General features: G+C 62.7%; 5 protein-coding genes across 10 annotated transcripts; 3 read left to right on the top strand and 2 right to left on the bottom strand.

The window, feature by feature from the left end:
* Positions 1-6,325: 6,325 nt before the first annotated feature.
* Positions 6,326-26,011, bottom strand: FZR1 (fizzy and cell division cycle 20 related 1). 3 transcript variants are annotated; one of them, XM_055127596.1, is made up of 14 exons: positions 25,880-26,011; positions 11,507-11,619; positions 10,857-10,982; positions 10,558-10,621; positions 10,351-10,478; positions 10,140-10,222; positions 9,759-9,942; positions 9,065-9,130; positions 8,614-8,716; positions 8,129-8,313; positions 7,797-8,030; positions 7,613-7,717; positions 7,053-7,145; positions 6,326-6,955 (listed from the first exon to the last, which is right to left on the bottom strand). In XM_055127596.1, exons 2-14 carry the CDS (start codon positions 11,573-11,575, stop codon positions 6,914-6,916), a joined length of 1,482 nt encoding a protein of 493 aa, XP_054983571.1. In that variant the 5' UTR covers positions 11,576-11,619; positions 25,880-26,011; the 3' UTR covers positions 6,326-6,913. The 3 variants fall into 3 exon arrangements, with proteins under 3 accessions (XP_054983571.1, XP_054983569.1, XP_054983570.1); XM_055127594.1 differs by lacking the exon at positions 25,880-26,011 and adding an exon at positions 15,453-15,636 and having other exon boundaries at positions 11,495-11,619; XM_055127595.1 differs by lacking the exon at positions 25,880-26,011 and adding an exon at positions 15,453-15,635.
* A 6-nt stretch (positions 26,012-26,017) lies between these two features.
* On the top strand, positions 26,018-31,722 carry DOHH (deoxyhypusine hydroxylase). Of its 2 annotated transcripts, none has more exons than XM_055127597.1 (5): positions 26,018-26,166; positions 28,851-29,157; positions 30,083-30,159; positions 30,546-30,786; positions 31,226-31,722. In XM_055127597.1, exons 2-5 carry the CDS (start codon positions 28,884-28,886, stop codon positions 31,567-31,569), a joined length of 936 nt encoding a protein of 311 aa, XP_054983572.1. In that variant the 5' UTR covers positions 26,018-26,166; positions 28,851-28,883; the 3' UTR covers positions 31,570-31,722. The 2 variants fall into 2 exon arrangements, with proteins under 2 accessions (XP_054983572.1, XP_054983573.1); XM_055127598.1 differs by having other exon boundaries at positions 26,104-26,220.
* Positions 31,723-34,067: 2,345 nt separating this feature from the next.
* Positions 34,068-35,343, top strand: SMIM44 (small integral membrane protein 44). Its single transcript, XM_055129198.1, has 2 exons — positions 34,068-34,331; positions 35,066-35,343. The coding sequence occupies exons 1-2, from the start codon at positions 34,130-34,132 to the stop codon at positions 35,275-35,277; spliced, it is 414 nt and encodes a 137-aa protein (XP_054985173.1). The 5' UTR covers positions 34,068-34,129; the 3' UTR covers positions 35,278-35,343.
* Positions 35,344-35,399: 56 nt separating this feature from the next.
* On the top strand, positions 35,400-39,359 carry SMIM24 (small integral membrane protein 24). Its single transcript, XM_055127842.1, has 4 exons — positions 35,400-36,431; positions 36,517-36,622; positions 37,232-37,309; positions 39,078-39,359. The coding sequence occupies exons 1-4, from the start codon at positions 36,365-36,367 to the stop codon at positions 39,187-39,189; spliced, it is 363 nt and encodes a 120-aa protein (XP_054983817.1). The 5' UTR covers positions 35,400-36,364; the 3' UTR covers positions 39,190-39,359.
* Positions 39,360-47,628: 8,269 nt separating this feature from the next.
* Positions 47,629-97,978, bottom strand: NFIC (nuclear factor I C). Of its 3 annotated transcripts, none has more exons than XM_055129635.1 (10): positions 97,836-97,978; positions 82,130-82,661; positions 59,622-59,693; positions 57,315-57,389; positions 56,908-57,031; positions 56,414-56,538; positions 52,378-52,503; positions 51,642-51,826; positions 50,336-50,418; positions 47,629-47,839 (listed from the first exon to the last, which is right to left on the bottom strand). In XM_055129635.1, exons 2-9 carry the CDS (start codon positions 82,545-82,547, stop codon positions 50,371-50,373), a joined length of 1,173 nt encoding a protein of 390 aa, XP_054985610.1. In that variant the 5' UTR covers positions 82,548-82,661; positions 97,836-97,978; the 3' UTR covers positions 47,629-47,839; positions 50,336-50,370. The 3 variants fall into 3 exon arrangements, with proteins under 3 accessions (XP_054985610.1, XP_054985609.1, XP_004614882.1); XM_055129634.1 differs by lacking the exon at positions 97,836-97,978 and adding an exon at positions 97,135-97,247; XM_004614825.2 differs by lacking the exon at positions 97,836-97,978 and adding an exon at positions 91,841-91,987.
* Positions 97,979-114,639: the final 16,661 nt, after the last annotated feature.

Here is a 114,639-nt window from a genome sequence, read left to right as displayed (position 1 = left end):
AGCAGAGCGGACAGGGCTCTTGCCTTGCATCCATAGGACCCGGGTATATTCTTAGGCTCTTCATACTGTTCTTCAGTCTTGTCCGTAGTGGTTACTGAGTGCAGAGCCAGGAGAAAGCCCTGAGCATGTCTGGGTGTGGCCACAACCATAAAAGAACAAGAAAGAAAAGTAAAACACAGAGTTTCAGTTCCTTGATGGCGAATTCCCTCACCCCGATGAGGGTGTCAGAACTGTATATTCTTCTATTCCCGCGTTCTTGTATCAGAGGATTGGGGTGCCCCCATAATATGGGGTGATGGGGTGTGGGTGCCCACAACAAGAAACGTTCAAAGGGCTCAATCACAGGCATCGCAAGGTGCGCTCAGAACTTTTCTTGTACAGAGTGAAGGGAACAAAAAAATGTAGAAAATAACCTTGCCTTGCTTGTTCCAGGCCTGGTTCAATCCTCTGCACCCCTTGAGTCCAGAGACAAAGCTGGGGCAACCAACTTGACCCCCCGAGGAGACTCAGCTATGTACCCCACAAAGCTCTGAAGGCTGGAATCGAACCCTGGTCACCCACGTGAACGACAAGCACCCACAGGCTCTCCTACTGCTGCACCTGTGGAAGCAGCTTGCTTGATCCTTAATGACCCCATACTTAACACTGAAGCAAACCCAAGGGCGGAAAATTCTTAGAGAAACGGGCCTGGGGAGGGACGGAGACGCCCACAGCGCCATCTCGTGGCGTTTCAGCGGAACTACCGCAGCCTGACTTTCCCCACGCTTAAGATTTCTAGCCCTTTTCTTTGCTTCAGTGTTAGGTATAGGGTCATTAAGGATCAAGCCTCATTGGCCTATGCAGCCGGAACAGAGCGGTTAGGGCTCTTGACTTGCATTCATAGGACCCGATTCCATTCATAGGCTCCCCATAGGGTGCCCCAGTCATGCCGGAATGATTCCTGAGTGCAGAGCCAGGAGTGTCCCCTGAGCATCTCTGGGTGTGGCCCCAACCATAAACACACAAACAACCAAGAAAATGAAAACAAAGCAGCTTGAGTTCCTTGATGACGAATTCTCTCACCCCAACTCGAGGGGTTCTAAGTTGTATCTTCTTCCATCCCCCACGTCTTTCTAGAAGACAGTTGTGGCACCGTCAGAATGTGGGGTGATGGGGTGTGGATTGCCCATAACAAGAAATATTTGTAAGTGGCTTTGGTCACAGAGATAACAGAGTGGCTTCAGAAACTTTCTTGCTCAGAACAAAAAGAAAAGGAAATGACCTTGCCTTGCTCGTTCCAGACCGGGATCAAACCCCTGCACCCCTCGTGGTCCAGAGAGAAAGTGCTGGAGCAACCCGCCCGAACCCCCCGAGGAGATTCAGCTATGTACCCCACAAAAATCTGAAGGCAGGAATCGAACCTTGGTCACTCGAGTGAATAACAAGCAACCGCACGACTCTCCTACTGCTGCACCTGTGGAAGCGGCTTGCTTGATCCTTAATGACCCCATACTTAACACTGAAGCAAGCACAAGGGTGGAAAATTCTTAGAGAAACGGACCTGGGGAGGGATGGAAACGCCCACAGCGCCATCTCGTGGCAATCTAGTTGAACTGCCGCGGCCCGACTTTTCCCACGCTTAAGATTTCCAGCCCTTTTCTTGGCTTCAATGTTAAGTATAGGGTCATTAAGGATCAAGCAAGCCGCTTGGGTCGCTGCAGCGGGAGCAGAGTGGTTAGAGCTCTTGGCTTGCAGTCACAGGACCCTGGTTCTTTGGCTTTCCATACAGTCCCACCATCATGCTGGAGTGATTCCTGAGTGCAGAGCCAGGAGAACCCCTGAGTGTTGCTGGGTTTGTGGCCCCCAAACCATGAACAAACCAAAGGAAACCAAAATAGCCTCAGTCCCTTATTGGAGGATTCCCTCACCCCAGCGTGGCGATTTCTGAGCTGTATCTTGCTGTATCCATGCTGCTCTACCTTGTAGAAGAGGTTCACCCTCTGAACGTGGGGTGATGGGGTGTGGGTTGCCCATTACAGGATATGTTTCTAAATGGATCATTCACAGACATAGCAAAGTGGCTTTAGAAGTTTTCTCATTCAGAGTGAAGAGAACAAAATATAAATGACTTTGCCTTGCTTGTTCCACGCCAGGTTCAATCCTCTGCACCCCTGAGGTCTAGAGACAAAGCTGGAGCAACCAACTCGACCCCCTGAGGAGATTCAGCTATGTACCCCACAAAGTTCTGAAGGAGGGAATTGAACCCTGGTCATTCGAGTGAATGACGAGCAACCGCAGGGCTCTCCTACCGCTGTGCCTGTGGAAGCGGCTTGCTTGATCCTTAATGACCCCATACTTAACACTGAAGCAAAGACAAGGGTGGAAAATTCTTAGAGAAACGGGCCTGGGGAGGGACGGAAACGCCCACAGCGCCATCTCGTGGCGATTAACGGAAACTTCCGCGGCTCGATTTTCCCACACTTAAGATTTCCAGCCCTTTTCTTTGCTTCAATGTTAGGTATAGGGTCATTAAGGATCAAGCAAGCCGATTGGATTGCTGCAGCGGGAGCAGAGTGGTTAGTGCTGCCTTGCAGTCACAGGACTCTGGTTCTTTTTTTGGCTCCCCATATAGTCCCACCATCATGCCGGAGTGATTCCTGAGTGCAGAGCCAAGAGAACCCTGAGCTTTGCTGGGTTTGTGGCCCCCAGACCACGAACAAACAAAAGGAAACCAAAACAGCCTCAGTACCATGATGGCAGATCCCTCACCCCAATTGGGGGATTCTGAGCTATATCTTTTTCTTTTTTTTTGCTTTTTGGGTCATACCCGGTGATGCACAGGGGTTACTCCTGGCTCTGCACTAAGGAATTACTCCTGGTGGTGCTCAGGGACCATATGGGATGCTGGGAATTGAACCCGGGTTGGCCGCGTGCAAGGCAAACGCCCTACCCGTTGTGCTATCGATCCAGCCTCCTGAGCTGTATCTTGTTGTATCCATGCCCACTCTTCATTGTAGAAAAGGGTTGGGGCACCCCCCGAACGTGGGGTGATGGCATGTGGGGTTGACTATAACAGGAAACCTCTCCAAAGGGCTGGGTCACAGACAGAGCAAAGTAGGGTCAGAATTTTCTTGCTCAGAGCGAAAAGAACAGCCACCGCCGCCACAAAAAGCCTTCTGTTCATGGCCGACTAGGTTCAATCCCAAGTACTCATAAGGGTGCCCAGCACCGCGCGGCCCACACCAAAGTGCCAAATAAAAAAACAAATCCTTGGCAGAGTGGTGGACTTAGAATTTCGGGAATGGAGATTTCCTGGACTTAGGGTCATTATTACTGTTTAAATCAAAATTCTTTTTTTTTGCTTTTTGGGTCACACCCGGTGATGCTCAGGGCTGATTCCTGGCTCTGCACTCAGGAATCACTCCTGGCGCTGCTCGGGGGACCATATGGGATGCTGGGAATCGAACCCGGGTCAGCCGCGCGTAAGGCAAACGCCCTCCCCGCTGTACTATCGCTCCAGCCCCTGAATCAAAATTCTTTTCCACCCACTCCTGATGTCTCTGATGCTAGGTACTTTCCCCCAACTTTTGGAGATGACGGAGTTAAGTCTGGCCTCTGCCACCCTCCTCCACAGAAAACAGAGGACTTGGGACTTCTCATGTGTATAGAAACCCCAAAACTCTCTCCGGAAGGAAGATGGTACCCTCAGCAATGCGGAGTGTGGGGTTGTGAGGATGATGGGGCTGGAGACCTGTAAGAATGGGCCGGTGTGGAGAGCTCGCACTGCGGGAAGGCACAACTGTCTTCTGTGCTCACCCCGGGTTTCATCTGAAGCACCATGTAATTCCCCTGAGATCCTGGAGAAACTGTTGCGGCCACCCACAGCCCACACCCCAGATAAAGAAGCCAGAGGCACTCGCTTGGCCAGTCAGCACAGTGGACTAAGGAGAGGGGCGAGGACGCGGCTCCACTGTGCAGAAATACTTTGTTTTCTTATGCAGAAATTCCGAGGGTCCTGGGAGTTATAGCGGGTTGTGGAGGGAGGTCAGGACCAGGAATGGACATTTCTTATAGAAACGTCCCTGGGAGGCGCGGAAACGCCCCACGGCGCCCTCTCGCGGTGCATGGGCGGAAGAGCCGTGGCCCGACTCCTGCCTAAAGATTTCCAGCCCTCGGGTTTGCTTCCATGGTAACCTGCGGGTCACTAGGAGCAAGCCGGCCGCCTCAGTCCGTGCAGGGCAGCCGAGCATCCAGGGCGCTTGCCTCGCGTGGGGCGACCCGGGTGTCGGGATTGAACCCAGCAGCGTGGCACGTGCTTTGCCCGCAGTAGAGTCTCTCCCTCTCAGCCCCCTTTCGCGAACGGTTCCTGTCCTGGGGGTCCCCACACCTTCGCGGTTTTCCGTGGAGGAAGGTGGTGGGAGCCAGACTCAGCTCGGCATCCCCCAGTTTGGCGTGAAGGAATCCTCCGTGAAAGGCTTTTGTTTGTGTTTCGGCAGCCACATCCGGCGATATACGGGTGTTACCCCTGTCCCTGCACTCAGGAATCACTACTTAACAGTGCCTGGGGGAACGTATGGGGTGCAGGGATAGAACCCGGATCGCCCCATACAAAGGAAGTGGCCTCCCCGCCCCCGCTCAGTTTTCGATCCATGGCCCTAGGCTGTGCGCTCGATCCTTAGTGTGACCCCACAATGAACACTGAAGCAAAGAAAATGACTGGAAATCTTAAGCCTGGGAAAGTCGGGCCGCGGCAGTTCTGCCAAAACGCCACAAGACGGCGCTGTGGGGAATTTCCGTTGCTCCCCAGGGGCATTTCTCTAGAAATTTCCTCCCTTGGTTTACTTCAATGTCAGGCATTGGGTCATTAAGGGTCAAGCACGCAGCTTCAGGCATGCAGTGGTAATGCACCTTGAGGGTGCATGCCTTTCACTTGAGAAACCTGGGTTCGATTCCCGCCTTCAGATCTTGTGGGGCACAGAGGATTGACCCTTACTGGAACGGGCAAGGTAACGTTCCTTTTTTTTTTTTTTGGTTTTTGGGTCACACCTGGCGATGCACAGGGGTTACTCCTGGGTCTTCACTCAGGAATTACTCCTGGCGGTGCTCAGGGGACCATATGGGATGCTGGGATTAGAACCCGGGTCGGCCACGTGCAAGGCAAACGCCCTAACCGCTGTGCTATCGCTCCAGCCCCGGTAACGTTCTTTTTTGTTGTTGTTCTCTTCGCTCTGAGCAAGAAAAGTTCTGAACCCCCTTTGAGATGTCTGTGACCGAGGCACTGAGAAATGTTTCCTGTTACGGGCAACCCACACCCCACCGCCCCACGTTCTGAGGGTGCCCAGGGGCACGAAGGGCCGGGCAGCCCCAGGCGCTGCATGTCTGCCTCTGGGTGCCCTGGGGGTGGGTGGCGCCAGGGCCCGGCCATCGTTGACAGTGACAAAGGCCCCCAGTGTCCTGAACCCAGGGCCTCCAGACCCCCGGGCTTCCCTGCAGTGAGGAATGGGGACACAGCCCAGATCCATCCAGTCCCCTGCAGCCAGAGAGAGTGCTCAGGACCCCGAGGGGCCCTCCCTGTGGGAACTAGCGCAGAGGAGACCCTCGGACAGGACGTGCCAGGTGCTCCCGACTCTGGTGCGCTGTCCGCTCTGCAGGAGCCGGCTCTTCTGAACACTCTCTCCTCGAGTCTTCAAAAGTTTCGCTCAGAAAAGCTATTTTGCTTCAGTACCAAGATGCAAAACAGCGGGGCCGGAGCCACAGGACAGCCGGGAGGGCGCGGGCCTTGCATGCTGCCCACCTGGGCTTGAGCTCTGGCATCCTGTAAGTTTCCCTGAGCATCGCCAGGATTCCTGAGTGCAGAGCTGGCAGCAAACCCTGAGAATTGTTGGGGGTGACCCCACAAGCCAAAGAAAAAAAAGGCCACACAGGAGAGTCAGGCTGGGACGAGCCTGGTGCGAGCACAGTGGAGAGACAGGCCAGGCAGGGCTGCGCAGGCGCTGGCGGCCTGGGGGTCCCCACAGACCCCACCCCCCGCAGGCCTGTCCTGCCCCAGGACCGTGCCAGCCTGGGCCTGGTCTGCGGCACCGGCACTCAGAGGAGAAGGCCGGGCCGGGCCCCCAACTCCCTTCCCGGGGCCCCCCCGGGGCTCCTGCAGCTTCACCCCGGCCCTTCATCAAACCCACCATGGCACGGGGCCCTCGGACACGCTCACTCGGGCCTAGGACCCCGGGGGGGGCACCCGGGAGGCCACTGGGCAGGGCCCCCCATACCCAGGCCCCCCCCCAACGGGGGGCCCTCTGCCCTCGCACGGAGCCCTGCTGCCGCTCCCGCCAAGGAGCAGACACAGGCGGACAGCTGTCCCGGGCTGGCCCCACGGCGGAGTTTAATGGCGAGACGCGAGGCGGCCGGCTCGGGGAGGGGGCGGGCAGGGGGCAGCCCCTCCCCCCGCGGGACCCCCACACAAGAGACTCAAACAAAGGACACGACGGCGGCGCCGAGGGCCACGGCCTGGGCACACTGGGCCCCTCGGGCCGCCGGGAGGACAGAGGACTCGGCTCACAGATACATATGTACACATGCACGCGCCCGGGGCCAGGGGCCGCGCCGCCGGCCACAGGGCGGAGGGTCGGGACCGGCTGCGGGGAGCCCAGGAGCACCGCGGGGGGCCCCCGCTCCCCTCCCCTTCAGGCTCCTGGGGGTCCCAGCGCGGGCGGCCGGGGGCTGGGCAGGCGGATCCATCCACGAGTCGGACTCAGCAGTTCCGGCTGACTCGGCCAGGTGGGCGCCCGGCCCTGCTGTCCCCGAGGCGTGCTGTCCGCTGGCTGGCTGGCAGGCTGGCAGCTCCGGGGGTCCGCCCAGCCCGCCCCAAGCAGCGGCCCAGAGGGTTGAGAATGAGACTTTAATGAGCATTGGGGCCCTGGGCCGGCGGGCGCCGCCTCTACCGGATGCGTGTGAAGAGGTTGAGGACGGACACGGACTCCTGCGGGACCGGGCGGGACAGGGCGGCACTGAGCAGGGGGCAGGCGGGGGGCGGCGGGCGGGGCGGGGTAGGGGGGGCTGATACCGACCCCCTTTACCTTTGTGGAGCGGGTTTTGCTGAAGACATTCCAGAACCTCAGCGTCTCGTCCCCAGCACCCGTGACGATGGCCTCTCCGTCGGGGGACATGGCCTGCGGGGCGGCAGGGGCACTGAGGAGGGGTCCCCGCGGGGGCCAGCCTGTCCCGAGCAACCACTGACAGGCAAACCCCGAGAGATGGCCTGGGGCCCAGACACGGATTATCTGTGCTGCTGCACACGTGTGCACATGCCTGCATGGGATACACACAATGTATGTGCCTACATGTGTGTGCATGAACATGTATGAACAGTGTGTCATGTGCAGACTTATGTAACGTGTGGGTGTGCAGACGTATGATGTGACATGGGTGGGCACACACGTGTGGGACGAGTCTGCTGTAACACACACACGTCTGTGACGTCTGGGTATGTGCACATGTGTGGTCGTGGAAATGTGTGACATATTGGGCGTGTGTACAGGTGTGACGTGGGCGTGTGCCTGCACAGGTGTGGTATCTGACGCAGGAGACCACCACCTACTCCAGGCCTGGCACGGGCGCCCCAGCCGGGCCCACTTACCAGGTAGAGGACGCGGTAGGAGTGGCCGGTGAGCTTGGCCACCTGCGTGAGCGAGGGGTACTTCCACACCAGGATCTGGTTCTGTGAGTAGCCATGCGTGCTCACCTGCAGGCACAGACATGGCAGCCTGGGCTCCCCCCGCAGCGCCGCCCGCGCCCGCGCACCCCCCGGCAGCGGCACTCACCAGCTCGTTGGCGTGCTTGGACCAGGCCAGGTTGCAGACCTGGGAGCCAGTGTCGATGCACTGCAGCGGCTGCCCCGTCAGGGTGTTCCAGAAGCGGATGCAGCGGTCCGCGGTGCCCCCGCCCGACGCCAGCAGCCCGTGCTGGTGCGGGGACCAGGCGATGGCCTTCACGGCCGCCAGGTGCTCTGTGTACTGCTGCACGGGGCTCAGGCTCGAGTGGTTCCAGACCAGCAGCTGGGGGTGGGGCGGCGGGCACGACTGTGAGCCCCCGCTTGGGGGCCACTGCGGCCCTCTAGTCCCTCAAGCCCCTACCCGCAGGGGCGCCCGCCTACCTTGTTGTCATTGCCCCCGGAGGCCAGGAGCTGGTGGTCCGTGGACCACTTGAGGCCGCACACCTCCTGCCGGTGGCCTTGCAGCCGCCGCTCGGCCTGCAGGGGCGGGGTGCGCACGTCCCGCTGCAGTATCAGGCGGTCCCGGCTCCCGGAGGACAGCTGCTCCGCGTTCCAGGCCAGCGCACCTGCCGCAGGGAAGGCCATGGCCTCGAGGCGGGGCAGGGGCGGGGCCTGGGCCAAGAGGGAGCCTGGGGTCGGGGCTATGAGTTTGGGGCGGGGCCTGGAGCATGAGGGAGCCTGGGGGCAGGGCCTAAAGCAGGAGGGAGGCTAGGGGCGGGGCTATGAGCCTGGGGCGGGGCCTAGAGCGTGAAAGAGGCTGGGGGCGGGGGTATAAGCCTGGCTGGGAGCAAGATGCGGGCCAAGGCACGAGTGAGGGTGGGCCAGGCGACAGCCGGGCTGGGGGCACCCCCTGGCGCCCAGCTCACCTACGCGCGCCGTGTGCCCTTCCAGCACCGACAGCTTCTTCCCTGCGGCTGCATCCCAGATCTGCACGAAGCCTTTGTGTGTGCCCACGGCCACCAGGTTTCCCTAAGGCCAAGCAAGGGGGTTCAGGGCACAGGAGGGGACCGGCCCAGCCTGCCCCACACTGCTCCCTGACTGGGACTGTCACACCACCTGCCCTGCACTGAAGGTGGTTTTGGGTTTGCTGCTGTTTGTTTCTGGGTGGGTTTCCGTGGCGACCGCAGCAGCTCCTGACTGCAGCCACAGGAGGTCGGAGGGCCAGGGCTGCCGCCTGGCTCTACATCCCTGGCGGGGCCCGGAGGAACTGAGGAGGTGCCAGGGAGCAAACCCAGTTGGCCATGCACAGGACAGCCACCTTCACCCCTGCACTATCGCTGCAGCCCCAGCCCTGCTCGTCTGTCCCCGAGTACTGACCCGCTCAGACCAGCCCACGGAAGTCACGGAGTCCCCTTCCACGGAGAGGTCACAGAGCCGTGTCACCTGGGGGAGGGAGCAGCCAGTGTGAACCAACCAGATCACATCAGTCACCTGCTCCCCCTTCCGGCATCCCCACCCGTCATCCACTCCCCTCCCCCCCATCTGCCTCGCCTTCTCTCTGCCGCCAGCACCTTCTCCCCTGGGCCTGGGCCATGGGGCAGGGGAGGGACAGGTCTGGGACACTCTGGGGGTCACGGGGACCACCTGGGAGGGAGGCTGAGGGGTCGTCCTTGGAGAGGCCCCCAGGGACCTGTCCAGCCCACAGTGCCCCCCTCTTCTGTGGGCCCCAGCAGCTCACTCCGGGACGCCCCCTCGCAGCTCAGGCCCCCCAGCCGGGCGCTGGCAGCCCCAGGAAAGTCACAGCACACGACTCCTCACACCCGCAGTGGGCACCTGCTCCACAGGCACCATGCCCATGGCACACGTGTCGCACACACAAATGGGCAGGCATGGGAACACAGATGAACACGGGTACACACAGGTACACACAGGCAGTCACGCGTACACGCGGACAGACACACATGCATACGGACAGTCGCACACATGCACCAAGAGTGTGCACACAGGGGTGACACACAGAGCACACATGATCATACACGGGTATACGCACGGGGACACACAGTACACACACCTGGCTGGTGCAGGCACTCCACAGGTACACGCAGGTGCCCAGCCCGACACTGAGCACGTTCAGGGAGGACCAGTCCACCAGGTTGAGGTAGAAATCGTCCTGCAGCTCGGGCGCGTCCAGCACCTTGAAGGGGATCTTAGAGATCTTCCGGGTGGGTTTCCGTGGCGACCGCAGCAGCTTCTGACTGCAGCGATGGAGGCCAGGGTCAGCCCTAACTTACCCGTCTGCTCCCCAAGCCTTCCAGGCCCTTCACCCTCAGGCACAGGCTGCTACTGGGCTCCAAACCCCACCTGGCACCTCCTCCAGGAAGCCCTCCTGGGTGCCCTCCCCAGGCTGACTCCCACATGCCAAGTAGGACAGCATGAGGACTCCGGGCCTCACCTTTTGTTGCTGACAGGGGACAAGGAGTAGGGAGACACATCATTGCCGTCATCGGGGGAGGAGCGCTTGGCGCTGAGAGAGTACTGTGGGGTGGGGGGACCAAGTCAGCAGGGGCCGAGGCTCCGCCTCCAGGACCCCGTCCCCATCCCCCAGGCAGGCTGCGGGGGGGGGGGGGGGGGGAGGGAGGGGACACGGCTGCGTCTCGGCTCACCGTGAACAGCCCCTTCTTCTCGGGCGTGGAGGGCTGCAGCCTGCGGTCCTCGGTCTGCGGGTCCTGCACCTTCTCGATGCCTGCGCCCAGAAGCTCGTTCTTCAGCAGCGCCGAGTAGGCCAGGCCGTCTGCGGGCACCGACACGCGGGTGAGGCCGGGCAGGCCTGCGGGGTGGGACTGGGACCCCGGGGTCACCCGGCTCCTGACCTTTGCCATTGTCAGATGTGGCGTCCTTGGCCTTGCGGTTCTGGCTCGGAGACTTCTCGTTCTCCTGTGGGGGGGAGGGTTGGAGCAGCCCGGCCCCCTGCGCCCCAACCCCCTGCACCCCGACCCCTGATTCCCTGTGCTGACCCCCGTGCCCCAGCTCCCTGCACCCCAACCCCCCTGCGTCTTGATTTCCTGCATCCCGAGCCCCCTGTGCCTGGACCCCCATGGATCGCGATCCCCTGCACCCTGACCCCCTGCGCCCCACCCCGCCGTGCACCCCCGGCCCCCAGGCTCCTCACATTGATCCTGTGGAAGTTCACACTCCAGTTGGCGCCAGCCCGGGAGGGGATGAAGCGGTCCCCGTGCTTGCTTGGGGAGGACACGGGCGAGTTGGCAGGGGTCAGGGTGCGCCTCATCTCCGCCACCTGCAGGTGGCAGCACAGGCTGGGCGGGGCGGGCACCAGGCAGCACCCGGTCTAGCCCCGCACTGCCACTCACGCCTGGGTCCCACATGGGCCTCGGGAGGACCCACACTCACTCATGGCACTCACACTCACAGTACTCACACTCACTCACGGGTACTCACACTCACAGGTACTCACACTCATGGTTTCTCACACTCACTCACTCATGGGTACTCACACTCACACGTACTCACTCACACTCACGGGTACTCACACTCATGGTTTCTCACACTCTCACTCACGGGTACTCACTCACATGGGCACCCACATGGGCACTGAGGCATTCACACTCACACACACTCATGGGCACTCACAATGACGGGTACGCGCATGGGCACTCACATGGGCACTCAAACTGATGGGCACATACACTCATGCCAGCATGCGCACCCACAGGCACGCACACGCACAGAGGCACTCACACCTGTGAGCAATCACACCGCGGGCACGCACACTCACGCGGGCACACTCACGCGGGCACTCACACCCGGCACGGTGTTCTCGTTCTGGATGACAATCTGCCGGAGCAGGCGCCGCTCGTAGTCCTGGTCCATGGCGTCGGGCAGGCCCGCCCGCCCCCTGGGCGCCCCAAGTCAGCCTGGGCGAGAGGAGAGATCCAGGTTGGCCCCCACAGCCCTTGGCTCCGGCCCCCCTGCTCAGGGGGCTCCTGAGACACCCGCCATGTGTCTCGCCCCAACATGTCCCCAGCGAGCCTGATGCCTGGCTCAGGACGCCACAACAGTGTGGGGGGCCCGAGGGGCGTCCTGCAGATGGGGAAGCAGGGGGGTCCAAGTCCCCCATTGGCGCCAAGGGCCCCCAGCGGGCCCTGGAGGGGAGTGCTTCCTGCTGCAGGGGCCTGGGTGCAGGAAGCCCACCTTCTCGGGGAGGCTGCCTCAGACCCGGGGCCTCACTGCAGATGGACATAGGCACCATGCTGGGAGGACCACGGGCGGGTCTTGGGGGCCACAGAAGGCTTCACTGCTGGGGAGAGGGTCAAGGAGTGCCACGTTAGGGCGCAGCCCAGGGAGGTGCCCATCAATGCCCTGATGACCCCACACCAGCCCAGGTGGGCCACGGTGGAGGGGCCCCTCACTGGTGTCCTCAGGGGCCTGTGCAGCTCCGAGAGCCCAGCTGCCCGGAAAGGGAGAGGGGACAGGCCCAGCTCATGGACAGGGACAGGGAGAGGGGACGGGCCCAGCTTCGGGACAGGGACAGCAGAGGGGATGGGCCCCAGCTCCCTGCGGGGTGCTCCCATTCTTTATGAAGTCTCGCTGATCTAGGGGTCCCGGGGGCCTACACCCAGCCATTCCCAGCCCACCCAGCTGGAGGTCAGCGCTATGCTGCCCCAGGGTGCTGGGGACCTCCAAGCCACACTGGTAGGGCCGGGGGACCCTCAAGGGCGACATGCAGCAGATGGGGAGCGCCGACAGGCCTGCACCCCAAGTTGTGTGGCCCCCCGGCTCCCGGAAGCACAGGGCCCTGAACTGCTGTAGCGGGCGGAGCAAGGGGGTCCCAGGAGCGGGGGATGCCCTGGACTCCAGCCCCCATCAGGTAGGGTGTGGCCCCGCCCTGGGCAGAAGCCCCCAGGGCGGCAGAAGCTGTGGATCGGCCCGTGGAACCCACCTGCTGCCCCCACCCGAATCGGCCCTGGTGAGTGCTGAGCGCACTGGGGAGGGGGCTTGGCGCCAGGAGCCTGGAGGGTGCCCCCGACCCCCGTCTGACCCTGCCCGGGTCCAAGCAGTGTGGGGAGAATGTGGGGTCCACCCTGGAGCCAGAGACTCCTCAGAAGTGGCCTGCCCAAGGGAGAACGTGCCCCCCACTGCCCTCCGGCCCCCAGCTCTGGACGCGGCAGGGGACGGCACAGCACTGCCTTGTCACGTCGGCACCAGGGCCTGGGGGTGGCCACAGGGGCAGGGAGAGGCAGGGGCACGTCCAGGGCCCCGAAGACTGGCCCAGTGCACAGTGGCGAGACCCCACAATGTCCCACTCCTGCCCCCACCCCAGTCCAGGGGTCACTGGGCAACGGCGGGACATGGGGCGGGGTCATCAGAGCAGGGGTCCTGGCACCGTCCCTCGAAGGAGGCCGCTGACACAGGCTGAGGTGGGGGTGGGGATTCCAGTGGGGCGGGGCAGAGGAGAGACGGGGATGGGGGGCAGCCTCTGCAGCCCCGGAGGCCACTCCAGGCCCCGGGACCCCAAGAGCGCCTCTCCTTGGAGCTGTGCTCATCAGCGTGGCTGAGGCCACATTCCTGGGTCAGGACGGCGCCGGTGAGGGGGGACCCCAGCCTAGAGGGGCGCGGGGGCCATGCGGGCTGGGGAAGCCCGGAGCCGGGGACCCAGCAGGGCCAGCAGGGGGCGCAGCCGGCAGGCAGAGGAGCCCCGTGGGCGCGGGAGGGGCTGCGGGAGGGCCCGCAGGGGCGCGGGGCTCTCTGCTCCTGGGAGGGGGCGTCAGAGACACGGCCGGCCGCAGCCCTCATTCGCTGGGGAGTCCACCCCCGCACCGCTTCTGGGCACTGGTCATTCTCGGGGCGCTGTGGATCTCCCCTCCCATGGGGACACGCGCCCCAGCTCCCAGGATGGTCCGAGTGGCTCAGACGACAGCCGGCCCCACCCACGTGGGACTCGCCAGAAGGGCAGGGGTGAGTGGTGAGGGAGGGCAGGGCCGGGGTGTGCAGGGCACATGCGGGGGTTCAGTCTGAGCAAATGATGCCGGGGGGACCAGAGCACAGGCCCACGAGCCCCTGGGCTCCAGCAGTGAGGGGCCCGGGGAACCCAGGGGGCGGAGCACTGGGAGGGGCGCTGTGCCGGGCAGCTCTGTCCAAACACTCACGATGGGGCCAGAGCGCCAGGATCTGCCTCACGCAGGCCGACGCAGGGGCCATCCCCGGCCCCCGAGGGTCCCCCGAGCCCACCGGGAGTGGCACCTGAGCATAGACCAGAGGAAGTCCTGGGCACCTGCAGGTGTGGCCCCCAACACAAGCACCCCCCCTTAGAAAATGGGGCCCGGGCCCCCACCTCACACGGACAGTCCTGGAACCCACCCGCCAAGGCCCCCAGGGTGGCGGCCAGGGATGGAAACATCCAGAAGGGGCACCTCCCTCTGCTGACCGGAAGTGGGAGTCTGGGGTCAGGGCTGGGGAGGAGACTGACCACCCAGGTGGACCAAGCTGCTCGGGGGGGTCCAAGGAAGGTTCTGGAACTACAGCAATACCAGCTGCATAACCCGGCGAATGGCGGGGCAAAGGAACAGGAAGATGGGGCCAGCGCCACACACGGCCTGGGGCGGGGTGGGGGTCCCCAAACCAGGTCAGCCTCAGGGAGCAGGAGCGCAGGGGGACGTGGGGGTGCTGACAGGACAGGGGGCCTGGGATGGCAGAGACTGGGGTAAGGGGGCTGGGGGTCGGGTCACGCCCATCCAGTGCTGGCTTTCTGTGACACGGAGGTGCATCCCCGCGCCCCCCTACCCCCCCCAAGTCTGGGCTGTGAGCAGGGAAGGGCCCACCTGGGACGCCCTCCATCCACTGGCCAAGACCCTTTCCGTGGGGCTCTGGGCACCCCCCAGGGCCCCAGGCCTGAGCATCCGTGCCCGCAGGGGGGTCGGCGACGCCCCCCCAGGAAACCCGCCCAGCGCAGAGTCAGGTCGGCTGGGGAACAATAACGAACTCCCGCCCCCCGACTCCCCCGCAGAGCCCCCAGCAAACAGACCCCTCCATCCTGGGGGGCCCAGCGGGCCGGGGCGGGGCCAGGCAGGTGCGTCCACTGAGCATGAGGTAATCACGGCGGCCTGGGGGCGGAGGGGGGGAGAGGACAAAACAGGCGGGTACGGGCTGGACACCAGCACGGGTGGGGGGGACGCGCCCCGACAATGCTGGACCAGTGAGGGGGGGTCACGGGTCTCGGTGCCCGCTGCTGGGGTGCGCGCTGGGGGCGGCGCTAGACCCGGGAGGTGGGGTGGGGACACACCGCTCCAGGGGCTTCGGGCTCCCCGGGTCCCAGGTGGGTCCCAGTCCCCGCCGCTCCCGGGGGGCCGGGCGCAGGCACGCCCGGAGTGACAGGCAGAGATTAGGGCGTGGGCCCGAGCTCCCTCCGGAGGGCGCTGACCCCCGTCTCCTGGGGGTCCCCGGCGCGGCGGGGAGGTCGCGGGGTGCAGGGAGCGCGGGTGGCGTCTGCTGAGGTCACCCTGGGCCCGGCTGGGCGCGGGGGGCGGGGGCCGCGTTCACGGGCCGGGGTGGGGTCCCAGGGGGGGATGCCGGGCTCGGCAGCGCACTGGCAGCCCCGGCCGCCAGCTCCGTTTCTCGGGTCGGGGGGGCGCCCCCTCTGGGGCCGGGGGTGTCGCCGCCGCGGCCAGGCCCCGCCCGGCTGGGGGGTCGCGACGCGGACGCAGGAGTGGGGGGGCGGGTCCGCGGGAGGCCGCGGCGGCCGCCGCCTCACCTGGCTCGCTCACGGCGTCCGCTGGCTGCGCCGGCCCGGCCGGTGTGGGCGCCGCCCCGCTGCCACCTCCGCCCGGACGCCCGCCCGACGCTCCGTCAGCTCGGGCCGCGGCCGCCGCTGGCGCTCCGGGGGCTCCGCGAACCGAAATATGGCGGCGCTCCTGCTCCGCCGTCGCCGGCCACGCCCCCCGCCGCCGGCCACGCCCCCCGCGCCGGCGCGTTGTGTGCGCGCCCCGCCCCACACACCTTCCGGGACACGCCCTCGCGCGCCGCTGCGCCTGCGCGCCGCGGGCATCTCGGGAGGGCCTGACGTCACCAGCGATTCGAAAGAATACAGGAAGCGCGGCCGCCGCGCGTTCCCCCAGGGCGACGGCGGCCGGGAGGGGACCTGCGAGCCTCCCGCCGCGTCGGCCGCCGCGGGTCAGGAGCCCGCTCCGGGAGGGCCATGGCCACCGAGGACGGGCGCGGTGAGGCCCCGCCGCAGGTGCACCTGCAGGCGTGCAAACCCCACTGACCTTCATGGGTACGCCTGTGCTCGCCCTCATTCGTTTTTTCTTGGTGGGGGGGCACATCTGGTGATGCTCAGGGGTCAGTGCAGAGCCAGGAGTAAGCCCTGAGCACCCCCGGGTGTGGCCCCCAGATAACAAAATATTATTTTAGATACTATGGTTTCACGGGCTGAGCAATAAATAGCACAGCGGGTAGGACGTTTGTCTTGCACGCGGCCGACCCGGGTTCGATTCCTCCATCCCTCTCAGAGAGCCCGGCAAGCTACCGAGAGTATCCCGCCCGCACGGCAGAGCCTGGCAAGCTCCCCGCGGCATCTTGGATATGCCAAAAACAGTAACAACAGGTCTCACAATGGAAACGTTATTGGTGCCCACTTGGGCAAATCAATGAACAATGGGAGGACAGTGCTACAGTGATCTATTATGGTCTCATGCGTACACCTTTGATCACCACACCCTCTACCAGTGTCCACTTCCCTCCACCCCAGGGTGTCCTCCCATCCCCACCGACCTCCCCACTCCGTCCTATTCCTCCTTCCCCGACCTGTGGTGATCTTTCTAATAAAGACGAGTTCTCTGGCCAGTTTCTGTTGCCTTTGGAGTGTTTGTTGTTGATGCTGTTTTGGCGATACTCAGGGGACGCTATGGGATGCGGGAGGCCAGTGTCAATCCCAGGTTAGCCGTGTGCAGGGCAAATGCCCTTCCCCGCTGTACTGTCTACCTGGCCCAACATTTTGATCCTTTTTATCCCGCTTATGAGAGCATTCTGTGTTTGCCCCTCTCCCTCTGACTAGTTTCGTTAGCACAGTTCTCTCCAGAAGGTGCACGGAGCCGCAAATTGCAGGGACTCATGAGTGGTGGGTTGACACCACTTGGAGCTGACACTTCTCTCTCCTTGAAAAGCGGGACTCATTGGGGAGGGCGTTTGCCTTGCACATGGCCGACCTGGGTTCGATTCTCAGCATCCCATAGGGTCCCCTGAGCACCCCCAGGAGTAATTCCTGAGTGCAGAGCCAGGAGTAACTCCTGTGCATCTCCAGGTATGACCCAAAAAGCAAAAAAAAGAAAAGAAAAGTGGGACCTTGGTCTCAGCCTGAGAACACAGCTCCCGAGATTTAGGGGTTAGGAAGCGGCCCCCCATTGCACTGATGAAAAGGACACCCAGTGTCGGCAGGGTCTGTGCTGTCTGATGGCCTCAGGAGTCTGTGAGGACACCCCGTTCTGGTCCTTGGCCCTCTGAGCTGCCAGGATCTGCAGCAGGAAGAAAAAAGCCCAACAGCCCCCTGGGGCTTTCTTCCTGGGTGACCAACATATTCTAAAAGTGACCAGAGTCAGGGGGTGGTACCACAACCCACCATTTATGAACAAAGGACAGGGGCTGAACCCATAGGACAGCGGGGATGGTTTTTGACCCCGATTCAATCCCCGGCACCCTGTAGGCTCCCCTTAGTTCTGCCAGGAGTGATCCCAGAGCACAGAGCCAGGAGTTAGCATTGAGCACTGCTGGGTGTGGGCCCCCAGACTAAAAAGAATACGAGGAAGCCAAAGGAGCCAGGTTTCAGAGTCACCTTCCACAGAGGGAGGTGCTTGACAGAGACTATTTCCAACACCCCAAACTTTTGGTTTTGATTTGGGGCCACACCCAGCCATGCTCAGGGCTGACTCACGGCTCTGCGCTCAGGAATCTCCTGGCGAGGCCCAGGGGACTCCTTGGGACGCCGGGGAGTGTACGCAGGCTGGCCATGTGCAAGACAGGAGGCCGCCCTGCTGCCCTATATCTCTGGTCCCCATCACTGAAAATCCTGAACAGGCTGAGGGGCATCCCAGAGGCAGGACACTGGTCCTGGCATGTATGAACCCCAGGGTAAAGATTCTGGGGGACAGCCCGGGGTTGCCCCAGCACAGGAGGAGACAAACATCCCTGAAGTGACAAACTCCTGCGGGCTTATCTGCCCCTGCAGCTGTGTGACTGATCTCCTCCGGTAGGTCTTGGCCCAGATTCAGTAAACACCAGTCTCCTGTTTACCTCGCCGGAGCTCTGAGGTGGCGCCAAGTAGAATGATTTGGTGTTTGTTTGGTTTTGGTTTCGGGGCCACACCTGCTGATGCTCAGGGGTTACTCCTGGCTGTGCACTCAGGAATCATTCCTGGCAGTGCTCCAGGGACCTCCTGGGATGCTGGGGATCGAACCTGGGTCAGCCATGTGCAAGGCACTCACTCTGACCCAAAAAAGAACCTTTTCTTTCTTTTTTTTTTCTGCTTGGCTTTTTGGGGCCACATCTGGCTGTGTCAGGGTTGACTCCTGCCTCTGCACTTGGGGGTCATTCCTGGAGGTGCTTGGAAGACCCTATGGGGTGTCAGGGATCGAACCCTGTTAGGTTGCATACAAGGCAAGCACCCTCCCCGCTGTGCTCTCACTTGGGCCCGAGGCCTGGCATTTTCCAGAGACAGCAGGGGCTCGCAGGGACTGTCACTTCATCTGGCCCCAGGGGGGCATCAGTCCCTGCAGCCTCCGGCCTCAGCCTGGCCAACCCTGGAACCACTGGGGACAGTAGAAGGCGAGAGTGCGGAGAGACAGGACAGTGGCTAGGGCGCACTTCCAGCCCTGTGCCCGGGCACCCTCAGCTGTGACACCGGAGAACCCCAGCATCCCTGGGGTGACTGGGCGCCCTCAGCGCACATAGCACCACGTCCTTGGGTCCTCATACTGACCACTGACTCTCCTGAGCACCATTTGGGAGCATCCCATCCTGGAGAGTGAGTGGCTTCCAGGGCTGACCCTTCTGGGTCCCCAAAACACCACAGTAAGTGACCCTGAGCACTGCTGGGGGTGGCATGAAATGAATGAAGCTGAGGTGTTTGGGGACCCTTTCCCCGTGCTGCACTGCATGACTGAAGGAGGTTGAGTGGAGACAGTTTTGGGTGTTTTTGTTTTTTGGGGGGGCCATACCCTGAGGTGCTTAGTGCTTAGGGTTGACACCTGGCTCTGGGCTTGGTGGGGCTTAGGGGACCCTATTTGGTGCCGGGGATTAAACCTGGGTGGGTGGACTGTGAGCAAGGCAAGAGCCATACCTGCTGTCCTACTGCTTCTGCCCCTTACGATCTTTGGGTTTTAAAAAAATTATTTATTTAATTTTGGTTTTGTTTTGAGGCCACGCCCAGCAGTGCTCAAGGTTACTCCTGGCTCTTTGCTCAGGGATCGTTCCTGGCAGTTCTTAGGGACCCTATGGGATGCTGGGGATCAAACCGGCCATACTATGGCTCCAGCCTGTAAGATTTTTTTTAAAACGTTGTAAAATCATTTGTTCCCGAGTCTTGGGGGATTAGGCCATGGATGTCCCTCACGATGGCATTATGTGGGTGCTGCAGTGCTCCCAACTATTCTGGTGTGAAGTCACCCAGAAACACACACACATACACGTGCATACATATATGCAAGCGTGCACATGCACAAATATACATGGGCACACATATACACATGCACAGTGCATACACAAACATATGCAAACACATGAACATGGGCACACATACACATGCACACATACACATGTGCACGCACAACCTCACACATGCACACATACACATGTACACACAAACAGGTGACCACACATCCCGTGTGTACACACACAAGCATACACGTGCACGCACACACACACACACACACACACACCTGCACGAAACACATATACACACGAGGGCACACACAAACCTGCACTGAGGGATCACTCCTCGCACTGCTCAGGGGGACCCTATGGGTTGCCTACGGTCCAACCTGGATCAGCCACATGCACGGCCAATGCTAACCCCTGCATTATCTCTCCAGCCCCCGGCCTTCGTAACAGCATGCAGATACATCTGGGGTTAAGCTCCCGCATGCAAAGCTGTGGAAACATCTCCGGGGCTCCTTAGTGCAGCTCCCACTCATGCAAAAGCCAAGAGGCACAGGTTATGGGCGTGGCTTTGCATGGGTGTGGCCTTGTGGTAGACTTTCCCAGACTGTGTCCTTGGCGGGCGTGGTTATCTGATGGGCGTGGCTTCGGGTGGGCGTGGCTTCTGGGCAGTACAGTGGGAGTACAGTGGGCACAGGGACCTGGCTCCGAGGGCTGGAGCGCACACTTTCTTGGCAGAAGCAGGGGATTTGATCCCCAGCACCATGTGGCCCCCTGCCAGGAGCCATCCCTCAACACTGCGCTGGGAAGTAGCCGCGGAGCAACAGCCGGCGCTGCCCCTACACCAAAGAAAACCCTCAGAATCATCTCAGGCCGGATATATATACAGTGGGCGGAGGGCTCTTGCCTCGCACAAGGCTGACCCAGGTTCGATCCCCCGCACCTCACAGGGCCCCTAAAGGATCCCCCGCACCGCCACCACCAAGTTCCGCCTGGTGATTCTTGAGTGCAGAGCCAGGAGTGAGCCCAGAAAATGGCTGAGTGGAAAACAAAAAAAGCGCCTCTCTGCATCTTTCCCAAGTCTCCAAGAACGGGTGGCCTCAGTGACTCGGTCCGTCCTGCCTTAGTCTCTCTGTGCAAGGAGGCTCACCCCTGGACAGTGCCCTCTGGTGCTGCAATGATGATAAAGAGCGGGCTGAGGGGCTGGGGCGACGGTACAGCGGAGAGGGCGTTTGCCTTGCATGCGGTACCTATAGGTGCCCCTCCCGGAGTGATTCCCAAGCGCAGAGCCAGAGGTAAGCCCTGGGCACTGCTGGGTGTGGCCCAGAAACAAGAAAACATGTCTCTGGTTCATTCCCGGGTTTGGGCACCAAAAAAAAGGGGGGGTGGAGCTCCAATGGTGTCTTGCGGCAGTGCAGCACGCCCCTTCGGACCCCGATCTACCCAGAAGGTCGAAGACTGGGTCTTTACTGCTGGAGCCCGTTTAGTGCAGGTTAGACTAGACTAGGTGGACCCCAAAACAAATGCTGCAGAGAGGGGAATCGGGCAGCAGAGGCGATTGGGAAGAGGCAGCAGCGGTGGGGAGGGGGCACACAGGCCTAAGGACATGGGAAAGACCCTGCCTTGATGCCATCAAGGTCTCCCCAACTTTGGACTTGCGCCCCCTCCCCGAGCAAGGGGGCATGTGGGAGTATGGGGGTGTGCATCTCCTCTGCTATCGGTGCCCCCAGGTCTGGGGTGGAGCCCGGGCCTCGGACACACGCACACTATCTGCTTCCTGCACCCCGAGACTATCTCATGGCCCACTGCTTGTGGGGGGCGGTCCCAGTTCTACAGTAAACAGTGCCTGGGCCGGGCTCCTGACAAACAAACACACGAACCTGGGTCTGGGGTCAGCCGCCGGGGCCAGAGCGAGAGCACAGCCTACCCGGCACCCCACAGGGTCCCCTGGGCGCGGCTAGTAGTCAGCCCTGAGCTCAGCTGGGTGTGGCCCCAGCCAAACCCAAAGGAGAGTCCCAGGCCGGGCAGGTAGCAAGGGCCTGGGGCTCCATGCCAGCCCCCAGGGTCCATCCCCCACAATCCAGGTACAGCCCCTCACAGACCGACAAGGTGCCAGGGAGCAGCAGGGGTAAGGGGTGTCTCGCGTACAGCCGGCTCTATTTTGGGACCCTGACTCCTGTGAGGGTCCCTAAGCACCACCAGTATGTGACCCTCCCAAAAGACACATTCATAGAAATCAAACAAGCCTCACAGAACCGACAACCTGCGGGTGGGGGTCTGGGGGCAGCGAACCCTGAGCACAGCTGGTCTGTGCAAAAATAAGCTGTGGGGGGTTGGGGGCTGGAGCGATAGCACAGCGGGGAGGGCGTTTGCCTTGCATGTGGCCGACTCGGGTTCGATTCCCAGCATCCCATAGGGTCTCCGAGCACTGCCAGGAGTAATTCCTGAGTGCAGAGCCAGGCCCCAGGCTTCCTTCCTTCCCTCCCTCTTTCTTTCTTTCTTTCTTTCTTTCTTTCTTTCTTTCTTTCTTTCTTTCTTTCTTTCTTTCTTTCTTTCTTTCTTTCTTTCTTTCTTTTTCTTCCTTCCTTCCTTCCTTCCTTCCTTCCTTCCTTCCTTCCTTCCTTCCTTCCTTCCTTCCTTCCTCCCTCCCTCCCTCTCTCCCTCTTTTCTCCGAGTATCTACCAGCCCTGACTAAATCTCAGCCCCGCACCCCGACTTGTAGCTCACAACACGCTCTTGGCCGAGCCTGCCCCGCAAAGCTGCCATCACAATGAGCCCTAAGAAAGCTCAGGGCAAAGAGTGCTGGAGCGACACCACAGCGAGTGGGGTACCTGCTCTGTATGTGGCCGGCCTGGGTTCGATCCCCAGCATCCCAGAGGACTCCCCGAGTGCCCCAGGAGCGATCCCTGAGCACAGACCTGGGAGTGATTCCTGCGCCTTGCTGCCTATGCTTCCCCCCAAAATCAGGAGTCAGCAGCAGCCCCACGGGGTCCCAAGCACCGAGCCAGCCTTGGCCAAGTAAGCACTGGCCGTAGCACCAATCAGAGGTCCTTCCCCTACAGTGTTTGGGGCCACACTCAACAATTCTTCTTTTTTTTTTTTCTTTTTGGGTCACACCCGGCGATGCACAGGGGTTACTCCTGGCTCTGCACTCAGTGCTCAGGGGACCATATGGGATGCTGGGAATCAAACCTGGGTCGCCCGTGTGTAAGGCAAACACCCTACCCGCTGTGCTATCGCTCCAGCCCCACGTTCAACAATTCTTGGCTGCCCAGCCTGTGGCTCACAGTGAGGGCTGGAGGATGCAGCACTGGGGACCCCTGAGGCCAGCCCTCTGGGGGTTGGCATCAGATGGGGGAACACTGCAGGCTTGAGCTCTCTCTCTGCACCATCATCTCTAGGTTCTTGGCAACTAACCGGCCCAGGATTCGGCAAGCAGCGGAAACCAGGGCGTGGAAGAGCATTTCCGGAGTGGGGTGCACCCGGGCATCCTCCGGCAGGGAAGAGAGCCGACTAACCTTCTGTTCTCGGTCCGGGTTCAGGGGGGGCTGCAGCAAGAACGGGAGTGGTCAGTCATGATCAAACTGGCATTGAAAATCGAAACTTTGGGGCTGGAGCGATAGCACAGCGGGGAGGGTGTTTGCCTTGCACGTGGCGGACCCGGGTTCGATTCCCAGCGTCCCACAGGGTCCCCTGAGCACTGCCAGGAGTTAATTCCTGGGTGCATGAGCCAGGAGTGACCCCCTGTGCATCGCCAGGTGTGACCCCACCCCGGAAAAAAAAATAGAAGCTCTGAGGCCGGAGCGATAGGCCAGCAGACAGGGGGTGCTTGTCCTGCACACACTGACCCGGCTCTGATCCCAGCACCTGTTGAGGTCCCTGAGCCCCGAGTGCAGAGCCAGGAGTCAGCCTCAAGCATCTCGGACTAGGGAACCCGCCGCCAACCCCCCCCCCCCCCCCGCCCACACACATGGTTTTTTCCCTTTTGCGTTTGGGGCCACGCCTAGCGATACTCAGGGCTGACTCCTGGCTCTGCATGCAGGGGTCACCTGAGGGAGGGCCAGGGGAGATCAATCCTGGGCAGCCACATGCAAGGCAAGCACTTTCCCTTCTGCACTTCACTTGATCCTGTTTTTTCAGGCTTTTTTTTTTTTCTTTTTGAGTCACACCCAGTGATGCTCGGGGGTTATTCCTGGCTCCGCACTCAGGAATTACTCCTGGCGGTGCCTAGGGGATCCTATGGGATGCCGGGGATTGAACTTGTATCAGCCGCTTGCCAGGCAAACGCCCTCCCTGCTGTACTATTGCTCTGGCCCCCTTTTTCAGGCTTTTTGCAAGCTGTGACAGGGGTCAGAGAGAAAGGTTGGCAGTGCCGGGCTCGGTGGGGTGCAGGGGTGGATCTGGGGCTTTCACAAGCACATTCCCCTCTCCTGACCTTTGAACTATCTCTCCAGCAACCACGCCCGCCCACCACCAATTTACTTTTCTTGTTATTTTTATTTGGTTTTTTAAATTTTTTCCTTTTTGGGTCACGCTGGCAATGCTCGGGGTTATTCCTGGTTCTGCACTCAGGAATTAGTGCTGGCGGTGCTCGGGGGACCATACTATCACTCCAGCCCATTTCTTGCTATTTTAGGCCACAGCAGCTGGTACTTGGGGTCACTGTCAGTGATGGGGGGGTGGGAGGACAGACATGCAGTGCTGGGAGGTTGGAAGCAGAGTGGCCATGTAGCATGAGCACCTGAACCCAATCCTGTCTCTCCTCTCCTCACCCCCACTTCTCTTTTTCTTTAAAAAATATTTTTTATTCATTTTTATTAGGGCTGGAGCGGCAGCCCAGCGGGTAAGGCGTTTTGTTTGGTTTTTTTTTTTTTTTTTTTTTTTTTTTTGGTTTTTGGGTCACACCTGGCGATGCACAGGGGTTACTCCTGGCTCTGCACTCAGGAATTACTCCTGGCGGTGCTCAGGGGACCATATGGGATGCTGGGATTTGAACCCGGGTCGGCCGCGTGCAAGGCAAACGCCCTACCCGCTATGCTATCACTCCAGCCCCCAAGGCGTTTTATTTGCCTTGCATGCAGCCAACCCGGGTTCGATTCTTCCGCCCCTCTAGGAGAGCCCGGCAAGCTACCGAGAGTTTCCCACCTGCATGCCAGAGCCTGGCAAGCTACCTGTAGCGTATTTGATATGCCAAAGACAGTAACAACAAATCTCACAATGGAGACATTACTGGTGCCCGCTCGAGCAAATCAATGAGCAACGGGATGACAGTGACAGTGACATTTTTATTAAAACTCAATGATTTACAAGTTGTTCATAATAGGGGCTGGAGCAATAGGACAGCAGGGAGGGTATTTGCCTTGCACACAGTGGGCCCGGGTTTGATCCCAGCACCCAGGAGTGATCCCTGAACACAGAACCAGGAGTCAGCCCTGATCACTGCCTGGTGTGCCATTAGAAACAAAATAAAACAGAAAACAAAACAGAAACACCAAAATCCAAAGCTGTTCGTTTCAGACTTGTTTCAGGCATACAGTGTTGCAACATCATCCCCACCACCAGGGCCCCTTCCCTCTACCAGCGTCCTGTCCCCAGTCCCTGCCTCCGCCAGCTGCGCCCTTGCCAGGAATACAACAAGCATAACTTCCTAGTAAATGGAATTAACCAGAAAATAAATCAATAAAAGTCAATTTGTAGTGAGTGATTGTAATGTGATCTTAAACTACGTAAAAAATTCAAATAGGGGCTGAAGCGATAGCACAGCGAGTAGGGCGTTCGCTTTTCATGCGGCCAACCTGTGTTCGATTATTCCGCCCCTCTCGGGGAGCCCAGCAAGCTACCGAGAGTATCTCGCCTGCACGGCAGAGCCTGGCAAGCTTCCCATGGCGTATTGGATATGCCAAAAACAGTAACAATAAATCTCTCAATGAGAGACGTTACTGGTGTCCGCTCAAACAAATAGATGAGCAACGGGATGACAGTGACAGTGACAGATATGTATACATATTACTCTATGATTTGTTGCCTACTTTCTGAACTCCAACAAATATGGTGTGGTAATTATGGAAAATGGGTAGGAAGTGTCATAATGTGTCACAGCTGCAGGTGGTCCAGAAAGCGGCCTGGAGCGTGGTGGCAGTTGGATAGTGGAAGTCGGCTTCGGTGGCTGGGTCCCTGAGGGTCGGGAGGGTTCTGACCGGCCCCCCTCTGGGGCGGCTGGAGTGAAAACAGCATGGCACAGCCTCCCCCAAAAAGCAAAGCAAACAAAAAAAAAAACTTAAAAGAATGGCCGATAGAATTACCAGAAAACAAATGAATAAGTGAATTTGTGATGATGGATCACTGTATTTTTAACCTTTTTTCTTTTTGGCTTTTTTTTGGGGGGGGGTCACACCCCGTGACCCCGCCCCTGCTATTAGCCCCGCCCAATCTGACCCGGCCCCATGACTGACCCCGCCCCAGACGTTGGCTCTGCGCACACCGCAATAGACCGCGCATGCGCCTATGTGATCGGCGCAAACCATTACTCACAGCGGGGGTGACAGGGCCGGAGCCAGTCTTTCCCGAGAAAAGTCCGGAAGCCTCCCTTGCTCTTTCTCTCTCTCTGTCCGCTGACGTCAACGGGACCCGTCGGCAGGAGCTATTTTAGAGTCGACTTGAGCGGCGGGGAAGCCCCCGCTGCCGCGGAAATCCCGCGAGACCCCTCCCGGGGAGCCGCTCCTTGGTATCGCCCAGCTAGTCACGTGGGCGGGAAGATGGCGGCCCCCAGGGGGCGCAGGCGGCATCGCGGCGGCTGATGCGGCGCCGCTTCTTGCCTGGTAGGTCTTGCGCGTCCGGGAGCTGGGCCCGGCCATCTGGCGGCGTGGAGCGCGGTGAGGATGCCTCCCCGGCCCTGGGGGGAGCGGGGAGTGCCGGAAGCCGACGAGCTCCTCCTTCTGCTTTCCAGGGAGGGAATCTTGTTTCTGGGGTGGCAGACCAGCGGGCAGGGCTAGGGTGCAATCCAGTTCTCGGGGACGGTGTAGACGGACGGGGTGGAGGCTTCTGGGTCTCCCCCGTGTTATTCAGGGGAGACCCCGTCCTGCGGGGGCCGTCCGGTCCGGGAGATACGTCTGGGGGCAGATGGGTAGGGTGGTCCCGAGATCCGGTCCCGCCCATCGGTATCTGGGAATTCCTCTTCCCCCGAAGCCCTCCTCGGCGGGTCTCTGGCGCCTCCCCGGGGCCGGGCCGGTGCTCAAGCTCCCCATCGCCGCCCCCTCTTCCCCACCCCGGAGCGAGGGGTGAGATGCCGGAGTGCAGAGCTGGGCGCTGGGGCCCCTGGTGGAGGTATTTGCCACCACCAGCTCTGCCCGGGACCAGGCTCTAGGGCCCGCCGCCGCCGCGCGGGTAACCCTGTGACTGTGTGAACTGCACCTTGCCCGGCGCCGGCCACGCTGGGGACAGACAGACAGCGGCTGGGCCCTCGCGACAGAGCGGGGGACACGAGCTCGCCTATCGCTCCGGCCCCTTATTTAGTATTTTTTATTAGTAAGGCAGCCGTTTTGTTGAGAGGGAATGAACCCATAGTACCGCAGGGAACAGGGCATTTGCCTTCCACGTGACCGGCCCAGTTCGATCCCCAGCACCCCAAGGGGTCTCCCGAGCACTGCCAGGAGAGACTCCCGGGGGGCAGAAAGCCAGGGGTCAGCTCTTGAGCAACAGACAGTGTGGCCCAAAATCAAAGACAAATCTCGAGGACAGAAAAAGAGATGTGTTTAAGAGAGACCACAAGCGTCTACAGAAACTCATCTTGTGGGCGTGTTTGGGGGAGGGAGGGGTTTGGGCCAGGCCTGGCGGTGCTCGGGACTGACTCCTGACTCTGTGCTCAGGGATCACTCCTGGTGGGGCTGGGGGGTGTGGTGGATCCTGTGCGGTGCCGGGGATGGAACCTGGGTTGGCCACATGCACGGCAAGCGCCTTGGTCCTGTGTGAGCCGTGGGGCCCTCCAGACCTCTCTGGTCTCAGATACCCCTCTCCACTCCCCCCCTTTGATGTCCCTGCCGCACACACAGCTGCGTCCGCGTCTGACGCCTGCAGCCGCCTGACCTGCACGTCCTGTTTCTCAGGCCTCTGCCAGGCCCCACCCGTGCTGTGTGGAGTGTCCACTCCAGCCCGGCCAGCAGCCCCCCCGCCGTCCAGGCACCTATCCTGGACTTGTCCTATACAGTCGTGGTTGTCAGCCTGTCGTGCAGGTGGTCCTGGGTACCTGCCTGCACAGGCCCCAGGGCAGGGGGCTGCCCGCTCCTTTATCCGGGGGTGTCAGAGGTCAGGTCTAGGGGGGCCCTTATGAGGTCTGGGATGGAGCCCGCGGCTCCCATCCCCTGGGCTTACTCTGCTGGCTGAAATCCTCAGAAGCACGGGGTGACCAAAACAGGTGACCCCCTATTTCAGGAACATTGTCGCCCCCTCCCCATTGTCAGGGTTAAGCAGACCACAGGCAGCCAGGCCAGGAGAATGAGCACTGCTTTGGAGAAGAACAGACCCGGACTAGGGGACGGGAGGGAGGAGCGAGGGCTGCAGCCAAGGGAGGCTTCCCAGAGGAGGTGCCATTTGAGACCTTTGCCATTTGGGAGAAGTGAGCAGGAGTCTCGGGAGAGAAGATGGAGCAGGGACAGGAGACACGTGGGAGGGTCGGCCAGGCGGGAGCGGGGAGGGGTGAGGGACCTTTGAGGATGTGGGGGGGTGAGTAAGTCGTGCTGAGGCCCCAGAGGGTGAGGTTGTGGGGAGTGACTAATCTGTGCCTTTACACAAGGTGGAGAGTCTCTGTCTCTGTCTATCTGTCTGTCTGTCTGTCTCTCTCTCTCTCTGTGTCTCTGTGTCTGTCTCTCTGTCTCTGTCTCTCTCTCTCTGTCTTGGGGCCACGCATGATAGTGCTGACTCTGCACTCAGGGGTCACTCCTGGCGGTGCTCGGGGGACCCTTTGGGGTGCTGGGGATCGAACCCGGGTCGGCCTCCTGCAGGGTCTCACCCTCCCCCCACCCCATCCCCCGTCCTCTGGCTCCCGCCCCCGCGCCCCCTTGCTAGTCCGCAGGAGCCTGCGTACACCCCGAAGGGGCACCCTGGAAGAGCACCCCCTGCTGGCTGCTGTGTGAGGCTGCAGCCCCCGCCCCCCACAACCCCCAGCCGCGGCGCCCCCTTAGAGCCCACCCTCCAGACCATCTCACTGCCACCCGCGGGCCCACACAGGACAGGGATTCCCGGCCAGTGGGGGTGGGGAGGCCGACCAGCCCGGATCGTTGCCAATGCGCGGGCCCAGAGAGGGACAGCACTTTACGGAAGGTCACTCCGCAGAGGGCCGGGCCAGCGTCGCCTCAGCCTTCCCCCCTACTTGCCCGGGCCAGTACCGGTACCGGGGCATCCGCCTGACCCTCCCACCCCCGCCCCGGGGCTCTTGAGAGCCGCGCCGGGAGGATGGACAGCCCGCAGCTGACTCTTACCGGGCCTCCGGGTTTCTGCCTCTTCTCAGGATGAGTGCGGGCCGGACCCCCGGCGGGGCACCATGGTGACGGAGCAGGAGGTGGACGCCATCGGGCAGACGCTGGTGGACCCCAAGCAGCCACTGCAGACCCGCTTCCGAGCGCTCTTCACGCTGCGTGGGCTCGGCGGCCCCGGTGCCATCTCCTGGATTAGCCGGGGCTTCGCCGATGACTCAGCGCTGCTCAAGCACGAGCTGGCCTACTGCCTGGGCCAGATGCAGGACGCGCGGGCCATCCCCACGCTGGTGGACGTGCTGCGTGACCCGCTCCAGGAGCCCATGGTGCGGCATGAGGCAGGTGAGCTGTCGGTGGGCGGGGCATCTTGGCTCCGCCCCCAGTGGGCGGGGCTCCGTCGGCAGGCCATGCGATTTGACCGTGAACTAGCGCCCACTAGCGCCGACCGACCAGCAGGGTAGTGGGGAGGACGGGAGGACGTTTACCTTGCACGTGACTGGCCAGGGTTCTATCCTCGGCATCTCCCTAGGCTCCCCCAAGGTACCGCCAGAGGTGGTCCCTGAGTTCACAGCCAGGGGTAAACCCTTAGCACCGCTGGGTGTCTCCAAAGAAAGAAACAAACCAAAAAAAGGAAAGTTAAGGGCCAATTAAGAGTAAAACGGTTAGTGAAGCTTGCCTTGTATGCAGCTGGTTCCGGGTCCATCCCGGCATCCCTTGTGGTCCCTGGAGCACTGCCAGGAGTCAGCCCTGAGCATTTCCGAGGGAGTGTGGCCCGAGAACAACCACAACAACCAAAAAACAATGAAGAAAGTTTAGAAGCAAAGGTCCTGGCTCAGGGAGAGGCTTCAGCCCCTTCAGAGTAAATTTTAAGATGCCAATGGTGCTGGGGCTGGAGTGATAGCAGAGCGGGGAGGGCGTTTGCGTTGCACGCGGCCGACCCAGGTTCGATTTTCAGCATCCCATATGGTCCCTTGAGCACCGCCAGGAGTAATTTCTGAGTGCAGAGTGAGGAGTAACCCCTGAGCATCACCGGGTGTGACCCAAAAAGCAAAAAAAAAAAAAAAAAAACAAAGATGCCAGTGGGCTCAAGTGCCCATCCCCTGTGGCGCAGATGCTGATTGGTCCAGCTTGGGGGCCGCCCCCACTCGTGTGCCAGTTCGCTCTGGTCAGGGGCCGGCAAGCACAGTCTCAGTCCTGCGGGGCTAGGGGTGGGAATCGGGCTCTGGTCCACGCCTCCAGCGCTGTGCTCCCGGCTTGGTACTTTCAGGGGAGGCCCTGGGGGCCATCGGGAACCCGGAAGTCCTGGACATCCTGAAGCAATACTCCACCGACCCAGTCATCGAGGTAAGGCCGGGCCACGACTGCGAGCCCCACTGGGCAAAACTCACCCGGTAACCCCCTCACCACGCCTCCCCCATTTCAGATTCCCTGCGGGGCTTTTGTCTGTTTTGTTTGGGGGGGCTGCATCTGGAGGTGCTCTGTGCTCAGGGATCATTCCTGGCGGTGCACCGATGCCCTGTGGGGACGTGCAAGGCAAGCGCCCTTCCTGCCCGGTCCCCCTCCCCTTTTGGAGTGTACCTACCATCCTCTCAGTGGCCCCACACCTACCCTCCGCTGCTTCCGCTCCACTCTGAAACGACGCCCCCGCCCCCCCTCCCCCCATCCTGTGGTAGCTGCACCCTCCCGACTAGCCCCGGTCCCAGCACTGCCGCGTCCCTCCCGGCCCGCAGGTGGCCGAGACGTGCCAGCTTGCCGTGCGGCGGCTGGAGTGGCTGCAGCAGCGCGGCGGGGACCCGGTGCCCGCGGGGCCCTACCGCTCCGTGGACCCTGCACCGCCCGCCGAGGAGCGGGACGTGGGGCGGCTGCGGGAGGCGCTGCTGGACGAGGCGCGGCCGCTGTTTGACCGCTACCGGGCCATGTTCGCCCTGCGTGACGCGGGCGGCGAGGAGGCGGCCCTGGCGCTGGCCGAAGGTGAGTGGGCAGTACCCGGGGATCTGCGAGGGAGGGGGTTCCCAGCAGTGGACTCAGATGGCACAGCCAGGGCCCTGCTCCCCAGCCTGCTTCAGGGAGGAGTTCACATGCCCAGTGCCCAAAGCGGGCCCCGAGGGGCTGGACTCTGCCCTGCAAGGCCAGGGCAGCTGCGTTCTGGGAGTGGGGGGCTTCCCATCTACCTGACAGGTGGTGGGAGGGCCAGGGAGCTTGCATAGACCCCACCCCCAGCTCCAGGCCTCCCCCTGCCCGAGTGCACCTGTGCGGACGTGGCACCCCAGTAGGCACCCCTGGCTAGGCCGGTGCCCCCAGTTGCCTGACGGCGGTACTACTTTTCCACCCCAGGGACGCGGGTGCCCGGTAAAGGGGTGCCCGGCCTCAGGGTCCTGGGTGACACGCCGCCCCCCTTCCTGCGTTGCAGGTCTGCGCTGCGGGAGCGCGCTCTTCCGCCACGAGATCGGCTACGTGCTGGGCCAGCTGCAGCACGAGGCAGCGGTGCCGCAGCTGACTGCGGCCCTGGCGCGCATGGCCGAGAGCCCCATGGTGCGGCACGAGTGCGCCGAGGCGCTGGGCGCCATCGCCCGGCCCGCCTGCCTGGCCGCCCTGCGCGCGCACGCCGCCGACCCCGAGCGCGTGGTGCGCGAGAGCTGCGTCGTGGCGCTGGACCTGTACGAGCACGAGACGGGCGCCGCCTTCCAGTACGCAGATGCCCTGCAGCGGCTGCGCCCCGCCGCCGCAGGGGACCCCCCAGGGCCCCGCGCCTGAGCCCGGGCCCCGCACGCTGCGTGCCCAGAGCTGCCCCGAGACTCCCGCCGGATTCTGGGCGGGTGGCAGGGGTGCCACCGCAGGTGCGGCAGACCCCCGGACACTGGGGCATGGGATTCGTTCTAACAATAAAGCTATTTTTTGGTCCAAAAACGGCCCTGTGGGGCTGGAGTGATAGCACAGCGGGTAGGGCGTTTGCCTTGCATCCGGCCGACCCGGGTTCGAATCCCAGCATCCCATATGGTCCCCTGAGCACCACCAGGGGTGGTTCCTGAGTGCATGAGCCAGGAATGACCCCTGTGCATTGCCTGGTGTGACCCAAAAAGCAAAAAAAAACAAAAAAAAAAACCAAAAAACGGCCCTGTGTGCTGGAGTGGGGGGATGGGGATGGGGTGCCGAGAGCTTAAGGATGTCAGTTCGAGAATGTTCTGGAAAAAAACAGGCTGGCTGGGGCTGGAGCGATAGCACAGTGGGGAGGGCTTTTGCCTTGCACGTGGCCGACCGGGGTTTGATTCCCAGCACCCCATATGGTCCCCTGAGCACTGCCAGGTGTAATTCCTGAGTGCATGAGCCAGGAGGAACTCCTGTGCATTGCGGGCTGTGACCCAAAAAAAGGGAAAAAATAACAGGCTGGTTAATTTCCCCCCCCCTCCTCCTGGGGGTTAAGTTTCCGGGCCTCCTGGGGCGCTGACCAGGATTTCTCTGGCAGCATCAGAGCTGCGCCCCCGTCCCCGAGACCTCATAGGGGTGCCGGGCCCCACCTTCTTCCCAGAGGATTCGTGGCGGGTCCTGGGAGGAAGCCCAGGAACCGGCACCCCTCCCGCCCACCCCCTCCCCTGCTTTCTTCCCACCGCCCCACGCATCTGGAAAACAGTTTTACCCACCGTTCCAGCATCCCCTATCGGTTTCCCCTTGCACCCCCCACCTCACCCCTAAATTCCTGCAGACTGTCCTGCAGGCAAGGCTTGGGACCGGTCCTGACGCTCCGTCCGTGCCCTGTTGGGATCGGGGGTCTCTGCGGATGATGGACGCGGAAACACGGCCCCGGACCCCGGGGAGCCCCAGAGCCCAGGGCAGGGGGCTCAGCTGCGCAGCCGAAGGCTCACGCAGAGGCATCTGGGCGGACAGCGCCCCCGTGTGGCGGCTACGGGCATTGGTTTCTTACCCCAACTGTCCTGCCTCCCCCAGGTATCACCTGCTTCTCCGCTGTTTCCCCCTTTTTTTTGGGGGGATGGGGGCTAACCACACAGGGCGGTACTCAGCGGAGCTCTAGGAACTGTCTAGGGTGCAGGAAATTGAACTCTGGTCAACCACAATCAAGGCAGGCACCTGCCCCTCTATTTTCCTTTACCCTTTGGCATAGTGACATCCTACGCATGACACCCCCTTTTGTTTTTGGTTTTGGGGTCACGCTCTGTGAACTTTTTCTCCATCTCCCCACACTCTGCCTAACCCATTTTATCCACCTCCATTTTGCTCTTAACCACAAAGCTCCCAACAGCGCGGTCCGAGACACCCCTACCCTCACCCCCACCCCGGACCCGGAACTGGGCCCGCCTTACTGCCACTCCCGTTCCCACAGCTGGCCTGGTTGGAGTGATGTCTCTGTGCCCACCTTCAAGTTATTCCTGAGTGCAGAACCAGGAGTTAACCCCTGTGCATCGCCGGGTGTGACCCAAAAAGAAAAAAAATCCCCCCCAAAACAGAACCCTGTCTTTGTGGAGGGGCTGGCGGTCTGGAGCTCTTTCTGTACCCTGTCCCCGCGCTCCATGGAACTATCTGTCCACCCTGCCACCTATCAGCATTCTGGTGCCAGAGGGCCCAAGCATCTCAAATAAGCATGTCTAGTAGGGCCACAAGCTCGTGTGAGACCTTTGCTTAGCGCCACATGGGAACATGTGTGTGACGCCTGTCATTGCAACATCAACGGGAGAGGAGAAGGGGATACTAAATCCATCCCGCGTATGCGCACCTGGACCCCTTCCCAAGCTATCTGCTGCCTCCTGGCTCATTCCCAGAGAAGCCACCAGATGGCGCCAGAGAACACCGAGTCAGTCCGCCCTACTTGGCCTGTTCTTCCCACTGTGGCCACCAGAGGGCGGCCGTGCACCCGCAGAGCAGCTCGACTGTCCTTCCTGCAAGTACCCACGAGAGGTCGCTCGTCCTCTCTGGCATTTCCCAGGCTCTCCGTCCCCCTGTCCTCAAATGCCCACCGTCCCGGGATATTTGGATCAGTCCTATTCAGAGCTCGTGTCCCTGCGCCTGAATAAGTATCTGGTGCAGTGACTGCTCCATCAACATTAGTGGATTGAGGCCCGGAGTGACTTGGCTGTGTGAAAATCTGGGTGCCTTACCATGCAGGGCATGGGTGCAGCATATACAAAGGCCCTGTGGCGAGGGGGATTGGGGTGGGGGAGGAACCCTGGGATCGGAGCAGAGGAGGCCATCCGCGGAAGCAATTTGCAACATAATCCATCTCAGCAGATGGGGAAGGCGCTGATCCGCTTACCCACGGTCCCTGGAGGAGCTGGCAGTAGCTGTCCAGCTCTCACTGGCACCCATGCCCGGGCGAGTCCATGGGGAGAGGCCGGAGGGCTGGAGCCCTGGCCCACCACCCTATGAGGAGTACCGCCCGCCGCCGCTGGACTCCATCCCCCTGCCCAGGGACGTGCCCTATCTGCTGCTGGCTGGAGTCCTGGTGCTGTTGGTGGCATATGCCATCGTGGGACACCTCATCAAGGACCTCGCCCATGACCTGGCTGGTGAGCACCCAGAAAGGGCTCCTGCGGGGGTGGGCGCGGGGGGCCTGGGGCTCTTCACTTATGCTGTCAGCCTGGCTTTTTTTGGGGGGGGGTCACACCTGGCGATGCACAGGGGTTACTCCTGGCTCTGCACTCAGAAATTAGTCCTGGCGGTTCTCAGGGGACCATATGGGATTTTGGGATTTGAACCCGGGTCGGCCGCGTGCAAGGCAAACGCCCTACCCGCTGTGCTATCGCTCAAGCCCCTGTCAGCCTGGCTTTTTTGTTTGTTTTCTTTTAGGGTCACACCCGGCGATGCTCAGGGGTTACTCCTGGCTCTGCACTCAGGAATTAGTCCTGGCGAAGCTCAGGGGACCCTATGGGATGCTGGGAATCGAACCCGGGTCAGCTGCATGCAAGGCAAACTCCCTCCCCGCTGTGCTAACACTCCAGCCCAGTCAGCATGGTTCTGTATGTCTTTGTTTGGGGCTGCAGTGAGATGACGTCCTGCCTGCAGCTGACTCGGGTTCAATCCCCAGCCCTCCCCCCACGAGTGATCCCTGAGCACAGAGCTGGGAGGAGGAAGCCCTGAGCATCGCCAGGTGTGGAGCCCCCCAAACTAAAAAATAGATTATTTGTGCGTTTGCTTTGCTTTGGGGCCACACGTGGCAGTGCTGGGATTCGAACCAGGGTCTCCACGTTCCGGCCACAAACAAAGAAGCACTTTAACCTTGGCCCCGTCTCTCTGGCCCCAGATTGGGCGTTTGGCCCCAAGCCGGACCAGGGGGACGCCCCCCGGGAGATGCGCCCGAGTGTGGACGGGGCGGATCTGGAAGAGCTGGACCTGGAGCTGGCCCTGGCGTGGCGTGGCGACGAGGACGTGGGCGGCAAAGCAGAGACCCCCCGTCGCCCCTCCGTCTCCTTCCAGGACCCGTCGGCCCGGGCTGCTTTCTGGAAGCTGGACTGAGAGTCCCCTGCCCCTCTCCAAGGGCCAGCTCAGACCTGGCGGAAAATCTTTCCTGTTAGAGTTGGTCTTTTCTTTATTTTTTAAAAATTTTTGTTTGCTTTTCTGGTCCTACCTGGCGATGCTCAGGGGTCACTCCTGGCTCTGCACTCAGGAATCACTCCTGGCGGTGCTCGGGGGACCCTATGGGAGGGATGCTGGGATTCGAACCCGGCCCGGCTGCGTGCAAGGCAAACACTCTCCCTGCTGCGGGTTTTGTGCGGGTTTGTTTACACACACACACACACACACACACACACACCTCACTGCAGGTAGGTGTGTTTGTGTGTGTGTACGTGTCTAACACCCCACTCAATGTGGACCTGTTGGTCCCGGGTGGCCTCGGCCTGGGCCACATGTCTGGGCACTGCCCTTGGCAGGGCCATCAGCTCGGGGGTGCGCCCCTGCCCCTGGGGGATTTTGACCTCCGAAGCAGCCCCGGGGCTCCCAATCCAGCCCAGGCCCCCAGGGCCGGACGCTCAGTGCCCACTTCACAGGCCCTGAGGCCCTGCCAAACCCACCCCCTGACCTTAAGTGTCCCCTGGGGCACCCCCCCACTGCCACGCGCCCCGGCCGTGGCTGCCCCGAGGCAGTGGGGCGAAGGTGGCCCCTTATCTGATGGCCCTGGGGACCAAGGTTGGTGCGGGGCTGAGTCACGCCTCTCGGGCCGTCTCCCCGCCCGCACCTGAGTCGCTGGTGGCCGGGTCCACCCCGGGGCCCCGCGCTTTGCGGGGTGCAGGGATGAGGAGGCTGCTGCGCCCCGGAGTCGGCCTGAAGGGCGCCAGCCCCGTTTCCGGCCGCGTCCCTGGCCCGCGCCCACCCGGCGGCCCTCGCGGGAGCAGGGTCCGGGGCCTTCCCAGCCGGGGCCCTGGGCCCGGTGGACCCTGCGGCGGGCGGGCCCGGGCGGGGCGCCTCAAGGTTCAGGTTAGTTAATTGTTACCCCGGGTCCAGAGTCTGCGGGTGCCAGCTGGGGGCCCCGCCCCGCGCCCCTTATCTGCCGCCCCCGCGCCTCCCTGCCCACTCGGCCGTCCTACCCCGCGGACTCGCGACCATGCAGGGCCTGAAGCCACTGCTCCTGCTCGTCGTCCTGCTCCTGACCCCTGCCGAGGCCTCTCAGGGTAGGCGCGAGGGGTCGGGGCGGGCGAGGGAGGTGCTGGGCCCCCCTTCCTGCCCGTGCTAACCCCGCCCCCCGCCTCTCCCCAGTCGTGCGGATGAAGCCGTGGCTGGTGGGCCTGACCGCCGTGGTGGGCTTCCTCTTCATCGTCTTCATCCTCATGCTCATCAACCGTCTGTGGTGCTCCAAAGAGAGGTGCGAGGGGCGGGAGCGATAGCACAGCGGGGAGGGCGTTGGCCTTGCGTGCGGCCTACCCGGGTTCGATTCCCAGCCTCCCATAGCGTCCCCTGAGCACCGCCCAGGAGTAATTCCTGAGTGCAGAGCCAGGAGTAACCCCTGAGCATCGCTGGGTGTGACCCAAAAAGCAAAAACAAAGAGAGGTGTGGACCGTGGGCCCCGGGAACCCCCTCTCGGACCCTCCTGGGTCCCGGGAACCCCCTCTCAGATCCCCCCTGGGCCCCTGGAACCCTGTCTCGGACCCCCATGGGTCCTGGGAACCCCCTCTCAGACCCCTGCTTGGCCCCGGGGAACCCCCCACTTCAGACCCTCCAGCTGGACCCTTGGACAGGCCCCCCTGAGACCCCTCTGCTGGGCCCTGGGCACTCCCATCTCAGACCCCCAGGTGGCCCTGATCTCAGACCCCTGCAGCCAGCCCCTCCCCTCAGATCCCACACCTGCCCCCCAGGCCCCCTGGCCTCTCCCTGCTGGACGCAGGGCAGCAGCCACTGGATCCTTCTCGCCCTGATGCTGGGAGCTCCCCCTAGGCCCGCCCCCGCCCCCCGCCTCACCCCTGCCCCATCGCAGGCCCGAGGCCGAGGAGGAGTCCATGTTTGAGGAGTCCGTGATGGGGATGCGGAGCGTGGCGCAGGAGCAGAGATCCAGGTACCGGCCTGAGCGTGAGCGCGGGGTCCTGGGTGGGTGAGGCTGCGAGTGCCCGAGGGACACCCTCCCTTCCCCTCCCTCCTCCTCTGGTTTTCATGAGTGACAGCGGGATGTGTCTGAGTGTGTGGGGGTTGCGGGGGAGCTGGAGGGCTCTGGGGCGGGCCGGGGGTCTTTCCCTGACCTGCAGCCCCTTCCGTGTGTGCTCCCTGCTGGGCTCCTCCGGCCCCGCGACCCTCCAGAGGACGTGGAAGCCCCAGACTCTGCCTGGCCCGCGCGGCTGAGGGGGCAGGAGTGGGACCAGCCCCCTGCTCCCCCCGCTTTGTCTCAGACCAAGTGCTCCTGTAGGAAGTGCCCAGGGCCTAGGGCTCCCCCGGCGCATTGTCCTCTCTGTGCTTTGGGGGCGCACCTGGCCCTGCTCAGTGCTCGGGAACGAGACGGGGCCGGGGCCAAACCCAGGACTCCGCCCGCTGTGCTCAGCCAGGCCCTGCTGTTCCGCCCCTGCCCGCCCACACGCCCGCTGACCCTTCCAAGATGCTCATCCAACTGTCCACCTGTCCGTCTGTCCATCTGTGTGTCTGTCTACCCATGCATTCATCCATCCATCCATCCATCCATCTGTCCACCACTTATCCGTCCTTCCATCCATCCATCTGTCCATCCATCCGTTCATCCACCAGTCTCTCCATCCATTTGCCCATCTGTCCATCCATCCACCCACCCATTTGTCCACCATCCATTCATCTCTTCATCCATCCATCTGTCCATCTGTCTGTCTATTTGTCCACCATCTGTCCATCCGTCTCTCCATCTATCTGTCCATCCATCCATCTATCCGTCTCTCTATCCGTCTGTCCATCTGTCCATCCATCCATCTGTCCGTCCATCTGTCCATGTGCCCCCCCTTCTCTGCTCCCTGCACTTCCTGTCCATGTCTGCCGGTGCCTCCGCGAAGCCTTCCATTTTCACCTGTCCCTGCCCCCAGCCCCGGAACCTGGCTGCAATGTCGGAGCAGGAGGTGAGGTTGACGAGACTCCACTCTGTCGAAGACTCACACACATGTGCACACACATGCATGTGCACACGCACACAAACATGCATGCACACACATGCAACCCACTCCACACCGTGCACACACACACTTGCACTCACAGTTACACAAACGCACACCCCCCCACACATGTACACACCACGCGCATGTACACACACAGGTGCACACATACACAGGTGCATGCACGCACACATACCAGGTACTCACACATATGCACACACATGTGCACACACCTGGTACCCACACACTTGCACACATATGCACACATGCGTATCCACACACACACATGCAGGCACGCACACACATACACGTCAGTGGCTGTTGAATGAGTGCGAGCACTTCTTGCTTCTCACACCGGCCGTGCTCAGGGCTTACTCCAGCCGGGCCCTGCACTCAGGCATCATTCCTGGCGGTGCTCGGGGGGGACCATGGGGGGTCCTGGAGATCGAACCCAGGTCGGCCACATGCAAAGCAGGCGCCCTCCCCCTGGGCCGTCGCTCTGACCCCTCAGCTCTTTCATTATTTGTTTGGCTTCGGTTTGGGGTCACACCCAACTGTGCTCAGGGGTCATTCCTGGCTGGGCTCAAGGGCCCCCGAGCGGGGCTGGCAGTCGAGCCCAGATGAGCCATGGGCCAAGCAAGCACCTTCCTGGCAGTACTGTCTGCCTGCGGGTGGGGGAAACGGGTTCTGACTGTGACCCAGGCCTCTGTGTCCCTACAGGGAAGAGACAGAACAGAAGGAGGAGGAAGAGAAGAAAGAGAAGGCAAAGAAGGAAGGATACACCAACCAGGCGATGGAGGAGATCGAGGAGTCCAAAACAGCAGAGTTCTGAGCTTAGCCTGACACCATCTCCAGGGAGCCCTCCCAGACTACTCTTCCTCTTCGGAGCAAGTTCCTGCCTCTACCGCCATGTCAACGGTTCCGCAGGGGTTGCAGAGTTGAGCGAGCCCCAAAGGAGAGGCTTGGGGACTGCCCTGTCTGTGTCCCTGAAGACAGGGAGGACTCACCCCCACCCTCCACCCACCCCCAGCCTCCTCCTGGCTCCTCTGCTTCTTTCTCTGAGCCGCCTCTCTGCCACGAAACCTCTGGAAGAGTCGGGATGTGCATTAAAAAAAAATAATAATAACCCACACGCACTCTGCGCAGTCTCCCCGCCGGGGGTCCCAGCCTGGGGGGGTCTGGGCGTGGGGAACCAGGGCAGCAGAGAGTGGGGGGGGGGAGGACCCACACTCAGAGGTGCTCTCGATCACGCCCGTGGCTCTGAGCGCGCCCTGCAGTGCCTCCTGGACGCCCCGCCAGCTCCCGGCCGGCCCTCCCCTGGCACCCCGCTCTTTGACCCCCACCCGGTGCCGCCCTGCAGGGCAGCCTTGCCAGCCCACCCGGAGCCCTGCCTCGGGCACGGACGGACAGACTGACCGACCGACCGTTCTCCTCTCGCCCTCTGCTGGCGCTGAACCTTGCCCTCTCCGTGAGGACCGTGATAAAGGCCGGCGCTGGGAGCTTCCCTGCCCCATCTCCCCCACGCCCTCGCCCTCGGGGTCCGAGGAGGGGGTGCTGGAGCCTGGGAGCTCGGACACTTCCACGGCCGCCCAGCAGGGGGCGCAGGGACATACATCAACACTGGCGGCGTCTGGGCCCTTGCCCCTCTCTCTTCCAGCTGCTCGTGGACCGTGGGGGCAGGAGGGCTGAGGTCCAGGGCCCTGGGAGGAGGGTGGGGTGGGGGGGTCATGTCCTGGTAAGTGGGAAGAACTTTCTTCCTGGCGTGGATTCGTTTGTGCTGTGCTGGGTGGCCCTGGGAAAGCGGCTGGACCTCTCTGTGCGGGCAAAAAGATCAGGACCCAAGGATGGGGGCCCGGGTTGCATAAGTCCCCCTCGGGGCCACGAGCGGCGTGCCTGCTCCTTTGGGACACACCGGGGAGGACAAAGTATCGCCCCCAACCGTCCCCGCGCCCCCGCCCAGTGGGAAAAGCACCGGGAGGTGTCAGAGGTTCTGGGAGCAGGGGACACACAGGGACAGGTCAAGGGTGTTGATTCCCCCCGAGGGTTGTCTGGGTCCCTTTCTCACGTTGGAGAGCAAGAGGAGAAGTGAAAGTATGTGGGGCGCGAAGCTCGAGGCAGAAGTGGGACATTTCTCCAAATATAAAAATGTCCTGCCGCCTCCTGCAGGCAGCCCTCCAGGGATCCCTCCAGACCCCAATATAAACAAAGCTTGGAGGTCTGGACAAAGAGCTCTCAAGTCTCTGACCACCCCCCTACACACACACACACACACACACACACACACACACACACACACACACACACACAACCTCCCCTGTCCTGCTTCCAGCTGATTTTCAGGCACTGCATTTTGTTTTTTGTTTTCCTGACTCACCGCCTTATTTGTTTGGGCACAGCTGGTTCCTACCACCCTTTTGGTTTCCCCAGTGGGCCCAGAGATTCCTGGTGCCTTCGGGATCTTTCCAGGCCCTGACTCAGTGGTGCTCCTGGGAGCACCGACTCCCACCTCTCTCCTTGGGCTTCCATGAAAGGGGGTCCCCATGAGTTGTCCAGGGCCCTTAGGTATATTTTAAAAAGTCCATTAAAAAATACTTTTGGGGGGCTGGAGAGATAGCACAGCGGGTAGGGCGTTTGCCTTGCACGCAGCCGACCCGGGTTCAAATCCCAGCATCCCATATGGTCCCCTGAGCACCGCCAGGGGTAATTCCTGAGTGCAGAGACAGGAGTAACCCCTGTGCCTCGCCAGGTGTGACCCAAAAAGCAAAAAAAAAAAAAAAACTTTTGGGCCACATCCGGCGGTGCTCAGGGCTGACTCCTGGCTCTGTGCTCAGTAATTACACCTGGGGAGGCCCGGGGGGACACTAAGGGATGCCCGAGAATGAACCCGGGTTGGTCACATGCCAGGCGAGCACCCTCACTGCGTCCCATGGCTCAGGCTCCTCGACTGGGGTGTTTTGGCTGGTGGCTCCAAGCTTGTCAGTTTCCTGCCCTCAGCCTCTGGGTGGGGTTCCCAGACGGGTGCGAGGTGGTGAAGGGCAGTGAAGGGCGCTTGCCACTAGGGGGCGCCTGGAGAGTTTGGCGGACGTCAGTAGCCGGTCACAAAACCTGCCTCCTCCGAGGGACGGAGCCTGGGACTCATGAGCTCTGCGCTCGAAGCACCTTCTGAACCCAGCCTGCCCCCCAAGGAGCCACACGCGGTGGTGCTCAGGGCTGGCTCCTGGCTCTGTGCTCAGGGCTGGCTCTGGGCTCAGGGTGGTTCCTGGCTCTGTGTTCAGGCTGACTCCTGGCTCTGTGCCCAGGGCTGGCTCCTGGCTCTGTGCTCAGGGCTGACTCCTGGCTCTGTGCTCCTGGCTGGCTTTTGGCTCTGTGTTCAGGGTTGGTTCCTGGCTCTGTGCTCCTGGCTCTGTGCCCAGGGCTGACTCCTGGCTCTGTGCTCCTGGCTGGCTCTTGGCTTTGTGCTCAGGGTTGGTTCCTGGCTCTGTGCTCCTGGCTCTGTGCCCAGGGCTGACTCCTGGCTCTGTGCTCCTGGATGGCTCCTGGCTCTGTGCTCAGGGCTAACTCCTGGCTCTGTGCTCAGCGCTGGCTTCGGGGCTCGAGCCTTGCGCGGGAGACCCGTGCCAGGCCAGCGCCCTCCCCCATCTGTTCCGTCACTATGCCTGTCCCTCAGTTGTCACAGATTTCCTGCCTCTGCAACAGTTAAGCTCCACGAAGTTGCCTCACTTGGGGCCTCTTGTCTCCGGGGGACCCGGAACTCGGCTCCCAGCAGCCTTTTCCTTCCGGAGTACAAACACCCGAGATCTCTGCCCAGGTGGGGGGCGCGTGCTCTGTGCTGGGGCTGGTAGACTCTGTGCACGGCCCGCCGGGGTGAGCTGGGGGGGTGGCTGAGCTGCTGGCAGACGCGGGGCGCTCGCGGGGGGGGCTGCAGTGAATGGGGTGCAGCCCCCAGACTCCCCTGGAAAGCGGGGCGCTACCCTCCCGGGCCCCTCCCCCACTGGCGTTTGGGACTGGCTTATCCCCTGGGACGGAGCTCGTGCCGGGTACCAAGAGGCGCGAGTCAGGAGCCCCCCGTCACCCAGAGACAAGGGGGTGGGGGCAGAGGAGCGACAGGTCTTGGCACACAAGTGCAGGCCCTGGGGTTGAGGGGCTCATTTCCGCGGCCCGGCAGCTTCTTTGTGGAAAGTGAAGCCGTGGGGACCCCCATTCACACACACACACACACACACACACAGGGTACAGAAAGGAAGGGACACCAGGACAAGCGGGGCTGAAGCAGAGCTTGTTTAATTTTTATACAGTTTTTCTTTTTTTTTTCCTTTTATTGACTCTTTTATGGAACCCCCCCTTTTTTCCTTTTTTTATTCCTTTTTTTTAATTTTTGCATAGGGAAACAAAGAAAATGATAACAGGCAGGATCATGTCTGTAAATGGTACGTAGGCGCGTCGGCGGAAACCGAAATGACTGCGGATATACACGGTTATGATCTCAGCATGGGGTGGGGGCGCAGGCCTGCGGGGGGGCTGCCCACACAGCGGGGGTCCCTCCTCCCGCTCAAGCCGGGGTGGAAGGACGGGAGGCAGACCCAGCCCAAACTTTCGGGCCTGGGTTCATGAACTTGGGGTGTGTGTGTGTGTGTGTGTGTGTGTGTGTGTGTGTGTGTGGTTGTGCGTGCATCTCTATGTGTCTGTGTGTGCCTGTGTCTGTGGTTGTGTGCATGTCTTTATGTGTCGTGGGTGTGTATGTGTGTTTATGTGCATGTCTATATGCGTCTGTGATTGTGTGTGTGGTTCTGTGTATGTGTGTGTGTGTGTGTGTGTGTGTGTGTGTGTGTGTGAGATCCGGTGTGTGGCAAGCAGGGAGCAAAGAAACGGTATGCTATCTTGGTATATCAGTAAAATACAAAATGGAAAAAAAAACTCAAAAAATATCTCGGAGGGGGGAAAGTGAACAGCAACACCACCAAAAATTCGAAGAAGAAATGAAATGACAGCGAGAGAAGGAAGGAGAGGGTGGGTCCTCCTGCCACCCCGCCCACACCACAGCCCTTGGCCAATCACGCCCTGCCCCCTGGGGGCGGGGTCTTCCCTGGGCGGGGCCGAGAGTCCCGGATCTGCATCACCAGGCCTGGACCCCCAGGCTTGCCGGGCTTTGGTTTTGGGTGGGCCTGGCTGGGACCCGGGACGGGGGTGGGGGTGGGGGTGTGATGCACCTGGGAGTGGGCGGGCACGGCTGCTGCATCCGCTCCAGGGGGCACCCCATTCTCTCTCTCCCGGGAGCCCCGAGTCTCCACCTCCCTGGGGCCTGCAGGGGGGTCCCGGGGTGCGGGCCGGGAGCCCCAAAGCCACGCAGCAGACGAGGCACTGCTTCAGAAATGGGTTTTGGTATCGCGGACGAGCACTGCTGGTGGCCTCGGCTGCTCCCCTGCCCGCCAGTGGGGGGTCTCGGGGCCAGCTCAGACCCCCCCCACTCCTTCATGCTCCGAAAAGGCCGTGGGGGTGAGGGGCTCTCCGGGGGGAGGGTCACAGACACTCTGAGCTAGGGGCCAAAGCCGGGGAGAAGGTGGGCACGATGGAGGAGGCACAGGCCCCCCTCCCGAGGACAGACACGGGGTCTCTGCAAGTGGGGACCCTCGGCTCCCTAAGAGCTGCCCAGGAGACGCTGGGGCTGATGGAGGTCTGAGCCCCCAGAGTCAGGGACCGGAGAACAAGAGTGGGGGGTGTCTGGGTCAGGTCCTGGCACTCCCCCTGTCCCACACGGCCGGCCTGGGGAACCCCCAGGGCGCCTCGCTGCTCCTTCACAGTCTGATTGTCTGAAACTAGGGGCCGGGGGCCTCTGGACTCCCAGCCCGGCCAGAACCCGGGGTCCCAGACCTGGAGGGGACCCCGGGCACCCCGTCTCCCCATACCTCCTTCTCCCGGCTGCTGGGGACCCTTGGATCAGTCTGGGCCACGCTGCGGGTGGGAGGGACCCGCGCTGGGGGCGGGGGCAGCAGAGGGGCGCCTGGGAGGAGTCACTCTCACGCCACACCTTCTCTCTACCCACCCGGGGTCCTGCTCTGGGGGTCGTGAAGGCCTCCTTGGCCTCACCGCGCCTGCAGCGGCTCCTTCCCACGGCACCGGTCCCCCCACTCCGAGACCACCCTGACCCGGGGGCGGACGCAGGAGTCCTCAGGCCCTGGGAGGGAAGCATGTGCCGGGGTCTCTGTCCCCAGGGCCCGTCTATTTTGAGGTTCCCCCACCCCCACAGAGGCTGAGAGTGGAGACCCCAGCCACCGCCCTCACCTCCCAGGCCCCACCCGTGCTACTGTCTCAGCTTTGGTTGAAGGCAAAGGGATATAGAAGAGACAGAGACAGAGAGACAGAGACAGAGACAGAGAACAGGAGGGACAGAGCGTAACCGTGGCCGGGGCCGCGGGGCCCCCCCCCCGCAGGCCGCCAATGGCTGAGTCGGACGGACAGGGAGGGACAGGGACGGACAGACAGACAATTGCATATATCTAGAGGGCGGGGGTCCGCGTCACACCAGCGCCCCTCCAGAGTACCAGCTGGAAGACAGGGGACTGGGTGCGGGGCGGGCGGGGCGGGGCGGGCAGGGGGTCCTTTGGCAAGAAGGGGGGGTATGGAGGAGGAGAAAGACAGGGACGGTTGGAGGGAGGGGACAGCAAATTGACCCTGAGCCGGGGTGCCAGCCTGCTTGAGTGGGACGTGGAGGGGGTAGGGGTGTCCGGCCTGGGGGCGCGGCGTGGGGGGGGGACGGGGCTGGCGAAACGCGGACCCGGGAAAGCCCTTGCCCCGGGCTGGGGAGGGGGCCAGGGCACACCCCTGAGATCTGGATTCAGAAATGAGTCCTCTGGACCCCCGTGGCGGGGGGCGGGGCTGGGGGTAGAGCACCAGGGCGCACCCCAAATGCAGCGGACATGGCCAGGGTGTGTCTGCGTCTGTGTGTGTGCGCACGCGCGCGCGCGCGGAAGGGGGGGGTGCCAAACCGTGGGGGTCTGTTTGGTGAATTGCTTGTCTCTGTTTTGTGAGTGGATGATTTTGCATCTTTCTTTCTTTTTTAAAAATTTTTTTTTTTTTTACAAATAGAAATACATCCCTTTTCCGTTTTTACTTTTTTTTATTTCATGTCATGATTTTGTTTTGTTTGTTTTCTGTTTAACTACACGAGCAATGCATGCGGCTGTGTGAGCTGATATTGTTTCAAGGTAATACTTATTCTTGGAAGGCAAGGCACATCATGTGAGAAGTTCCGTGCAAATTAGGAAACATGGAATTTTCTTAAGGTTTTTTTCGTTGTTGTTGTCTTTTGGGGGGCGGGGGCGGGGCAGGGGGCCAAAGCCGGACGGTTTGCCATGCAGTCAGCCGCAGCGGCCGGGTCTGGGAACCCTCGGAAGCACCATGCAAAGTTAGGTAGCTGGGGACGCCGGGTGGGCGCCCCGCCCCGCGAGGCTGCGGGCTGAGAAGGTTCTGGAACCCGCCTGCTCCTGCCCTTGGGGAGAGCAGCTCATGCTGGGGTCCGTCGGAGGGCAGACGGGGGCTCGGTGTGGGGGAGGGTCCCCCCTGCTTCAGACAAGGGGAGCGGGAGTGGGGCTGGGTCTCGAGTCTTTCTCTTTCTGGGGATTGCCAAGACCCCCCTGGGGGGGGGCTGGTATGGGAGGAGACAGGTTTTTTGGGGGGCTGGCCAGGCCAAGGGGCTGGGGGACCCAGGGACAGGTGGGGCCAGGCTGGGAGCAGACGATGGGCGCAGGAGGCCCGGCCAGGGCCCTGGGGTTGGCTGGAGGGTCATGGGGGGGGGGCGATCCCCTTTTGCGCCAGGGAGGAAAGAGGCTGGCGGGGATGGTGGGGGGCGGGGCTGGGGGTCTCCGAGTTTCGGACTGTGACCCGGAACAGTGACCCCTCCCAGGCCGCCCTCACCCTCATGACCAAATCCAGGGTGGGGTCGCAGACGGCGCTGGGGATGGGGGCTATGGGGGGGCACCTGGTGTCCCCAGATTTAGTGTTTTTAGACGAAGAACGGAAAAACGCTTAGCAGACCCCCCCCCCATGTGCGGGCGCTGACCTCCCTCCCCTCGAGCCCCCCTCCTGTCCAGAGTCCTGTGTGGACAGTGGCCCCCACACCCAGCGGCGTCGCTCCCCCTGCGAGGCCCTCTCCCTGGTTGCACCCCATTCTGGGGAAGATGAAAGTGCAAACCGCGGCCCCCTCTGCGTTGGGGCCCACCGGAGGGAGGAGCTGCAGCTCCAGGATGTAAGGCACTAGCAGAGGGGGCAAAAGGGGTGCCCGGCTCCCCCAGACCCCACCTCCCTGGCGCCCCATCGCGGCGCCGCTCCTTGGACCCCCGCGGGAGCCCCATCTCTCTAGTTCTGGGAGTGCGGGGGGGGGGACACACAACAGCAGATGAGGGGCTGGGGGCGCGGGGAGAGAAGGGGGGCACTCCGGCTCCCAGTTGGACAAAGGGGGGCGCGGGCGATGGGAATCAGGCACTTAGACCACTCGCTCTCACCTCCCACCTCCGCGAGCTCCGTCGCAGGGGACCCTTGAAGCGGGCGGGTGCCCCCCACACGCAGCCCCCGCCCCACCCGTCCCGTCTCGGAAAGTGCATTTCTTAAAGAGTCTGTGCAAGTGGCCCCTCCCCAGGGGCGGAGCCGGCGGTGGGTCAGGGCGTGGCCTCAGCACGGGGGCGTGGCCTCCACAGTCAGGGCGTGGCCCCCACGGACGGGGCGTGGCCTCCGCGGGCTGGAGGCGGGGTCAATTGCATAGAGGTGGCTGGGGGCCCGTGCCGTGTCCAGTCCCGTCCAGTCCCGTCCCATCCCGAGGGGCAGCAGCAGAGCCCCGCGCGTCCGATGGACGGAAGCTCCTGAGAAAGTCTCCGCCCAGCGTCCTCGGCACCGCCCTCCCAGGGTCTCCACGTCCCTGCCCTCCAGGGTGGCCGTGTGGCCCGCCCAGGGTCCGCAACAACAGCCACCACGGGGGTGGGGCGGGGGTCCAGGCCGATGTCCCAGCAGCGATGGCAGCAGGGTGGAGAGGGGGCAGCTGTCATGCTCACCTGGTCCTGGACGCCGTCGGGGGTGCGGGCGGGCGGGCGCGCAGCCGAGAGATGAATTAACTTGGGCAAAGCCAAGGCCCCCCAGCTCCACGCGCGGCTGCGGAGGGTGGGCTTCTCCTTCCTTCTTCTTCCTCTTTCCCCAGTTCGTCTTTCTCTGTCTCTTTTTCTCTTTGCCTTTCCCCGTTTTCTTTTCTTTTTTTTTCTTCTGTGTGTGTATGTATGTGTGTGTGTGTGTGTGTGTGTGTGTGTGTGTGTGTGTGTGTGTGTGTGTGTTTCCTCCTGTGTCTGTGTTTTGTCTTTGAAGATGACCACGCTGGGAGTTCTCGCTCACTCTCACTTTCCACCGAAAAATGTGGGTGGCGGAGCTGCAGGACGCCCGAGGTTCCCAGGGCGATGATGGAGAGGGCGTGGACAAGGCCGTGCTCAGCCCAGATACCAGGACTGGGAGGGAGAGAGGGAGAGAGGGAGAAGGGGGGTCAGGCTCCGTCACTGCCTGGATTAGCCCGGCCACCCTCAGCGGACCCCCCCGCCCCAGCCCTGCCTGCTCGGTGGCCTGGGACGGTGGCTCTGGGTGCGAGCAGGTTCTGAGCCAGCCTGTGCCCTTCCTGAAGGGGGCGCAGGATAGAAGGTGCCCCCCTCCACCTGTGCCCCCAGCGCCCGGGAAGGCCCCCCAGGCTGCCCTTCTGAACCCCCTTCCCTGCCCCCTGGCTGCCAGCAGAGCCGTCCTCGCACCTGCTGTAAATCAATCCCCCCACGGGCCATCCCGGGAGCTGGAGGCACCCCAGAGCCGGCCCCACAGCCCAGTCCATTGGCCATTACCTCATGTCTGGTTTCCCTGGCAACCAGACAGGCTCTGGGCGTGACCCTCGCCTGTGGCCTGGGTGACCGCCCTCCCCGCCTCCTGCAGACCCCGAGGTGCTAGGCAGTGCAGCCCTGGGGCTGGGCGGGCGAGCTCTGGGGGTGGGTGAGGGTGCCCCGCACGGCCCCCCGTCCTGCACCCCCCCTACCTCCCCAGGCCTGGCCAGAACTCCTGTGTGTCTCAGTGTCCGAGGGTCAGTCCCCGACTCACTTCTCCGCTAAAGGGCCATCAGCCCACGGGGTGGGGTGGGGTGGGGGTGACAGGGAGCTTGGCCTGGAGGGCTGCGCGGGGTCACTCAGGGGTCTCAGATGTGGTACAGAATGGGAAGGGGAGGATAGGGAGGAGCTGCTGTGACCCCAAACCAGGCTGAGCTGGGGTCTGGGGGGGTGGGGAGGGGGGATTCAGGAGAGAGGCCCCCCCGGGGCCAGCGAACAACTGACTTCAGGGGACAGGACGGGGAGGAGGCCATGGGGGAGGGGACAGTGCTCAGGGGGTGACAACCGGGGGAAGGGGATGCTGACCGCAGGGGGCGGTATTGATTAGGGGACACTGGCCAGAGGGGAGACTGACCCTGGGAGGGGACACTACTCAGCGGGCACACTGGCCTGGAGAGGGACACTGACTGGGGCAGAGGAGCTAGATCCTGGGAAGGGGTCTTTTTCAGGGCAGGGGACAGTGAGTCAGCAGAGGAGAGTGAGGCGGGCCCGGGGCAGCGCTGGGTGGAGGGTACTGGGGGCCGAGGGCGGGGGGTCCGCTGCTCACTGGGGAGAGAGCACCGGCCGTGCTCCCTCCGCCCTGCAAGTCCTCCCCGGGACCTCAGTCCGGAGACCTGGCTGGGGTGGGGGTTCCCCACCGACCACCCTCCCTGCTCGGGCTCCCGGGCTGCCCCTCACCCCCAGAGGGTCTCCAGCCCGCCCCTCAACCACCCTCCAGGCCTGTGGCCGACACTCAGAGCCCACCTCCACGCGAGGCTCTCGACAGCCCCCACCCAGCTTGTGCCCCTCCCCTCCGGGGCCCCGTGAGGCGCTGGCTGGGGCTGGAGGGAGGGGGTGCTGAGCACCCCAGGCTGAGCAGCTGCCTGTGTGGAGACGCAGCCGGGCCACCCAAAGCTGCTGGTGGGGCGCCCGCCCCGCCCGGCTGCAACTCTGCTTCAATTATTTATTTATTTATTTGCTTTTGGGGTCACACCCAGTGATGCTCAGGGCTGTCTCCTGGTTTTCTGTGCTCAGGGGTCACTCCTGGCAGGCTTAGGGGACCCTCTAGGGTCTATCGCGTGCAAGGCCAGCCCCTTCCCTGCTGGGCCATCGCTCTAGACCCCCATGGGCCAGCCGAGGAAAGAGGCGGGGGTGTGCGTGCACGGCTCGGGGCGTCCGTGTGGAGGTGGGGGGGCCATGGGAGCCCAAACCCCAATGGCGGGGGAGCCGGGCCTGGGAGCTGCTGGCAGGGCGTGTCGGGGCGGGGGCAGCGGGACAGAGCTCTGTGGCGACGATGCCCCCCACCCCGGGGAGAGGTCCGAGGCCAGAGCGGAGAGCAGGGCTCCCGGGGGTGCCCCTCTCGGAGGCCTGCACCCGCTGGCCCTGTGCCCTGGGGACCCCACGGTGTCTGAGCTGGTGCCCTGCCTGGCTGGAGCCGAGCTGGGGGGCCGCCCACCCCCCGGCACACCTGCCACACTCCCTGCATCCATGCACCCCGTGGCCACGGGCCAGGGACTCTCCAGGGCTGCCTCAGGGACCCCCCATAAGCCCCGCCAGGGCTGCCTCAGTGTCCCCTCCCGGGCTCTTGGGCTGGAAACAGGGGTGAGGGGCAGAGGGAAGGGGGCCAAGGCGGGGGCGGGGGACACTGTGTGATCCTGGGCAAAGCCCCTGGCCTCACTGGGCCTCAGTTTCCCCACCTGTATACAGGGGAGGTGGGGGGGGTGTCCCATAGCGGCTCTGGGCAGAGAGTGGAGGACGGACGGTCACCCTGGGGGTAGGGGTGATCCGCAAACCCCAGCTCGGGGGCGGGGGCTCGAGGCCCTGGCAGGGAGTGGGCCCTCCCCGGGCGCCCTGCCCGACCCGCCCGCCGGCCCGTTGCCCTACCTGCGCCTGATAACTGCCCGCCGGATCCCTTGGCGCTAATCCCACAAAGGGACGGTTTGCAGGGGCCGCGCCGGGCGGAGAGGCTGCGGGAGAGAGACAGGAGCCCGTTAGCCGAGGGAGCACCGTGCGGGAGCACGGACAGGGTGACCGCCGTCTGGGGCACTGACGCCCAGGGCCCCCCTCCCCCTGGCCGAGGAGGCGCCCAGCAGCTGCTGGGAGGGGCGGCTGTGACTTAGTCGGGGTGGGCGCCCCTGGGCCCGGCCCCCCTCCCGCGGGCACCAGGAATCACACAGACAGGGTGGGGGCGCGTGGCTCTGCCCCAGTGGAAGGGACCTGGAGAGTCCCAGAGGGCCCTGGGGGCGGGGCCTGGGCCGTGCGAAGGGCCCCCCAGTGGCCACGGCTGGCGGGGTGCAGGGAGCTGGCTGACGCTGCGGGGAGAACCGGGACCCCCATCCTGGGGGCTCCTGAGCCCCTGGTTCCCCTTCACTGACCCTTCGGGGCAGTCCCGCTACTCTGGAAAGGTGGGTGGGAGGAGCTGACGGGGAAGGGGGCGGGGTCTCGTTTCCTAGGGAAAGGTGCCCTCAGACCACACAGCAAGTAACTCGGGGTGCCAGAGGGTGTCCAGGATGGGGCGGGGGGGGGGGGAAGCCCTGAGTGTAGAGAGGAAGGGGGGGTGCTGGGAGGTGGCCCTGGCCTGAGCGGGAGAGGGAGGGAGGTGGCGGGGGTGGCCCGGGGTGGGGGCAGTGGGGGGCTGCCCCTCCTCCTCAGGGGTCTGCAGAGCCCGCCCGGGAGGAGGCCCCAGGCTCAGCCCCACCCTCCGTCTCACTCTGCTGCCTCCTGAGCGGGCCTGGAGCACTCGGACCCAGCACCCCCCCAGCACCCCGGGGCCAGGCGCTGCCTCAGGGCCCCTCCGTGGCCCAGGCAGCCCGGGCAGGTGAGGGCAGCCCAGCCCACAGGCTGCAGGGAAACGGGAACCCCCCAGGCCCGGCTCCCACGGCCCGGGCAGTGCTGGACGCAGGGGCCCCTGTGCTACGCCGCCAAAGAGGGCAGGCGGGGGCCCCCCACATCAGCGAAGGAACAGAAACGGAGCCAGGGGTGGGGGGCGAGGGGGAGGCGGCTGGTGTGACCCAGCCCTGCAGCCCTGCATGAGGGGTGGGGGAGCCCAGCACCCCCAGGCACGGCGCCTCCTTTAGACGGGGACAGTCCAGTGCTCGCCCATCACGGTGTGTGTGTGTGTGTGTGTGTGTGTCTGTCTGTCTGTCCCGGGGGCCTCCAGGCAGAGGGGACACCCGAACCCTGTGCTCACCGGTCCAGGCTGCTGGCTGGCCGGGTCGCAGGCCAGCGAGACGAGATCTTTGAGCGGGTCCTGGGGGTTGAGGTGAGGCGGGTAACGGATGGCCGTGTGCGGGAAGTAGGTGGAGGCCGTCTGGGGCAGGATGGACGCGGTGGGGAAGTGCAGCGCCGAGGACGGGTGCGGGCTCCGGGCCATGCCTGCAGGGGGGGTGCTGGTCACTGTGGGGGTGCCGCGGGGGAGGGGGGCATGGGGGCAGAGTCCTGGGTGCTGGTCCCGGGCTTGGACTCTGGGGGTGGAACCCGGCTCTGCCGGACACTCCCGGAGTGGCCAGTGGCCCCTGGCGGCCAGACAGGCATCCCCAAGGGATCAGGGGGACATAGGTGAATCAGGGTGCGTCCTGCACACTCTGATCCCAGCCCTCTGGAGAGCCTTTGCCGAGCAGCGCGAGTGATGCCGCTGATTCCAGAACATTCCGGTACCCCCCCCCACCCCAGAAGCCGCATCCCCAGCAGCCCCCTCCACTCCCCACACCTGAACCTTCCTGCAGTCTCTGAGGCAGGGGGGCCTGCTCTGGACATTTCCGTCCCTGGGTCCCACCCCAGGGGTGCTGGTTCTCTCCCCGGGGAAGGGGGGCGTCCATGGAGGGCAGTGAGCCAGACTTCTCACGTGGACTGGACAGTGGAGCCCCAGAGAGCCCACGGGCCTGCGCTCTCCCGCGGCACCCCGCCCCGCCCCCGCGCACACTCACCGCTGTGCACGGCGATGACCGGCCGGTGGTGCTGGGTGAAGCCCGAGAGGCGCGGCGAGTCCTGCGGTGACGGGCTGTGGAACGGCGACTTGTCCATCTCCGCCTTCTTCACGGGGGACGAGATGCCTGGGGGAGGGGGGCGGGCCACACTGTCATGGCTGCTGCCCCGGGTCCTCTCCCTGCCCCGTGGGGAACGAGGAGCTGGCAGCTGGGGGCTGCCTGAACCCCGATGCCAGCAGGGGCCTCTGGTGGGACTCCAGGACCAAGCAGTGCCCCTTCTCCCCACGCGGGGAGCAGCTCCAGAGGGCCCCCAGAGCTGGCCCTTGGGCCTCTCTGCCATGTGGGGTAGGACTGAGCATTGGAAACCCCTGGACGCTCGTGCAGCAGACGTGGCCCGGGTTTCATAACAGAGATGCAGGGTGTGAGAGGGGGCAGAGGGTGCCAGGAATGGGGCTCGTGTAGGACGCCTGGACCACCGAGAGTGGTCCCACATAACACCCATTATAAAACCATCAGAGTGGGTCAAGCAGGGCTGGGGTCGGTGGGCAGTGTCACAGGGCCCCGCCCAGCCCAGTGGGAGGAGCGATGCGGAGCCCCGCCCAGCCATGGGAGGAGCGTCACGGAGCCCCGCCCAGCCCAGTGGGAGGAGCCTCACGGAGCCCCGCCTATCCCCATGGGAGGAACGTCACGGAGACTCCCAGCCTGGTGCTGGTGGGAGGAGCCTCATGGAGCCCCGCCCGGCCCAGTAGGAGGAGGGTCATGGAGCCCTGCCCAGCCCACTGAGAGGAGCGTTACAGAGCCCCACCTGGCTCAATGGGAGGAGCCTTATGGAGCCCCACCCAGCCCAGTGGGAGGAGCGTCAGGACACCTGAGGCACTCGGTTCAGCAGTGAGTGACGGGTGAGTGATGGGGTGAGCCAGTGATGGGTGGCATGTGACCATGTGCATGTTCTTGTGTTCATGTGTACATCTATGCATTGTCTGTGTCCATGTGTATGTCTGTGTGTCCATGGATATGTCCGTGTGTGCCCATGCATGTATTCTGTGCACGTGTCCATGTGGGTCTATCTATGTGTCCATTCAACGTGCACATGCGTGTCCATACATGTCGATCTGTGCATGTGTTCATGTATATGTGAGTTCAGGGCTGACTCCCAGGTCTGTGCTCAGGGATCACTCCTGGAAATGCCTAGAGGCGTGGGGGACCCTATGGGACACTGGGGATCAAACCCAGGTCGGCTGGGTGCAAGGCAGGCGTCTCTGCCGGTCTGCTCTCCTTCTGGTGAGAGCTGACTGTGGGTGGACACCTGGCTGCCCCATGGGACATTTCCCAACATCCCTTGTGCAAATACAGTCATGTGGCCACACGCCAGCCAGAGGATACTGGGGAATGTCGCCGCATTTCGGGCCCTCTTGGCATCCGAAAACAGCGGTTCTGTTTCCTAAGACGTGCACAAGAGGCAGGTACATTCTGGGAATCAGTATTCGTTTACTTGGGGGCCACTCCTGGCCCTGCTGCAGCTCACTCCCACTGTGCCAGCGGGCATCAGGCAGTACCATGAACCGAACCTGGGCCTCACGCACACAAGTCTGTCTCCTCAGTCCTGAGAATCAACTTTTTTTTTTTTTGGTTTTGGGCAAGTGCTCAGGGTTATATTCTGGCTATGCTGGGGGATCATATGGGAAGCAGGGTAAAATGCAAGGCCAACACCATCCCCGCTGTACTAGCACTGCGGTCCCTGTGAGTTAGTCTTAAAAAGAAATGGGATGCTAAAACTTGTCCCTCCCTCCCTCCCTCCCTCACCTCTCCATTCCTTCCTCCCTCCTCTCCGTCCTCCCTCCCTTCCCCTCCCTCCCTTCCCTTTTCTTTCTTTTTTTGTGAAGCAAGAAACTTTATTGAAACTTATTTAGAAAGCTGTGCAGGGTGAAAAAGGGAGAAATACATGTTCGAGAGAGAACAGGGGCTTCTCCAGACTGGAAACAGGTCAGCAAAGAAATAGACAAGCAAACAAGATAAATTCAAAGGAGAACATGGCAAGCCATTCTTTCTGCCAGCTGGAATGCATATTCGGTGGCAGGAGCTCTAGCGGTCACCCTGGACCATGAGGCAAGCATAAAAACTGCACCTGCATGAGGCAGGAATCTAAATCCCTCCCTTGCCACTTGTTCAGAGCTTAGATGCCTGTGAGAGGAACCAACGCACTGTGCTTTGGGGCGTGTGGTCTCATGATCCTGCTGAAGCTTACTGAACTCAGGTCTTAACTGAGGAGGAAGAAGTCAGGAAGAGAAGCTCGAGCCCTCACTGAGTCCAGCACCTCTTCTGGGACACCCCCTTCCCCACCCCAACTGGCCTGCACACGACACAGCCTGATATGTCAGAGGCAGAGCCAGTAAGAGGGACATTTTTGGAAAACACGAGCTCTTACGTTTCACGCCCCACTCTCCAAAGGGAGAAATATTGCTCCATCCCCACCCAGCTGGAGGTGAGGAAGCAGACTGTGTGCTCAGAGCCCCCTGCCAAGGTCACACAGCCCAGATGGCTGGTCAGAGGCTGTGCTGAGACTCGAACCCTGCAGTCTCAGATGCCTGAGCTGCCCTCAGCCCTAAGGCTGCTTCCACGCATCCTGCAGGCTTGTACGCTGGAGCCCCAGCTCTACAGAAAAGTGTGGGAGAGCAACAGGGAACTTAATTCCTTTTTCTTGGCCACTCCCAGAAGTGCTCAGGGCTTAAATCCTGTCTCAGTGCTCAGGGATCACGCCTGCAGGCTGAGGGATGGGGGGTGGCGGGGATCAAACTGGGGTTGGCTGCACACAAGGCAAGTGCCTGACCCGCTGTACTGTTGCTTCAGCCCCCAATCCGAGACCTTCTTAGGCACCAGACTTATTTTAGGGAGATCAGTGGTTTTCGTGAGATCAGGGATCACGTCTGGTGGGGCTTGGGGAACCCGAATGGGTGCCAGGGATCGAATCTGGGTTGGCCGTGTGCAAATCAAGCACGTTCCTTGCTGTCCTCTCTCTCTGGACCCCAGCCGCTTAACGTGAAAAGGGTATACGATGGGAATCCTGACACAGCCTCAGTGCAGGGGCTTCCTGGAGGAGGCACTGAGGAGATGTTCAATAAACCGAGTTCAACGGCACCCATCACTGACCACTGCGTGGGGTCCCACCTAAGAAAGGCAGATTCTGTTCTGTTTAGGGGCCACACCCAGCAAGGAGCTGGTGGCAGTGATTCAGGCCTTGGAGCCATCTCCTTCCTTGGCCGCAGGGTAGAAGACAATCTCCCCAGAGCAAAGGCAAAGAGGTTCCATCAGTTGTTCCATTTTAACCTTTTTTTCCTGCATGGGGGTATACCCAAAGATGGTCGGGGCCTACTTCCTGACTCTGTGATCACTCCTGGAGGTGCTGTGTGTGTGTGTGTGTGTGTGTGTGTGTGTGTGTGTGTGTGTCTCGAACCCGGGTCCACCACGTGCAAAGCAAAGGCCCTCCCTGCTGTATAGTCTCCTGGCCCTGACTTTTTTTTTTTTTTCAAAGGGGGTAGGGAGAGGCTTTTTCCACTCTGGAGAAGCCCGTATTCTTCTTTGAACATCCTTCCCCTCCCACTCCTCTGAGCAGATTTCTTTCAGTAAAAACCAGTTTGCAAAAAAGAAAGAAAGGTATTCCTAGGAGGAACCCAGAAAGAAAGAAGGCATTCTGCTTCCAGAGTCTGCTGGCGGGGATTCGCGCAAGTCCCAGTTAAGCACACTCTGGAGAAGGGCCACTGAGTCTGCAGCAGAGAAACGTGGGGTCTCTAGGCGGAAAAATCAGGGGCGAGAATTGTCCTTGGCCAGGTTTCAGAGGAAGGAAGCGCAGAGCGGGGATGAGCTGGGCCGACTGCCCACCCCGGAGCGCAGCACCCACGTGACTACAACTCCCAGGAGGCCCCGCGGCACGGGGCCGGCGTCCCGCTCCCGGGCGCCCGCGCAGTGCCTGCCGGGAGGCGTAGTCCCGGCGCCAGTCCCCGCCCACCCCGCCGCGGGCCGACCGGAAACCCAGCCCCACCTCCTTCCATGTCCTCCGTCCAGTTGCGGCTGCTACTCGTGGGCGAGCTGGGCGAGGTGTAGTAATCGCCGCCGGGGCTCGTGTCCACGTCTTCCTCCATCGAGCCCGATTTATGTCGCTTACTCCTAGCAGGCGAGGGGTGGAAAGGGCAGGCCGGTCGGTTACCAGGGAGACGCGGGGCGGGCGGCGCGGACTTCCGGCCTCTAGGGCGTCCGCTCTCGCGAGATTTCGGACAGCTGCGCGAGGCGCGTCCCACCTGCTGTTACCTGCGCGCGGCGGCTCGGATGGGACCCTCCCCACCGAAGGGCGCCCTTGGGGACTCGGGGTGGGGACAGTGATCCCTTGGTCCGCTGAGCACGGCGTGCTGAGCCCGGCCCGGCCCACCCGGGGGCCAGGCCTCCCTTCCAGGGGGAATGTTAGGACTGGGCTTCCCGGGGGGCGGGGGGCGACCCCCGCCCTGGGACCTGGGGGTTGGCGGGGGGCAGGGCACGTACCCGCTGGACGAGGTGCTGGGCAGGGTTCTCCGCATGCCGGTGCTGGCCGGGTTCAGGTCGTAGGCCAGGTGCCCCTGCAGCTCCCCCAGGGAGAAGTTGGGGCCCGTCCCGGTCACCACGGGCGCTGCAGAGGGTGATGGGGACAGTCAAGGAGGGCGGCAGGCGCGGAGCGGGGAGGGGCTTGAGGGTCCACCCCGCTGGCCTGGTGCTGGCCTCTGTGGAGGCTGGCCCCGCTGGGGGGATCAGCACACGGAGGCCACCCCGTGACGCAGGCCCGGGGCTGGCGGGACAGGGGGTCCGATGGAGCGTGCTTGGGGTCTTTCCAGGGCCCTGAGTCGCGGCGGGGGAAGCAGAGGGGACTGGTGGGGGTCCCAGTGCAGGGCGGGGTCCGTGAGGGGGACACTCACTCCGGGACACTTGGACGAGCTCGGTGACACTGAACACGCCGGAGGTGACGAAGCTTTCCTGGAAGTCGGTCGTGTCTGCGGCAACGAGAGCACAAGTCAGGGGGGAGAGACCCAGTGTGTCCCCCTGCCCCGGGGGCTGCGCTGGCTGCAGGCTCCCCACACGGGCCCTGCAGGGGTCCCTGCTGCGGAGGGCTTAGCAGACCCCAGCCCCAGCCGCTGCAGGCAGTCCCTGGAGTGACCCAACAGCACACGGGCCCCTCAGAAGACGCCCAGAGCCCTCAGCGGCTCCGGCTGGGTCCCCGTCTCGCAGGACAGATGGGTCATTTCAGGAGCTGGGGAGCAGAAGTCAGCTTCAAGGGGCAGGAGCCGCCCAGCAGACAGAGGGACCCCCACAGACACAGACACATCCTGCCTGCACCTGCCGCGATGTTGGCTGAGTTCCCCCACCCAGCCAGGGTGCAACACAGCAGGGATGGACAGACCCAGGCAGGAACTGTCAGGAAGCTATCCGTGTGTGCACGTGTGTCTGTGTGTGTATACAGAGCTGCAGGTCTACATGTGGGCATCTGTGCATGCATGTGAGTGCATGTGAATGCATACACGTGCATGCCTTCAAGTGTGTGTGCACATGTATACAGGTATGTGCGAGCTTGTTCATATGTGTATTCATGTGAGTGTACATGCATGTGTATTCATGTGCGCATGCACACATGTATGCAGTGCTGTACAGGTATGTGTGAGCACATGTTCATATGTATGTGTGTATGCATGTTTGCATGTATGTTCATGTGTGCGTCTGCTGTACAAGTATGTAAGTGTGTGTTCATCGATGCATATACATGTGTGCCGGTGAGAATATGTGAATACATATACACATGTTTATGCATGTGAATGTGTGCCACTCCTGTGTGCCGGCCTCGCATGGGGACAGCCCACACTGGAGCTGGCCTACCTGTGACCCACTCCACATGGATGCCTCTGGACCCAGGGCTGAAACAGACCCCATCCTTTTGGGGGGTGCGAGGGGGAATATTCAGGAGCAAGAGGTTGTGGGGGTTGTGTGACCAAATGGAAGGTTTTCATCAAGTTCGAGTGTGCGTGACATCTAGTTCGAGTGCGCGTGAGGCTGCATCTTACATGCATTTGCCCCATAAACTCTGTTATTGTTGTTTTGGAGCCACATGCAGCAATGTGCGGGCTCTGCACTCAGGGCTCACTCCCCGCGGTGCTTCAGGGGACCATGTGGGGTGCCTGGGATCGAACCCAGGTTGGCTGTGTGCAAGTCAAGTGTGCTCGTGGTACAGTCGCTCTGGCCCTTAAACATTTTTTTAAGGCTGGAAGAATTGGGAGGCCTCAGAGGCGTGTGGGTGGGCTGCAGTGATAGGGACCTCAGGCCAGGGTGGGGGAGCAGCTGGGATATGGGGACAGGATCCCTCCCTGCCTGGCGGCCTGGGCACCGTGTGCAAAGGCCCTGGGGCTGGAACCTCCACCTTGTGGGGGTGTGCTGGAGCAGTTCCTCTGCCCCCAGGGGGGACAGCAGGGCCCCCAGGGAGCTCCCCCCAGCCCTTGGCTGACAAGTTTTGCACACGCACCATTCCTTGAGCAATTCCTGTGTTTTGAGCCCAGCCGAGAAGCTTAGGAGCAGCCCATCCCGGGGAGGACAGGGTGGGGCTTCCCCACACCGCCAGTCCCCCCGGCCCCCCCTCCCCAGTGTCCAGGGCAGTGGCCGCAGCCATTTCCTGCAGGCCCCGCCAACCCGCCGGGTTTCCTGTTTGCGCATGCAGCTCCGAGTCTCCAGGGGACTCCGGGCTCGGAAGCACTTTCCTCGCAGACGCCGCGCCCTCGGGACCGGCGCGCCCGGCCGCAACATCTGGCCTGGAGGGCGGCGTCTGGGGATCCCAGGGAGCCTCGGGGTCACGGGCCCCGGCCGGCGGCTGGGGGGAGGCGGGGCCTACCCGGCTGCGGCCCAGCCCAGCGCTCTGGCGCCCAGCCCCTGCCCCTACCAGGTGCTGCAAACCCAGGGCCCCGCACCCAGCGACGCGCATGCGCAGGCCGGCCCGCGCGCCCTCCGAGGGAAATAAACCAGGCCAGAGGTTTATTTTCACTGCAACTCAAAGCCGGGAGAGCTGCAGAGAGCCGGAGGGGAGCGGGCCCAGTGGGTGGGACGTGCAGCCCAGTGCAAAGGTCCTGGGGCAGGACGGGACGAGCACTGACTGGGGAGTAGCGGTGAGGTCCCCACCGGCGCCCCCTAGAGGAAGGAGTCAGCCCTGGGTAAGACAGGAATGGGGGCGCCCCGCACCTACTCACCCAGTGTGATGGGCTTGCTGTCCTCCTGGTCCGAGCCCATGCCCGCGCGGGGGCTGCCGCTCTGCTCGGCGTCTGCAAGACAGGGGAGGAGGGGGCGGTGAGAGACGGGCAGCCTCGCCGCCCGTCTTGAGAGATGCCCCCATCCCACCCTGGTCTCAGGAGGCCACCCCGGAACCCCAGGAGAGGACCCCTCTGCCACCACTGCTGTCCCCCAGCACCCCGTTTCTCTAAAAATAATCCGGGGCTGGAGCGATAGCACAAGGTTGGGACGGCGCTTGCCTTGCACGCAGTAGACCCGGGTTCGATTCCCAGCATCCCATAGGGTCCTCCGAGCACCGCCAGGAGTAATTCCTGAGTGCAGAGCCAGGAGTGACCCCTGAGCATCGCCGGGTGTGACCCAAAAAGCAGCAGCACAGATAGATGCCCGGCCCAGCCGCGTCAGGGGGGTGGGTGCCAGGCCCACACCTCAACCCACTGATCCTTCGGAGGCCAGGCACCCCATCAGAGACCTGGCCCTGCCACCGGCGCTGTCGGAGTAATCCCAGAGCACTTTGGGTGTGGCCCCCCCAAGAATCCACGCAAGGGGCTGAGAATCGGGGCTGTCCCGCAGACAGCCTGACATCTGAGGGGGGGGGAGGAAGCGGAGGGGGGGAGTCCGAGTCCTATGCGAGAAAGAGGCAGGCGCGGGCCTTGAACTGGGCTGACCCGGGTCCCATCCGTGGCACCCCACAGGGCCCCCCCAGCCCCACAGGAGTGGTCCCTGAGTGCAGAGCCAGGAGTCAGCCCTGAGCACTGCTGGGTGTGTGCGCCCCCCAAAAATGAAACACAGGTGAGTGCCCTCACCTCTGAGCCTCACTAGGGGTCATCTCCCAGGAGCCTGGAGCTAGGAGGGCAGGGCAGGGTGGCTCCTCCCCGCCCTCAAGGGTCCAGTTATCAGTTATATTGTCTTCTTTTCTTTTTTGCTTTTTGGGTCACACCCGGCAATGCACAGGGGTTACTCCTGGCTCTGCACTCAGGAATCACTCCTGGCGGTGCTTGGGGGACCCTATAGGATGCTGGGAATTGAACCCAGGTCGGCCGCGTGCAAGGCAAACGCCCTACCCGCTGTGCTATCGCTCCAGCCCCCTTGTCTTCATTTTTGTTTGGGCCACACCCAGCTGCGGTCAGGGATCACACCTGGCGGACCTCGGAGGGGACCCTGTGGGGTGTCAGAGAAGGAACCCTGGCTTGCCACGGGCCCAGTGAGCGCCTTCACCCCTGCCTCCTTCCCCACGCCCCACCGCGGGTGTCGTTAACTCCCCAAGCTAAGGGTGCAGCATTGAACCCTCCTGACTCGACAGAGCCTCCAATGCGGGGTGCATGATGGCTACATGTGCAGGCCCGGAGCATCCCACCCGCAGCTGGAGGCCCCCCTCACCCCTGCATCCCGTCACCTGGAGACACCCTTCACCCCTGAACCCCGCCGCCTTCAGGCACCTGTCACCTCTGAGCCTGTTGCCTAGAGGGATCAGGCCTGAGTTCTTCTTCGTCTTTTTTTTTTTATTTTGAGGGGACACACTTGGCAGTGCTCAGAGCTTACTCCTGGCTCTGTGCTCAGGGATCACTCCGGGCAGGGCTTGGGGTGTCAGCAATCGAACCTGAGTTGGCTGCACGCGAGACCAGCACCCTCCCTGCGGTGCTGTCCCTCCAGCCTCCCCCCACTTTATTTTGGCCACACCTAATGGTGCTCAGGGGTGACTCCTGGCTCTGCACTCAGGGATCACTCTTGGCGGTGCTTGGGGGACCCAGTGGGACGCCAGGGACTGCCCTTTGCACTGTCCTATCGCGCCCGCTCCTCCCCTTGCTGACTTTAAAAAAAGGATGACGCTTTGTATATGTGAAACACCGATAACAGTGCCCAGGAGCCCCTGGATTCCGAAAACAGCAGGGAAACAATGGGGGCTAAGGCTTGGGGGTGTGCAAGACAATGACCCCTCCTGCAGTACGATGCCACCAGGACAGGGCCCCCTTTAACGGGTTATAGTCGGGGCTGAAGCTATCAAATAGCCCTTATCCAACCTGCTCTGCATGCTGGGGCGAGTGGCTGACCCTCTCTGAGCCTTTGAGCTAAGACTGAACTAGCCCAGGGGCTGACATGATAGCACAGCGGGTAGGGTGTGTTTGCCTTGCATGTGGCCGACCCGGGTTTGATTCCCAGCATCCCATATGGTCCCTCGAGCACTGCCAGGAGTAATTCCTGAGTGCAGAGCCAGGAGTAACCCCTGAGCATCACCGAGTGTGACCCAAAAAAAGCAAAAAAAAAAAAAACTGAACTAACCCTGAGGCTTTTCACTGATTACTGGGTGCACCCCCAGCACCAGGTGCCAGATGGGCAAGGATGTAGTGACCAAGAGGGTCGAGAGTCCATGTCCTCCTGGCCTGGACACACTAATGGAGCAGCAACAGAACACAGACCAATTTCCCAAAGCGGGGAAACCCCACCCCCAAGGTGTGGGGGGGGACGGGGGGAGCCTCCAGTGTCAGTGGGGGGTGCTTTCTGTGTGTTGGGTGAAAGGAGGTGATTCTGGGGCTACACCCACTGATTTATTTCTGCAAATGGGGGTTTCAGCTAAGTGAATGTGGGAACCCCATGAGAGGCAAAGAAGCAGAAACAGCAGGAGCACTGGGGGCTGAGCTCTAGGACAGCAGGGGCAGGCGCTGCCTTTGCATGTGGCCAACCCGGGTTCGATCCTCACAACCCCATCCAGTCCCCCGAGCCCTGAGCACGGAGCCGGGAGTCAGTCCTGAGCACCGCACGCTGTGATTCCCCCTACCCACACGGAAAAGAGGGAATAAAAGAAAAGAAGCAGGAACTCATCATTTCAGGCTGCACTGTGTGTGGGCCGGGTGTTGGGGGGTGTAACACGCAAGTGGCAACCCCTCGGGGCCGACGTGGGGGCCGAGGCTGGGGCTCCCAGGAGGGGTCCATGTGGCCATAGCGTGCGAGCTGCCGGATGCTCCCTACGAGAGTCTTACTCGTTTCCTTTGACAACGTCGGGACCCCAGCGTCACCTCCACTGGCCCATCCGTTCTCCCAAGCCCCGCCAGGACCCGAGCCATCCTCAGGGCCTCCTCTCCCAGCTTCCAGATGGGGAAACTGAGGCACGAAGCACACGTGTGACCTATTCCCAGCTCCCCCAGCACCCGCTGGTGGAGACGCCACTGAGACACTCCACCTGCTGGACTCTCGCTCCAGCCTAAGGTTTTATTTTTTGGTCCAGATCAGGTGATGCTTAGGAGTGACTGCTCGCTCTCTGTGCTCAGGAATCTCTCCTGGCAATGCTCAGGGGACTGTATGGGGTCAAACCCAAGTCGGCCTCATTCAAGGCAAGCACCCTCCCTGCTGTACTACAGTTCCGGATCCCACCACTGAGATATTCTGAAGCTTCAGAGTGTGGCCCAGAGAGGGACCGTTAGCTACCCAAGGTCACACAGCAGCTCGGCTGACTCTCAGAAACCTTGAAACCTACATCTTCCCAAATGTTCCAGAACACTGATGTGCTCCCCCACACTGCACACAACCAGTCTCCCTCTCTCCGCACCTTGCAGCCCACCCCCAACAGGTCACTGTTCGGTGCAGCCCCCAGCATCGTTCCCCAGCTTGTGAGCAACAGATGGACATGTTCACCCCAAGGAGAGGGAAATTTGGCCCGTTCGCAGAGGCTGAAGTACTCCCAAGTTCATGCTCTTGGAAGCCAGACTGGAGATGCCCAGGGGGCGTGGAGTGGCAGTCAGCCAGAAGACCTTGTTCCTCCCACCGACCTGCCCCAGGACCTTTGCACATGCCATGCACCCCCATTGAAGGCAACTGTCCCTCTGGGAATCTATTTGGCTGACACTGCCCTAGTGATCTTGATCTTCCTTCAAGATCTCCTGGGAGACTCTGGCCGGAGCAGCCGGCTAGAAGCCAAGTTGGCTCAGGCTACCAGCAGACCAGGGCCCCAAACCCTTGGCTTCCACTTCCAGCTCTGCGAGGATGTCCTGGAAGGCGGGCCCCTACCCCACAGCCCCGCGGCAGCACGGTCTGCGGGTGTCCATGACCGAGTGTACAGACTGTTCTTCCTCTCCGTGGCCACGAGCCCAAACAGGGTCTGTCCCAGGCCATGACAAAGGCATCCCAGCCAGCTCCCGTCCCGCCCTTCCCGCCCAGCCAGATGTGCAGGACTGTCTGGGACGCCACGGCGGCCCCCGGGGTGGGGGGTGGTGGATGGGGGGGTAGGCAGGGAGCCCAGCAAGGAGGGGGACAGAAAGGGGGGCGGGCTCATGGGCTTCCTGATTCCACTGGTGGAGGCAAGGGAACAGGGAAAGGGGCTGGGGAGGAGGCAGGAGCCGAGCCCCAGCCTACCCTCAGCACCCCCGCCCCCAGCACCTCGTGTGGTTCTGGCCCCTGCCAAATGGGGGCAGGGAGATAACGGGCTGCATGGTGCGTGTGGCTGGCCCGGGTTTGATTTTGTTGGGGGGGGCTAATCCCGGTGATGCTCAAGGGTGACTCCTGGCAGTACTTGGGAGGACCCTAACGGGATGTCAGGGATGGAACCTGCATCTGCCTCCTGCGAGGCAAACGCCCTCCCTGCTGGTTCCGGGTTTGATCCTCATACCATGTAGCCCCACTATGCCCCCGCAGTACCAATGGGGTGCTGGGGGTTGAGCACTGCTAGGGAAATGGCCCCCCAAATTCGAAAAGCTGGGGAGACAGAAGGGAGGCGGCAGGAGGGCGTGGGATGGTATGGGAGGGGCGTGGACTGGGTGAAGTGGGTTCCGGCTATTTATGAGGGGCGGGTCTTGTTACTGGAGGGCGTGGCTTGGTGTAGTGGGCGTGGCCTGTCGTTGGAGGGCGTGGCCCGGCGTTGGAGGGGCGTGGCCTGGGCTGACCTGGCCTTGGAGTGGAGCTGGGCAGGACAGGTGCGGGAGGGACAGGGCCCCAGGTATGGCGGGCGGCTGCCCAGCTCTGTTCCCCGGTGCAGCTGCAACACGGTGGTTCGACTGAGGATTTTTTTTAATGTTTTTTGGGTCACACCCGGCAATGCACAGGGGTCACTCCTGGCTCTGCACTCAGGAATTACTCCTGGCGATGCTCGGGGGACCCTATGGGATGCTGGGAATCGAACCCGGAACGGCCGCGTGCAAGGCAAACACCCCACCCGCTGTACTATCGCTCCAGCCCCTCGATTGAGGATTTTCTTTTTTGGATTTTGGGCCCTACCTAGAGATGCTCAGGGCTGGCTCTGTGCTCTAGGATCAACCCTGGCAGGGATGGGGGGGACCCTATGGCTGCTGGGGATCCCACCGGGGTTGGCCGCGTGTAAGGCCAGCGCCCTGCCCTGCTGCACTATAGCTCCGTCCCCACCCCCAAAAAACGTTAAAGAGGAAAGAAAGATACTGACCCCCGCTACTCCATACGGGGCTTGGGACAGGCGGCTCAGGACAGGAGCCTGACACGGGGCATGTTCTGGGGGGCGCCCTCCTAAGGCTCAGGGGGCGTTCTGGAGAAGAGGGTGGGCATAGGGCCCTGTGAAGCACATGCTCAGATGTGGTCACTGTTGGGGGGGGTCCCCCAAACGGAGGCGCTCACCAGTTCTCGGCCTCTCTTGGAAATTCTCACCCGACCCAGCCTCTGGTTCCATGTGAGGAGCTGGGGGTGTGGTGCTTGGGGGGGTCTCCCTAATGATGCTCGGGGCTGCACGGTGCTCAGGCAGGTTTGGGGGGGATCAGACTGGGGGCAGACGCACAGCAGAGCACGCGCCTGGGACCCTGGGCTCGCTCTGTCACTCTACGGCTGCAGCCGTGCCTTAAGTTGCCAACATCTTGGCACGGACAGCGCCGTGCATGCAGCCTGTGTAGGGGTGGGGGCTCATCTCCGGGGCGGGAGAGGGCTCCTGGAGGTGAGAGAGCCTGGTTCCTCAGGGGACAGAGAAAGAACGGAGCTCGCTACAACCACGGTCACATCTTCTTTTTCTTTTCTTTTCTTTCTTTCTTTTTTTTTCTACATCTGGAGATGCTCAAGGGCTGACTCCGGGCTCTGCACGCAGGAAATCAGCCCTGGTGGGCCCAGGGGGACCCTCCGGGGTGCCAAGGTTGGGAACTGGGTTGTAAGCGTGCAAGACAAAGACCCTTCCTGCCGTGCTATCTCTCTGGCCCCCAACATTTTCTGAAGTTTGGGGGCAGGGAGGGAGGCCGGGGAGGGGGGGGCACGTGCGAGAGCCCCCAGCTCTCAGGTGACGCAACCCAGGGTGCGGACCTCTGGCTCGGCACGGCGAAGCCTGTGGGAGCCCTGCTCATGGCAACCACCACGAAAACAAAAACAAAGGGGAGCGGGAGAAAGGAGAGCGCGGGGGGCCACGGGGCTCCCGCCCCCCACCCCGCAAGCTTCAGGGGTCGCTGGTGTCGCTGCTGCCAAGCCAGGTGCCATGTCTCTCCAGAGACACAGAGCAAGACCCGGGGGCAGAGAGCTCGGACAGTGGGGAGGTCACTTGCCTTGCACACTGCTGGCCAGGGTTCGATCTCTGGCACCCCACAGGGTCCCCCGAGCCCCGTCCGGGGTGATTCCTGAGCAGAGAGCCGGGACTCACCCCTGAGCACCGCCGGGTGTGGCCCAGATCCTCGGCCCCCATAAAAGGGGGTGAGTGGGTGGGTGGGGGCCTTCGGGAGAGACAGGGAAAGAGGAAGAGGAAGAGAGCCAGTGCACACCACTGTGGAACAGCAAAACCCAGCGAAAACCAGGGCAGACCAGTGCGAGCCAGCACAGACTGGCAGAAACCCGCACGAGTCAGCAGAAATCAGCACCAACCAGCACGAGCCAGTGTGCCCAGCCCCGGGGTTCCCTGCACCCTGGCTTGCCCCGCTCACCTCCCGTCCCCGTCCCTCCCGGGAGCACCCCACTACCCTCAGCAGGCGCCACCCACTGGCTTGCACGGCCACTGTCTGCCCCTCTGCTCCTGCCCTTCCAGTGTCTCCCTCTGCCCTGTCCAAGTCTTCTGAGATTTCGCCCGGAAGGTTCTTCCATGCCGGGGCTGACTCCTTCCTCCTGCACCAGAGCTGGGCCTGGCATCCCCGGAAACTCAGCACCCACCACCTGGGGAACACAGGGACCTCCAGTATTTCACATTTCGGGTAACATTCCCCCCACACCCCCCACACCCCTCCTCCCTTCACGGCCCCCTGTGTAGGCCCCAATCCCAGTGCCAGCCAAGTCTGGTCTGGGACACACGCACACACGCAGCCCCCCTCCCCCGCCATCCACACATGGGTCCAACCCATCCCCATGGGAATTTTTAGTCAGCACAGCTGGCCTTGCCTGTGACGACGAGGCAAAACCAAATTCCCCTCGGCCCTGAGGAATCCCAGTGACACTCTAAATCCCCTAGGAGACACCCGACACTGAGCTTCAGGCGGCGCTGTGTGACCTCAGTCCAAGCTTTCCCTCTCTGAGCTAAGCTGGCACGACTCCAGGAGCCTCACTCTTGGCATTCTCTCGGGACCAGCAAGGAACAAAGGGCACTCGAGGGCCCTACGTGTATACGTGCCTACGTGTGCATGCGTGCCCATGCATGTATGCTGTGTGCATGCCCGTGCATGTATGCGCATATGTGCCTGTATGCACGTGTATATGCATACTTATCTATGTATGTATGCGTAAACGTGGGCATGCATGTATACCCGTGTCCCTGTGTATGAGTGCCTATGTGCATGCATGTGTGTGTCTACGCCTATGTGTGCATGCGTGTGTCTACGCCTATGTGTGTGCATGTGTGTGTCTACGCCTGTGGGTGCATGCATGTATGTGTCTAAGTCTATGTGTGTGTGTGTGCATGCATGTGTGTCTAAGTCTATGTGTGTGTGTGTGCATGCATGTGTGTCTAAGTCTATGTGTGTGTGTGTGCATGCATGTGTGTCTAAGTCTATGTGTGTGTGCATGCACGTGTGCGTGTCTGTGTCCAGGAGTGCGTCCGTGGGTACGGCCGCGTGCACGGGGGCTGGGCGCGCCTTGTGCCTCCTCCCGGCCCACTCTGCAGCTCCCCCGCGCGCGGCTGCTGGGCGCGGGCCAAGGCGCCCTGCGGCCCGGCTGGCTCGAGGCCCTCTCAGAGGAAACCAGCTCGGCCCCGCCGCCGGGCTGGCCCTGGGCCCCGCGGACGGTCGGACGCTCCCTCTCGGCCCGCGCCCCAACCCGGGGGCCGGTCCAGGCCGGGGTGCGCAGGGCGGGGAGCCCCGGGTCTGGCCGGCCGCAGCCGGACGCGCCTCTGGCATGACGTCACGGCCGGCGGCCATTTTCCCGGCTCCGCCGCTTCCAGAAGTTTCTGGGCCGGGCGGCCATTTTGTGCGCAGGAGGAGGAGCGGCCGGGCCTGCCGGGCTGGGCTGGGCCGGGCCGGCGGGTGCGGGGCGGGGCGTGGGCTCCCCGGGTGCCGCCCGCCGGGTGCCCGCTGCAAGCCCGGCCCCTGGTGGCACCGGGCGAAGGAGACGGTTAAAAATACCCGCGTGTGCCACCTCGCCGGGGCCCCTCCCTGCCCCCGCCAATGTCAGATGTGTCAGCGGCACCGGGGAGGGCCCGCACTGAAAATAACTAGTGTTTACATTCGCAGACATTCTTGGCTCCGCCACAGCCAGGCCAGGCCTCCGCCTCCCTCCCGCCTTCCAGGGGCGCAGGGAAGGGGGGGGAAACCCACGGGCCTGGAACGCGCATGCGCCAGGAAAGGAGGGAAGCCCACGGCCGGAAACACGCATGCGCGGGGAAGTGGTTGGTGGGGGGAACCCAAGGCCAGAGACGTGCATGCGTGCTGGGGGAAGGGGGGGCGCAGAAACCCACGGGGAACACGCATGCGTGGAGGAGAGGGGCACTGAGCGGAACACGCATGCGCAAGAAGGGGCCCCAGGGTCCAGAACACGCATGCGCTGGGAGCAAACCCCCCCCCCACGCATGCGTAAGGAAGGGTTTTGGCACATGGGCTCGAAGGCGCATGCGTGGAGCTGGGGCGGGGCCACCCGCAGACACACGTGGCTGGAGCAGCGGGCGGAAATGCCAGGCCGACCGTGCCAAGTCTGGGGGTGCAGCAGGGCCCCTCCCGGCTTCTCCTTCCTCCTCATGGCTGCCGGCCCACAACCCAGCCCCTCAGCCTCCAGGGGCACCCGAGGGGGGCAGATGGCGGTTCTCCCACCCCACACCCCACGTGGCAGCCCTGGGCCCCTAGGGACAGCGGCCTGGCCCTGAGGTGACGGACCCAGATGGGACTCTCCCTCCCGGGGCCAGCCCTGCTCGGGGAGGGTGGAGGAGGGGACGAGAGACATGGAATGATGTCGCCCCCACGGCGCCGTGCCTCGGTTTACCCTTTTGCGAGGCGTCTGGGAAGGGCTAGTCTGGGCCGTGGGCCGGTCTTGGGGCTGACCGGGTCTCGCCGGAGCCGGGTCCAGCCGCAGCCTTTCGTCTGCTTTAGTTTGGGGGCCGCACCCACCGGAGGTTGCACCCCTCGGTACTCCTACTCAGCACTGGGGGTCGAGGCCAAGCCTGTGGCTCGAGGGGTGTTTCAGGCCACCAGGGCCACCGCGGCGGAGAAGCAGCTCGAATCCAGGGCCTCAAGCACGGGGCCCCCTCCCTGCCCCTCTGCGTGCGAGCACATGTGTGAGCACCGCCAATGGAATGTTCCAGAACACCACCATGAGCATGCGTGCCTGGGGGCAGCGGGACCGGGCCAACAAGGGCGTGGCCCCTGCTCCGAGCAGGTCCACAGGGGGGACCCCGTGCGGCCTTGGCCCCCGGAGCGTGGAATTCCGCAGCCCGGGGGCCGCCCGAGCACTGCCTGGGAATCCTGCTCTCCCCAAGGGGAAAAGGGCCAGAAGGAGAAAGGGAAAAGATGGGTTATCCTCCGTTTCCCGAGAGCTGGGTGCCAGGAAGGGCTGGCACTGCCCGCTCAGTGGGGGCGGGGCGGGGCAGGATGCTGGCGGGGGCGGGGGATGGGAGGTCCCCCCCCACCAAGCTGCGTTTCTGAGGTCACAAGGACGCCACCTGCGCTCGGGAATGCGCCTGTCCCCTCTCTTCCTCCGCCAGACCCGTCTGGGGGACCCCTGCGTCTCCCTAGCACCCCAGAAAGCAGACACCAGCAGTTCTGCAGCTCCCATGTGCCTAGAATGTGCCCCTCCGGGCCTGTGCCTCAGTGCTGCAGATTTGGAAACTGAGGCTGAGCCAGTGGCTGGGAAGCAGACTCCTGCCGTGGGGCGTTTTTTTTGTTTTGTTTTGTTTTGTTTTTTGCTCCCGGGGCGTCCGAGGCGCAGTGCTGGGAAGCAAAGGTGTCCCCTGACCCCGGACGGGCTGCACATCTGCACCCCATATTCCCTTCCCAGCGGTCCCGTGGGGTCGGGGTGACATCAACGCATGCACATGCCACGTGGGGATCCGACAGTGGGAGCCCGCGGGGAGCAGGGTGTGTGGCCAGGGGGCGTGGTCCTGAGAGGGGAAGGCAAGGCAAGGGCCGGCAATCCAGGTCGCTGTCTGGGGGGAGGGGGCTCTCCACCCAGTCTGCAGCGCGGCTCCAGGCCACCACGCACAACAAGGAAGCTCGGGGTTCAGAGGGGGACAGGTGACAGGGGGCAGCAGGAATTCCCCCCTCCCCTGCAGAGCCCCCCCTAGCTGCCTCGGGGCCAGTCCCCATAGTGGCTGCTTGAGCTCATTGGGCAGCGCCGTCCGCGACCCCCAGCCTGACTTCCTGCAGCCGCTAGAGGGCCTCTGTGAGTCAGGCTCCTCCCTGGGGTCGGGGGCGGGGGGGCCCACCAGCCCCGCACCATCTGCCCATCTTCCCACCTTGCTCCAAGACCGCGGACTTCCTGACTGCTTCGCCCGCAAGCCAGTCCCGACCTGCCCCAGGACCTTTGCTCATGCCATGCCCACGGGCCTCAGTGGCGCTCCTGCCCATGGCTCCTGCTTCCCATAACCCTAAGCCCAAAATGACTTTGGCTTCTTGTTTGCTGTTTTGTTTTGTTATTTTGGGTCGACCTCCCCCTGCGTGGACCTGAGTGCCCATGTACAAGGGGCAGCCTTGGTCTGTCCGGAGCGCAGACATGCAGTGGGTGCTTAAGGCCGCCCCCCACCCCGCCCCGATCTGAAGCTGTGTCCAAGCCTCCGTGAGCCGCTCTGAGAGAGGCAGGTAGAGAAACTGAGGCACAGAGGTGGGGGAGCTCCATGTGGTAAGTGGGAGGCAGGGTCTGGGTCCTCCTGGGCCACCCCCCTGCTCCTGCCTGAGCTCTTCTATCTCTGACCTTCCATGCTCATGTCTGGAAACCGAGGCAGAGAGCCATGCGCAGAGCAGACTGTGCCCAGCTTGGGGACCACCCCCAGCACCGCCAGCACCCCTCGAGCCTCCTCTGGGCACCGGCCACTGGACAGCGGGGAGGGCACTTGCCTGGGTTCGAACCCCGCCAGGAGTGATTCCTGAGCACAGAGCCAGGAGGAACCCCTGAGCATCGCCGGGTGTGGCCTAAAACAAACCCCCAAAGCCTGGTGGTCCCCACATTTAAAGGCCTGGGCAGCCCCCCATCCTTGGACCCCGACTTTGAACCCACTCCACGAGTGGCCCCTGAGCCGTGGGAGGCGACATCGACGACCCCCCCACCCCCCCCACCCCCCCCCCCCCGTCATCATAATCATGCAGAGGCGGGTCCCGCAGGAAAGCACAGAGGGGCTGGAGCCGGCGCCCCCTACCGGGATACTCCGGGGACACTGGCCCTTTAAGAGCCTCCCCCTCCCCAGCTGGGCACTGGCCGGCCGCCCCTTATATAAGCCGCCAGCTGCCCTTGCATAACCCCGTTACATAAGGATCCAAGCGGGGACCAGGCCTGCCGCCCGCACCAACCTGTCCCGGGCTGTCTGCGGGCCGGCCCGGGCAGCTGCAGGACCCGGGCAGCGGGTGGGCTTGTCCTTGGTGGTGGTTGGGGGGTCACTCGTCTACCCCCCCACCCGGGATTCCCAGGAACAGCGGCAGCTGGGAAGGGGGTACAGCGACAGGCGGGTGGATGAATGTGAGAGTGCCTCATGCTCTGAGGCTGGACAAAGGCCCAGAGAAGGCAAGCGAGTGGCCTGAGGCTGCACAGCACCCGAGCCAGGTTTCCGCGGTGGGGGTGGCAGCGCCTCGCCCAGTCAGGGCTCCAGCACTGCCCTCGGGTCTGTAATGGGAAAGGGGTGTCGGTAAACGCCCCCTGGAAACGCAGCCCTGGTGCCCTGTGCCATCCTCTCCTAGCCTGGCTCTGCATTTGAGGAAACTGAGGCACAGGGAGGGAGGGGAAACAATTTCCTGTGAGCCTTCCCCCACCCCCAGGGCAGCTGAAGTTCCTATCTGCTCAGCACCCCTCTCCCGTCAGGGTGGTGGTGTGGGAGCTGAGCAGCCCCAGAGATACACAGTTGGGGGGAAACTGAGGCACGGAGCCGAAGGGACCTGTCCCCAGTCAGCGCCCAGGCCCGCCAAAGTGCACACACACACCCCCGGCCCCGCCCCTTCCGGCGGCTCTTGGACCACCCGGGGTGGGGGCCTGGGAGGCGGTGGATCCCTTCCCGGCGGGGCGCTGGCCCTTTAAGGCAGCGGCCGCCAGCCCTGTCCTGGGGTGACCCCACGGGGCGGGTGTGGTCGGGAACAAGGAGCCCTTTCAGCAGCTGCTGCCGCCTCCGGGCAGCCCACGGGCTGGCCCGGGTGTGCTGGGAGGGGATTGGCCGGAGCCCAGGGACGGGGTGGGCCGGGTGGGACCCGGGGACAGGCAGATGTGGGGGCTGGGCTGGCTTCCTGGGCTCCCCCACACCCCCCACCCCCCCACCATGAGGTAGCCCCCCTCCCAAGGCGCTCCTTGATCTGCCCAGACCGGGTACCTGTCCACTAGAACCCAGATCCTCTAGGTGCAAGGGAGAACCCCCGGGACGTTCAGGAGAGGCCCCTGACCCACACCGGCTTGGGAGGGGGGGAGGGGAGGTGAGGAGCCTCAGAGGTTCCTCAAGTTCAAGTCCTGCCTCTGCCTCTGCCTCTGCACTGTGTGGCCTTGGGCCAGTGGCTTGCCCTCTCTGGGCCAGGTTTCCTCATCTGTTCAAGACAGTTAGAATCCCTGCGGCTCCCGGGGAAGGTGAAAGGTGCCGTGACTCCTAACACTGGCGGGGCCTTAGGTGAGGGGGGGGTCCCTGCAGATCACCCCGACACCCCAAGACACACGGCCAACCACCATTTCCTGCCATAAATCACGGCCTCTGCCGCCTGGAGGCCCTACCAAGGGCTGGGAGCTTGGGCCTCGGGGTGCCCCAGCTCCGCGGGCCCCAGACAGTCCCCCCGCTCCCGCCCCTGCCCCAACACAGGCCAGGGGCAGCCCAGGTGCCACGGGCCCCGAAAGAAGCCCACACAACCATCAAGACCCAGTTCCTTTCTCTTTTCTGGGGGTGGGGGGAGCCCCAGGCGCCGCCCAGGAGTCCTGGGGACCCTCCGGGCAGTGCTCAGCCAACCGGGCAGAGAGTCAAGAAGGGCCAGAGGCTGCGTGTTGCTCGACCCCCCCCCCCCCCAGTATGACCGGGACTCCCGGGCTCTTCCTCCTGAGGCCGTTTTTTGTTTTTTAGCTTTTGGGGTCACACCCGGCGATGTTCAGGGGTTACTCCTGGCGGTGCTCGGGGGACCCTATGGGACGCTGGGAATCGAACCCGCGTCGGCCGCGTGCAAGGCAAACTATCACTCCAACCCCTCGTTTTAGTTTTCAAGCCACCCCCAGCAGCCCTCAGGGTGGACTCCTGACTCTGTGCTCAGGGGTCATTCCTGGTGGTGCTCAGGGGACTCTCTGGGGTGCGGGAGATCGAACCCTGTCTGCAGTGCCCAGGGCCAGTGGCCCTCCCCGCTGTCCTGTCACTTGTCACTCTGGCCCCAGGCTCACGCTCTTCGGACAGGACCCGCCCACTGCACGCCTGGCCCCCCGGAACACGCTGGCTCACAGCCCACAGACCCGCAGCAAGTGAACCTCTGCCTCTCCCGTCTATCTAGAACATTCTCCCGCCAGTCAGCCCTGGTCTGAGGCGCAGACTTCCTCAGCTCGGACCCTGACTTGCCGGCTCCCTGACTCACACCATTCTAGAACTTTCACAGGGAACATTCCATTGCTGCGCTCCGTGGCCGTGTCGGGACCTGCTGTCCTCATGGGCCTGGAAGAGACTGAGGCACCCGGGCCACCGTGAAACCGACGCCTTGTGGGAAAACGCGGATCCCGCATCCTCCAGCAGCCTGCTGGGCCATTCGGTCTGTGAAGCCGCTGCTAGGGAGGGTTCTAGAACATTCTAGAAGACTCTGGAAGCATATGAGAGGCATGTGTGCGCGTGCACACGTGAGCACACACACGTAGGGGGAAAACTTGGGACACTTAGAATTCTGGGGCCTTTTTGCCCAGTGAGAAAAAAAAAAAAAAACAAGCCCAATGCAAAAAAGAGATTCTAGAGCCAAACCTGGCAGGGAGGTTCCGGGTATTTTATTTATTTACGTTTTTGGGTCACACTCGGTGAGGCTCAGGCCTGACTGCTGGCTCTGTGCTCAGGGATCGCTCCTGGTGGTGCTTGGGGGACCTTAGGGGATGCGGGGACCGAGCTCGGGCCGCCGCGTGCAAGGCAGCTGCTCTCCCGCGGGGGTCCGGGGTTCAGACACCGCAGTGAGGACCCGGGAGGGGCAGCCCGGGGATAAGGTGTGTGCGGCCGCGCAGGGTTCCGACGGGCGCCGGAACAGACGCCCCCAAAGCCCCCTCCCGCGGTGGCGGGAAAGAACTCCCATATTCCAAGAGCCCGAGCTCTCGGTGCCGGGGAGACTTCAGCTCTGCCCTGGAATGTTCTGGAACGCGGCTTCTCTGGCACGGATCGGCCTGCCTGGGGCGGGCGGGCGGCTGTCAGCGCTGGGCCTGTGGCCAGCAGAAGGGAGACTTGGGTTTCACAGGCCCAGTAAACATCCCATCACCCCCAAAAAAGGATGTGAAACACCCAAAAACCTCTCCACGGGGCGATGTATGGACAAGGTCAGGTGTGGGGTGCTCGGGAGCACCGGGAAGGCCGTCCTGCCCCGCCCTCCCCTGCCCTGCTCCAGCCCACCCAGGATCCTAGAAGGGTCCGGAAGGGAATCCGAGCCCTGGGGCTTGGGTTCACCATTCGAGACCCCCCCCCCCCCCACCGCTTTCCCTGACCCCAGGACACGGAGTCTCGGCTGCCTCCCTACTCCCCTGGTCAGCCGGGGCCACCGAGGAAGAACCCTTACCAGGCCACCCCAGGAATGTCCTCTGGGCCTCAGTTTCCCCATCTGGACAAGGCGTCCAGTGTCCCCAGACGGCCCCGCCCTGTCCCTCACCGACTCTGACCATCTGTGACTTCCTGTCCACACCCCGCGGGAGGCAGGGGGGCTGCTGGCAACTGGTGGGGGGCGGGGGGAGCGGGGGGACCGGAGATGTCCCGAGGTGCCCTCCCCTCCCCCCGTGCCTGGGCACAGGGCCAGAGTGACCAACACAGCCCGGCGGGGGCGGGGGGGGCACAGGTGCTCTGTGGCCACTGGGGTGGGTAGGGGTGCGCCCTGGCATGAGCTGGTGTGCGAGAGCAACGGCAGGGGTGTCCTGGGCGCTGGGCGTGTGCCTCGACGTCAAGCACACACACCCCCAACTCTGGGCACGCACCCCGACACTGGGCACCCCAACATCGAGTGTGTACCCCAACACCGGGCACTCCAGAACCGAGCGTGTACCCAGGTACTGGGCACCCCGACATTGAGAGTGTACCCCAACACTGGGCACTCCAGAATGGAGCATGTACCCCGACACTGGGCACCCCGACAGTGTGTTCCCGGACACTATGTACCCCAACACTGAGTGTGTAACCCAACAGTGGGCACCCCAACTCCAGTCACATATCCCAACACTGGGTGCCCCAACACCGAGCATGTACCCCGACACTGGGCAACCCAACATTGAGTGTGTACCCCAACACTGGGGACTCCAGAACCGAGCGTGTACCCTGACACTGGGCACCCCGACAGTGTGTACACCGACACTGTGTACCCCAACACTGAGTGTGCACCCCAACACAGTGTGTACTGACACCAAGTGTGTACCCCAACACCTGGCACCCCAACACTAAGTGTGCACCCCAACACTGGGTATCCCGACGCCGAGGGTGTACCCTGCCAGTGGGCACTCCACAGCCCCTCGTCCCCCACCCCTGCTGCCTCGGCCCCGCAGGGCAGACGCAGACTCAGACCGCGGCGGGGACAGTGCTCTGTCCCCCAGCGTGCGCAGGTGCTGGGGTTGAGTGACCTGCAGGGACAGTCCAGGGCTCCGACTCTCTGGGCATGACCCCGTACCCTGCTTGCGGGGTGAGTGGGTTTCTGGGTCCTGAACCCCACTCACTCCCCTCTGGAGTTTCCAGAACCTTCTCTGCTCCCAGGGGACGGGCCCAGCAGGACCCCCTCCCTCCCCCACCCCACGTGCTCCTGTGGGTGGGGCACCGTGGGGACCTGGGTGTCCTGGGAGTCCGGCCAGGCTCCTCCCGACTGCACGGGGTGGGGGGCAGATCTGGGCCCCCTCCCCACCCCGCCCTTTGCTTTCTTTTTGTAGGGAGAGGGGGTGCTCCCCGGGGCCCGGGGAGTTGGGGGACCCTCCCCAGGGGATCCTGTCGCTTCTCTCAGTGGAACTGAGGATGCGGGCCGGGCGCCCGAGGTGCCTGCAGTGAGTCCAGGCTTGGTGCCGGAGGGGCCTCGGGTGTCGGGGTGTCAGGGTCACAGGAAAGGGGGGGTGCGGGCAGGCCCAGGGGCTGCGGGGTCTGGGCTGCGGTGGGCGTAAGCAGCCACCAGCTGGGGGCCGGGCCCGGGACCCCCCCTTCCCTGCGCACAGACCACCCGGCCGTCCTGCCTTGGCGCAGGGGTGCCTGCCCCCCCCATCCCAGAAGCCCAGCACGGGCAGAACCAGCGTCTCCCCGTGGCCTCCTGGGGCGGGGAGAAACCGGGGCCCGGGCTGGGAGTGTGCGTGGAGCTTCCTGTGTGCCCCGGGGGGGGGGGGGCCGTGGTCCTCACGTGTCCATGGGACACATGGTCAGGGACAGGGACATAGGAAACAGGCGCTGGGGACCCCGCAGGCCTCAAAGGGCCGAGTGCAAACCTGGCGCCACCAGCAGTGACCCCAGAGAGCCCCAACTGGGCGGCCCCTGAGCACTGCCAGTTTGCAGTTCCAAACTGAAGCACAGGTGCCCTCGGGCTCAGCCCTCAGAGGGATGGGGGCTTAGGGGGCGGGGGGGGGCAAGGGGACCCTCTCCCTCTGTCATCACCTTCCTCTGCACCATCACCAGTCAATCCCAGATCAGAGAGGGCAACAGTGTGTCCTAAGTCACACAGCACTCAAGGACAGATCTGTGACTGACCCACACCCACATCTACCCAGACTAAGGGGGCCCGAGAGAGAGTGCAGTGGTTAGAGCACACGTCTTTCCCATGGCGAACCCTGGTCTGGTCCCCCGGCACCGCCAGGGTTCCTGGGGCTCTGTGGGTGACTCCTGAGCACTGCTAGGTGTGGCCCCCTAGATATTCAGGCTGAGGCGCCTTCCCTGCCCACCTGTCCCGTCCGCAACATGGGGGCCCCGCCATGGGGACTGTCCAGTGCAGGCGCCCCTCACCCTGTCCATCTGGCTACTATCATTGAGACTCTGAGTTTTTCCCTTAAACTCATTTTTTGGGGGTCACACACCCAGCGCTGCCCACGGGCGGCTCCTGGGCCTCTCGCTGCCAGGCCTGGGTTCTCTGACCTTCAGGGTCTGTCCTTGTCACCGACTGCACTCTGGGGGGAGCATGGCTCCTGCTGCACGTTTCTCGGGGTTCCCAAGGCCCCGGGGCTGCTGCTCTCGGGGCTGTGTGACCCCAAGCCAGCGGCCATCCCTCTCTGGGCGTCCACGTCTCTCCCCGCCGTGCATCGGACAAGGACTGGGTTCTGAGGTGTGCGGACGACAGACACTCAGGGTGCACCCCACTGACCTCGTGCCCACCCCCATGCCCTGGGGCACCCCAGGAGCCCCTCACCCTCCGGGTCCCCATTCCAGGCGGCTGGCACGGTCGCGAGGGGCCCTGGAGGCCAGCCCCCCGGCAGCGTCAGCAGACGGGCACCATCTGGGCTGGCAGCTGCAGCGCGGGCGGGCCTGGCACCCCTCCCCCGCCGGCCCTGGCATGGTGCCCACCCGCGCCAGCCCGCCCGCCTCGGATTTCTCAGGCTGCCAAGGGGTGGGGGGTGGGGAGGCTGGGCCGGGCCCGTGGCTGAAAGTGCTGCTTTTCTCTCTGGGTTCAGCTGCTCCCCATGCCAGCAGCCCCTCGGGCCCCCCAACACACAGGCTGCCTCCCCGCTCAGTTGCTGCCTGGGCCTCGCTGCCCCAGGGCCTTTGCACTGCCCAGCACAGCACACCCTCCTTTTCCCTCTGGCTCCCTCCCTCCACACCGCTTCCCTGCTTTGTTTCCCTGCCCCCACCTGCAAGTACATGCATTTAGCAAGAAGCCCCCCTCTCCCCCCGCCGCCCGCCCCCGTGATTCAAGTGGGGTTCACTGTCACCCTCCCCACTCACATACCCCGGCTGTTCCCCGCCTCTTCCTCCTCTAGTATCTGGCTGCTGAAATTGGGGTCCCCGCCCCCATCCTGAGCCTGACCGGGAGGGTCGGTACCCTCACCCTCGGGAGCGAGAAGGGGCGTCTATCTGGGAAGGACGGGGCGGGTGTGGGACCCTGTCCCCGGGGACTCAGCTTTGAGGCACCGACATTGATTCATTCCTCTGTTCCTGTCTATGGGGCCCACCCAGCGGAGTTCGGGGGGACTCCCCTGGCAGGTAGCTCAGGAGTCCCCGGGTGGGGTTCGGGGGTCCCGAGGTGCCTGCATGCAGAGTCTGGTCCGTCTCCCTGGGACTGGCCTTGGTGGTCTCCCCTCCCGCCCCCCGGCCCCTCCCCCTGGGGACATTCCCTCCCCCTGCCCCTGGGGACCCCCGTTCACCCTACTGAGAAGGACCAGGACAGGACCCCACAGGTGGTGGCCGGTGGCGGACGGGGCCTGGACGAGGAGGAAGGCCAGGGCCAGCGGGATGGCACCTTGCAGGCGGCCGGCCCGGGCTGGGCCCCCCGCATCCCGGAGGGTCCCCCGAGTCCCCCCGGGAGAGATTCCCTGAGCACAGAGACAGGAGTCAGCCCTGGGCAGCGCTGGGGATGACCCCGGCCCTGCCCCAGGAAGAACAAACAACAATGACAACAACAACAAGACAAGGGAGGGAGGGTGTATCTGGGCCGTTGCTGTGACCCATCAGGGGGCTTTGGAGACCCAGCCCCGAGATGAGCCACCCGCAGGGGCCAGATGCCCACCACGGGGAGCGAGGGGCGGGAGTCCCTACCCACCCGGCTCTCTGCCCTTGCCCGGGGGCGGGCAGGGGGGGACCTGCAGGTGTGCGGTCAGAGGGCCTGGCCCCCTCCCCCCGCTGCCCCGGGGAGAGACGAGCAGGCAGCGGGGCTTTGAGGCATCCATAGGAGTTTTCCACCTGGGCCACACAGGCCAGGCAAGCGGGGAGGCGGGAGGACGGCGGCCCTGGCCTTGGTGCCCGTCCTGGGGGCCTGCGGGGCTGCTGCTGGCCGCACCCTGGCGTGCCCCCCTCTCAGCCCGCAGGCCCCCGTTCCGACGCAGGGAAGGTTAAACGGTCTGCCCGGAGGCCCTGGCCGGCAGGCGGCTGGGCTGGGGCAGGAGTCCAGGCTCGGCTCCCCCACACGCCTGACCCTCGCTGCCGGCCAGCTGGGGCGGGGTCAGCGGGGCCTGTGTGCCAGGGGATTTCCCCTGGGGGCTGCCCGCCGCAGGAAGCAGGGGCGGGCGAGGGCCTGACCTTCCCCTGCTGGCCGGGCTGGCAGCTTGGAGGTGTCCGGGGAGGTTGGCTGCGCCTCGGGAGGGCACCCCCGCCCCCCCTCCCCCCGGCCCTCAGCAGCGCCTGCAGAGGACACGGAGAGCCTGCTGACGCGGCAGAGACTGCGCAGGACAATGCGCAGGGCCCTCCTCTTCCAGGAAGCCCACCAGGAGGGCAGGTGTCATGGCCGAGCCAAGGAGGCTAGGGAAGACCCGGAAGCAGATCTCCACCTGCTTCCGGCCCACACAGACCCTCATGGGTGCTCCGGCCTCTGCCCGAGCCCTTTGAGGGGGGGAGGGAGGTGCCCGTGAGGCCCACCCCCGGGGGGGGGGGACGACGATGGGACTCGGGTCCCCGTTTGCTCCTGTCCATGCCAACTCGCGGCTGACTCCTTCCACGGGGGGGGGGCGTTTAACACGTCTCCCCCCGGGGATCCCGCAGAAGCAAATGCCTGGATGGTCAGGTAAACTGAGTCCCAAGGCAGTGCACAAGAAGCAGCAAGATGATGGCTCCTCCCCACCAGCCCCTGCCCTCACTTCGGGCCCTGAAATAATCCCAAATCCTGCACCCATGCAGCCGCCACCTCCTCCAGGAAGTCGCTGGGATTTCCTCGCCCTATGCCAACCCTTGCCAGTCTCAACCTCAACGTGGAAGCCAGCTGGAAGGGGTGTAAAGGGGTGGACACGGAGGCTGAGGGATGGCGGGAACCAAGCCCAAGCCACACAGCACCCCAGCTTGCCACTCACAGAACATCGTTTGGGTTTCTGATAAAAGTCTGGCAGACACTCCGGCAGCGCCCCCCCCCCCCGCCCCGCCCCATGTCTGTCCCTGTCCCTGTCCCTGCATTGGTCCCTGTCCCTGCAGTTCCCATCTCTTTTTTTTTTTGCTTTTTGGGTCACACCTGGCGATGCACAGGGGTTACTCCTGGCTCTGCATTCAGGAATTACTCCTGGCAGTGCTCAGGGGACCCTATGGGATGCTGGGAATCAAACCCGGGTAGGCCACGTGCAAGGCAAACACCCTCCCCACTGTGCTATTGCTCCAGCCCCCAGCTCTCATCTCTTGATGAGACTTCAAAATCCTTATACAGCAACATCAGTCACCAAGGTCAGAGTCTGCCTCTGCCATCAGACCCTTAAGATGCGCTTGTCTCCTCCCTCAGACTCCCCGGTTTTGCTCTTTTTGGGGGAGGGTCACATCCATCGACGCTCAGGGGTTACTTCTGGCTCTGCACTCAGGAATTTCTCCTGGCAGTGCTGGGGGACCATGTGGGATGTCGGGGATTGAGCCCAGGTAGGCTGCACGCAAGGCAAATGCCCTCCCTGCCGTGCTGCTTCTCCAGCACCCCGCCCCCCTGATGGGGGGGAGCAGCACACAGCAATGCTCAAAGCTTATTCCTAACTCTGCATTCAGGGGTCTCTCCTCATAGGGTTCCTCCCTGTGGGGTGCTGGGGACCGAACCTGGGTCAGCCACATGCATGGCCAGTGCCCTCTGGGCGCTTACTCTTACCCTTGAGACTTCACTGGACCCATCTTGCCAGAACCGATCAGACCAGGACGAACATTTTCCCCACCCCCAACCCCCTGCGCGGCGGTCTCGCCTTCCTTTTGACTAGCCAATGGGTGCAGCCTCCACTATCAGATTAAGACGCAGGCCCCACCGCGCCTGTCTGCAGTCACAGCCTTTGCCATTAGACTTAAATGCTGGCCCTGTGCCTGTCTGTAGGCGCAGCCTCCGCCATCAGACTGGGGAGACCGGGCCTCGCTGCCCACTGTTTCTGCAGGCACAGACCCCGCCATTGGACGAAGATTCCTGGCCCTGAGTCTGTCTGCAGGCACGGCCTCCACCATCGGACTAAGATGCCCAGCCCCTCCTCGTCTGGCTGCAGCCTCCGCCATCAGACTGGGGCAACCGGGCCTGGTACACCTGTCTGCAGGCGCTGCCTCAGCCATCGGACTAAGATGTCCCGCCCCGCCCCACACCTGGCTGCCGGCGCTGCCTCCGCCATTGGACTAAGATGCTGGGCCCCGCGCTTGTCTGCGGGCACAGCCTCCGCCATTGGACTAAGATGCCCAGCCTCGCAGCGCCTGGCTGCACACGCAGCTTCCGCCATCAGACTGGGGGACCGGGCCCTGATACGCCTGTCTGCACGCGCTGCCTCCGCCATCGGACTAAGATGCCCAGTCCTGCACCTGGCTGCAGACACAGCCTCCGCCATTGGACTAAGATGCCCCGCCCCGCCCCGCCGCGCCTGGTTGCCGGCGCCGCCTCCGCCATCAGACTAGGGCGACCAGGCCCTGGTACACCTGTCTGCAGGCGCTGCCTCCGCCATCGGTCTAAGATGCCCCGCCCCGCCGCACCTGGCTGCAGATGCCGCCTCCACCATCAGACTGGGGCGACCGGGCCCTGGTACGCCTGTCTGCAGGCGCTGCCTCCGCCATCGGACTAAGATGCCCCGCCTGGCCATGCCTGCAGGAGCCGCCTCCGCCATCAGACTGGGGCAACCGGGCACTGGTACGCCTGTCTGCGGACGCAGCCTCCGCCATCGGTCTAAAATGCCCCGCCCCGCCTGCGCCCCGCCCCGCCTGCGCCCCACTCACCTCTCTCGCGCACGAAGTAGGCCAGGTAGAGGTCGAGCTCCTTGACGGCCACCCCGATGTGGTGCGGCTGCACGCAGAGCACCGGGTGGCCGCACTGCGCCGCCTTCACCAGGCGCTCGCCATCGGTGCTCTCCAGCGGGATGCCCTTGAACAGGATGACCATGACCAGGTCCAGCCGCCACACCTTGTCGGCCTGGCGCAGGCAGTCGATGCGGCGCATCTTGCCCTTCTGGTCGGGGTTGGACAGCACGCAGCCCGGCGCCTTCTTGCCCGTGATGGCCAGCACGAAGTCCTCGCGGCACTCGGGCCGGATGTCCTTGCGCAGCTTGGCCAGCAGCCGGGACGCCCACTTCTGCTTGACCTCGGCCTTCTCGCCCAGGAGCTCGTCCTTCACCGCCCGCTCCTCGTCCTTGGACATGCGCTTCTCGTGCTTCTTGAAGTACTTGCGCTTCCGCGCCTGCAGGTTGAACCAGGTGTAGGCGAAGGCTCGCACGTGAGGCAGCAGCGCCTCGATGAACGGGTGGAACTCATCCTGCGGGCGGGGGGAAGGGGCAAGCGGTCAGCCGCGGCCGGCCAGGGGCCACCGCCCAGGTGGGGCAGACCCCACCAGTCAGCGCTCCCCGCTTGCCGAGTACCGTTAGCTAGGATCACGGGGGCCGTGTCCGTGACAGTGTTACAATAAAACTTTATTAACACCAGGGGTCCGAAGAGACAGTCCAGTGAGGAGGGTGCTTGCCCTACCTGCACGCGTCTGAGCACGCTTCAATTCACGGCATCCCCTGGGGCCCCTTGAGCACCACCAGGAGTGATTCCTGAGCACAGAGCCAGGAGGAACCCCTGAGCGTTGCCGGGAGTGGCGCCGCCTCCCAAAATAAAACAAACAAAATAAAACGAACAAAATAAAACAAAACGACGCCGAGTTTCTGGACTTGAATGAATTACACACCCCCCCCCCCATCATGGCTCAGTGATGGCTGACGCCAGGCTCCCAGTGGGGTATCCGGAAGCGTTTTCTTGGCCCAGTGCTCCACAGGGAAAGTTGGCCAGGATGGGGACATGGACACCAAAGACGACAGACAGAGAGTCAACATCCGTTGCGGGAACAGGAGCTGCAGGGCAGGAGCTGGTGGAGGTGGGGAGCCCGCACAGCAGGCGGCGGGGCGGGGTGGGGGGGCCTTTCCTTGGAAGGAAGAACTGCTCTGAACTCTCAGACTCCCAGGAGCTGGGCCCGCCACGCACTCGGTTTTGTTTGTTTTGTTTCGGAGCCACACCCAGCGATGCACAGGGCTTACTCCTGGCTCTGCACTCAGGGATCACATGGCAGGCTTGTGGTGGGGGGGACCCTATGGGGTGGCGAGGATCGAACCCCCAGGTCGGCTGCGTGGAAGACAAGTGCCTTCCCCACTGTCCGAGGGCTCTGGCCCTCACACACCCATTTTATAGGTAGATAAATCATGGACACCAGAGGGAACTAGGTTTTTTTTTTCCAGTAAAGGCAGCTGAGTCACAGTGCCTGTCTCTCAGTCTGCAGAGAGAGAGAGAGAGAGAGAGAGAGAGAGAGAGAGAGAGCGCTGACCCAGAACCACATTCTTTGTTTGTTTTTGTTTTTGGGTCACACCCAGCAGTGCTCAGGGCTGACTCCTGGCTCTGCACTCAGGAATTACTCCTGGCCGTGCTCGAGGGACCCTATGGGATGCAGGGGATCGAACCCGGGTCCTGCCCAGGCAAGGCAAATGCCCTCCCCGCTGTGCTGTCGCCCTGGCCCCCAGAACCACCTTCTTGCCGGGGCCCTGCTGGAACCCCCAGCTCCTCCCAGGGCTGTCTCGGTGTCTGCAATATTAAAAAAACTAATGTCTGGGGCCGGAGCGATAGCACAGCGGGTAGGGCGTTTGCCTTGCACGCGGCCGACCCGGGTTCGATCCCCGGCATCCCATATGTTCCCCCAAGCACTGCCAGGAGTAATTCCTGAGTGCAAAGCCAGGAGTAACCCCTGAGCATCGCTGGGTGTGACCCAAAAAGCAAAAAAAACAAAAACAAACAAAAAAACTAATGTCTGCAATATTTTATTGGGGGGAGCACACTGTGCAGTGCTCAGGGAGGACTCCTAACTCAGTGCTCAGATGCCGCTCAGACGGCGCTCAGAGAGCCTATAGGGTGCAGGGGTGAGGCCCTGCTCTCCTGCTCTCAGGCCTTCACTTGACCCCCCTGAGGCATGTCCCAGGGCTTGACCTTCGGGGGGGAGCAGGGACAGGCCGGGGGCTCCCATGCGTCTGGCCAGAGGCAGGCAGACCTGGGCAGTCTCCCGGGGCGTCGGGCCAGCGTGACGCCGGGACCCCTTTCTGCCGGCCCTGCGGTGGCCCACACCGACGGCGTGAGGACCCTCGCAGCCGGACTCCATGTCCCTCGGGCCCCTGTGGAAACGAGGTGCCGGGCAGGCGGGGGTGACAGCAGATGCCAGCTCTGACCAGGCTCTGAGAATAGCCTCCCTTCCTTCGGGTGGGGCTTGGCTGGGGCTCACCCCGATTCTCCACTGTCCCCCCAAGCATGAGTCACCGGAACAGCTGTGGCAGGGACTACCCCCCTCCCACCCGCCGGGCCGGCCGAGGCCAAGGAAGGAAGGAAGGACAGGGGTGTGGGGGGGGGGGTCCCATGCCCAGCACATCCCTGTCCAAGCAACTCACAGCTTGGACTTTGCTTGTGTGTGCGCCAGGCCCAGAGAGGGACAGCGGCTCACCTGGGGTCACACAGCCTCCGGGGAAGCACAGTCCCGGCCAGGGGTGTGTATGTGTGGGGGTGGGGGTGGGCAGGAATGACCAGAGATGCGGGTCACTGGCCCCCACAGACGGGAGGTCAGGCTGGGAGGCCAGGTGCGGCTTGGGGCCTGGAGGGTGGGGGTGGGGGCACCTTCCTGACTCCCTGTCCCCGTACAGCCCTGCCCCGAGGCGCTAAGAAGCCTCTCCCCTCCCACTTCTCTCCCTTGAGGTGTCGCCTCTGAGAGGCCCCGTCCCCCGGGAAAGCAGCCAGAGTGGGGGGCAGGGGCGGGCGGTGACCTACGTCACAGGTGACCCCAGCCGGCCCCAGGAGGAAGGAAGGCAAACACTCCGGAATTGGGTCACAGAGAGGCCAGCCTGGAGGTCAGGCCAGGTGAGCTGCAGGCTGGTCACTCTCTGGGTCCCCAAGGCCCTGGGCACCTGCAGCTGTTTCACTGGCGGGCTAGAGCCACAAGAGAGCCAGGCCGCCAGGCTGTGGAACTCCCCCGAACTCCTACACATCCCACAAAGCCCTTCCTCCGGGCTCCTTCCTGAGACAACCTTCCCATTCCAGAGTTCTCCCAGGCCTGTCCTTCCCTGTACGAGCTGAAGGCTCGGAATCCAGTTCTGCATTCAGGGGTCACTCTCCTAGAGTGCTCGGGGACCCTTTGGGATGTAGGGGATCAAATCCGGGTTGTCTGCTTTCAAAGCAAGCACCCTCCCTGCTTTCCTGCCTCTCTGGCCCTCTGGCTCCATTTCTAGGGACACCCCCTAGACCCCGAGGCCCTTGGCTGAGTACTGACAGTCAGACAAAACTTGCACGGAAATTAGGCTGGGGGGCGGGGGAGGCGCAAAGCAGCAATGTAGCGGGAAGGGCACTGCCCATGCGCGTGGCTGCCCGGGTCCAGTCCGCAGCCCCCCATAGGGTTGCTCAACTTCCAGCAAGAGTGATCCCTGAGCACAGAGCCAGGAGTCAGCCCTGAGCACTGCCAGGTGTGAGCCCCCCACACCAAAAAAAATGAATAAATAAAAGTGAAAGTGGGCAACCCTCACTCTCACTGTCTATATGCCGGAGACACATACACTTTGCCTGTTTGTCAGGCTCAAGGCTCCCAGCAGAACACACAGACACTCCAATTCCCAGCCCAGCACTTCTCAGAAAGGGTCCACTCGCCTTCCTTCATTCCATGATCTAGCGAACATGTGAAACTTACACCACCTTATGTTTCCTCCGAGGGCAACCCCAGACTCTTATGCATCCTACAACACCCTGCCTCCAATGCCCGCTCCTCCAGGTTGGACAGTTCACCTATGGCAGTGCTCAGGGTGTTAGGGATGTGACCTCGAGGGAAATCTCTGCCTCCTCCCTTGCCCCAACTCTGAGCAGTTCTGGGCGTGGGATGGACATGACGCTTCTCACAAATATGGGGTTAAAAATAAAGCCTCACAAAGTTTTAATCTTTGTGAACAACGTGCTTGGAGAAATGGAAAGTCGGGCCAGAGAGATAGCGCAGTGGGGAGGGCGTCTGCCTTGCACGCAGCCATCCTGGGCTCAACCCTGGGCGTCCCACATGGTCTCCCAAGCCCTCCAGGAGTAAGTTCTGAGAGCAGAGCCAGGAGTCAGCCCTGAACACCACCAGGTGTGGCCCCAAAACGAAACAAAAAATGGAAATTTATCTGAAGAATCAGGACAGCCCTGGGGAATTCATTTTTCTTTCTTTCTTTTTTTTTTTTTTTTCTTTTTGGGTCACACCCGGCAATGCACAGGGGTTACTCCTGGCTCTGCACTCAGGAATCAGCCCTGGTGGTGCTCAGGGGACCATATGGAATGCTCGGAATCAGATCCGGGTCGGCCGCGTGCAAGGCAAACGCCCTACCAGCTGTGCTATTGCTCCAGCCCCAATTTTTCTTTTTTTTTTTTTTTCAGTTGGGGATGGTCCAGGAGGCTCTGTCAGAGGAGGGAATACTGGACCCCGAAGCTGACACCTGAGGAGGCGGTTTTCCAGCTGAAGGATAGAGTCTATGGGTGCCTGGGGCAAAAGGGCAGAGGGAAGGGCGTTGGCCTTGCATGCGGCCACCCAGGCTTGATCCCTTGCACCCCACAGGGTGCCCTGAACCCCACAAGGAGTGATCCCTGAGCACAGAGCCAGGACTCAGCCCTGAGCACCTCTGAGTGTGGCTCCCAAACAAACAAATAAAAAAGAGACCATGCAAAGGCCCTGGGGCAGGCCTAAGAGCTTCTGGGAAGGACAGCAAAAGGCTGAGGGTGGACGGGTGACAGAGGTGGGGAGGGGGAGTGGACTGGACACTATCGAAATGACCAGCCAGACTGAATCCCAGGCTGATGGGGCTGAGCTGGAGAGTCAGGGCGTGGCCGAGGGTCCGAGGGCTGGAGGCAAGGCTGAGCCCTGGATCCCACCCACAGGAGGGCTTCTGTGTCCACTGGCCACGGGGAGGCCGAGTCAGGAGCACGTGTGCCAGCCTCTGGCAGCCCGCATGGAGCTGAGTGGGGACCGAAGCCAGGTCCCGGGGGCCTTGGGGGCTGCCAGCCCCCCTCCTGTGGTGCCCGCTCTGTGCCCGGGTCACTGTCCTCCTGCCACCCACTCAGCCTTCACCTGGGCGCTGCTCTCACCCCAGTTCCTGCCCATCCCCGGAGCACCAGGATGGGAGCCGCTCAGTTCACTGACGGGCCCAGCCACCAGGCGGGCCACCGAGCAGGGTCCCCCCAGCCCTGCGGCCCTGCCCGCATGGGAGTCCCGTCCCCGCTCAGCTCGGAGGACAGGCAGGCCTGGGCAGGGGAGAGTGGCGAGGGGGCCGGGGCTGAGCTGCCTCACGCCCTTCACCCCTGAGCAAACAGGAAGAAACACGAGGGTGCAGCGGGGAGATGCACAGGGGTGTGACCCGGGGTGCCCGCCGGGCAGGAGTCAGCAGGCACCGGGCACCAGATACAGCGGGAGGAGCCGCGGGGCACAGAGTGACCTTAAGAGAAGCCCAAGATCCTTCTCCAAATAAAACCCACCCACCAACACCCATCCATCCACCCATCATACACTAACCCACCCACCCACCCATCCGTCCATCTACTCACCCACCCACCCACCCATCCGTCCATCCGTCCATCTACTCACCCACCCATCCACCCATCCGTCCATCTATCCATCTACTCACCCACCCACCCACCCATCCGTCCATCCGTCCATCTACTCACCCACCCACCCACCCATCTGTCCATCCGTCCATCTACTCACCCACCCACCCACCCATCTGTCCATCCATCCGTCCATCCGTCCATCTACTCACCCATCCACCCACCCACCCACCCATCCATCTGTCCATCCATCCATCTACTCATCCACCCACCTATCTATCCACCCGCCCATTATCCACTAACCCACCCACCCACCCACCCATCTGTCCATCCATCCGTCCATCTACTCACCCATCCATCCACCCATCCATCCATCCATCTGTCCATCCATCCATCTACTCATCCACCCACCCACCCATCCATCTATCCACCCACTCATCCATCCATCCATCCATCCATCCATCCATCCACCCACCCACCACCCATCCATCCACCCATCCATCCATCCATCCATCCATCCATCCATCCATCCATCCATCCATCCATCCATCCACCCACCCACCCATCCTAGACACATGGCTTCTGAACCCCCACGCAGCCTGAGGACTGAGGGATCCCCATGAACTCCAAATCACGGTGAGGACCTGGGGGTGAAGGTCACCTGCCCTGAGTGCGGCTGAGGCTGTCCTGAGTCTCTTTGGACCGGGAGGAAGGGCGGCTCCTGACAGCCGTGCAGGGGGCACGGGGGGAGTGTTTGTCTAGCAGCCCTGGACACTCACAGACAGCCCTGTGGGGGGACCCGGGAGGCTGGGGCAGCCCCAGCAGACGGACACAGAGAGAGGGGGGGGGGAGGCGGGAGGCAGGCCGGCGGGAGAGAGAGGGAGGGAGGGAGGGAGGGAGAGGGAGAGCGGAGGGGAGGCCTGGAACGCTGACTCGGCCAGAATCCCAGTTTAGTGATTTACAAGGCGCCCGGCCCTGGCGCGGAGGCACCCCGCCGCAGAGAGCGGGAGGGGGGAGCGGAGCCAGGGCGAGGTGGAGGCTGGCGTCCTTCACAGCAGCAAATCCGGGGGGCCTCAGCCCCCAGGGGCGCAGGGCTGGCCGGGCAGCAGGACAGACACGCTCCCTCCCTCCCGGAGACTTCCTTCTGTCCCGGCCCCTGCTGTGCTGCTCTGGGCTGGGTCTTGCCCTCTCTGATCTGATTTGATCTGGGTTCTTCTCCCACACAGAGGGGAGCCCGCCCCGGCCCCCTGGCAAATCCCCCAGCCTCCACCCCCCAAAAAAAAAGTCCTGAAGTTAAATGGAATCAAAGTCAACTCTGGGTGGCGGTGAGAGGGGGGGCAGAGGGTGTCTCGCAGCCTGTCCCCCCATTGTCGGGGCCCAGAGGTGCCGGGTGGAGGGTGGCGTGGGGGAGAAGACGGGATGAATGAAGAAGTGTGTGTGGGGGGGGGGCGCTGGCAGCCGCAGCCTCGGCCCAGCCCGCGCCCCAGGGATCCTGTCTGCCGCAGCCAAGAGGGCTCGGCCCCAAACCCGGAGTCAGTAACGTGGCGGCAGAGGGAGGGGGCGGGGAGGCCCCGGGCGGGCGCGGGGCGCGGGGCGCGCTCGCTGCGGCAGGATTTATGGAAGTAACGGCCGCCAGTTCCGCTTCGGAGTCAAAGTGAGAGCACTGGAACCCCCATCACTGCCCGGGACGCCTCCTGGCCTCCCTCCCCTCCCCGCCGTGGGCAGGGCAGGCCCCCCACCCCACCCCCGCCCCGGGCAGCAGGAGGGAGCCTCCACCGACCCCCCCACGGCCCCCCCCCACGGCCGGCTCCAAGCAGGATCGAGTCGGCTCAGCTGAAAGTGAGCTATTTTGGGATGGACTCAGGTTGTAAAATTAGTCTGGGGGGGGGGGGTTGGTTGGTGGAAGTGGGCAGAGGCGCGCGGGGGCGGGGGGGGGGACCAGGAGGGATCAGCCAAGACGCCAGGGGCAGAGACTGGGGAGCAGGGCGGCACATCCAAGAGGGGAGGGAGGGGCAGATGGAACCGTTAGGATCTGGGGCTGGGGGCAGAAGCAGGCAGGGGTCCTGCCGGGAGGAGGCGTCCTGCCTGGAACCTCAGGGTCTTCCTGAGTCACAGGGACCAGGAATGCCCGGGTTAGACGGAGGCGGGGAGGGGGGCTCTACTGGAAGGGGGGGTTGCTCTGGGCCTCCTGGGAATCAACCCGTGGGGGCCTCTAGCTGGCATCTCTCAGGCCCTACCCCACCTGCCGTCCTGGGAGCCCCCAAGCCTGACCCCCACCCCCCAGCCCGCCTCTCCCCGGCCCTCACACACCGCCAGGCCCTCTGGGCACCCGGCTCCCAGCGGGGAATTCCAGGGCGCAGCGACAAAAGGCTCCAGCCCCCACTCCCTGCCCGGCCCCCCTGCGGCTCTGGGGAGCCAGTGTGGGAAGGGGGGGGCGGGAGCACCTTGGGACACGCGGGCGGCCCCAGAGCCCAGGACCTGGGAGGCCCAAGGTCACACGGTGGCCCCAGCGAGACCCCGGTGATTCTTAGGGGGCGGCGGGTGGGCAGGGGACCCATGGGACCAGCCCCTTTGGGGGACTCCCACCCGTGCCCCCCAAAAGTTGCCCAGAGGGGACTGGGGCCTGGAGCGGAAGAGGGTGGGTTTCCAAGGTCACCAGCACCCAGGGGAGCCTGACAGGACAGGCGGGGCCCCCGCCGCGCCCCCTTGCTTCTTCTCCCCGAGGAAGCCTGGAATTTGCAGAAGGGACCTGTGCGGGGATATCAGGAATGAGGGGGCCGCCTCTGTGGGCTTGCACCCCCTCCCCATCTGCACCCCGCCCCCCAGTGTCCTGTTTCTACTCAGCCACACTGCCCCCCACCTCCAGTTTCCCCCTCAGCCTCCTCGCACTTGGGGAAACTGAGGCAGGAATGCTCGCGGGTGGTCGAAAGAGACACAAGGACAGGGGGATGGGACGGCGCTGGGGAGTCCCGGGGGGAGCCGAGGGCGGGCGGGCGGGAGCCCCTCTCCCCAAGCCCTAACGGTTGCACAAGCGCTTCGCGCCGGCCGGGAGCGGGGCCAGGGGAGCGCGGGCGCGGGCGCTGGGCAGGTGCGCGGCCCGGGCCTCTCGCGGCCCCCCGCGCCCAACCCCGCCGCCGGCTCCGCCCCAAGCTCGGGCCAGGTGCGCGCTGGGGGGCAGCGGGGAAGCGGGCCCTGCGCGCACCCCCGCCCCCAACTCCCGGCGCCTCCAACTTCGCGCGCCCCCTCCCCCTCCACGCACACGTGGGCCAATAACGCGGGATGGGGGGGGAGCAGCGCAGGACGCGGGCGATGGGGCGCACCTCGGGAGGGGTGAATGTTTTGAGGACCCCTCCTCCTCTCCAAAGTGCCGGTGTGTGTTTGGGGGAAGCGTTCAGGGTCTAGCCTGGACCCCCGGATTCCTTTAGTGGGGTCCCCGCAGAGCCCCGCCTGGAGGCGCCTCCCCCCTACACCTTCCCGATGTGGGGGTGTAGGAGCGCGTCTTGCGTGCCGGGTGCGTGTGTATCCGGGGTGGGGGTGTCCAGCCTGCAAACCGAGCACCCCGGGTTCGAAAGGGGCCCAGATGGGGCGGCTGGGCCGGGGGTGGGGGGTGCGCGCGGCGCAGACGGCGCGCGTGTGTTCAGGTGCGCGCGCGCGCGCGTGTGTCCGTGCGTGAGTGTGCGGGCTATAGGGGGGGTTCTCCGACCCCACCCATAGCCCCCCTGGGGGGTGGAGGGACCCTGGCGGCTGGAAAGGGGCACCTCAGGCGCCGGGTGCCTGGAGAGGAACGCGTGCGCCCGGCTGGCTGGAGCTTCCCAAGCGCGGGGCGCGGGGCGCGGGGGGCGCGGGGCGCGGGGGGCGCGGGCTGGGGCGTACCTGGGTCAGGCAGAGCGGGGACGAGTACATCCCGGGGCGGCGGGAGGCGCAGGGCTGGCCGGAGCGGGCGCCCTCCACTTACTGAGTCATTTTTCCGAACCGCCCACCCCCCCACCCCCCCTCCCGCGGCCGCAGCTCCGCCGCCTCCTCCCTCGGTCTGCCTCCTCCCTCCTCCCTCGCGCGCTCCCTCGCTCCCTTTCCTGTTCCCCTCCGTCCCTCGCCCTCTCTCCCGGTCTCTGTCTCTTCACGCGTCTCTGTGCCCCAACCCCAACCCCCCCACCCCAGGTCTCTCCCCTCCCACTTCTCAACCTCCAAACTTTCAAAGAAAAGAGGGAAAAAAAAGGGCGCGAGCCTGGAAGCAAAGCCAAGCTCCCCCTCCCGCCCCAACTCCTCCTGGCGCGTCCTGAACCCCCATCCTTGGCAGGGTTGCAAAAGTCCGGCCGCCCCGGGTCTGGGACCCCGCAGTCGTCAGGGAGGGGATCCCCCACACCCCCCAGCCAGTCTGCAGGGAACGGGAGGGGCGGCGGGTGGGCATTTAGGGGACGACAGTGCATTTCCGAGACCCCCAGGGAAGGGCCCCCCCTTCTCACCCCAGCCCGCCCCAAGTTGGCCGGGAAGTTAGAGACTGGAGCCAGCGGGGGAGGGACAGAACGACGGAGTGACGTGGGCAGAGGCGGCGTCTCGGCCTTAAAGATGTACAACCCGGGCCGCAGCAGGACCCGGCTGTGTCCCCCCCAGACCCCCAGGGGGTGCAGGCACTGGGCACCGCAGCCCCCTTGACTCCCGGCCGGGAACACGGGCTCACAGCTGCTTCTCCTGAGCCCCCCGCCCCCTGCCAGCGTCTCTCCCGGTGCCAAAGGGGAACCTAATTCGGCCACCACATATGTCTCTCGAGCACCCCCGAAAGCAGGTGTCCAGATTAAAAAGCAAAATCCTGCATCCAGCCGGGGTGGGGGAACCAGCAAAGCGACCCTAAACCTCTTCTTTGTGGTGGGGTCCAGAATTTCTCCCCCCCCCCCGCTGTGTCCCCTCTCCAGGGGGCCAGAGACTGAAGCACTGGGCTGGCTGGCGGGGGGGGGGGGCAGGGGGGTCACTGAGTCCACCCTCTAGGGCTGGCTCAGCTCTGCCCACCCACCCCGCCCCCTTGGGGACCCCAGGCTGCCTTCCCCGCGTGCGCCCCCGTTCCTCTCTGAGTCACCTGCCCCTTCGCCCTGCTGCGGATCAATACTTCCAGCCCCTCCCCTCCGCTCCCTCAAGCAAGGGGTCAGCCGGCCGCTGGGGGTTGGGGACGGGCATGACAATGACCTTGACCCCGTCAGGGGCGGCAGTTCTTAGAAAGTTGGGCCTTGGGGGCCGGGCCATAGGAACCGCAGGGAGGGCGCTGGCCTTGCTCGAGGCCGACCAGGGTTCCATCCCCAGCATCCCAGAGGGTCCTCACCGCCCTCCACCCCCACCCCAGCACCACCAGGAGTGATCCCCGAGCACAGAGCCAGGAGTCAGCCCTGAACACCGCCCCAGAAAAACAAAACAAAACAAAAAAACAAAAAAAGGAAAGTTGTGTCTGGCTCTTTTGGGTCCACGTCGGGCATCCCTGTTCTCCTCTCCCACCTCTCCCCAGGTCACGGGGGAAGAAATGGAGTCTGGGGACAGAGCACTGGACGAGGAGCAGCGAGCAGAGTTTCCTGGGCACCCCCACTCCACCACCTGGGTCCTTCCCATGGTTCAGCTTGTCAAAAACCAACACTGACTCCCCAAAGTTCCCCGAGAGCCCCCACTTGCAGGGCCCCGGAAGGAGGGAAAGCGGGGGGGGGGGTCCCCAACCACCTATCCCGGAGAGAGAGCTGAGCCGAGACCCCTCCCAGGGAACCCCCACTCCCGGGCCCTGCCCCCACCCACTGGTTCCTTTCAAGGGAAAAGGGTTTTTTTTGGGGGAACACAGAAGGCTCCCCCAGAACTTTAGTTTTGGATGCTGAGGGTCTTTGCGAGAGGGGGAAGGTGGGAGTGTGGCATTCAGAGAGGGGGACTGCCCTTAAGGACGACTCTTGGGAGCATTTGAACTCGGCACCTTAAAGACCTCAGGGTTGAATTTGCTTAAGAAAGCAACAAGGCCGGGAGTGACAGGACAGCGGGGCGGGCGGGCGCCGGCTATCCGGGTGCCATCCTCTGGCGTCCCACAGGGTCCGGGGCCCGCCAGGACCCGAGTGCAGAGTGACCCCTGAGTGCAGAGCCAGGAGTTGCTCTGAGCATCACCGGGTGTGGCCCCAAGCATAAAGAGCAAATAGGAATATGGTTCCCTGAACCCCCGCTTGGAACCCACCAATGACCGCCCCCCCACCCTGCGCGTCCCAGGGCCCTCAGACCAACCCCGGACTCCGAGAGGCTTCGTGGGAAGGGAGCCTGATGGAGTGGGGGGCGGCCTGGGCATGTTGGGGCGTGCATGCCGCAGCATCCCCAGAGCGACACCCCCCCCCAGACAGCACTCCCCGCACAGCCAGCCAGGGGGGAAACCCGGCAGGTGCGGGTCTCGTCTGGGATATGTTCTTTTTCTTTTTGGGGGTCACAGCCGGCGATGCTCAGGGGTTCCTCCTGGCTCTGCACTCAGGAATGACTCCTGGCGGTGCTGGGGGGTTGGGGGGACCCTATGGGATGCTGGGAATCGAACCCGGTCCGCCGCGTGCAAGGCAAACGCCCTCCCCGCTGTGCTATCACTCCAGATCCTGGGACCTTTTTTTAAAAACAAAACAAAACAAACAAAAAAAAACCTATGTACCCCTTAGAGAAGCCCCTGTCATTCCCTCCAGGGGTGTCCTTTGCACACACCCCCCAAAAACCCACTCCCATCGTCCTTGAAGAATACTTCCACCCACTCACCCGGACCCATGCGTGCCGCCTCTCCAGGGTGAGCAGCCAGGGTGCATGTATGCTGTGGGAAGCCTTTGTGGGGATGTGCAGGGCACGGCCATGCGTGTCCATCCATGCACGTGTGCGTCTGCCCCCGCAAGCCGCTTCAGGGCAGCCATGCGCGACAGTGCTGGTCCTGCAGGCACCTCCGTGTGGCTTTCTGAGACCATGGGGTCTCGGACAAAGGAGGCCTGAGGGGGGCCCTACCCCTGGAGCCCTGGAGCGGGGTTCTACCCGGGAAGGGGGCGTTCAAGACTCATTGCTTTCCCCTCTGGAAGCCTGTGTTCTCCCCTCTGCCTCCCTTCCCTAAACACAGGTCCTGCTGAGCAGGGGAGGGCTGTGGTGGGGGCATGATGGTGCCCACGGAGCTGCACCATCCCCCCCCACCAGGAGGGCAGCTGCCGCGGCCAGGCCTTGTCCAGGGGACTGAGCTCCGCAAGTGACCACTGCTCCCTGGGTGCTGGGGCGGAGCGGGAGGGCTTGGGGCCCATTTGACAGGTGGGTACCCTGAGGCTCTTTGCAGGGATGTGAACACAGCAGGGATCACACAGCGCAAAGGCCTCTGGCCCTGAGGAGTGCAGGTCCCCGAGAGAGAGGCCACCCCCAGACCCAACGGAGGGCTTCCAAACACAACCCCCAGGAAATTCCCTGCTCCTCCCGGCAGCCCTGAGCTCCCCCCCAAACTGCTCCCCAGACTCCCGGGTCCTGTGTTTTGCACTGATGTGGGGTGGGGGAGGGGAGCGGGCGTGGAGGGGGACTCTGAGAGAGGGGGCACCCCGTGTGGTGCGGTGGTCCAGGTAACCCCAATCTTTCGGAATGGTTCTGGGTGGGTTGGGCCTTGGTGGGCGGGGGCAGCGCCCCCAGGGTAAGTGCCCTCCCTGGCTGCGCCCCGTGCCCACCGGGACCCCTTCTGCTCCTCCTGGGATGTACAAATCCAAGTGACAGGTCGGAGGCACTTGTTGGGACTTGGCTTTGCTCTTGGGGTTTTGGTGTTTAGAAAATGCTACAAAGAGGGGCCCATGGAAGGATAGCACAGTGGGGAGGGCCCTGGTCCAAGCCCCCTGCCTCTAGGGCCCCCCCACAGGGTCCCCCAGCACCGCCAGGAGTGATTCCCGAGTGCAGAGCCAGGAGAAAGCCCTGAGCATTGTGGGGAGTGGCCCCCCAGAAACAAAAAGAAAGGTAAGCCGAGCCCTTTGCTGGGGTGCAGCGGGGATTCCCCTAGAGGGAGTGAAAACAGCACTCAGGGTGCGGTGAGTGCGGGAAGCAGGGGTGGGGCGGGGCTGCCCCAGAGGGGGTCCCTGTGGCCACTCCGAGTGCTCCAAGTCTGTCGCGCCCAACTCTCCTCCCGACCCCTTCCTGGGCGCTGCAGAAGGTGTGTGGGGGGGGGACCCCAGCCACCCCTCCCTTGAGCAGCGGGAATTATCTGAGGGAAGGGGGACCTGAGGCGCCTAGAAAGGGTACCCCTCGGGCGGGCGGGCGGTGGGGACGCTGGAGGAGGCGCCCTGGTGGCTGGGAAATAGGGTTTCGGGGTATATGGAAATGTCACTTGGCCACAGACATGACACAGCCCTCAACCAACTCGGGGGCGCCCCACGGAGCACCCCAGCGTCTGACCCCTCCCCTTCCCCACGCGGCCCCGCACCCCCGCCACGTGGGAGCGCAGGGCCCCGCAGACAAACCCCGGGACGCAGGATGCTGGGGTGGGGGGGGAGGGGGGAGGGGGCACCCCCGGATTCCCGCACGGGTCAGCGTGGGGGAGCCGGGGCCGCGCTCCCTCCAGAGCGGACGCACGGACGGACGCGCGGACGCGCGGACGCACGGACGGACGGTCGCACCGGCGGCGCGGCGGGGCTCGGGCACCCTCGGGGCGGGCCTGGGGCCTCCAAGTTCAAGGCGCCCCGGCCCCGCGCTTCCCTCCGCCCTCTCGGCAGCGGCCATTTTCCGCTAGCTGGAGCTCGCCCGACCTGCACCCCGCCGCCCGCACCCCCCGCCCCGCCGGCCCGCCGCGCCCCCTCCCCTGCTCGCGCCGCGCGCGGCCCTGCGCCGGGAGGCGGCGGCCGCGGGGAGGCGGGGGCGGGGTGGGAGGGGGCGCCGGGATGCGGCCTGGAACCCGGGGACCCTCTCCCGGGAGCCCCGCCCTCCCCGTTAATTCCGCCGCGGCCGCCAGGGGCCCCCCACTCGGGGTCCCCCGCGGCGCCCCGCGCGCGCCAGCTCCGCCCCCGATCCTGGGTAAAGCGGGGGGGGGGGGCGCGCGGGGAGAGCGGTGGCGGTGGGGGGGTCCCCCCTCCCCAGGCCCCTCCCCCAGACCCGGCAACTTTCGCCCGCAGCCCGTGCCACCACCCCCCCAAAAAAAAGTCCCCGGGCGAAAGCGAAAGTGGGGGGCGGCGACGTACCATGGTGGCGGCGGCGAGGCGAGGCCGGCGCAGGGCGAGCGCGCTCGGTGCCCGGCGCGGGGGGGCCGGAGGCGGCGGGAGGAGGCGGCGCGGGCGGCGCGGGGGAGGGGGTGCCCGCCCCCCCGGCCCGCAGGACCCTCCCCTCGGCCCGCCCCCCCCGCGCCCCGCGCGCCTCACGCCGCCCCGCGCCCCGCCGGCTCGGGCTGCGGCTCCATCCCCGGGTGGCGGCGGCCGGGCCGGGGCTCTCGGCGCCGATCGCGGCCGCCTGGGCGCGGCCCCGCGGCCTCCCGGGCTCGGGCCGGGGAGCGGGCGCCGCGCGCGGACACTCGCCGCCCGCGGGGGTCGCCCTGGATGGGGCGCCGGGGACACGCGACACCGACGCGGGCGCGCGCGGGGGCGCGCGGGTGGGCGCGGGGGCGCGCGGGGGGCCACCCGGGGCGCCACGGTTCCCCCCCGCGGGCTCGCCGCCGGCTCGGGGCCACCCAGACGCTCGCACGCGATGGACAGACAGGGCGGAGAGGGACAGGGCGGACTAGACCCGGCTGGGGGCCGCGGGACACCCCCTCCCCCGCAGACCCCCACTGCGCCCACCCCACCCAACCCTCCACCCCGTGCCCGTGGGGGGGGTGACCCTGCTTCTACCCGGACACGCACGGCGCGGACACAGACAGAGACTCCAACACCGATAGATGGTCACAGACCTGGGGGGCGGGTCCCCTATGGGGCCCGCAGGGGCTCCAGGGGGGAGGGCGCCCCTTCCCGGGTCACGGTTGCGCTGCGGGAGAGGTCAGCCCCCCAGCTCTGCGGACAGGGCGGGCAGTGCCGCAGCGCCCCCGCCCCGCGCGCTCCCGCAGCCCCCCCACTCCCGCCGCAGCCCACGCGCCGCCCCCTCCCCCTCCTGCGCTCTGCGTCTGGCGCAGCTGGGGGAGGCAGAGGCGGGGGTGTGCCTGGCTCTGCTGGGGTGCTGGCCTGACTGACTGTCCGTCTCCCCCCCTCGCCCCCCCAAAAAGCGCACACACACACACACACACACACACACACACACACACACACACACACACACTCTGGAGCTCCAGGAATCCAGAATCCCGCGGAGAGAAGCATTTCCCTTCTGCTTTCCCTGGACACCAGGATTTAGGGTGCGGGGCGAGGTGCACCCCCAGAGGTGACCTCCCCCCTGCACCTGCCTTCTGGAGAAACCCTGGCAGACTGGGGTTTTGGAAACCGTTTGATGCCTCCAGGGCCAAGCTGACTGATGGAGGGGGGGTGGTTGTGGCGGAAATCAGAGAGGGGCATCACTCAAGACCCCCAGCAAAGACCATTCTCCTACTGGGACCCTAAGCCAAAGGAGCAGGTGGGCACTGTAGTGCCAGTTCTGGCGGGGGAAGGGTTAAGGGCAGTGAGGGCCCCCTCCACACACTGCAATAGACCTCCCTTAACCCCCCCTCCCCTCTGTCCCCTAGGGAATAAGGTGCCAGGGAAGAGGCAAGGCGAAGTGGGGGGGGGGCAGGTGGAGGTCAGGAAGATATAGTAGGGTTGTGGGGTGCAGGAGGATCTTTCAAGGGCCGCCCTAAATTACTTTTACTCGAGCCTGTTCCTCACCAGATTCAGAAAGCACCCAACTGGCGTCTTCACCCCGACTTGCCAGAGCAGGAGGTTCAGAGAGGCTTAGACATTGGCCCAAGATCACCCAGCGGGCTATAGGAATGCTGGTCTGGGGACCAAACTGTAGTTTCTCAAATTTCTTTCTTTCTTTTTTTTTTTCTTTTTGGGTCACACCCAGCGATGCACAGGGGTTACTCCTGGCTTTGCACTCAGGAATTACTCCTGGCGGTGCTTGGGGGACCATATGGGATGCCAGGGATCGAACCCGGGTCGGCCGAGTGCAAGGCAAACGCCTTACCCGCTGTGCTATCACTCTGGTCCTCTCAAATTTCTTTTTATTTCTTTATTTTTTTTTTGCCACACCCGGCCATGCTCAGGGCTGACTCCTGGCTCCGTGCTCGGGGATCATTCCTGGTGGTGCTCAGGGGGGAACCCTAGGGGGTGGCAGGGACCAAACCCAGACCAGCCACATGCCAGGCCAACGCCCTCCCCGATGTCCTATCTCTCTGGCCCCAAACTATAGTTTTTACCACCACGGGAATAGACAAATTTCTCTCGGGCTCCAGGCCAAGCCTTCTGCCCCCCCACCCTGCCCAGGAATGACCCAGAGAAGCCAGGTTCACCTTTGACATGTGAGTGGAAATTCTCCTCTGCCCAATATCCAAGTTAATCACTTACAAGTTTGGCAGATTTATTTATTTATTTTTTTGCTTTCCATAAAACTGTAAGGAGCCAGCTGAGGCCGCCACTCGCACCAGAATCCTCTTGCCTCCAGATGTGTGGCCGGCCTTACTTTCCATTCTAGAACATTCCCCAGACAGACACTTTTGAGCAAACACATTGGTTTTGTACTTGCTCTAAAGCAAGCAAAAGCAAGCAAGCAAAAAAAAAAAAATCACCCAGACAGAGACCCAATAAAAGATAATGTGCAAAAGGATCTTGTTCTGTGCCTTCATCAGAATGAGGACAGATATTTTTTGTTTTAAATTGTATCTGACCCAAAAAAGCAAAAAAAAAAAAAAGCAAAAAAAAAAAATAAAAAAAAAATAAATAAATTGTATCTGTGCCAGGGCCTGGGAGGTGGTTTGGGGAGCGGGAACGCGTGATTTGCAGGTGGGAGCAGCTCTGTTCAACCCCCAGCACACCACAGGGTCCCCCTGAACTCCCCGAGGGGACCCCCAGGAATTGCTCCTCTAAAAAAATAAACCACCCCCTGTTTTTGTTTGGCTTGGGGGCCACATTTGGCAGTGCTCAGGGCTGACTCCTAGCTCTGTGTTCAAGGATCACTCCTGGTAGGGTGTGTGTGGGGGGGCGGGGGATCTACAGGGTACCGGGGATTGAACCTGGGTCGGCCTCGTGCAAGGCCAGTGCCCTCCCTGCAGTCCAATAGCTCTGGGTCTCCCCACTTTTTTTTTCCCTTTTTAGGTCACACCCAGTGATGCTCAGGGGTTGCTCCTGGCTCTGCACTCAGGAATTGCTCCTGGCGGTGCTTGGGGGACCTTATGGGATGCTGCGATGGAGCTTGGGTGGGCCGCCTGCAAGGCAAGTGCCCTGCCCGCTGTGCTGTCACTCCAGCCCCTCTCCCCACCTTTTTGCGTTGAGATCAGTTGTCCCTATGCCAGAGAGGATGTGGTGCAATTGTTTTTCCTAAGTTGCTCAGAGGTGGAGTGGGAAGTGGGTTGGGAAATAGCGGACCCTGTGGGGACCCAGGGCACCGGCAGACCTTAGGGTCCAAGCTCTGGGGGTGTGTCCAGCACACGTAGGACTGTCCCCGGGCAGGATCATCGCCACAGGCACGAGGACGGGGCCAGACCTCACTGTCCCCAGAATGTCGGGCTGGACTTGAGCTCTCTCCCAGAGCAGTCTCGGCCCTTTGTCACAGTCCCGCATGAAGCGGTCATCCTGATCTCGCTGCCTGTTTGCTTCTCAGCTGTTTGTCCGTCCATCCACTCGTGACTCGGGCGTTCAGAGGAAACTTCCTTCCTTCTCTGAGAACCAGTGTTGGCTAAAGCCCGATCACGAGACAGCTGCTGGCAAGGGACGTGGCCCTGCCAGGAGAACCAAGTTCCGGTGTCCGGGGACCATGACCTGGCGGCAAAAATGATGGTGAAGGTGTGTATGTGTGCATGCTCATGTGCATGTGTGTGAGCATATGTGTGTACATTATGCATAAGGCATGCATCGCACACATGTGCATGGTAGTATGTACAGCATGCATGCATTGAACTGTGTGTCCCTGCAGATGGCAAGCATGTACGTGTTCACATGTGTGACAGGTTGTGTATTCATATATGTATGTATATGTGTGCCTATGTGTTGCATGGCATTATGAGTGTGTATGCATGCTTACGCATATGTGTGGCCTGTGTGATGTGTGTTACATGCACACATGAGCATGTGTGTGTATTATGTGTGCCCTGCACATATGTGTACATACACGTGTATGGTACTCGCATGCATTATGAGTTGTCATGCATGTACATGTGTATGCATAGAGGTACATGCATATAAATGTGAGCATTCATGTGTGCAGCGTATAGCACGTGTGCCCTGCCGGTATGTGGATGTGTGTACATGCATGTAAACATGTGCATCCATATGTGAACATTCATGTGTGCATGTGCAGAGCATGTGTGCCCTGCAGATATGTGGATGTGTGTGCATGACACATGTGCGTGTTTACATTGAGTATGCATGTGTATATGCATGTGTGGCTGTGTGAGTGTACACATGCATACGTGTGCCTGTGTGCCTAGCATGTATGTGTGGATGCCTATGCGTCTGACGCCACAACACAGCACGTGACTTCAAGTGCACTGCTGCTGAAGTATGTGATCTCAACTGAAAATGTCCAGGTCCTGGAAGGCAGCCAAGGGAGCAGGTGCGCCCCCTTGAGCCACACAGCGAAGTGGATGTCCAGCCCTGGTCACCACAACAAAAGAAAGAGAAGGGAACAGCCAAGAGGACACTCAGCAGGGTCAAGAGCGGGACACGGGGCTTCCGCACCGCCCCCACGTCTGCAAACAGACTCTGACTAGTGACACTGCGCATTCCCGCAGCTCCTCACAAGCCCGGCAGGGCCTTTCTGGTCACCCCAGGAAGCATCCCCCTCAGGCACCCCCTCAGGCACTGCGCAGGGCACAGACACCCAGAAATAAAGCGCCCGCCAGGAAGCCAGAGAAAGGCATTGTGGGAAATTCACCAGGTGGCCAGTGAACTCCCCTCCTGAGGGGCGGCTGCATGAGGCCCCGCAGCCACAGAACAGTAGAAATGTAACTTACTGATCTGAAACAACGGGACACTTTGTTGCTAGGGCTTCGAATTGGGCTCACCTCCGTGATGCTCAGGACCGACTGCTGGCTCTGTGCTCAGGGCTAACTCCTGGCTCTGTGCTCAGGGCTGACTCCTGGCTCGGTGCTCAGGGCTCAGTCCTGGCTCTGCTCAAGGCTCCCCCCTGGCTCTGTGCTCAGGGCTGACTCCTGGCTCGGAGTTCAGGGTTCACTCCTGGCTCTGTGCTCAGGGCTTACTCCTGGCCCTGGGCTCAGGACTCACTCCTGGCTCTGTGCTCATGACTCACTCTTGGTTCTGTGCTCAGGGCTGATTCTGGCTCTGAGCTCAGGGTTCATTCCTGGCTCTGTGCTCAGGGCTCACTTCTGGGCTCAGGACTGGCTCCTGGCTCTGTGCTTGGGGCTGACTCCTGGCTCTGTGCTCGGGGCTCACTCCTGGCAGGGTTCAGGCTATCAGATCTGTTGACCTCATGAGGCGAGTGACTTACTCCCTGCTCTGTCTCTGGCCCCAGAGAGGTTTTGTGTCTGTCGATCAATGGAATTGACAGAGTGAATCGGAAGTGAATCAGGAAAGTCAGGTTGGGGTGAGATGTATTCCAGGATCCAAACCCCAAAGCTGGTCAGGGGGACCTGCAGACCTGGTCAGGGGGCCTGTCTCTAAGGACAACATCTGCACAGGGAATGTCTGTGAACAAAGAAAACGGGAAGCCAGCCACAGGGAGACTTGATACTTTCCAAAAGAATCATGGAGGGGCTGGAGCGATAGCACAGCGGGCAGGGCATTTGCCTTGCACGCGGCCGACCCAGGTTTGATTCCCAGCATCCCATAGGGTCCCCTGAGCACCGCCAGGAATAATTTCTGAGTGCATGAGCCAGGAGTCGGCCCTGAGCATTGCCGGGTGTGACCCAAAAAAAAGATTACCAAAAGAATCATGGAGGGGGGGCCGGAGCGATAGCACAGCGGGTAGGGCGTTTGCCTTGCACGCGGCCGACCCGGGTTCAATCCCCGGCATCCCATATGGTCCCCCAAGCACCGCCAGGAGTAATTCCTGAGTGCAAAGCCAGGAGTAACCCCTGAGCATCGCTGGGTGTGACCCAAAAAGCAAAAAAAAAAAAAAAGAATCATGGAGGGGAGCAGAGCAAAACTACAGTGGGGCGGAAGTCTACCTTGCATGTGGCTGAGCCAGGCTCGATTCCCAGCACCCCAGAGGGCTGCTTGAGCACCGTTAGCAGTGATCCCTGACACCGTTAGCCAGGAGAAATTCTGAACATCGGCATCGGTAGGTGTGGCCCCCCCCCAAAAAATACCCAAAAATAAATAGAATGGAAAGAATCACTTAAGAGTGGGAGATGTTGTACAGCCAGCAGAGCACTTGCAATGCACATGGATGCTGATCCCAGTATCCCATAGGGTCTTCAAGCCCTGCCAGGGGTGACCTCTGAGCACAGAGCCAGGAGTGACCCCTGAGCACAGAGCCAGGAGTCAGCCCGGAGTGCAGAGTCAGGGGTGATCCCTGAGCACAGCCGGGAGTGGTCCCCGAACAAAAACAAACACTCATATAAATCATCTATGGCCTGGGAGACGGTTCCAAGGGACGCACGTGATGTGGCTTTGTATGCAGGTGCCCTGGCTTGACTCTCCGCCCCTGCCCTGCCCTGGCACCACATGGTTCCCGAGCTCAGAGCCGGAGATGCCCCCGGGGACACCTGGGGAGCCGTCACTGAACTCCACTGAATAATGTGACCCCAAAACTAAAAGTAAAACTGAGTCCAAAGCGATAGGACAGCGGGAAGATGGCAGACCCGGGTTCGATCCCCAGTATTATCTATGGTTCCTTGAGCACCACCAGGAGTGAGCTCTGAGCATCGAGCCAGGAATAAGCCCTGAGCACCGCTGAGTGTGGCCCGAGAGAGAGAGAGAGAGAGACAGAGAGAGAGAGACAGAGAGAGAGACAGAGAGAGAGACAGAGACAGAGACAGACAGACAGAGACAGACAGAGACAGAGAGACAGAGACAGACAGAGACAGAGAGACAGAGAGGAGAGACACAGGGACACAGAGACAGAGACAGAGGAGAGAGGAAAGAGACAGAGAGACAGAGATAGACAGAGATAGAGAGAGAGGGAGAGAGAAAGAGAGAGAGAGGAGAGAGGCACAGAGACAGAGAGACAGAGGAGAGAGGAAAGAGACAGAGACAGAGATAGAGAGAGAGGGAGAGAGAAAGAGAGAGAGAGGAGAGAGAGGTGGAGGGAGGCTGCCTAGATCATCCTAAGCCCCAGAGTATAGGAAGGAGAAGGGAAAATACGAAGTGAAGGGAAGGGGAGAAGGGACAGAGGAGAAGCAATGCGGGGGGGGGGGGGGGACTGGGGGCAGGGCCCTGGGGATAAAGGTACAAGGTGGTGTTAGGGAGCGAGAGAGCCAAATATCCGAAGCACAGGGTCAACAACTTTGAAATCAAGAGACCCAAACTTGAACACAGAACTTAGAAAGGTGCCTGTCCAGAGGGCAGGTAGGGGGTGGGGGGGAATGGGGACCCTGGTGGAGGGAAGTGGCCCCTGGTGGTGGCACGGGTGCTGGAACGTTGCATGTCTAAACCTCCATTATGAATGACTCCGTAAGTCACGGTGCTACTGTAAAATGGAATAAAATAATGAAGCATTAAAAATGAGAATTAGGGACTGGAGTGATAGCACAGCGGGTAGGGCGTTTGCCTTGCACGCGGCCAACCCAGGTTCGAATCCCAGCATCCCATATGGTCCCCTGAGCACCGCTAGGGGTAATTCCTGAGTGCAGAGCCAGGAGTAACCCCTGTGCATTGCCAGGTGTGACCCAAAAAGAAAAAAAAAAAAAATGAGAATTATTCTGCTGCATGTACACAATGTGTGTATTAAATCACTACTACAGAGGCCGGAGCCATAGGACAGCGAGGAGGACGCTTGCCTTGCACACGACCGGCTCAGGGTCTGACCCCCGGCACCCCATATGGCCTCTGAGTGCCACCAGGAGTGATCCTTGACTGCAGTGCCAGGAGTCAGCCCTGATCACTGCCAGGTGTGGCCCCAAGTCCTACCCCCCAACAAAAAAAAAAAGAAGGAAGATATGGGAGGAAAGGGAAGGGGAAAGAAAAGCAAGCAGCGAAAGTCTGGGCTGTTTGTGTACTTGTGTGCATGTGTGTGTGTGTGCCTGTGTGCGCGTAGAACTGGGCATGCGAAATCTGTGCTCTGCCACTGAGCCTCTCTCCAGGCCAGTGTGTGTGTGTGTGTGTGTGTGTGTGTGTGTCTGTGTGTCTGTGTCTGTGTGTGGCTGTGTGTGTCTGTATGTGTGTGTGTGTGTGTGTGAGATTCTCGACCCTCCCACGCTTCTCTCCTGCCGGACCCCTTTGCCCAAGAGGTGCCACTTCCCCAGGGGCTGAAGCGGAACTGAGGTCCCCCAGGTGCAATCCGGGACCTGCTCTCGCTCAGCCAGGCGCGGGCTGGGGCGTGGTCATCCCCAGGGCGAGTCACGTGGTTGCGCAGGCCCCGCCCCGCCCCCAACACGTACACGCCCCCACCCCACCTGGCACCACTTTCCCCGCCAGCAACCCCGCGGCGCTAGAGGAACTGCTGCACTTCTCAGGATGCCCATTTTATGGGCGAGGAAATTGAGGCCCGCCTGCGGGTGGCCCTGAAACCCTAATAACGGCTGACGCTGTGTGGGCAGCTGTTTCCAGCTATTACCCCATTGACTGCGCCCGCAGCACCCAGCCCTGTTAACTGGCGGGAAAGTAGAGGCACCGGGCGGGGCTCCAGGCCGGGAGGATGTGCCCGGGTAAAAGCGCGGGCATGTAAGCTACAGAACCAGGTGGGCTCCCCCAAGCACGCACCTCACTCCCCTGGCCCAGATCACGGCGCAGCTCAGTCCCGGGCGCGTCACAAAGCCCCGAGCGCGTGTCCGCTTCCCCTTCCCGAGTGCCAGTGCCTATGTGCATGCCTGTGTTTGCGTGCACATGTGTGCATGCATGCGTGCATGTGTATGCACATATGCGCACACCTCGTGCACATGTATGTGTTGCAAGCCTTATATCTGTGCTGGTGTGCGTGTGTGCATGCCTTGTGCGTGTGTGCTTGTAGGTGTGCTTGCACGTATGCACAGGTGTGTACATGGTGCATGCTTGTATGTTGGTGTATGTGTGCACACGAGTACACAGTTGTGCATGTCTCTGCATGCAGTGTTGTTACACGTATACATGCACGTGTGTGCACTTGTGCATATGCTGGTCCATGTGTGCACACATGTTGGTACACGCATGCACATATATGTGTATATGCTGGCATGCGCCTGCATATGTGTATGCATGTGCATGTGTGTGTTGGTACACACACGCACATATATGTGTGCGCCCTGAATCTGACCCGCCTGATCTAAGAGAGAAAGGCGAGACAGGTATCCCTGAGCACATTTCAGGGGGCACTAGTGGGCGCTGAACTCCTCTTTCAAGGGGCCCTAAGCAGAACTCAAGAGGGCGTGGAGGCCACTCCCAGCGACTCTTGGGAACTCAGGACATTGACCCTAACAAGATGTTCCCACAGGGCCCACCCTGGGTGCCTGAGGTCCTGGGCCTCTCCTGAAGAGAGTCTGGGGGAGGGGTCCCGAGGTGCGGGGAGGCAGGTTGGCCCTTGCTCATGCCAGGGAGGTGCTCGGACCCTTCGGGCGAGCTTGGAAGACTCCAAAGGCTGCAGGGAAGGTGGGGCTGCGGCAGCTCACGGGTAGAAAGTTAGGACCAGGGGGTGCACGGGTGGGACGGTGGGTAGGGTGGGACGGTGGGTAGGGCACTTGCCTTGCACACGGTCAGCTTGGGTTTGGTGCCCGGTACCTCACAGGGCCCCATCAGGAGTGATCCCTGTGTGCAGAGCAGCAGGAAGTCCTAAGTGGAGAGGGTGGAAGCTGTGGCCCGAGTGGGCGCAGGGAGGATTTGGCCTTTTTACCTGGGGACAGGTGGGCGCCCAGGTGCAGGGTGGAGTGTTCGCTGGCGCCCTCTATGGGCACTCCGGGGAGGCCAGGTGTGGGTGGGGGCGTAGGCCAGATGGTCACCACTCTGTGGCCCACCATCCCGGCCTCTTCCCGCAGCTGCCCTCCAGACTCAGCGTGCACAGCCGTGGGGTGCTCGGGAAAGTTCAAGAACAATGTGTGTGTGGGGGGGGTGGGAACTGCACAGCGGCAAGGCACTTGCTCCGCGTGCACGCGGCATCCCCTTCTCCCCTGAGCACCGCCAGAAGTGATGCCTCAGTGTAGAGCTGGAGTAAGCCCTGAACATCTCCGGGTATGGCCCCCCAAAAACAAAAATAAAACTTGGGGGGCTTGAAGGTGACACAGCCCAAACCCCCCAGAAGTCAGCCTCAGTGCTCCCCCAGACTCCACCTTTCGTGCCCTCGTATTAGAAAGAAGTAAAAAAGGCAAACCAAAATACCCACCAAACACCCACAGACGGAAGGGACCCTAAAATGCTAACTTGGGGTACAGGATCTAGGGACCCTCGCCTAGCTTTTCCCTGGACCAATGGGCTTCGTCTGGGGGCGGAGTCTGGCCCGTTGGGACATTTCTATTGGTCAGGCAGCAGGGCGGCAGTCTCTGATTGGGTGGTCCGCGCCCGCGGCCGGACCCGCCTTCTGTCCGGGTGCCCAGTTCTCAAACGCTCTTTCCTTCCTGGCGGTGCCCGCGGGGCCCGGGCGGTGGCACTGCCCGGGCATGCCAACAGGCCGCTCTTAGGTTTCGCAACGGTGGCATGCTTGCCCTGGGCTCCCCGTGCCAGTTCCCCGGGGGCGCAGCAAGCGGCGCCCCACCCCCTCTCCAGGTGCATCCTGGGCTGCGCGGGCTCCTGGGGGTGGCTGGCTCTGCCCCAGGTGCTGTGTGTCCCCGGGGGAACGACTGGCCCTCTCTGAGTCTTCATTCTCTGCTCTGCGAAAGGAGCCCTGGGAATAGCAGCGATGCATTCCCGGGGGTTGGAGGCGGTTCTGCACCCCCTCTTCTCTGGGGGACACAGAGTTGTCATGGCTGGGGGTGCCGCTGCTGAGGGAGGAGGTCAAGGTCATTTTAAAGACAGGAAGGCCCAAAGCCATAGTCATGGGGGATGGATCCCCGGCAACCCCTAAGGTTCTCCCGAGCCCTGCCAGGAGTGAGCCCTGAGCACAGAGCCAGGAGTGAGCCCTGAGCACTGCTAGGTTTGCCACCCCTCGCGCGCGCGCGCACACACACACACACACACACACACACACACATACACACACACAATAGCAAAGACAGGGAAACGGGGGCCCAGCGGGGAGCAAGTCTGCCCCAGAGCTCTGGGGACCCTATGCCCTGCCCAGGTTACTGGGGCTCCAGGAGGGGCCCCCACTCGGCCGCTGCTGCTCTGCCCTCCCTGGAGAAGCCCAGAAGTGACAAGAGGGACCAGGGGGCCAGAGCGGTAGGACAGCGGGGAGGGCGCTTGCCTTGCGCGTGGCCAACCCAGGCTTAAGCCCTGGCATCCCATAGGGTCCCCTGTATCGCACAAGGAGCACAGGGTCAGGAGTGTGTGTGTGTGGGGGGGGAAGGAGCGACCAGGGTGAATGTTGGGGACCCATCTGAGAGCTGCAGAGTGAGGCCAGGCGGCCACTCCTCCCCCCTCCCTCCTGCCCTGACACTCAGGCCCTCGACTAAGGAAAGATCTGGAACTCAGTTTGGAAGGTTGTTTTTTTTTTTTCTTTTTGGGTCACTCCTGGCGATGCACAGGGGTTACTCCTGGCTCTGCACTCAGGAATTACCCCTGGCGATGCTCAGGGGACAATATAGGATGCTGGGAATCGAACCCGGGTCAGCCGCGTGCAAGGCAAACGCCCTCCCCGCTATGCTATCACTCCAGCCCCATCAGCCTGGAAGTTTTGGGGGGAAACTTCCCCAGTAGCGCTCTGGGGCCTGGGACCCAAGACTGACAGTTCAGTGCTGGAACCAGCAGAGGGCGTCAGGGTCGTGCTCACGAGATGGGGTGCCCGGGACGGAATCGGGACCACCGATATTTTTAAATATCGCCCCCGCCCCCGGGCCTAGCCCTTGATAAGCATCTGCAGCTGGCAGGGGGGAGGCCATGGCTTGGGGACGCCACGGAGCTGTCCCCAGATTTCCTGACGGGCTGGTCCCATGGCCTGGAGTGGCCGAGCGCTGCGGGAAGCAGCTGGCACCGCGAGGGCAGTGAGCAGGCCACAGGGGTGTCCGGGTCTAGCCCAAGCTCTGGCCGGGGCGGGGCAGCCTCCTACCAACACTTTGCCCGTGGGCTTCCCCCACGTGACCTTCCCCCGGGCTGAGCCTGGCTTCCCTCCTCTTCCCCGCCACCTCGCCCCACGGAGGGAGAAACTGAGGCAGAGTGATGCGGGGTCCTCAGCGGGCTGCGTGTTCCCCCCTGCCCCCTGGCGACTCGCCCTGGGATTCCTGCTCTCTGGCCTCAGTCTCCCCCTGAGTGACCCGAGCTTGCTCCCGTGCGGGACAGGGCTCAGCCCGGGGGAAGGTCACCCGAGTCTGTGCAGAAACAGAAGAGGCTGATGTTGGGGTTCCCAACCCCGCACCCCAGCACCCACAGGGTGGCAGCCCCAGCCCTGCCCCACACGCACCCACGAACCCCAGCCCAGACTTGCCCTTCTGTGCCCTGGGTTCCCCTCTCCTCCCGTTCCCCTCCCCTCCCCTCCCTCCCCCTCCTCCCCTGTTCTTCCTCCATTCCTTTCTCTCTCTCCCTCCCTCCCTCCCTCCCTCCCTCCCTCCCTCCCTCCCTCCCTCCCTCCCTTCCTCCCTTCCTTCCTTCCTTCCTTCCTTCCTTCCTTCCTTCCTTCCTTCCTTCCTTCCTTCCTTCCTTCCTTCCTTCCTTCCCAGTTCCATGTCCCAGGGCTACACAGTCACTCAGGGGTTAGGTTTCTGAGCACACCACACACACACACACACACACACACACACACACACACACGCACACTGCATCTGTGGGTCTGCACTAATCTCTTTGGCAGAAAGAACTCCTGGAGGGCCATCTGGGTTCTAGCGGCGGCGCGGCACTGCCCTTGGGCCCTTCCCTTCACAGATGGGTAAACTGAGGCACAGAGCAGCGATGGACATGGCGGGTCAGAGCACAGCACCTGCAACCCTCCACCTGCTGCACCTCCTTGTTTGGGGGGCGGTGGGACCCCAGCGCAGGCAGAGGCCCGGTGGAGGGAGGGGGAAGAAATTCTGAGTCCTTGGCCACAGCTACGACCCCCAGGGCCAGGGCCACCACCGGGCTCCGCCCTCCCGCACGGCCCCACCCCTGCCACCTGCCCTTGCAGCTGGGCCTGCTCTGCTCCATCTGTCTGAGGGCGGGCAGGGACCTCCTGGGGGCGGGGCCAAGGACTTCCCGGGGGCGGGGCCAGGGGATTTCCTGGGGGCGGGGCCAGGAACCTCCTAGGGGCGGAGCCAAGGAAAACCCCTGTGTGCCCCTGGCCAGCTGCAGAGACCACTCGGGACCGTGGACCACACGTGAAGTCTCTGCTTTCCCCCCTGGAACTTAGCTTGAGGGTGACAACCTGGGGCACTGGGCGCACCACTACCCATCTGGGCTCGGTGATCGTAGGCCTGTCACACAGTCACCAAGGTACAGTCACACCCTGTCATGGTCAGAGAACAGAGACATCTGTCCCACGGTCACAGTAACTGTTCATGTCTCTGACATGGTCACAAGAGGGTCTTGCCGTCACATGGTCACAGTGACGTCACACCTGGCACATGGTCACAGCGAGGGTCATGTCTACCACCTGGTCACAGTGATGTCATGTCCGTTACGGTCACAGTGATGTCATGTCCGTTACAGTCACAACGAACAGTCATGTGTATCGCAGTGGCTCCGAGGGCGGCGGAACTGACCCTTCTCTACCCACCTGAGGCTTTGCCGGGAACCTGGATGGTGTTAGCACAGTGACGAGTGTCACCCCGGGGCCCCCACTTCGGGAGAGCGTGGGAGACAGAGAGGGTCACGTGGTGGCGGATGGCTGCGGGCCCCTGGGCCCAGCAGCAGCTGAGAGGGAGCCTGCCCAGGGACCCGGGCCAGGGGTGAGGCCCGAGCCCAGGAGACCCAGATTGTGTTACTGGGGGGTGCAGGTGGTCCCCGCACTGTCTGCTCCGTTACCTGTCCCCAAGCTGTAGAACTGTCTCCCCGTTTCCCCTGGGAAGCTCGTCTGGGGGACCCCCCCATAACAGAAACCACCCCGTGCAGAGCAGAAACGCAAGTGGTCAGGAGGGCGCTGTCCTGTCTGAGGAGGAGCAGGACGGGCCCCACCCTGTCCCTCAGTCCTCCCCCAGCCTCCGTCCCTCTGTCCTTCCGTCCCTTCTCTCCTACACAAAGAGAAGGCCACGGAAAGTGGACAAAGGATGTGAACAGGTGATCTAAATCCCCCCCAAAAAAAGTGGGGGAAATGTGGGTTTTGGGGCTCAGCAAGGTGGTGGGGGTCCCTGTCACTGTCATCTTTGGAGGGTGGCCAGGACCACAGACCATGCGGAGGGTTTTGGAATGTGAGAACCCGGCAGCCATGGTGCATGTGACTGTGTGTGAGTGTGTGTGAGTGTGCAAGTGTAAGTGTGTAAGAATGTGTGTGAGCGTGAGAATGTGCATGTGAGTATATATGTGTGTGAGTGTGAGAATTTGAGTGTGAAGATGTGTGTGAATGTGTGTGAGTGTGTGAATGTGTGTGAGTGTGTCTGAGGGCTCCTTCTACAAATCAGAGGAGGCACACTTGGGAGGAGTCTTTGGTTTTTTTTCGGGTCACACCTAGTGGTGCTCAGAAATCACTCCTGGTGGGCTCAGGGACCCTTATGTGGTGCTGGGCTCTCACCTGGGTCTGCTGTGTGCAAGGCAATCGCCCTCCTGTTGCACTACGGCTCCAGCTGTGGAAGGAAGAGGAGGAAGAGGAGGAGGAGGAGGAGGAGGAGGAGGAGGAGGAGGAGGAAGAGGGGGAGGGGGAGGAGGGAGAGGGGGAGGAGGGGGAAGGAGAGGAGGGGGAGGAGGAGGGGGAGGAGGGGAGGAAGAGGGGAAGGGGGAGGAGGGAGAGGGGGAGGAGGGGGAAGGAGAGGAGGGGGAGGAGGGGGAGGAGGGGGAGGAGGGGGAGGAGGGGGAGGAGGAAGCTTTGCACAAGTAGCACTTTGCTGTTTCCAGGCTGGATGCGTGTTGAGCATGTGTGAGCACAGACAGACATGGAAATCGTGGGTCTGAGCGGGAGGGAGATGCAAAAACCCTGACCACAACTTACAATTTTCAAGAAGGAAATGAAAAGGGAAACCGTGGAGATGGGGCAGACTCTGGGGGTGGGTGCTTTGCAGGCAGGAGCCCTGGGAACAGTCCTGGCATGGTAGAGTCCCTGAGCCCCACAGGGAGCGACCCCTCACCTGAGCACTGAGCCGGGAGCAGCTCCCCAAATCCAGGGGCTGGACAGAGACCTACATTGAGGAGAAGGGGGAAGCTAAAAATACGGTGAATCTCACACACACAAACATACACACCACACACACACACACACACACACACACACACACACCAAGGATGCAGGAGAACCTAAAAACAAAACAAAACAAAACACGCAAGATCCCACAAACAAAACAAAACAAAACACGCAAGATCCCACAGACAAAGCGCCGCGGAGGGTCTCCCGGGCCTGGTCTGCCCCCTAGCGGGAATTGGCGGCATCGCACGGTGCCTGGCACCGGCCACTAGCATCTTAGAATAAACAAGTGAACTGCAGCTAAATATCTGCATCTAGTACCTAAAGTTTACCCTCGTCACTGCCCCCGAGCGGCTGCATCAGCGGCGTAAGCCTGTTCCCCGGGTCCGCTCCGGGTCCTCCGGAACCTTCTCTGTCCCCGCAGGCACCCTTCCTGCCCCCTTCTACTCCCCCTACTCTCTGCAGGGAGGGGTGGTTCCCTGAGGGACGCCCTCGGAGGAGGGGTCCCCAGCACGCGTCTGTGTACCTGGCTCCTGTCCCCGGCCTCCCGCCCCCAGGCCTCCCACGTTATAGCGGGGGTATGGGGACCCTTGCTCTCAGACTGAGAATATTTCAGAATGTCCCCATCATTTTGAGGGGGACCCCTCCCCACTGCCATGTTTATGGAGTACACGTGTCTCTTTAAGTCCCTGAATTTGATTTAGGGGGTTCACCCCAAAGTGCAACTAAGACAAATCCGTGTCTTTTGGGTTTTTTTTTATTTTTGGTTCTAAATCCCCATCCCCGATCTGACACCTGAGCACAGGAGTGAGCCGGAGCACTGAAGGGTGTGGGACCTCCCAAATAAAGTCTCCACGTCTTATGAGCAACATTGTAGCATTGTGCGTGTTCTTGGTGGCAGCACCGGGGCTGGAGGCTGCTCATCCACTGTCTGGCCCCACCAGCGATGCTGCCAGGGTGGGATGGGCACATGGGCTGCTAGGCGCATGTGGGCAGCCCCAGGAATCGAACTCAAAGTCTCTCTCTCTCTCTCGAAAGGTGGATTCTTTGTTTTTCGGGGGGGGGTCATTCCTGGAAGTGCTCCAAGCACAGTGCTCTGAGGTTCGGGCAGTTGCTGGGGCTCACGCTGGGGCCTCCTGGGTGCCTGGCAGTGCTCCCCTCACCCACCGCCACCATTGGAGCCCTCTTTGCCCCTCTCACATGCATCTTTGCTAACATGAGGGAAAGATTATGAATCGCCGTGACTTCCGGTCAGGGATCAGAACTATATTTTATTTTATGAGTTTGCGAAGGAATGAACGAGTTTACTTTTGCTTGTCTGGAGAGTAAAGCTAGGACCTCACCCCTGCAAGAACAATGCCTCTCCCTGACCCTGGACTGACACACATACTTATGTTGGGTTTATTTTCAGGCTCTTTTTTTTTTTTTTTTGCTTTTTGGGTCACACTCGGTGATGCACAAGGGTTACTCCTGGCTCTGCATTAAGGAATTACTCCTGGAGGTGCTCAGGGGACCCTATGGGATGCTGGGAATCGAACCTGGGTTGGCCAAGTGCAAGGCAAACACCCTCCCCACTGTGCTATTGCTCCTGCCCCCTATTTCAGGCTCTATTTGGTGGTGCTCAGGGGAACCCTATGGGCTGATGGAGATAGAACCAGGGTCTGCCACGTGCCCTTGTGCCCTCTCTTGGGGCCACACTCGGAGATGCTCAGGGGTTACTCCTGACCGGGTTTGGGGGACCCTTTGGGATGTCGGGGATCGAACCTGGCTGTAAGGCAAATGTCCTGTCCGCTCTCCAGCCCTGTCTTTTCTTTTTATTATTTATTTTTGGACCCTCCCAAGTGGAGCTCAAGGGCTGCTCCCCCTGATTCTCAGCGGGCCAGACCCAGGGTTCAGAGCTGTGGGGCCACCCCGGGGGGGCCAGCATCCCCGGCTGTGGCCCCAAAGAAACAAAGTAACATAAAGGAAAAACTGGCTCTCACTCCAGTTGCGGGAGCCTGCTCCGCATTTATTTTTTGGAGGAATTTGGAATTTGGTCTTTTATGGGCTCCTGCCATTCGCCCCCAGATATGCAAGGCATATTTTTTGGGAGTCCCACACCCAAGCAGTGCTTGGGGCTGACTCCTGGCTCTGTGCTCAGGGATTACCCTATG

This window comes from Sorex araneus, chromosome 2 (genome assembly GCF_027595985.1).
Source record: "Sorex araneus isolate mSorAra2 chromosome 2, mSorAra2.pri, whole genome shotgun sequence".
NCBI lineage: Eukaryota > Metazoa > Chordata > Mammalia > Eulipotyphla > Soricidae > Sorex > Sorex araneus.
This window is presented reverse-complemented; position numbering and strand designations above follow the sequence as displayed.

Coding starts and splice junctions, on each gene's coding strand:
- DOHH (XM_055127597.1), top strand. CDS start 28,884: ATGGTGACGGAGCAGGAGGTGGACGCCATCGGGCAGACGCTGGTGGAC. Junction 29,158..30,082: donor CATGGTGCGGCATGAGGCAG/GTGAGCTGTCGG, acceptor TGGTACTTTCAG/GGGAGGCCCTGGGGGCCATC. Junction 30,787..31,225: donor GGCCCTGGCGCTGGCCGAAG/GTGAGTGGGCAG, acceptor CCTGCGTTGCAG/GTCTGCGCTGCGGGAGCGCG.
- NFIC (XM_004614825.2), bottom strand. CDS start 91,870: ATGTACTCGTCCCCGCTCTGCCTGACCCAG. Junction 82,662..91,840: donor CCCCGCTCTGCCTGACCCAG/GTACGCCCCAGC, acceptor CCCCGCCCGCAG/GATGAGTTCCACCCGTTCAT. Junction 59,694..82,129: donor CTACTTCGTGCGCGAGAGAG/GTGAGTGGGGCG, acceptor CCTGTCTTGCAG/ACGCCGAGCAGAGCGGCAGC.
- SMIM44 (XM_055129198.1), top strand. CDS start 34,130: ATGCCCGGGCGAGTCCATGGGGAGAGGCCGGAGGGCTGGAGCCCTGGC. Junction 34,332..35,065: donor CCTCGCCCATGACCTGGCTG/GTGAGCACCCAG, acceptor CTCTGGCCCCAG/ATTGGGCGTTTGGCCCCAAG.
- FZR1 (XM_055127594.1), bottom strand. CDS start 11,575: ATGGACCAGGACTACGAGCGGCGCCTGCTCCGGCAGATTGTCATCCAG. Junction 8,314..8,613: donor AGGGCACACGGCGCGCGTAG/GTGAGCTGGGCG, acceptor TCCCTGCGGCAG/GTGCGCTGGCCTGGAACGCG. Junction 7,718..7,796: donor CCAAGCACGCCAACGAGCTG/GTGAGTGCCGCT, acceptor CTGTGCCTGCAG/GTGAGCACGCATGGCTACTC.
- SMIM24 (XM_055127842.1), top strand. CDS start 36,365: ATGCAGGGCCTGAAGCCACTGCTCCTGCTCGTCGTCCTGCTCCTGACC. Junction 36,432..36,516: donor CCCTGCCGAGGCCTCTCAGG/GTAGGCGCGAGG, acceptor GCCTCTCCCCAG/TCGTGCGGATGAAGCCGTGG. Junction 36,623..37,231: donor CTGTGGTGCTCCAAAGAGAG/GTGCGAGGGGCG, acceptor GCCCCATCGCAG/GCCCGAGGCCGAGGAGGAGT.